General features: G+C 43.6%; 1 protein-coding gene across 2 annotated transcripts; it reads right to left on the bottom strand.

The window, feature by feature from the left end:
• Positions 1 to 2,354: 2,354 nt before the first annotated feature.
• Positions 2,355 to 74,111, bottom strand: PKIA (cAMP-dependent protein kinase inhibitor alpha). 2 transcript variants are annotated; one of them, XM_056522200.1, is made up of 3 exons: positions 73,916 to 74,111; positions 18,219 to 18,396; positions 2,355 to 3,495 (listed from the first exon to the last, which is right to left on the bottom strand). In XM_056522200.1, the coding sequence occupies exons 2-3, from the start codon at positions 18,367 to 18,369 to the stop codon at positions 3,416 to 3,418; spliced, it is 231 nt and encodes a 76-aa protein (XP_056378175.1). In that variant the 5' UTR covers positions 18,370 to 18,396; positions 73,916 to 74,111; the 3' UTR covers positions 2,355 to 3,415. The 2 variants fall into 2 exon arrangements, with proteins under 2 accessions (XP_056378175.1, XP_056378176.1); XM_056522201.1 differs by lacking the exon at positions 73,916 to 74,111 and adding an exon at positions 44,682 to 44,756.
• Between the last annotated feature and the right edge of the window lie 47,785 nt (positions 74,112 to 121,896).

Below are 121,896 nucleotides of genomic sequence, written 5' to 3'. Positions count from 1 at the left end.
CACGCCATTGACCGAGCGGTTTAATCAATGATATATTTTTATAATTCGGACATTTCCGCACGCGGTGATACCATATATGTTTATTTTTTTTACACTGTGTTTTTTTTTTTTATTGGAAAAGGGGGGTGATTCAAACTTTTAATAGGGGAGGAGTTAAATGATCTTTATTCACTTTTTTTTTTCACTTTTTTTTTGCAGTGTTATAGGTCCCATAGGGACCTATAACACTGCACACACTGATCTCCTATGCTAATCACTGGTTTCTCATAAGAAACCAGTGATCAACGATTCTGCCGCATGACTGCTCATGCCTGGATCTCAGGCACTGAGCAGTCATTCGGCGATCGGACAGCGAGGAGGCAGGAAGGGGCCCTCCCGCTGTCCTGTCAGCTGTTCGGGATGCCGCGATTAGCCGCGGCTATCCCGAACAGCCCGACTGAGCTAGCCGGGAACTTTCACTTTCACTTTTAGCCGCGCGGCTCAGCTCTGAGCGCGCGGCTAAAGGGTTAATAGCGCTCGGCGCTGCGCGCTATTAGAGGCGGGTCCCGGCTTCACTATGATGCCAGGCCCGCCGTAATATGACGCAGGGTTACTGTGTAACCCCGCGTTATATCGGGAGAGCAGGACCAAGGACGTGCCGGTACGTCCTTGGTCCTTAAGGGGTTAAAGAAGTTTTCCTCTTATAGAAAGTGATCACATATTGCTAGTATATGCCATCTCTCTTGATTGGTGAGGACCCGTAAGCCTGGACCTTCAGCACAAATTTAAAATGATGTCCATTGTATAATTTTGCATCTGCACAGCACTTCCCATGACTACGTTTTCTTCACACAATCCTGTCTCTGAGCTCTACAGGCAGTTCTTTCAGCCTCATGGCTTGGTTTTTTCTCTGATATGCATTGTCTGCTGTCAGACCTTATATAGACATATGGCCCAATCAATTGAATTAACCACAGTTAAAGGGGTTATCCACCATAAGGTGATTTTAGTACGTACCTGGCAGGCAGTAATGGACATGCTTAAGAAGGATCTGCGCTTGTCCCACAATTCCATTTTCTTTCCTCCCACACATCAGCCACCCCACCCATTGAAATATAAATGAGCTGCATCCATTCAAAATACCTGTGATTTTCAATCAGGGTGCCTACAGCTGTTGCATTAGTTGCAGATTGATTCCTCCACCCATTGAAGCAGACAGGCTCCCTGTCATCAGCTGACTAGTGAGTCAGGTCTCAGCCGCATTGCAACCTGGGAAAAATCTGAGACAACAGTCATTTTGTATGCTGGTAAAAATAAATATTGGTGTGAAAATCACATAAGAATTGTGAGAAAACCGTCACACACAGGTACAGACACTATATGAACTACACTAACTTTACAGCCCCTGTAGCATAGTCAAATAAAACAAAAATCCTGGAATACCCCTTTAACTCTGTTAGAAACATCTCAGGGATGATGAAGAAAAATAGGAGGCCCTCAGAGTTAAATTTCAAGTGACATAGCAAAGGGTCTGAATACTTATACATCCATGCAGAATTTTCCGTTTTTAATAAATAAATATGTTTTCATATTTTATTACAGGATATTGAATGCAGAATGATGGTGAAAAACTTGATTGTTTTTTTTTATTTTTAAATTTTAGTATAAGGCAGAAATATAACAAAATGTAAAAAAGTATCTGAAGACTGTCTGAATGCATAGCTTTTTTGCCTTTTTTAATTGCGTCCCCCACCCCCACAAATATCCCATGTGCAAAATCATTGAGTGAAAGTGTTTTTTTTAATAACAAAAAAAAATAAAAAAAATAGTCAGGGGTCAGGGTAGGGACTGAGAGCAGAATAAAAAAATCTATACTTACCCCTCCAGTCACTTCGGGGGATATTTATCAAAACCTGTGCAAAAGAAAAGTTTCCCATAGCAACCAATCAGATTGCTTCTTTCATTTTGCAGAGGCCTTGTTAAAAATTAAAGAAGCAATCTGATTGGTTGCTCTGGGCAATTCAGCAACTTTTCTTCTGGACAGGTTTTGATAAATCCTACCCTTCCGATCCAGTGAAGCAACTGCTTCAGAATCCCCAGTGCATCGGACCGGTAGAGTCAATCACAGCCATTACGTGCAAGAAGAATTGCTTATAATCACTAAGGCCACTGACTGGCCATGTGTGCCCTGTGAAGAGTGTATGGTGATGGCACCAGGGCGGCACTTCTGTTGGGAACTCTGGAGCATTGGCAGCCCTGGATTGGGAGTGAGAGAAGGGGTTTATATAGGTTTTATAAGGGCCAAATTCTTTGTAATCAGAAAACCCCTAAAAAAAAAAATAAAAAAAATAATAAAAAAAAGCAAGAGCCAGCAATTCTAAGATATTTGGTTAACTTTATTGGTTATTAGAACTGATAAACAACCACACGATTAGTTAGTAAAATGTACAAACATTAAAAAGTGCACTATTACATCCGTAACCAGAACAGTGTTAGAAATAGGTACTAAATTAGGAAGGAATTGGTGTGACCAGATAACCACACACCCTTCCATAGTGCATTCCCATTCTCCAACCCTTAGTGTAAGTGCATCACTCGCTATTACAACAAAAATGCGTCACATGGATTTCTAGAAGATAAAAAAAAAAAAGTGAGGACATTTTTTTGTGAATAAAACTTGTCACCTTGTGAAAACCGATATTGTGAAAATTGTGATTTGCTATAGTGACATTGAAACTGAGATCACATAACACAGTGACTTCAGCTGCTACTAAGTACAGTGCATTGTTATACTCGCTCTTTTCCTAACAGATATATCGTACCAATGAAATGTGAAGAGTTTGGAGGTGATGTGAGTATTGAATTAGTTTGTGAATGACTAAAAATGAAAATAAAACAAAAAATCCAAAAAAGAAAATAAACAGCCCTTTATTTGTGAGGCCACCAGTTTACATGTGCACGTTTATATTAGGGGCAGTGTAAAATATTAAAGTGTACCATACAAAACATTGGAAAACAACAAAGCTATTTAACACAAATACAATGTTCATAATTCAATGTCATTTTTTTCACGTTATTTTTTCTGTGATTGGGACATCTGGATAAATAGCTGAGCCGTATGAATCATGGAAGCCATTACAACAGCACAGGATCGAATCCTTAGAGGGTTTCAAAAACCACAATGAGAATTTCTGTGGTTACCCATTGGTGTTTCATTAACATCTTAAGTAGCTAACTGTGTCTTAGACATGTCAACCATTGCTTATGAAAAAATTGGGAAAAAGCCCTTCAGCCATCTCCGCTGCTTGAAATCTCTTTGATATTTTCCAGTCATTTCTGATCTCTGGGCTGATGTCTACCCTTGCTACACTAGGTATCTTCATATTGCTTTCAGGTTTAGAACCTTTCGGTGCAGTACCACAATTGTGTTGAGTTGTTAGCTCTCCTGTTTTGGCGCTTGAGTTTGTTCCTCCGTAGTTTTCTCACTAGGTGTTGTCTGTTCATTTTCATCCCCCTCTGTAATAACAAAGACAAAAAGGATTAAAATCATGACCTTGTTTCTTTATGGGGAAAAACTTTATCCAGAAAAATATAAAAAAAAGCGTATTATTTAGGCTAGGGTTACACAGCAATTTTGGCCAAGCCAGGGGTCAGGTGCCAAAGATCACCATGTTGCTCAGCTTGGCTAGTGCGGCCTTTCAACTGAGCAATGTAAATGGGTTCTTGCAGGGGTGGACTGACAACACTCGGGGCCCCCGAACCAAAAAAAGGCAAGGGCCCCTGCTAGGCTCTGCAGCTCGTCAATCTTCTGCCACTCCCCTATTCCACCCAAATCCCACACACAATAAACTAAAATTTATATATAAAGAAACGCTTTAATGTAGGTAAATTTCCATGACCAATAATACTGGTATACAAGGAGTAAATATATACCACCACACAATAACTGGAAGATACCGCCATACTGTACTGAATAAAACCACTATACAAACACCAGTATACTATAAAGGATCTGTATACAATATAAGTGATTATATACAGGACCATATGGCGGTAGATATCAGCTGTACACAGGATGTGTATACCATATAAGTGATTATATACAGGACCATATGGCGGTAGATATCAGCTGTACACAGGATGTGTATACCATTACCATATAAGTGATTACAGTTAAATTTTGGGACAAACATGTCAGACTCTGCATTTTTCCAGTGCCCTCCCCTCCTCTACACAATCTTTCCATCTATAGGTCCACAAACTGTAATTATACTCTCCTTGGTGTCCTACACAGTAAAAGGGCAGGTAGGTAGGTAGCCAGGTAACTAGGTAGGTAGATCAGGTTGTTAGGCAGCCATGTATGAAGGCCAGGTATGTACATAAGTAGCTGGGCATATAGGTACTGTAGTTAGCCTTGTATGTAGGTAAGTGGTTAGGCATCCAGGTATAAAGTTAGGTAGCCCCCCTTCCCCGTAGGTATAGGCAGCAGAGTTAACCCACCCTTCCCTGTAGGTATAGACAGCAGAGTTAACCCCTCCCCTTCCCTGTAGGTGTAGGCAGCAGACTTAACCCCCCTTCCCAGTAGGTATAGGCAGCAGAGTTACCCCCTCTTCCCCATAGGTATAGGAAGAGTTAAAAAATAAAAAAAATTATGCTCACCTGATGTCCCACGCATTGATCTTCTCAGCAGTAGGGGCCTGCACCTTCTCCCCTCCACAGTACAGGCGCAGTTGAGTGACATTATCGGCACACTATAGGGTTAGGGTCTCTGTGGGTCACTGGCAGATCTGCAGCGTATCTGTTATGTGTGACCCTACCCTAAAGGTGTACACAGCATGTAAAGGCGGTGTAGCACCGTAATGCACCAATACCTTTCTTTGTCTAATGAGTAGCTTTATGGTTCTAAAAAATGCTTTTATACAGAGTCATGAACCATAAGAGAGGTATGACTGGGGGTCGGCAATGCCACTTCTCAGCGAGTGCTGTAATGGTCACAGATTGCACATGCGCAGAAAAGCTGATGGCACATGCCACAGTCGCACAGAGCTGATGCTGTAATGTTGTTCAAGAGAGGCATGGCATTGCAGACCCCCGGCCACGCTTCTCTGACTGTTTATGACTCTAGATAAAAGCTTTTTTTTTTTTATAATCATAAAGCCACTGATTAGACAAAGAAAACTATTGGTGCATTACTGTGCTACACAGCTTTTACATACTGTGTATAGTTTTTGGGAGTAAAACCTGGTGACAGTTGCACTTTAAGAGTATGTTCACATGTACAGGATCTACTGCATATTTTTGCTGCATATTTTGTGCAGCTGATTCTGCTACACATTAACTTCAATGGGTAGCAAAATCAACTGCAGAAAATATGCAGCAAAAATATGCAGAAAATCCTGCATATGTGAACGTACCTTAAGGATGTATTCACACGTATAGTTTACTGCACATATTTGATGCGCAGGATTTGAAGCTGTAGACTAAACAACTGAACACAGCTTCAAATCCTGTGCATCAAATGTGTGCAGGAAGCGTACATGTGAATAGATGGGGGAATTTCAGCCATGACATTTATTATCTCTCCATGGCTTTAAATGGGCACGCTCATTAAAACAAATTTTTGCTATTGCACTCTTTATGGTAAATAAAAATATCTTTCTAATGTACTTTGTTTTAAAAAAAATGAACTTTTCTATGTTTTATTTGTGCTTAAAAAAGCTGCCATTAGGTGTCTCCCTACTTGTCCAGAGCACATCCCCCCCCCCCCCGATCTTTTGCACAGACTTTGGACTCCTGCTGGCCTGGCAGAAGTCCAAAATCAGGAAATGCTGAGGGGTGTGTGTGCAGCCTTATCCAATCAGAGCTCATCTCACACACTGAACTGCTCTGGGCTGTGTGTAGCAGAGTGAGGGAGGAAGTTCTCCCCTGTATGGCTTCAGATGATATCACACCTGCTGGTTAACCCAGTCTGTGAATCTGAGACTGAGAATAAAATACAGAGCATCAAGGCCCCCGTCAAGGTAGAAAACTAAAAAATAAAGGCAGGGGGTGGTTTATCATGATGGGGGTAGTGAGCTGGGAGGATTATACATTTTAACAGTATAATGAGAGGTATTCTTTAACGGTTAAAACGGTTGATCAGTTGGAGTCTGACCACATCAATGTTTTTATCCTAATCTACTTGATATGTCATGCATCTACAGACTTAGAACCTCTGCTGTTTGCACATAATATAGTAACATATCTATTTTTCCTTCTGGATGGGTCAGCCCCTTTTATACTGCATTAAGTATGCAGGTAAAACACTCACCATAGTATCCAATCTTCTTTATTTATTTTGTGAATTAAAATGAAGACATAGCATTGTGTTACCAGTCAGTGGAGGCCGGACGATCCCCATTTCTCTGTTATGTCTCCCCACTATGTCTTTATTTTAATTCACAAATAAAATAAAGACAATTGGATGCTATGGTGATTGTGCCATCTGATTTCTTCCTGTATACTTGATGTTTTGCTATTGCCATTTGTCAAAGACACTGAGCACCAGATAAACTATCCATTGACCTATTGCCTAAGAATCACAGACATTTATCCTGTTAAATTTTGGTGGTTGGTCATTATGCAGTGCCCAAGAGTATTACAGCTTCTGTCTTCTCTATACACATTTACATTGCATTGACTTGTCTTTTTCACATGTTATATAGTATTCGGCCACTCCCTTCTGAGTCTCCTGTTCCCCCCCACTAAATGAAGGCTTTGAGAAGGCATATGAAAGTAGTGGCAGCAAAGCATGCAATATAGTGTTCCATTTTATTTATATAAGGCTGACTGGAAACAAAGCCTGTAGTCTGTGATAAATTTTATGCAAAATTAAGCAACTTTCCAAATAGTATTCAGTAAAAAATTTCCTACCATTTTGCTACTGCTCAGAGAGAAAAATAAAATAAAAAATCAGGGTCTCTTCCCTAGCTTTAGCAGCAGGAAGGGAGCATACATGTTGGGCAGTTAACACAGGCTGTAGATAGTAAGGAAGCACACAAAAGGCAGATTGCAGGGGGAGATTCACATGGCCTGTGTACAAGTGTAGACAAAGCAGAACAGCCATAGAAAACTGTAGTCTCTTGAACACACACATCTCACATCCATCAGGTATTACAAGAATGGATGTAAAATGGATGTTTTTATATTTTGAAGGAGCATCTTGCCCCTAACTACTTTCCACAAGAATCTTTACAGTGCATGGATGTCATAGGTGAGTCATTTTTAATGGTGGACATGACACAGCCGAGTATTACATGATTACTCATTTATTAATATATGTCCAAGTAGCACTGAAAGGAGAAGAACATTAAGCAGAGTGGACTAGATATGTGCAATTCATTTCGTAACGAACACGGAATGAAACAAATTTTCCCGTTTTTGGATGTTCGTTATGAAAAGAATGCACGAAAAAAAAAAAAAAGACAAAATCCCGAAAAAGCATACGAATACACAGTTAACGAATGCATTCGTTAACTAACGCATAACGAATATGCATGTTAACGAACAACGAATGCATTCGTTATCAGTATACCGAATGTCGAGGGCCATGCATCAACTGCTATCCAGCAGCGCATAATGCTTAAGCTGCTGCCGGATAGCAGTTGAAGCAGCCCGGCAGGTTCACTCACCTTTCCGCGCGCTCCGGGCCTTCCTCCGGTGGGTCCTGGGCTGGTCCGGGGCCTTCATACGGGTCTCCCCCGATGTTGTCATGACGCCGTTGCGCACGCCGTCCCGTCATCCAATAGGAATGGCGTGCGGCAGCGACGTGATGACGTTGCTACGAAGGCCCAGTAAGGCCTTGCGGCAGACAACGGAGGACCAGAGAAGACCAGGAGAGCCCAGTAGAGCCCAGCAGAGTACCGAAGAGGACTAGGAGAGCCCATCGCAGGCCCGGGGACACCATCGGGAGCAGCGGGGACAGGTGAGTAGGACTTTACTTTTTTACATTGCACGAATCCCTCAACATACGAATTACCATCGTATTTTGAGGGATCACTAGATATGTGCAGAACAAAAAATCAGAATTAACGAATGCATTCGTTGTTTTTAACGAATGCATCCGTTTTTTAAACGAGTGCATCCGAAAACGAAAAAAATTTTGGCGGATGCATCCGAAAACCGAATATGACGAATGCACAGCATTACGAATATTCACTGAACTGAAAATTTTTAGAAAAACGAAAACGAACAAAACGAAAAAAAAATTTTTTTTGGTTCTGCACATGTCTAGAGTGGACTATAATAGGTAGATTAGACTCCTCAAAATGTTCTAGTTATTCTTTTTTGTCATTGTTCACTTAGTAAATAGGACTGGGTGAGTATGCAGTAAGTGCGGCACATGTGAGCACAGACCCCATCTGTACCATGTTGTCAGTCTTCACCCCCTCTTTCACACGTAATCACCAGTGACAGCTGCTTCTCCTCTTCTGTGACTTCCTCTTCACTCTTAGCTTCTCCACCCAGTATGAATATGATAGTAATATAATACATTTATAGGACTGTGACCAGCAGATATCTAATGCCGCTTCATTAATTTGCGTTTCCTAATACATGGGCTTTGATCCCAAACAATTTATGCAACACCTGTTTGTATACTTTAATCCATACTTATCTTTTAAGGTTAATCCTTCTTGCATTTTATAATTAGCATTTCTAATCTTAAATCTTATGAAAGGAATAGCAATGAAGGAGCAGCCACCCCCCTTCCCCCATTGTAGAGAAGGTTCTGTGTCTATGCATTGCCTAGTAATAGTATTTTATGTATATTAGAGCTGACAATGTGGTATTTTTTACATCTTTTTTACAACCATTTACAAATGAAAATATTAATAATAATATATATTACAGCGGGTAAAATAAATATTGAACATGCCACCATTTTTCGTACTAAATACCTAAATATATCATAACATTTTCACCAGATTTTGATAACAACCCAAGTAATCTATACATACAAAAAAAATAAAAATGTGTGATAATGTGAAATGACACAGCGAAGAAGAATTTAACAAATGAAGAAAGGGAGGTGCAAAAAGACATGAAAATCCAAGACAACAGCTGAAATCATTAATTAAAAAGCAATCCAGCCCTTTGTCAGCGCAAATTAATATCAGCTGGTTCAGCCCCAACTGATGGTCTACAAAAAGGTCTTATTGCCACGGTAAAAGCCAACAGTGGAAAGACAGCGATTTCCCCATAAATTTGCCTCGACCAGGTGCTCCGCAGGATTTCGGACAGAAGAGTGAAATGAATAATCAGAGTTTTCCAAGAGCTAAAGAAACTTGTGGAGAGCATCAAAAAGACCTGGAATTAGCAGGTACTGTTGTATCAAAGAATACAGTAAGTAATGCATTCCACCGCCATGGTCTGTATGCACGTCTCCATTGCTGAATAAAAAGCATGCTGAAGCTTGGGTAAAGTTTGCTGCACAACATTTGGAAAAGCCAGTGAAATACTGGGAGAAAATAATGTGGTTAGATGAGAGCAAAAGGGAATTGTTTGTATGCCATACTAAACACCATGTTTGGAGGAGAAATGGCACTGCACATCACCCTATAAACACCAGATCAGCATTAAAGTTTGGAGGTGGGAACATCATGGTGTGGGGCTGCTTTTTAGCAACTGGTAATGGCAAACGTCACATACAGTAACTGAAGGAAGGATGAATGGGCAAATTTACTGAGAAATTTCTGACCCAAAACTGTTTCCATCTACCAGGATGATGAAGATGAAACAAGGGCGGACATTTCAACAAGACAATGATCCCAAACACATAGCCAAGAACATTTTCAAATGGTTTCAAAGAAAGAAAATAAAGCTGCCAGAATGGTCCAGCCAATCACCTGACTTATATCCTATTGAAAACCTATGATTCATGGAAGAGGCTCACAGAACCTTCAAGATTTGAAGACTGTTTAAGAACCCAAAGGGTTAAACATTCCTGAGAGTGCTTGTTTAGCTAATTGGTGTGGCAAAGCCTAGCTCTGGGCTGGTCAGCTGATCTTGTTAGTTCACCTGTGTGTGTTGCCTATTTAACCCCTTAAGGACTTAGCCCTTTTTCACCTTAAGGACTCGGACGTTTTTTGCGATTCTGATCACTGTCACTTTAAACATTAATAACTCTGGAATGCTTTTAGTTATCATTCTGATTCCGAAATCGTTTTCCGTGACATATTCTACTTTAACATAGTGGTAAAGTTTTGTGGTAACTTGCATCCTTTCTTGGTGAAAAATCCCAAAATTTGATGAAAAATTAGAAAATTTAGCATTTTTCTAACTTTGAAGCTCTCTGCTTGTAAGGGAAATGGATATTCCAAATATTTTTTTTTTATTCACATTTCCAATATGTCTTTACTTTTGGAAGACATCAGTGGGCTTCAAAGTTCAGCAGCAATTTTCCCATTTTTCACAAAATTTTGAAACTCCCTTTTTTTCAGGGACCAGTTCAGGTTTGAAGTGGATTTGAAGGGTCTTCATATTAGAAATACCCCACAAATGACCCCATTATAAAAACTTCACCCCCCAAAGTATTCAAAATGACATTCAGTCAGCATTTTAACCCTTTAGGTGTTTCACAGGAATAGCAGCAAAGTGAAAGAGAAAATTCAGAATCTTAATTTTTTACACTCGCATGTTCTTGTAGACCCAATTTTTGAATTTTTACAAGGGGTAAAAGGAGAAAATGTATACTTATATTTGTAGCCCAATTTCTCTCGAGTAAGGACATACCTCATATGTCTATGTAAAGTGTTCGGCGGGCGCAGTAGAGGGCTCAGAAGCGAAGGAGCGACAAGGGGATTTTGGAGAGTACGTTTTTCTGAAATGGTTTTTGGGGGGCATGTTGCATTTAGGAAGCCCCTATGGTGCCAGAACAGCAAAAAAAAAAAACCTTTGGAAACTAGACCCTTTGAGGAACGTAACAAGGAATAAAGTGAGCCTTAATACCCCACAGGTGTTTCATGACTTTTGCATACGTAAAAAAATAAATAAAAAAATTTCACAAAAATGTGTTTCCCCCCAAATTTCACATTTTTGCAAGGGTTAATAGCAGAAAATACCCCCCAAAATTTGTAACCCCATCTCTTTTGAGTATGGAGGTACCCCATAAGTTGGCCTGAAGTGCACTACAGGCGAACTACAATGCTCAGAAGAGAAGGAGTCATATTTGGCTTTTTGAGACCAAATTTTGCTCGGGGGGCATGTCGCATTTAGGAAGCCCCTATGGTGCCAGGACAGCAAAAAAAAAAAAACACATGGCATACCATTTTGGAAACTAGACCCCTCGGTGAACATAACAAGGGGTTAAGTGAACCTTTATACCCCACAGGTGTTTCACGACTTTTGCATATGTAAAAAAAAAAAATTTTTTTACCTAAAATGCTTGTTTTCCCAATAATTTGAAATTTTTAGAAAGGGTAAAAGCAGAAAATACCCCCAAAAATTTGTAACACAATTTCTCCCGAGTACGGCGATACCCCATATGTGACCCTATACTGTTGCCTTGAAATACGACAGGGCTCCAAAGTGAGAGCGCCATGCCCATTTGAGGCCTAAATTAGGGATTGCATAGGGGTGGACATAGGGGTATTCTACGCCAGTGATTCCCAAACAGGGTGCCTCCAGCTGTTGTAAAACTCCCAGCATGCTTGGACAGTCAACGGCTGTCCGGCAATACTGGGAGTAGTTGATTTGCAACAGCTGGAGGCTCCGTTTTGGAAACAGTGGCGTACCAGACATTTTTCATTTTTATTGGGGAGGGGAGGGGGGCTGTGTAGGGGTATGTGTATATGTAGTGTTTTTTACTTTTTATTTTATTTTGTGTTAGTGTAGTGTAGTGTTTTTAGGGTACAGTTGCACGGGCGGGGGTTCACAGTAGTTTCTCGCTGGCAGTTTGAGCTGCAGCAGAAAATTTGCCGCAGCTCAAACTTGCAGCCGGATACTTACTGTAAACCTCCGCCCCTGTGAGTGTACCCTGTACATTCACATTGGGGGGGGGGGGGGTAACATCCAGCTGATGCAAAACTGCAACTCCCAGCATGCGCTGACAGACTGTACATGCTGAGAGTTTTAGTTTTGCAACAGCTGTAGGCACACTGGTTATGTATCACTGAGTTTGTGACCTTACTCAGTGTTTCACAACCAGTGTGCCTCCAGCTGTTGCAAAACTACAACTCCCAGCATATACGGTGCATGCTGGGAGTTGTAGTTTGCAAAAGCTGGAGGCACACCGGTCGTGAAACACTGAGTTAGGTAAAAAAAAACTCTGATTTTCACAACCAGTGTGCCTTCAGCTGTTGCAAAACTACAACTCTCAGCAGTCACCGACAGCCAATGGGCATGCTGGGAGTTGCAGTTATGCAACCAGCAGATGCACCACTACAACTCCCAGCATGCACTTTAGCTGTTTGTGCAAGCTGGGAGTTGTAGTTATACAACAGCTGAAGGTACACTTTTCCATAGAAAAAATGTGCCTCCAGCTGTTGCAAAACTATATGTCCCAGCATGCCCAAAAGGGAATGCTGGGAGTTGTGGTGGTCTGCCTCCTGCTGTTGCATAACTACAGCTCCCAGCATTCCCTTTTTGCATTCTGGGAGCTGTTGCTAAGCAACAGCAGGAGGCTGTCACTCACCTCCTGCTGCTGCTCCGATGCAGGTCAGTCCCTCGCCGCGGCCGTCGTTCCTGGGGCCCCGATCCCAACAGGGACGCCGGGGATCGAGGTCCACGTCCCGCACCCGCTCACATGCTCCGGAAGAGGGGCGGAGCGGGTTGCGGGTGTGACACCCGCTGCAGGTGTCCTGATTGGTCGGCCGGTAAACCGGCCGACGAATCAGGGCGATCGTGAGGTGGCGCCAGTGCCACCTCACCCCTGCTGGCTATGGCTGTTCGGGGCCGTCTCAGCCAGTAATTCCGGGTCACTGGAGACAATTTTGACCTGGAATCGCCGCAGATCGCTGGACTGAATTGTCCAGCGATCTGCGGCCATCGCCGACATGGGGGGCATAATGACCCCCCTGGGCGATATGCCGGGATGCCTGCTGAACGATTTCAGCAGGCATCCGGCTCCGGTCCCCAACCCGCTAGCGGTGGAGACCGGAATCCCCACGGGCATATGGATACGCCCTGCGTCCTTAAGGACTCGGAATGCAGGGCATATCCATGCGCCCTGTGTCCTGAAGAGGTTAAACCTGCAATGTGCTTTCAGACCTCGCCTGGGAAAGAGTTTCTTTAGTAGCTATGCTTTGTATCTGTATTTCTGATTATTCCGGTATTTCTATAGTTTTGGCTTAGCATTCTGACTATTCTCCTGTATTTGTGATTCGGCAACTTTGACAACTCCTGGTATAGATTAGGCTAGTAGACTTTGACCTATTGTGTGTGTTTGTGGTTAGTTTTACTTTTGTTAGTTTGTGTGATTCCATACAGTATCCCGACCTCCGTCTGTTTTATAGTTTATTTTGTTGACAGTGACTTCCATCACTTATATATGAAGGGACTGTCACCGTGGTAGTCGATCTGCTATCTAGGGCGGATAGGCAAGTAGGCAGGGATAGAGGGAGTGGGTGAGATCAGTACTGCTCTCAAGCATCCATGTCCAAGTGGTATTCGTGGAGGCCACTTGAACGCACAGGTATGTCTCGCCTCACAGGCTTCTAAGCCTGGCAGCATTCCTTTGGGTGGTATTAATGTTTCTACAGTCCATTGTGATTTGCCATCTAGGGCAGCTAATAATCCAGTTTTGTAGCAGTCTCAGGATGAATCTGTGTTGCGATGGCATGGGCAATAAATGTGTTGAAAGGGCTCATATGAATTTGGTGTCAGAAAAAAGTAGTGAGGATTTGGAGGTTGTTTGTGAGGACACCAATGAGTGGTGTGATATAGACGAGGATACAGATGAAGATATTGATGGTCCTTCTGTATCCAAGTCGGTACCACTGTACTGTCAGGTTGTTAAACCCTTGGGGATGAAGGGTCTTTCTGTTTTTGCACTTTTGTTTTTTCCTCCTTACCTTTTAAAAGTCATAACCCTTTCACTTTTGAACCTAAAAATCCATATGATGGCTTATTTTTTACGCCACCAATTCTACATTTTAATGACATCAGTCATTTTTCCCAAAATCTACGGCAAAACGGAAAAAATAATAATTGTGCGACAAAATTGAAGAAAAAATGCCATTTTGTAAATTTTGGGGGCTTCCGTTTCTACGCAGTACATTTTTTGGTAAAAATGACACCTTATCTTTATTCTCTAGGTCAATACGATTAAAATGATACCCTACTTACATAGGTTTGATTTTGTCGTACTTCTGGAAAAAATCATAATTACATGCAGGAAAATTTATACGTTTAAAATTGTCATTTTCTGACCGCTATAACTTTTTTTATTTTTCCGCGTACGGGGTGGTACCATTTATGTATTGATCGGACTTTTTGATCACTTTTTATTCATTTTTTATGGTATAAAAAGTGCCCAAAAATATGCTATTTTGGACTTTCGAATTTTTTTTGCGCATACACCATTGACTGTGCGGTTTAATTAACAATATATTTTTATAATTCAGACATTTCTGCACATGGCGATACCACATATGTTTATTTTTATTTACACCGTTTTTTTTTTTTAAATGGGAAAAGGGGGGTGATTCAAACTTTTATTTGCAGTGTTATAGCTCCCATATGGGGCTTTAACACTGCACACACTGATCTTTTACATTGATCAATGGTTTCTCATAGGAAACCATTGATCAATGATTCTGCCACTTGACTGCTCATGCCTGGATCTCAGGCACTGAGCAGTCATTTGGCGATCGGAGAGCGAGGAGGCAGGTAGGGACCCTCCTGCTGTCCTGTAAGCTGTTCGGGATGCGGCAATGAACTAATCGGCAATGGTTTACTTTCACTTTAGATGCGGCGTTCAACGTTGAATGCCGCATCTAAAGGGTTAATAGCAATTTCATGTTATTAAAAAAAGGGTTAATAGAGCGCGGGGCCCGACTAGCTATGATGCAAGGCCACGGCGTGGCCCCACGTTATAGACAGTGAGCAGACTGAGGATGTACAGGTTCGCCCTCCATCCCCAACAGGTTAAGGGTCCAGTGGTCCCTCTTAAAATTGGGGGGTACTGTAAGAAACTGAAGGGTTAAACATCCCTGAAAGTGTTTGTTTATCTGGTTGCTGTGGCGATGCCTAGCTCTGGGTCTGGTCAGCTGATCTTGTTAGTTCACCTGTGTGTTTCCTATTTAAATCTGCAATGTGCTTTCAGACCTCTCCCGCGAAAGAGTTTCTCTAATAGCTAGCCTTTGTATCTGTATATCTGATTATTCCGGTATTTCTGACGTTTTGGCTTAGCATTCTGACTATTCTCCTGTATTTGTGATTCGGCAACTTTGACAACTCCTGGTATAGATTCGGCTAGTAGACTTTGACCTATTGTGTGTGTGTGTGTGTGTATGTTTAGTTTTACTTTTGTTAGTTTGTGTGATTCCATACAGTATCCCGACCTCTGTCTGTTTTATAGTTTATTTTCTGACTTCCATCACTTATATATGAAGGGACTGCCACCGTGGTTGTAGATCCACTATTTAGGGCAGATAAGCAAGTAGGCAGGGACAGAGGGAGTGAGTGAGATCAGTACTGCACTCCTTCCCACGTGACACTGTTTGTGTGGAAGAATGGGCCAAAATCCTTCCCAGATCAGTGCATGCCACTTGTTTCTTCATACAGGAGGCATCTTAAAGCTGTCATTACCAACAAAAGATTTTGTACAAAGTATTAAATAAATATCACTAAGCATGTTCAATACTTTCCCCTGTGTCATTTCACATTATTACACAGAACTTAATTTCCGGGTGTATTTGTTTTGCTTTCTTTGCATGTATGGATTATTTGGGTTGTTACCAACATCTGGTGAAAATTTCCTGTCAATAAAACCTTTAGAAATACAGTGAGAAAAATGGTGAGGTTTTCAATACTTATTTCACTATATATATATATATATATATATATATATATACATAAATATCGTGAGAAGGTGAAACGCATGGTGGTTTATGGGCGATATGTGTCATCAAGGCCTTGGTGAAGTAGGAGCCGGTATTTATTTAGTGTCTGTGCTGTAATGCAGACTGACACTGTGGCCGTAGTATGGCTGGAAGGCCAATCCGGGACGGCTCTTACTGGGAATGGTCAAGTATAGGGTGGGGGCCATTCCCCACAATCCAGGCTGTCTTTTGCTCTCCTTAAAGGGGTACTCCGCCCCTGGCATCTTATCCCCTATCCAAAGGATAGGGGATAAGATGTTAGATCGCAGCGGTCCCGCTGCCGGGGACCCCGGGGATCGCCGCTGCAGCACCCAGCCATCATTACTGCACAGAGCGAGTTCGCTCTGTGCGTAATGACGGGTGATACAGGGGCCGGAGCAGCGTGACGTCATGGCTCCACCCCTCATGAATCACGACCCGTCCCCTTAATGCAAGTCTATGGCAGGGGGCGTAACGACCGCCACACCCCCTCCCATAGACTTGTATTGACGGGGCGGGCCGTGATGTCACGAGGGGCGGAGCCGTGACGTAACGATGGTCCGGCCCCTGTATTGCCCGTCATTACGTGCAGAGCGATCTCGCTCTGCGCAGTAATGATAGCGGGGTGCTGCAGCATCGATCCCCGTGGTCGCCAGCAGCGGGACCCCGGCGATCTGACATCTTATCCCCTATCCTTTGGATAGCGGGTAACATGTCTAGGGGCGGAGTACCCCTTTAAAGCTAGGCTGAGGGGAATTTGCTAGTTGCAGCTCACACTGCCAGAGAGAGCTGAATCTGGAGTTCTTTCCTGTGAGTTTGGAAGCTGTTTAGCAAACTGCCTGGAGGCTTGGAAAATACTTGCTTAATGCGGCATGGCATGGAATCAGGTATGAACAAACACCTAAGGAATACAGGTGGACTTTTGTTACATTTAAAGACTGTTTGTTGTTTGCCAAGTGTGAATAAAACACTGAACTTTGATTTGAAAAAGTAGTTTCCTTGCCTCTATACTGCAACCGCACCTGTCTGCAAAAGTGAGTCATATATATATATATATATATATATATATATATATATATATATATATATGAAGATAGAGTAGTTAGGAGTAGCCGTATTAGTCCAGTGATGCAAAAAGCTAAATCATCGGTAGTTGCAGTATCTTGTAATACCTTTTTTATTGGACTAACAAGATTATGTAGAGACAAGCTTTCGGGATTCCTCCCTTTATCAAGTCATAAGCATTTCACTGCTTATGAAATGCTTATGACTTGATAAAGGGAGGAATCCCGAAAGCTTGTCTCTACATAATCTTGTTAGTCCAATAAAAAAGGTATTACAAGATACTGCAACTACCGATGATTTTGCTTATATATATATATATATATATATATATATATATATATATATATAATCCATATACCTATTTGTGGGAGGACTTATAGGAGGGTTTCATGTTTACGTTGCACACTAAGGTACAGACGGCCACACCGTACATGTATGGTGTGTCTTGTCTAGGGGTTAACATTTCAGCAGTGTCTTTTTTCTTTAATTCAACTGGATAACAGGCACAAATCTCTGTGATCAGCGCTCATTTACTTGCATCTAGTGGCTTCATCATTGCATCCTGTTTACACAGGGAGAGGTGTGAACGATAACAATTATTTTATTGGCCACACAAAAGATCCAATCATCCAAAGAAGAGTTTTTCTGTTTGTTGGCTGAACGATGGACCATTTACATGGACTGGATTTTGGGAAAGACCGCTCTTAGAAACACTCCTTATACATTTTAATATCTGTTTTCATAAGTCCCAAAAAGTTAATGGAGTGATGACATGAACAGCCACCTCTCCATTCTTCTCCGGCTTGATGTGGTGGGTGATGGCTGCCTTATTAGCCGGATCGGGGTTGGAGGATCCTCTTTCTCCACAAAGGTTCAGAATCCTAAGATAGGATCTACATTTATGGCACATCCTGGATATGTTATAAATATTCAAGTTGAGAACACTCTTCTAAAGGGGAAAGGCTTCACAGACCTACTGTATATTGTTCGATGGAGACATTTGTATAATACATAATCATGACCCAAGAGAAATTCCCTACATTCAGAAGCTGTCACTGAGACATACATTACAAGCAGGATCTTGCGCATCTCACACTTCACGTATTAGACACTTACCTGGCTTGTTTATGTCAAGCTCTGATAACTTTAAAGCCAGCTCACTTGTGTTCCCGCTTGAAGAGGAGACAAGTATATCATGCAAAGCATTCCTTCTTCCTGTTCTCCCGGAGGCTATGAAATCTGCATATGTAGATTCCACATCAGTCATTGCTACCGAGTATCCACATAGCAGTGCCTGCAAGGAAACACATAATTGTATGTCAGTGCATAGAGTAACAATGGGTCCCAAAGCTACTGTTCAGCCTAAAAATAAGAGTTACGGGTAATTATACAGAGAAACCTCCCTAAATTGCACCAAAGAGACCAACCTAAATTGCACCAAAAAATGGACTAGAGGATCACTGCATGATCACAGTAAAAACACTGCAGTACTGCAATGAAACTACACAGATTTATTGCTCAAAAGATCCAATCAGTGCTTGATCATTTCTTGGCTGATCGCTGGCCTGGGTTGAGTAAATGGGTATGTAAAAAGGCCTTTTAGGGGTTAGGCTGCATTCACATCTCATTTTTTACATACGGGCGCCAGATCCGGCTGGGGGAGGGGCAAACCTGGCACTCCCGTACCCCAGCCAGATCAGCCCGTGACTCTATTTACTTTAATAGGCCGGCTAAGTTTTGACCCGTATGCGGTTTTGGACCGGACCTAAAACTGTAGTATACTACGGTTTTAGGTCCGGTCAGGAAACTGCATACGGGTCATTAAAGTAAATGGAGTCACGGGCTGATCCGGCTGGGGTACTGGATCCCGGTTTGCCCCTCCCCCAGACGGATCCGGCGCCCGTATGTACAAAACAAGATGTGAATGCAGCCTTATCCAGGATTAGAAAAACAGAGCTAGTTCCTTCAGAAAACAGCCCCACATCTGTCTTCAGGTTGTGTGTGGTATTGCTGATCAGTTCCGTTCAAGGGGTACTCATCTGCCCTGGTCCGGAGCTCCGCTCCCCAGTGTCAGGAAGTTTATTGTGTGCGGGTTTCCGTGTTCAGGGCAGCTCCTCGTGACGTCACGCCCGCCTCCTCGTGACTTCACGCCCGCCCCCTCAACGAAAGTCTATGGGAAGGGGGTATGATGGCAGTCACGCCCCCTTCCCATAGACTTTCGTTGAGGTAACGGGCGTGACGTCACGAGGGGGCGGCCGTAACGTCCCAAGGGGAGGCCCTGAACACGGAAGCCCGCACACAGGGTTCAGAACAATAAACTTCCGGACGCTGGGGACCGGAGCTCCGGACCAGGGCAGAGGAGTACCCCTTTAAACAGAAAGGAGCCAAGTTATAATACTGTAATACCACATACAACAGGTGTGGTGCTGTCTTGGAAGAAATAAGATCCATTTTTCTATTTCTCTATAACCCCTTTAACAATAAGCCAATAATTTTTAAGTACTAAAACACTTTTAGCCTGCTTTATACTACGTATTTTCCGAGCTGAATTCCGTCTTGAAATTCTGCTAGGAAATTTTGTTGCAGCAGAGTCCCAGTTGCTGGCAATTGGATTCCGCTGCACAGTGCACACTACAGGATTTTCCACTAGATATTGCACTACTGAAATTCCACTGCCAAAAGAATGGTCTTGTCCATTCTTTAGACACAATCCAGTCTGCAGACATTGCAGTCTAGGGAGTGGCAATGTCCTTGTAGTCCTATGCTTTCCGCATTTGGAAGCTCTGGATGGAATTTTTCCATCCGGAGTTTCTTAAGAAGGAACCTAGCCTTAGATCTTGTCCACACTAATGAAATTCAGATTGCAGCAGAGTCCTAGGCTGTCTGGGCATGCTGCAAGTTGTAGTTTTGCTACCGCTAGAGGCACACTGGTTGGGAAATGCTGCCTTAAAGGGGTTATTCACCATAAAGTGATTTTAGTACGTACCTGGCAGACAGTAATGAACATGCATAGGAAGGATCTGCGCTTGTCTTGGGTGTTGAATGGCTATGTTGTGAGATTACCGTAACACTTTGGCTATCTTTTTTTGAACTGTCTATTTCCTTTTGGAGTCTGTTTCATTCAAACTACAAATCCCATAGTTCCTTGTTTGTAAGTGTGAAGTCATTTTTCTTCCTCCCACACGTCATTCACCCCACCTACTGAAACACAAATGAGCTGCCTTCAATGCAATAGACCAGTGTTTTCTGACCAGGGTTACTCCAGCTGTTACAAATTCTTGCAGAATGATCTCTCACCCAGAGGTCACTCCATCCATTGAAACAGACAGGCTTTCTTTGAACACCTAACTAGTGATGTAATGTCTAGGGCCGCACTGCAACCTGGAAAAACCTGAGGCGACACTCATTTTGTATGCTGTTAAAAAATAAACGTTGGGGAAAAATTCACAGAAGAACTGCGAAACCACCATGAAACATGGAACACACACTCTCCTAGTGTCCAGCTCACCACTCCTCGTCTCAGTGCGCGGAAACGTGTGGACCCACGTACAAATGCAAACTGATAAGAAAAGGAAAATCCAGCACTGCAGGTCCATAGCAAGGAAGCCGTTTATTGCATAAGAACACACGGACACCAAACGTGGATCACAAGTGACGCGTTTCGGCGAGCTCTCTCGCCTTAGTCGTACATGAAACATGGGTTCAGACACTATATTATGAACTACACTAACTTTACAGCCCCTGTAGCATAGTCAAATTTAAAAAAAATACCGGAATACCCCTTTAAGGATAGAAGACCTTATACAGACCTATACAGACCTTAGTATGTTTTTTATACATCAAAACTCTGTTGTATAGGAGCTACTATTTGCTACAGATTTTGTATTGTGAGAGTAGATTGTCTTTATATAGTTTACAGCATAGAGGGTTTTTTACATGTATACAATATTATTTTTTTTTTAATGAAGAGTAATATCACAGATTCTATTTCAGACTCACTGAACCTTAAATCATGCTAAAAATATAAAGTTGCTAAAAACTCCAGATAAATCTTGGTTATGGCCGATGCGTGATGCACATGACTCACTATTATCAGCAGGTCTTCAGCCCTTCAAAGAAAGTCTATCCCCTGTATTGTGAAATCGGCCTGTGTGATATCTGGCAGCAAAATCATTTTCAATCAGCAGTTTTCCAAATGGATTTTGTTCCAGTGGAAAATGCGAAGGTATTTCCAAATAAAATAACAAATCACTGACACAGTACCACATTTTTAACCAGAACCTTATTGTTGAATGGCGAAGAATAACTCCCTTACAGTACTGTCTACAGATGGACAGATTCATAAACTTTTTATATGTTGTACATCTTGGCAAAACATTGACCTTTCTATTATACTTTAAGAAAATTGTATTTTCCTTTTATAGAAATCATGGCTTATAATAAAAGACCACTAGGGTTCTCCATACCCTGCAGAACAAAATCCTGTCTGGCTGCTGCATCGCCTTTGTCCAGGCTGAAGCACAGGCTGGGACAAAGTCCAGGAAGTGAGGATGGGACAAGCACTACTCTGTGCTCACTTCTGTCCTATCAGACTGCAGCAGGAAAACAGAGAGGATGGGTTAAAGAGCAGCCTGCAGTGATTGGATGAATAGACCCAAAACAGCAGACTCAGGGAGGAAGTGAGTCATGGACATGCCCCCTCCAGAGCACAGGATAGCAAACAAAATGAACAACAGCAAGAAGGTATTTGTGGGAAAAACATAGGTACTAGATACTAGTAACTCCTAGTGCATTCTGCCATTAGGAAAAAATGCCAGTGACCCCCAAAATGCCACAAAGAAAAGCTGTGTTTTAAGACTGTTTAAAGACTTCTAGCTAACATCTGGCTACAATATAATCGAACTTAAAAAAAACAGACACACTAAAAACTCCAACACAACAAACAAAACATAAAATTTGCCAATAAACGTCTGAATGACTCAGAAGTTCATTGGCAAACTCCAGACAGGCCTGTACATGTTCTTTTTTTGAGCAGGGGGATCTTAAGGGGGTTGCAGGATTTCAGTCCTTACGGCATAGTATGTTAGCAATTGTTTTCTTGAGGACTATGGTCTCAGCTGCCTTAAAGGGGTACTCCGGTGGAAAAGTTATTTTATTTTATTTTTTAAAACAACTGATGCCAGATAGTTAAACAGATTTTTAAATTACTTCTATTAAAAAACCTTAATCCTTCCAGTACTTATTAGCGGCTGTATACTACAGAGGAAATTCTATTCTTTTGGGATTTCTTTTCTGTCACAACCACAGTGCTCTCTGCTGACACCTCTGTCCATGTCAGGAACTGTCCAGAGCAGGAGAAAATACCCATAGCAAACATATGCTGCTCTGGACTGTTCCTAAAATGGACAGAGGTGTCAGCAGAGAGCACTGCGGTTGTGACAGAAAAGAAATCCCAAAAGAAAATAATTTCCTCTGTAGTATACAGCTGCTAATAAGTACTGGAAGGATTAAGAATTTTTAATAGAAGTAATTTACAAATCTATTAAACTTTCTGGCACCAGTTGATTTAAAAAAAAAAAAAAAAAAAAAAATTCCACCGAGTACCCCTTTAAGATACTTGACTGCATCCTCATGTGTAGTTCTGGGCTGATTCCTCACCGTTTTCTCATTATCATTGAAATTCCACACAAGGTGAGATATTGCATGGAGCCCCTGACCGAGGGAGACTGATAATTATTTTTGTTTCTTTAAATAGGTTATCCCCTTAGGTAAGCAGTTCCCCCAGTAGGTAGGTAGTGTCCTTAGTAAGTAGGTAGGTTTTTCCCTTAGGTAAGGATGCAAGTCCCCCCAGTAGGTTGGTATGCAAGTCCCTCATAGTAAGTATGGCAATGTCTTCCCAGTAGGTAGGCAGGTAGGGTCTCTTGTATGTAGGTTTCCTAGTCATTTGGCCTTCCCCCATTTGTGCTATCATAAATAAAAGTGTTTCTTTAAAGGGGTTCTCCCTTGTTTATACTGTTTTTTGTTATTATGTTTGTGTGTTATGTGTGTATAAGTATGTGTTTTTTTTATGTGTGTTGTGATTATGTATATATGTATTTTCTTACCTTTTGTGAAGATCCTGAAGCTGGCCCCTTTTTCTTCCAGCGGCTTGCTGTGTAACATCGGCCTCCGCCATGTTGTGTTCGGTAAGTGGGATGTCGGGGGGTGGGTTCTTGCTTCTGTCCTTCTTATCTTCTGACGTCCCAGACAAATCTTTTCTTTCTGTTTCTTCCGTGGCTCAGCGACGAATCTGCGGCCTCTTCCGGCTATTAGCGTAGACCTAACGTACACTACGCTGTTAGCGTAGCACTTGTCAATTAGACAAAAAAACTTTATTGGTAAAAAAAATAAAAAAATACCTGCGCATGCGCCGGAAAAGGCCGCAGATTCGTCGCTGAGCCACGGAAGAAACAGGAAGAAAAGATTTGCCTGGGACGTCAGAAGATAAGAAGGACAGAAGCAAGAACACACCCCCCGACATCCCACTTACCGAACACAACATGGCGGAGGCCGAGGTTACACAGCAAGCCGCTGGAAGAAAAAGGGGCCAGCTTCTGGATCTTCACAAAAGGTAAGAAAATACATATATACATAATCACAACACACATAAAAAAACACATACTTATACACACATAACACACAAACATAATAACAAAAAACAGTATAAACAAGGGAGAACCCCTTTAAATAGGTTCCCCCTTAGGTCATTAGGTAAGCAGGTCCCCAGGAGGTAGGTAGTACCCTCAGTAAGTAGGTAGGCTTCCCCCTAGGTAAGTATGCAGGTCCCCAGGAGGTAGGTAGTACCCTCAGTAAGTAGGTAGGCTTCCCCCCTAGGTAAGTATGCAGGTCCCCAGGAGGTAGGTAGTACCCTCAGTAAGTAGGTAGGCTTCCCCCTAGGTAAGTATGCAGGTCCCCCCAGTAGGTTGATGTGCAAGTCCCTCAAAGTAAGTATGGCCCCTTTCCTTTACCGATGTCCTCCCAGTAGGTAAGCAGGTAGGGTCTCTTGTATGTAGGTCTCCTTGTCAGTATGGCAACCCCCATTTGCGCCATCATCAATAAAAAAAAAAAAAAAAGATATACTTACTTTCTCTCCACTCTCATGCATGCGTGCCTCTGCCCCAAAGCCAACACAAGTGATGATAGAGTAAGGAGCCATTGGCACCTTTGTCTATTACATCTTTCAGCTTCATGTGTATCTAAATGATGCACATACAGTTGACTCTACACCAGCACCAGCCCTGACCAGGACTTTATGGGTCCGGCAGGTGAACCAGGTCCCCTAATGCCACAGGTCCTGTAAAAGCTGCTACGGGGGATAGCTTTCAGCCTAATATGCTTTTGCAGTCAAAATCTTATGTATGGCTGGCTTTAGGGCCGCAGGGAAATGCGTAAAACTATTTTACAGCTCTCTGATCAGCACTATTGGTCTAAACCTATTCAGGTTTTAATTGCAATTATCCAATACAATAAAGGACATGTATGTAAGACTGAGACTTATTCAACTCTATTCCTGGATTCCATTCGGTTAGGGCGGTGTTTTCCAACTGGAGTGCCTCCAGCTGTTGCAAAACTACAACTCCCAGCATACCCGGACAGCCGAAGGCTGTCCGGGTATGCTTGGAGTTGTAGTTTTGCATCAGCCGGAGGCACCCCAGTTGGAAAATACTGGGTCAGTGATTTCTATGAAAGCCCAAAACATCTCTACCTGATAACCAGAACCAGGATTTCTCTATGTCATGGTGAATATAAACTCAGATGACAACTGTGTCTACTGTTCTAAAAATAAAGGATTAACCTGATTGCGGAGTAATAAGATATTCACTGTGATAACCTTCAGCCCACTGCGCATTAGAAAGAGATCTTCTCTATGCTTTTACAGAATGTTTCTTCACCCCGTATTGGATCGTCCATCTGTTGTATATTTCTAGTAGCTAGGATTTCTGTTTACTATCTCTATAGCTGATTTGGTGTTCTTAATTTACGTTAAATAGTGCCCATATGGTTAGGTAATCATCCAACTACTGGCGTCATACCATGGTGGGGGCTGGAATAGCAAACCAGTCCCCTTTAAATACATGAAGGGGACCTGACAATGATATACTGTATGTAACAGTCAAAGGCCCCTTTCCCACTACCGTTATGCCCTGTCAATAACGTCCGTCAAACTCTTTTTTTTGGGGGGGGGGGGAGAGTTTGACGCCCTTCATTTTGAAGGGTCATAACAGGCAATACCGGGCCCCGATGGACCCCATTATAGTCAATGGGGTCCGTCGGGCGCCACTATTTTCAAAAAGAATACCGGGAGAAAAAGATGGTGCAAGCACTATTTTTTCTCCCGCTATTTGCGATCCTAAAATAATGGGCTTCACACTGCCGGAGACAAACGGATATAACACACAGAATTGTTCCTGGTACTTTATCTTTATCATTAGGGTAAGGTGTTGGAACAGTAAGTTCTGCTACAGATTCTCCTTGGGCGATAGGGGAGATTTATCAACACATTTGTAAAGGAAAATTTGAATAGTTGCCCATAGCAACCAATCAGATCGCTTCTTTCATTTTTTAGAAGTCTTTTAAAAATGGAGGAAGGGATCTGATTGGTTGCTCTGGGCAACTGGTCAATTTTTCCTCTGCACAGGTTTTGATAAATCTCCCCCCTTCCATTGTCTCGGATTGAGGACTCAAGGCTATGTTCACATGGCGGAATCTCTGTGCGGAATTCCGCAGGAATATTCCGCTGCAGCAGAGTCCTATTGATTTCAATGGGACTCTTCTGCACTGTGCACACAGCAGAATTTCCACAGCAGCAACATCTGCGCAGAAGTCACGATCCTCAGGTCCAGAGAAATAATAAATAAGTCTATTCTGTCAGCAGATCGCTCGGAAATGCAGATTCTACAAAATTTTCTGAGCGGACTTTCTGCCATGTGAACATACCCTCAGGAAATGCAGGCTTTAGGCCAAACTAGGAACTAAATTTACCTGTTCACAGTCCTTACCATGTGGCACCCTATAGTAAGAACCTGCCTTTTAGAATACACACCACCAGGGATTCCTCCAGGGACAGCAACCTGTTCTTATTTTGTGCTCCAGAATTAGGTTTTTCACAGAAAACCACTCTTAGGCTATGTTCAGACAGCAGAAATTCCATAATTCCACACAAATTCTGTTGCTGAACAGAATTCCAATGGAATTTGCGCAGTATTTTGCAGAATTCCAACGAAATTCAAGCCCCATTGACTTTAATGGGATTCTGCAGAAGAATTCCGCAAAATATAAGACTGGTTGCCCGCCCGGGAAATTCTACTGTGTAAATGGGACAGCAGTATCCCAATGAAGTGAATGTACAGTAAATTTCGGCAGAATTTCCGATGGAATTCTTCAATGGAACTCTGTAGGAAAATTCCACTGTTTGAACATAGCCTCACAGTGCAGACTCTCAAAAGGTAGATTGCAGACCGGCTGCTCGTGTCAAGTGTTTGTTTACATGGATGTCTAAATAAACAAGGATAAGATTTTACTGCAACCGCTGGATCCATAGTGTTTTCTTGTCTGAGAGTTTCTGGTTCCTGGGATCAGGGATACACAGGAGAAGACTGACCAGCCTGTCCACTCAAACGTGATCCGAGAGCCTGTCCGGGTAAAGGCCCTGCCACCACTACTGAGGATTAGTGATGTCGCGAACATAAAATTTTCAGTTCGCGAACGCGAATTTCTGCAGATGTTTGCGACGTGCGAACCAGGTCAACCGCCATAGACTTCAATAGCCAGGCCACAGGGACTCTTTCTGGCCACAATAGTGATGGAAAAGTTGTTTCAAGGGGACTAACACCTGGACTGTGGTGTGCCGGAGGGGGATCCATGGCAAAACTCCCATGGAAAATTACATAGTTGATGCAGAGTCTGGTTTTAATCCATAAAGGGCATAAATCACCTAACAGTCCTAAATTGTTTGGAATAACGTGCTTTAAAACATCAGGTATTATGTTGTATCGATCAGGTAGTGTAGGTCTCCAGGGCAACCCCCGCTCCTCCAGCTGCTGGGACAGTGGGGCTCTCGTGCTGAGGAAGTGTCCTGGCTGCAGGACTTGCTGGAGCCTGAGTGGTACTGACAGTTGATCCTGCTGCTGCTCCATTAACCCCCTCTCTGCTGGCCTGTGCTGAGACTTCAGCTCAACATCTCCACAGCAGGGGAGAGTGTCTCCCCTGGTTACGTGGTCAGCCTGGATATCTATAATGCTTTTGATTCCGTTGAGTGGCACCATATTTGGTGCCTGATGCGTATCCTCCGCTTCGGACCTGATTTTTGGAAATGCCCCTCTTGCCACCGTTTGCAGGGCCATCACCCGGCCCGTGTTTCGCTTCATCTGGGCCAAAATGGACAGAGTTAAACAGACTGTTATGTACAAGGAGCCCAGCAAGGGTGGGAAGGGGGTCTGCTGCGGGCCCCACTCTGCTGCAGGCTTCTTTTGCATGTGTCAGCGTGCAGAGGACTTTGGTCAGAAACGCACACGTGTGAAGGAAACTGACTGCTATTATATTACAGTCAACATTATTTTTTTTTTAAATGCAAGCTATTGTGACACCAGATAGGAGTGGTGTGTTAAGTAGTACTATTCCTATCAGTTTAATCCCTGTTATGTGCCTTTTTTTTGTTTGGTTTTTGAAGCCACAGTGCAGCACCAGAGGCCAGAAAAATTAGGCATGTACACATGCCTGAAAAATTTGGTATTGTTGCAGCCGCGGCCAGAAAAATTTCTGTTTGTTTCCCAGGCAGAAAGTGCCCTAAAACATTGCGGCTTGAACCCTAGTTTTATTTCACAGCCAAAAATTTTTTTTGTCAAATTTACACTACTGTTACACCAAATATGACTTGCACTAGTGTGACACAGAGCCCTGCAGGCCCAAAAACTCCCAAGTGTGAAGTGAACTAACTGATTTTATTTCACAGACAAAAAGTTTTTTTTTTTCAAATTTACACTACTGTTACACCAAATATGACTTGCACTAGTGTGACAATGAGCCCTGCAGGCCCAAAAACTCCAAAGTGTGAAGGGAACTGACTGATTTTATTTCACAGCCAAAAAGGTTTTTTTTTTGTCAAATTTACACTACTGTTACACCAAATATGACGTGCACTAGTGTGACAGAGAGCCCTGCAGGCCCAAAAAAAATCCCAAATGTGAAGTGAACTGACTGATTTTATTTCACAGCCAAAAATGTTTTTTTTTTCAAATTTACACTACTACTGCTACACCATATATGAGTAGCACTGGTGTGACACTGTGCCCTTGCAGGCCCTGAAACGCACTTGTGTGATGGAAACTGACTGTTATTATTTCACAGTCAAAAAAGTGTTTTGGGGAAAAAAAATGCAGACTGATGTTTGAGCCCTAAAAAGTTTTTTTGGGTGCTGTCCTTACAGCAGAGATCAGATGAGTCCTTCAGGACTTTTGCGAACACTGAATACTGTAGTTGCTTGAAAGAAAAAAAGTTTTCTACCAGAGTACCCCTTTTAACCAGTGGTTTCCAACCACGGTGCCTCCAGCTGTTGCAAAACACACGTGTGAAAGAAACTGCTATATTACTGCTATATTGCAAGCTATTGTGACAGCAGATATGAGTGGTGCCACTGGGCAAGTGGGCACAATATACTTTGTGAGCGAGGCTGCCACACACGCTGCCAGGCAGGCAAATGCTATTAGAGTACACAGGGGAAAAAATAAAAAATGCAGACTGATGTTTAAGCCCTAAAAAGGGCTTTTTTGGGTGCTGTCCTTAAAGCAGAGATCAGATGAGTCCTTCCGGACTTTTGTGGACACTGAATACTGTAGTTGCTTGAAAGAAAAAAAGTTTTCTGCCGGAGTACCCCTTTTAACCAGTGGTTCCCAACCAGGGTGCCTCCAGCTGTTGCAAAACACACGTGTGAAAGCAACTGACTGCTATACTACTGCTATATTGCAAGCTATTGTGACAGCAGATATGAGTGGTGCCACTGGGCAAGTGGGCACAATATACCCTGTGAGCCTGCCAATCACGCTGCCAGGCAGGCAAATGCTATTATAGGACACAGGGGGAAAACAAAAAAATGCAGACTGATGTTTGAGCCCTAAAAAGAGCTTTTTTGGGTGCTTTCCTTACAGCAGAGATTAGATTAGTGCTTCAGGAGTGTAGTGGACCCTGAATAAACCACCTAGCTATCGCTTTCCCAATTAACCCCTTAAGGACTCAGCCCATTTTGGCCTTAAGGACTCAGACAATTTAATTTTTACGTTTTCATTTTTTCCTCCTCGCCTTCTAAAAATCATAACTCTTTTATATTTTCATCCACAGACTAGTATGAGGGCTTGTTTTTTGCGCGACCAGTTGTCCTTTGTAATGACATCACTCATTATATCATAAAATGTATGGCGCAACCAAAAAACACTATTTTTGTGGGGAAATTAAAACGAAAAACGCAATTTTGCTAATTTTGGAAGGTTTTGTTTTCACGCCGTACAATTTCTGGTAAAAATGACGTGTGTTCTTTATTCTGAGGGTCAATACAATTAAAATGATACCCATTATTACATACTTTTATATTATTGTTGCGCTTAAAAAAAATCACAAACTTTTTAACCAAATTAGTACGTTTATAATCCCTTTATTTTGATGACCTATAACTTTTTTATTTTTCCGTATAAGCGGCGGTATGGGGGCTCATTTTTTGCGCCATGATCTGTACTTTTTTTTGATACCACATTTGTATATAAAAAACTTTTAATACATTTTTTATAATTTTTTTTTTAATAAAATGTATAAAAAAAGTAGGAATTTGGGACTTTTTTAATTTTTTTTTGTTCACGCCGTTCACCGTACGGGATCATTAATATTTTATTTTAATAGTTCGGACATTTACGCACGCGGCGATACCAAATATGTCTATAAAAAATGTTTTTTACGCTTTTTGGGGGTAAAATAGGAAAAAACGGACGTTTTACTTTTTTATTGGGGGAGGGGATTTTTCACTTTTTTTTTACTTTTACTTTTACATTTTTTTACATTTTTTTTTACACTTGAATAGTCCCCATAGGGGACTATTCATAGCAATACCATGATTGCTAATACTGATCTGTTCTATGTATAGGACATAGAACAGATCAGTATTATCGGTCATCTTCTGCTCTGGTCTGCTCGATCACAGACCAGAGCAGGAGACGCCGGGAGCCGCACGGAGGAAGGTGAGGGGACCTCCGTGCGGCGTTATGAATGATCGGATCCCCGCAGCAGCGCTGCGGGCGATCCGATCGTTCATTTTAATCGCGAACTGCCGCAGATGCCGGGATCTGTATTGATCCCGGCACCTGAGGGGTTAATGGCGGACGCCCGCGAGATCGTGGGCGTCGGCCATTGCCGGCGGGTCCCTGGCTGCGATCAGCAGCCGGGATCAGCCGCGCATGACACGGGCATCGCTCCGATGCCCGCGGTTATGCTTAGGACGTAAATGTACGTCCTGGTGCGTTAAGTACCACCTCACCAGGACGTACATTTACGTCCTGCGTCCTTAAGGGGTTAAATAAGGAGCAGGTTCACTACCCCTCTTCTCTCTAACCATGCAGCTTCAGAATGAAGCTAAAATGGAGTCCGTGCAGGAAGTGGGAGAGTCTGGAAGGGAGGGTCTGCTGCTGACTGGCTGTAATGTGTCTGCTGACTGAGACACACAGGGTCAAAGTTTACTGCAATGATGACGAATAGTGGGTGAATCCAACATCGCATATGTTTTCGCGACATACGTCCCGGATCCCCAGGCAGACAGCATTGCTTTCCACTGCAAATTTTATTTAACTGGGATTCCGCAGTCCCATTCAGACAGCAGAATTTCCAAGGCAGACATTTTGCTGCAAAATTTTGCTTTCCGCAGTCTGCCGAAATATAAGACTAGTGTAGACTAGAACACTCATGCCTTTTTGTTATTCTATGGCAAATTCAGACCTCTGTGGTGCCCTCTGATCGACTGAAGTATCAGAAGAACCTTTGGCTATTTCTCTGCATAACTTAGGGAAGGTGTACAGGAGCACTGCTGTGCAGGTAAAATCTGTGAAATAGATGGGTACGTTGCCACCTGGCGTATATGCAGCGTATTTCACGCTGCGTAAATCTGCAGCATCGCTCACCATACACACAAGGCTTTCTCGTGGCAGCCCTATGTAAGCAGTGCATTTTGGAGGCGGGGCTGTGTGTCGGCATGACTGTGACGTGTGGCTCCGCCTCCAAAACTCGCTACACACAGGGCTGCTGCTGGAGAGCCTTGTGTGCATGGTGAGCGAGGTATACGGAACGTATTTCCTGCTGCTGCAGATTTTACGCAAAGAGAAATACGCTTCTCATGACCCTAGCTCCTATTTACATGTCTCTTAGAAGAGATGACACATTTTCAAACATTGACAGGAATATGCAATTCTAATTACATACTTTGGTCTTTCAATAAATTCCACTTAGGCCTTCTGAGAATTCATACAACATGGCGGACACATTATGCTATTATTCTATTAAACATAGAGATTCATTATTGGGCCACTATACGCCAGGTGGGAACGTGCCCAAAAGCATAACTCCAGCATTCAGACACAGAAGACAAGTTGGCATTGTGCAGCCACATACACAGGCACACAGGACAAAATCCCTGGGGAACAGTCTACAACTTAAAGGTGTACTCTAGAGATGAGCGAATTGAATCTGACGAAGTCGAATTAATTTTGAATTTCATGAAAAATTCGATTAGGACCGAATCCAAACTTCGACTCGATTCTAAATAACAAATTTCTTCATTAGCGGCACCCCTGCGATCGTTCTGTATAATGTATAGATGCAAGCGGATTTCTCATGCCCTCGCATCTCTGCAATAGATAGGACGATCACAGCGGGTGTCAGGAGTGACACCCACTGTGATCTGTTCTCAACTGCAGGTACTCCTGCTCCCAACATTTTAATTTTATTGGATCGCTGAAGTTCACATTTTCTTCGTTATTGCCTCCTAAACGGACCATTCTAATAACAGATGCAAACTGATACAAAGGGATGCCATTTAGTAGAGCATGGTGAGTGATGGGCTGGGATTCGCATGCAGGCGCGTCCCGCAATGCGAATCCCAGCCCCGCCGGCAGACGGGGACACAGGGACTCTGCGCTCACGGCACCGAGGAGCCATTAAGGGCTCCCGGCGGGATTTTGAAAATACTACTTTGTCCCCCAAATTTATGCCCCCATGCATGTATATAATAATTAATTGGCCCGTGTGCTTATAATAATTCATTAACCCCAGTGTGTTTATAATAATTCATTGGCCCCAGTGTGTTTATAATACTTCATTGGCCCCAGTGTGTTTATAATAATTCATTAACCCCAGTGTGCTTATAATAATTCATTGGCTCCAGTGTGTTTTTAATAATTCATTGGCCCCAGTGTGTTTATAATAATTCATTGGCCCCAGTGTGTTTATAATAATTAAGTGGCCCCAGTTTGCTTATAATAATTCAGTGACCCCAGTCTGCTTATAATAATTCATTGGCCCCAGTGTGTTTATAATAATTCAGTGGCCCCAGTCTGCTTATAATAATTCATTGGCCCCAGTGTGTTTATAATAATTCATTGGCCCCAGTGTGTTTATAATAGTTCATTGGCCCCAGTGTGTTTATAATAATTCATTGGCCCCAGTGTGTTTATAATACTTCATTGGCCCCAGTGTGTGTATAATAATGCATTGGCCCCAGTGTGTTTATAATAATTCATTGGCCCCAGTGTGCTTATAATAATGCATTGGCCCCAGTGTGTTTATAATAATGCATTGGCCCCAGTGTGTTTATAATAATTAATTGGCCCCAGTGTGTTTATAATAATTCATTGGCCCCAGTGTGTTTATAATAATTCATTGGCCCCAGTGTGCTTATTCCCCGTCCCGCTGCCTGATCCTCATCTTCTTGGAGCAGGGCAGCAGCGGGACATGTCGGGAACTGGCGGTGGTGAATGAATGATTAAAGCCACTATGTCCCGCATGTAGGCTTCATTCATTCGCCACTGCCATGTCCCCGCTGCTGTCCTGCTGCTAGTGCAATCAGCGCACCGCCGGGACATGTCTATTCTCTGCTGCTCATTTCTGTACCTGACGGTGATGATCCAGATAATTTCCAGCATATCACAACTCTCTGTGGGAAATTAATAGGTGTATATATATATCTATATGGCAGTGCAGGGGACCATAGAAGAGTGGCCGCCCTCATCTATACATTATACAGGAGGATCACAGCGGGTGTCAGGAGTGATGCTAACTGCGATCTGTCTATTAATGCAGGTACTACAGCTCACAGCATGGAGCAGTGCGTGCTCCATGTTGGGAGCAGTAGTATCTGCAGTTAAGGACAGATCACCGCGAGTGTCACTCCTGACACCCGCTGCGATCATCCTTCATCCCTGAGATGTGGAGTAGCTTTCTCCTGCACTCGCATCTCTGCTCTGTACTCTGGCCAGCCACTCACCATTCATATTTCCCACTGAGAGCGGTGATTGGCTGCCATCATCCGGCCAATCCCCACTCTGGGTGGAAAATATGAATGTTCTATTCACATCACTGGCCAGAGTACAGAGCAGAGATGCGAGCGCTGTATAGAGCCGCTCCGCATCTCTTCTATATTATGGACGATCGCATTGGGTGTCCGGAGTGACACCTGGGGCGATCTGTCTATTAGTATAGGAAATACTACTCCCATCATGGAACTGTGTGTTCCATGCTAAGAGTAGTAGTACTACCTAAAAAATATTTTTTTTAAAGTGAAAAACACACACACTACATTTTTATTATTGTCGGCTACATTTTTTAGTGCCCTGCCTGCCCACATAAATTGATTCCTGTTTAAAAATGTATTAAAATTTTGTTATAATAAAGATAATTTTTGTTAAATACAATTTTTTCCATCCCTACTTTTTAATATTTTGTTTTAATGGTACCCTGCAAAATTTTATTAAAAAAGGTATCTCCATCACTTTTTTGGATCGCTAAAGTTCACATTTTCTTCGTTATTGCCTCCTAAACGGACCATTCTAATAACAGATGCAAACTGATACAAAGGGATGCCATTTAGTAGAGCATGGTGAGTGATGGGCTGGGATTCGCATGCAGGCGCGTCCCGCAATGCGAATCCCAGCCCCGCCGGCAGACGGGGACACAGGGACTCTGCGCTCACGGCCGGTGCTTGCCGGCACCGAGGAGCCATTAAGGGCTCCCGGCGGGATTTTGAAAATACTACTTTGTCCCCCAAATTTATGCCCCCATGCATGTATATAATAATTCATTGGCCCGTGTGCTTCTAATAATTCATTAACCCCAGTGTGTTTATAATAATTCATTGGCCCAGTGTGCTTATAATACTTCATTGGCCCCAGTGTGTTTATAATAATTCATTAACCCCAGTGTGCTTATAATAATTCATTGGCTACAGTGTGTTTTTAATAATTCATTTGCCCCAGTGTGTTTATAATAATTCATTGGCCCCAGTGTGTTTATAATAATTAAGTGGCCCCAGTTTGCTTATAATAATTCAGTGACCCCAGTCTGCTTATAATAATTCATTGGCCCCAGTGTGTTTATAATAATTCATTGGCCCCAGTGTGTTTATAATAATTCATTGGCCCCAGTGTGTTTATAATACTTCATTGGCCCCAGTGTGTGTATAATAATGCATTGGCCCCAGTGTGTTTATAATAATTCATTGGCCCCAGTGTGCTTATAATAATGCATTGGCCCCAGTGTGTTTATAATAATGCATTGGCCCCAGTGTGTTTATAATAATTCATTGGCCCCAGTCTGCTTATAATAATTCATTGGCCCCAGTGTGTTTATAATAATGCATTGGCCCCAGTGTGTTTATAATAATTCATTGGCCCCAGTCTGCTTATAATAATTCATTGGCCCCAGTGTGCTTATAATAATGCATTGACCCCAGTGTGTTTATAATAATGCATTGGCCCCAGTGTGTTTATAATAATTAATTGGCCCCAGTGTGTTTATAATAATTCATTGGCCCCAGTGTGTTTATAATAATTCATTGGCCCCAGTGTGCTTATTCCCCGTCCCGCTGCCTGATCCTCATCTTCTTGGAGCAGGGCAGCAGCGGGACAAGTCGGGAACTGGCGGTGGTGAATGAATGATTAAAGCCACTATGTCCCGCATGTAGGCTTCATTCATTCGCCACTGCCATGTCCCCGCTGCTGTCCTGCTGCTAGTGCAATCAGTGCACCGCCGGGACATGTCTATTCTCTGCTGCTCATTTCTGTACCTGACGGTGATGATCCAGATCATTTCCAGCATATCACAACTCTCTGTGGGAAATTAATAGGTGTATATATATATATCTATATGGCAGTGCAGGGGACCATAGAAGAGTGGCCGCCCTCATCTATACATTATACAGGAGGATCACAGCGGGTGTCAGGATGGATGCTAACTGCGATCTGTCTATTAATGCAGGTACTACAGCTCACAGCATGGAGCAGTGCGTGCTCCATGTTGGGAGCAGTAGTATCTGCAGTTAAGGACAGATCACCGCGAGTGTCACTCCTGACACCCGCTGCGATCATCCTTCATCCCTGAGATGTGGAGTAGCTTTCTCCTGCACTCGCATCTCTGCTCTGTACTCTGGCCAGCCACTCACCATTCATATTTCCCACTGAGAGCGGTGATTGGCTGCCATCATCCGGCCAATCCCCACTCTGGGTGGAAAATATGAATGTTCTATTCACATCACTGGCCAGAGTACAGAGCAGAGATGCGAGCGCTGTATAGAGCCGCTCCGCATCTCTGCTATATTATGGACGATCGCATTGGGTGTCCGGAGTGACACCTGGGGCGATCTGTCTATTAGTATAGGAACTACTACTCCCATCATGGAACCGTGTGTTCCATGCTAAGAGTAGTAGTACTACCTAAAAAATATTTTTTTTAAAGTGAAAAACACACACACTACATTTTTATTATTGTCGGCTACATTTTTAGGTTGTAAAAATTTACATTAACATCTTTTTTGTCTTTCAATTTTCAGGAGCAGGCAGGGACCTGAAAATTTAGCGCTCAATGTTAAAAATGGGTGCATTATTTTTTTTTCTAGTTCTCATTCTAAGTAATTTTTTTAAATTTTCACTTAACATTTTTAGCACCCTTTTAATATTGAGCACTGAATTTTCTGGTCCCTGCCCGCTCCTGAAAATTGAAAGACAAAAAAAAAAAAATGTTAATGTCAATTTTTAAACAGGGATCAATTTATGTGGGCAGGCAGGGACCTAAAAATATAGCCAACAATAATAAAAATGTAGAAAGGGGCCATTTAAATGTAAAAATAATATATTTTTTATAATCATTATTTTTTATTAGTAATGTATTTTAATATTGTGTTTAACCTCTTGGGGACGCAGGGTGTAGGCATACTCCCTGCATCCCCGATCCTTAAGGACTCAGGGTGTACCAGTATGGTCATCCCAGCAGCAGGCATCCCGCTACATTGCCGAGGGGGGTCCTGAGATCCCCCCATATCAGTGATCGCTGCAAATCGCTGGTCAATTCAGACCGGCGATTTGCTTCGATTCCGTTCCCTGCTGCTCGCCGGGCGGGGATCGGAGCCGGATGCCTGCTGAAATCATTCAGCAGGCATCCCGGTACATCGCTGAGGAAGGTCCTGAGGACCCACCATATCAGGGAACGCCACAGATCGCCAGTAAATACAAACCAGCGATCTGGATGATGAAAAGGATGATGATCAGTGGTGTAATATACACCACATAATCATCATCTGTACTGTACTGGGAGGTGGCAGTGTTGCCAACCCCCCTCCCCCCCAAGTAAAGTGTATGAGGAGGGAGGAGGAGAGCAGGAACATGTTGCTCTGATCTGATCAGCACCATTTTATATCTGGTGCTGATCAGGACGGAGCCCCTGACGGAGCCCCACTCAGAGTGTTCTTAGTGCCCCTTGGCACTGTTTCTGTGGTAAAAAAAAAGGATACTTTTTTTAAGTGTACCATACTGTAGGTGTCCGCGGGTCCACAGCACCTTTTGCTGCGTGACTCGGCCCCTACTGGGTGTTTTTTCTTTTTGGACGCAGACCTTTTTTTTTTTTTTTTTGCTAAACGTGTGGCTATAAAAGAGCGGTCCGCCACGTTAGCTAAAGCCCACCCATCGATGATCAGTCCCGTAGTACTGATCAGCGTTTTTTTATTTTTCTGTGGGGCAGGCGCTTTTTCGTGTTAAAGCAGCTTTTTTTTTTGCACCTATAGGCGGTCCATGCCACCAGCAGCAGGCCTGTGCTGTGTGGACAGACCGTGCCTCTTTGTGCTGCCTGCCCCACCGCTGTCAGTGACTTATCACTGATCATCATTTTTTTTTTGGGTTCAGGCAGGTAAATTTTTTTTTTTATTCAGGTATTTTGTGTGGGGAACTGTACGTGCCACCAGCCACTGTTCTGGGTTGAATGGCGGGACCCAGCTCACTATACCCCTTGTTACGTTCCTTGAGAGGTATGATTTCCAAAATAGTATGTCATGTGGGTTTTTCTTTGCTGTTCTGGCACCATGGGGGCTTCCTAAACGCAACATAGCTCCCAAAAACCATGACCGCAAAATTTTAAAAAAAAATCTCACAGATGCTCTTTCCCTCTTGAGCCATGTTGTGAGCCCGCAGAGCACTTTATGTCAATATATGAGGTATTTCCGTACTCGAGAGAAATTGGGCTACACATTTTTAGATTTTTCTCCTCCACTTTGTTGCTATTCTTGTCAGACACTTAAAGGGTTAACAAACTTTCTGAATGTCATTTTGAATACTTTTAGGGGTTTAGTTTCTATAATGGGATCATTTATGGGGCATTTCCCACAGAAAGGCCCCTCAAATCCACTTCTAACTTAACTGGTCCCTGAAAAATTCAGAGTTTCATGAAAATTTTGAAAATTGCTGCTATACTTTGAAGCCCTCTAATGTCTTCAAAAAGTAAAACATGTCAACTTTATGATGCCAAGATAAAGTAGACATATTAGGGGAGATTTATCAAAGGATTCTGACTGGTTTTTCCTGTCTAAATTTGTCTCACAAAAAGTCGCAGTCTAAATATGTGTGACTTTTTTGCGACTTTTGCTTTAGAGGATTTTTAGAACATGATACATTCTAGTCTATTTTAGATGGAAAAATGCATTGGTGCTGAATTTATCAAAAGCGACTTTTCAGCGACAAGTCGCATCGCCTGAAAGTACCCTGACAATGTCGGATCATACTGGAGCAGATTTTAATACAGTCTGAAGCATAGATCCCGAAGTCCGTGCACATAATTTATCAAGAGCCGTGCGACTTTTCATAAATCAGGTGCATAATAGACCAGCCTAACACTCTGTAGTTTGGTCCATATCGAAAGGATAGGGAATAAAATGTCTGTTCGCGGGGGGCCCGCCATTGGGACCCCCTGCGATCTCCCTGCAGCAGCCCGTATTCTATGCGTAGCTGCATCTGAAGTTTCGAAAACCGCCGGGCTTCCAAGACGGGGACATGACGTCACGCCACGCCCCCTCCATTCATTTCTATGGGAGGGAGCGTAACGGCCGCAACGCCCCTTTCCATAGACATGAATGGAGGGGGTGGGGCGTGACGTCACGTACCCCTCTCGGAAGCCCGGAGGTTTCCGAAACTCAGACGCAGCTGCAGGGAGATTGCGGGGGGTCCCAGCGGCTGCCCCACCGTGATCAGACATCTTATCCCCTATCCTTTCGATAGGGGATAAGATGTTTTTCCCCAGAATACCCCTTTAAGGTGAAAATGGCCTGAGTCCCCAAGGGGTTAATAAAGAGTGTGTGTGTGTGTGTATGTGTGTCTTTTTCCTCTATTTTTTTAAATTTTTTAGGTAGTACTACTACTCTCAGCATGGTACAGAATGTTCCATGATGGGAGCTGTAGTACCTGTACTAATAGACAGATCACAGCAGGTATCACTCCTGACACTCGATGCGATCATCCTATGCATTGCAGAGATGGAGCGGCTTTCTCCTGCGCTCGCATCTCTGCACTATACTCCGGCCAGCCAGTGATGTGAATAGAATTTACATTACTTATTCATATTTCACGCAGAGAGCTGTGATTGGCCAGATGGTTCCAGCCAATCACAGCTCTTTGCGGGAAATAAGAATAATAGGCATATATATGGCATATACTCATACTACAGTGGGACCTGAAAAGAGCGGCCGGCCGCCTGCATTTATACATCATGCAGGACGATTGCATCAGGTGTCAGAAGTGATGCAGGTACTACAGCTCCCAGCATGGAGCAGAGTGTGCTCCATGTTGGGAGCAGTAATAACTGCAGTTAAGGACAAATCACAGCAGGTATCACTCCTGACACCCGATGTAATCGTCCCAACTAGACGCGAGAAAGCCACCCACATCTATACATTATACAGGACGATTGCAGCGAGTGACACCCAGGGCGATCTTTTTATTAGCACAGGTACTACTACTCCCATCATGGAACAGTCTGTTCAATGCTGGTAGTAGTAGTAATACCTAAAAAAAAATTAATAATAGAGAAAAAAAGTGAGATACATTATTAAAATACATTACTAATAAAAATTTGGTGAGAATTTATTCAGATCGAATTGATTCTTTTTTTTATTTGGTGAATCCGCCGAATCAAATTTTTCAAAGATTCGCTCATCTATAGTGTACTCCGCCGCTAATCATGTTATCTCCTTTCCAAAGGATAGGAGATAACATGTCTGATCGCTGGGGACCCCTGCAATCCCTGCACAGAGTAATTCTTCTTTATTACTCCATAGCAGGTAAAACAACGGGAGAACAAGCTAACAACTAACAAGGCCGTTTGGCCTTGCTTGGCAGTACAGCTGTGTGGTGGCCCAGTACAGGAGTTGCACCCCTGTACCATTGCTGCCCTTTCAGGCAGACTTTATTCAGTGACTCCTGGGCCCCCCTTTTGTCTGTGTTCCCTCAGTAGTTAACTACCACCTGTGTTGTCTGTTGTAATGTATATAACTTGTCATATATGTGATGTCCTAGTACAGGATATGCTCCTACAATCCTGTCAGGTTGAGTACCTGTACGTCCTCAGGGCTCTCCTGCAGTTTTCTCCCATATTGTGTATAGGTTGTACATTTAGTGTAAAGGACCTTTGATATGGTCACATGATTGTTAGTCACATGATAATGTTTGTCACATGTTTAAGTCATATGTTTTGTTATCCAAAGAGCACCAGGTGACCAGATGACCAGCAGCAACACCATCTGCCCCTACACCTCACATCGCACCCTAACACCACATATACCTTTAAGTAATGTTGCTAAGTGTTGTAACCAATGAAGGTACCAGTAACCATGTGACCTACAGGCTAAACTATGGGACCCCTCCAGAGTCTCCCCCATATAAACCATGGGAGGAGCTAGAGAGTCAAATTAGTTCTTTCTCTGCTGAGGAACAGTGAGGTCAAGTCCTGAGAAAGTGTCTAGTGTCCCACAGCCACGCATCCACAAGTCCACTGCCCCACAGGTGAACGTCAAAACCTGGTAAGCTACAAATGGGGTGAAGTCTGCCTAGTCAGTCCCAGTCATGTCAGTCAAGATTAATCTGTGTCAAGTCAGTGTGGTCCTGCATCAAATTATCCAAGTCCACTACAAGTCCCAGCGAGCCCTAACAGGGCCGGACTGGGGATGAAAACCAGCCCTGGAAATTATTGCATACCAGCCCCACAGCATTGCGTCATTGTGCCAGCAAACGGCCACCGAGCGCAGATGTATCACTTTACATGGGGCACAGTGGAAGAGAGGTGAGGATAGGAGAGGCGCAGAGGAAGAGAGATGGGTATAGGAGAGGCGCAGAGGAAAAAAGGTGAGGATAGGAGGAGCGCAGAGGAAGAAAGGTGAGGATAGGAGGGGTGCAGAGGAAGAAAGGTGAGGATAGGAGGGGGCAGAGGAAGAAAGGTGAGGATAGGAGGGGTGCAGAGGAAGAAAGGTGAGGGTAGGAGGGGTGCAGAGGAAGAAAGGTGAGGATAGGATGGAGCAGAGGAAGAGAGGTGAGGATAGGAGAGGTGCAGAGGAAGAAAGGTGAGGATAGGAGGGGGGCAGAGGAAGAAAGGTGAGGATAGGAGGGGTGCAGAGGAAGAAAGGTGAGGATAGGAGGGGGCAGAGGAAGAAAGGTGAGGATAGGAGGGGTGCAGAGGAAGAAAGGTTAGGGTAGGAGGGGTGCAGAGGAAGAAAGGTGAGGATAGGATGGAGCAGAGGAAGAGAGGTGAGGATAGGAGAGGTGCAGAGGAAGAAAGGTGAGGATAGGAGGGGTGCAGAGGAAGAAAGGTGAGGATAGGAGGGGGCAGAGGAAGAAAGGTGAGGATAGGAGGGGTGCAGAGGAAGAAAGGTGAGGGTAGGAGGGGTGCAGAGGAAGAAAGGTGAGGATAGGATGGAGCAGAGGAAGAGAGGTGAGGATAGGAGAGGTGCAGAGGAAGAAAGGTGAGGATAGGAGGGGGGCAGAGGAAGAAAGGTGAGGATAGGAGGGGTGCAGAGGAAGAAAGGTGAGGATAGGAGGGGGCAGAGGAAGAAAGGTGAGGATAGGAGGGGTGCAGAGGAAGAAAGGTTAGGGTAGGAGGGGTGCAGAGGAAGAAAGGTGAGGATAGGATGGAGCAGAGGAAGAGAGGTGAGGATAGGAGAGGTGCAGAGGAAGAAAGGTGAGGATAGGAGGGGTGCAGAGGAAGAAAGGTGAGGATAGGAGGGGTGCAGAGGATGAAAGGTGAGGATAGGAGGGGGGCAGAGGAAGAAAGGTGAGGATAGGATGGAGCAGAGGAAGAGAGGTGAGGATAGGAGAGGTGCAGAGGAATAAAGGTGAGGATAGGAGGGGGGCAGAGGAAGAAAGGTGAGGATAGGAGGGGTGCAGAGGAAGAAAGGTGAGCATAGGAGGGGGGCAGAGGAAGAAAGGTGAGGATAGGAGGGGGCAGAGGAAGAGAGGTGAGGATAGGAGGGGTGCAGAGGAAGAGATGTGAGGATATGAGGGGTGCAGAGGAAGAGAGGTGAGGATAGGAGGGGGGTAGAGGAAGATAGGGGAGGATAGGAGGGGTGCAGAGGAAGAGTTGTGAGGATAGTAAGGGTGCAGAGTAAGAGAGGTGAGGATAGGAGGGGTGTAGAGGAAGAGATGTGAGGATAGGAGGGGGGCAGAGGAAGAGAGGTGAGGACAGGAGGGGTGCAGAGGAAGAGATGTGAGGATAGGAGAGCAGCAGAGGAAGAGAGGGGAAGATAGGAGAGGTGCAGAGGAAGATATGTGAGGATAGGAGGGGCGCAGAGGAAGAGAGGTGAGGATAGGAGGGGTGCAGAGGAACAAAGATGAGGATAGGAGGGGCGCAAAGGAAGAAAGGTGAGGATAGGAGGGGAGTTGAGGAAGAAAGGTGAGGATAGGAGGGGTGTAGAGGAAGAAAGGTGTGGATAGGAGGGGTGCAGAGGAAGAAAGGTGAGGATAGGAGGGGTGCAGAGGAAGAAAGGTGAGGATAGGAGGGGTGCAGAGGAAGAATGGTGAGGACAGGAGGGGTGCAGAGGAAGAAAGTGAGGATAGGACTCTCTTTCTATTAGATATCCCCCCCTTAAGGCAGGCAGATAGGTTGTAAGCAGGCTTCAGCCACCAACACCTCCCTTTCCACCCTCCATAGACAAATAGATCGCCCCCTTTAGACACTTAGGTTGGCAGGCTTCACCCACCTAGACCTCCCCCCCCCCCCCATCCATTTTGCTGCACGATTTAAGAAAACAAAAAACATAACAAAAAGTTACCTTTCACCACACCCACGCAGAGCCGTTCCATCCGGCGCATGAACGTCCGTGTCATCGCGTAGGCGGCGTGATGACGTCATATCATTGCACCACCCATGCCATGATACGGACGTCCTGCATGGCCTCCCGTCGGTAGGTGTAGTGAGTGGTGGGGCTGGCAGCTTATAGCTCTCTGCTCTGCCACTCTGCGGCCGCAGGTCCAGATAATAGTGTGAAGCGGCGGCCAGCCCGCACTGCTGTCACATTGGGCAGCGAAGCACGGGCCGGCCACTGCCAGCCCAAGGGGCGTACAGCCTACCGGCCCGGAGCCCTAAGGTCTCTGAAGTCACTGGTCACCTCCGTGGGCCTAGCTAATTTGTTAAGACTGTTACACCTGTCTTCCTCAGTAAAGCTGCCGTTGTTCCGTAACTTGGCGTCGGAGTCATTATTTGCCGCGTGCCTAGCTCAGGATCCAGCGGTATACCTTCGGATGGTGAAGAGGTTAAACCACGCACTGGCGTCACAAACACAAGGGGTTAATGCCATCTGCCCCTAGAGTAATTCCATCTGCCCTCGTCACACCCTTACCACAGTTGCCTAAGTAATTGTACCATGCCCAGTGAGTTCCGTGCATGAGTCCTACATATAGAAAAGCTTTTGTGCATGGAATTTGCTTGGTGTGGTTCCTTGGTATCTCAGTGCGCAGTGTGCAATGTCTCTACACTTAACTTGGGCAGCATAGCAGCTCTGGACTTACGCTTAAAGGTAGCCATATGATAGTTTTTAGCAGCACACTTTTTGAATGCCAGCTATTGTATCTTTCTCAGATGAGAGGAGAGGTAAGCTACTGCCAGACAGCTCTGGCAGCAGCTTAAGTGCCAGAGAACAAAAGGATTTGGCACTTGAAATATAACATGCCCGATCCTTTTCCCATCTGACATCATCTGTTAGTTGTTCAATCTTGTTGAAGTCGGACAGTTTAGCCAAATAATGTCTTATATGTATGACAGTCTTGGGATCGGTTATGGTCCCAGCAGTTAAAACCAGTTAGAAAGTGATGGCATATCCCAGTGATGTCATCCCTTCTAAATGATGGATACCCCTTTAATCATTACGGAGAAACACTGGAAATAACCATTAGCTAAGGAGTCTAGAGAGAGAAAGATAGATGAGCTAGATAGACAGACAAACAGACAGACAGACAGGTAGATAGATAGATAGAGATAGATAGATAGATAGATAGAGATAGATAGATGAAAGTTTATGCAAAATTGTAGGTAGTAAATGATATCACTGTAAGTTGTTTTAATTTATTCACTCTGCAAAAGTGCCCGTAACATAGGTGCTGTCATTTTACTATATTTGGGTGGACTATCAAACAGTATCAGTTAAATGCACTTTGCCATCTATAACCATATAATACATGATCATAACTAAACACATTAATGTGTTGATCCAGTGTACACACTATATGCAACCAAAGCAAATCATAGGATGCATCTATTGTAGTCATTCAGAAGCAATATATATATATATATATATATATAGATATATATATATATACTCCAATGCACAAAATAAAACAGACTGACTGTTTACATAGCATTATCTCAAGCATAAATGAAGCAGAACCCAGATTGTGATCCAGTTGCATATCACAGCCTAACCTATATATAGGCAATACAATTCCAGCAAACCAGTGACAGCACAAGCTTTCACTACAACTAATACCAAAATCTACTCACTTTCCGATTTTCTGCTAATAGAATCCTCGTGGAGAAGGCCTCAAGGGTAATATTTACATCTCAAGCCTGGCACCCTGCTGCATCCATTGCTGCCGGTCTATTTATGGTTTGCTGTGTCATCACTTGCATAAGACTGAGACAGCTGTCCCCATAAGTGATGTTTTAACCAACTGCAGGGTCCACACAGCCAGATAATAATCCTCCACTTTCCAGATCAAACACCAACAAACTCAAATTCTTACACTTTGTCCCATACTGTATATACAATTTGTGATGTCCCAGTATGGGATGATGTGGCCCCATACTGTCCTCCTGCCCTGTCAGGCAGAGTCCCTGCATGTCCCCAGGGCTCCCCTGCAGCATACCCCCATTATGTATATAGGTTTGCCTCATTTAAAGTACTGTTGCTTCACTGTTTGTACCACATGATTGTTACCCAGAGGGCTCCAGTGACCAGGTGACCCCCCCCTCCCAAGTGACCTATGGGCTCCTTGCACAGCCCCCCTATATAACCAGGGGAGGGGCTGCAATCTCTCTCTCCTGCTGTATGCTGAGGTCCAGTGCGATCGTCTCAGTGTCTGCGTCCAGAGCATTGGAGGCATCAAGCCTAAAGTTACATAGTTACATAGTTACATAGTTACATAGTTAGTACGGTCGAAAAAAGACATATGTCCATCAAGTTCAACCAGGGAATTGAAGGGTAGGGGTGTGGCGCGATATTGGGAAGGGATGGAATTTTATATTTCTTCATAAGCATTAATGTTATTTTGTTCCAGGAATGTATCTAATCCTGTTTTAAAGCTGTTAATCTTTCCTCCTGTGACCAGTTCCTGAGGTAGACCGTTCCATAAGTTCACAGTTCTCATGGTAAAGAAGGCGTGTCGCCCCTTGAGACTAAACTTTTTCTTCTCCAGACGGAGGGAGTGCCCCCTCGTCCTTTGGGGGGGTTTAACCTGGAACAGTTTTTCTCTATATGTTTTGTATGGGCCATTTATATACTTATATACGTTTATCATATCCCCCCTTAAACGTCTCTTCTCAAGACTAAACAATTGTAACTCCTTTAATCGCTCCTCATAGCTAAGATGTTCCATTCCCCATATTAGTTTAGTCGCGCGTCTCTGCACCCTTTCCAGCTCCACAGTGTCCCTTTTATGGAGTTCTGTAGCCACAAGTCGGTCATCAGTAAGTAAAGTCATCTTATTGTCACTCACCATCTCTGTCAAGTTAAGTCCATCCATAGTCATCATGGCCTGCCCTAAAGTCAGTCTAGCTACTGCAAGTCCCAGCATGCCTGCGAGGTCCCCCTGTGTCACTGGTCACCTCCCTGGGATATTTGGCTATACTGCAAAGACTATATCACCTGCCTTGCCTCAGTAAAGCTGCTGTTATCCTTAATCTGGCGATGGTGTCTTCATTGCCCCTGCCTAACCCAGGATCAGCGGTATTTCCTTTGGGTGGTTAAGGCTAAACCACGCCCTGGCGTCACGACAAAAAGGGGTTAATACCATCTGGCATTTGGACCATGACATCTGCCCTGCATCTACCCTGCACCTCACACCCTGACACCACACAATGTAACACCACTTCTTACACAAACCACTTGTTATGTTTAGTCTTAAGCAATTGAGTTTCTTTTCTTAAACGTTCTGCTTTTCAGACAACTTCGACTTTTTACTGGAAGTGTGGCTATATACAAGAAATTGCTGTCATGTTAGCATTAAGCCTACTACAACTGCTACAACATATTTACAAGGCATTCAAAAGGTTTTAGACCCGTTCACTTTTTGTTATCTGGAGGCCTTTTGCTTAAAGGAGTACTCTAGTGCTGACTATTCCTCCTCCATTGTGCCCGGGCTGAAAAAAAAAAATGAAAATAAACTTTCACTCACCTTCCTGCGTTCCCCCAGAGCGCTGCTAAAGCTGATTGGTCCTCCGCTCCCATCTCTTCCTTCTTTCGTGTGCACAGATCGTCACACAGCGCTCAGCCTATCACCGGCCGAGGAGGGACATTGTTGCGGCCAGTGATAGACTGAGCGCTGTGTGATGACCCGTGCACAGGAAGAAGGCAGAAGATGGGACCGGATAACCGATCAGCTGTAGCAGCGCTCCAGGGGAATGCAGGAAGGTGAGTGAAAGTTTATTTTAGTCGGCACTAGACTACTCCTTTAAATGAAGAGTCCCCCCATCATTCTGCACTCAATACCCCATAATGAGAATGTAAAAACTTAATTTTAGATATATATGCCAACTTATTAAAAAAAGGAAACACAAAAATTTTGCATTGGATTATAAATATTCAGACCCTTTGTTATGACACTAGAAATTAAGCTCTGGGGGTCTTCCATTTCTCTTGAGCATCTCTGAGATGTTTCTATACCTTGATGGGAGTCACCTGTGGTAAATTCAGGTGATAGGACATGATTTGGAAAGACACAGCCATGACTATATAAGGTCTCACAGCTGACAATGCACATCGCATATCGGAGCAAAAAACAAGCCATGAGAGAGAAAGAACTGCTTGTAGATCTCAGAGACAGAATTGTGTGGCAGCATAGATCTGGAGAAGAGTACAAAAAAAAAAAACAGTTGTACTGAAAGTTCCCAAGAGCACAGTTACCTCTTCCTAGAGCTGGCAGCTCCACCAAACCAAGTAATCGAGGGAGAAAGGGCCCATGGAAGAGGTGACCAAGAACCCAATGGTTCATCTGTCTGAGCTTCAAAGATCCTGTACGCAGATGGGAGACACCATCACTGCAGCATTTCATCTGGGAATTAGCTGCAAGGGAGAAATCTCTCCTTAGTAAAGAGGAGCCCACCTGAAGTTTGCATAAAAGCACCTAAAGGACTCTAAGACTGTGATAAACAAGATTATCTGGTCTGGTGAAACCAAGATTAAAGTTTATGGCCTTAATTCTTGGCTAAATCTGGAGGGAAACCAGGCACTGCTCAGCAATTTCCCGATACCATCCCTACAGTGAAGCATGGTTGTGGCAGTATCATGTTGTGGTGTGGTTTTTCAGCAGTTAGGACAGGGAGACTGGTGAGGGTTGAGGAAGCTGACTGGAGCAAAGTACAGTAAGGTGCATTCACACCATGTTTTGTACATACGGGTGCCGGATCCATCAGGGGGAGGGGCAAACTGGGCGCTCCCGTACCCCAGCCGGATCAGCCCGTGACTCCATTTACTTTAATGATCCAACCGGAGTCAAACAGTGACTCCGGTCGGCTCAGTTTTGACCCGTATGCGGTTTCCTGACTGGACCTAAAACCATAGTATACTACGGTTTTAGGTCCGGTCCAAAACCCCATATGGGTCAAAACTGAGCTGACCGGAGTCACCGTTTGACTCCGGTCGGATCATTAAAGTAAATGGAGTCACGGGCTGATCCGGCTGGGGTACGGGAGCGCTCGGTTTGCCCCTCCCCCGCCGGATCTGGCACCCGTATGTATAAAACGTGGGGTGAATGCACCCTATTGAAAATCTGATCCAGAGTGTTCTGGTTCACCTTCCATCAAGGCAATGACCATAAGCACACAGCCAAGACAACACAAGAGTGGCTTAAAAACACCTTTGGGAATGTCCTTGAGTGGCCCAACAGAGTCCCGACTTGAACCCAACCAAACATCAATAGAAAGACCAGATAATGGCTTTCCTTGATGGTCCCCATTCAACCTGACAAAGCTTGAGATTATATGAGGGAAGAATGGTAGAATTTACGAAGCATTCAGAAAGTTTTCATACCCTTTTACTTTTTGTTATGTGAAGGACTTTTGCTAAAATAAACAACATACTTTTGGTTGGGTTGACCACAAATCGTCTTTAAATTGCACCATGCTTGAAGTATTTGCACATTCTACCTTAATAGCAAAGTGTCCTGAGATATTATCATTAAATGTAAAGAAGAATACATATCGGGTACAGGCAGAAATAGCTGCTGTTTGATGCATGGCAAGGGTGAGTGTGAAAACTGGATTGGGTTATCAGCTGTTGTGAATCGAAATGGAATATCATTGAGACTTAACAGCAGTAACACACCCTGTAAGTGTTTAAGAGGGCACAGAACGGCATAGCATGTCTTCATGCCAACATTGGACATTGGAGAAAATCAGTCACCTAATACTTCTCATTATGAATATTATCGAGATGGATAGTGTTGAGGTCAATATCACTTTGCAGTAAACAATATTAATTTTATTCTACACAATTGTTTTATCTACAATAAAAAAAAGTCTTAAAGTCTAGTAATGTTAAATACTTTTTGTATATTGTTGTGCAGGTTTTTATAAGCAGGTAGATTAAGCAAGTAAGGCTCAGTGGCTGTACTCTTGGACCTTTAGAACAAATTCTGAGGGTCAACCCATAGCCTTATAATCTTTTTATGGGACACTTTGTTGAGTTTGGTCCATATTATAGTGTTGGGTTTAAGGGGCTACTCCAGTGGATTTTTTTGAATCAACTGGTGCCAGAAAGTTAAACAGATTTGTAAATTACTTCTATTAAAAAATCTTAATCCTTCCAGTACTTATCAGCTGCTGTATGTTCCACAGGAAGTTCTTATCTTTTTGAATTTCCTTTCTGTCTGACCACAGTGCTCTCTGCTGACACCTCTGTCCATGTCAGGAACTGTCCAGAACAGGAGCAAATCCCTATAGAAAACTGCTTTGGACACTGCTCTACTGCTCTGGACAGTTCCTGACATTGACAGACGTGTCAGCAGAGAGCACTTTGGTCAGACTGAAAAGAAATTAAAAAAGAAAAGAACTTCCTGTGGAACATACAACAGCTGATAAGTACTGGAAGGATTAAGATTTTTTAATAGAAGTAATTTACAAATCTGTTTCCACTGGAGTATTCTTTTAATATATCATAATTCCAGCACTGTGGCTCAATGATAAGCTCTTTTGCCATGTACCATTGTGGCCCTGAGTTCTAATCAGACCAAGGACAGAATAGGAATAGGCCATTAATATTTGATCAGTGGGGCTCTGACATCTGGTAACCCCGGCAATCATCTGCACCCACAGATACAGTAAAAAGGAGAGGGAAGCTGACAGGTTCATTTACTGTGTAGTGTTGGTGCTAGGTTACTGCAGACTGGTTCCTAGTCACTTCAATGGGATCTAAGCTGCAGTAACTTAGAATGGCTACTACACAATGTATGGAGCTTTTAGCTTCTCTTTTCACTGTTTATGTGGGTGTTAATAGAAAAGGCTGGAAAAGGCTAGAAAAATCAGATTTGGGCCCCCAAGGTTATTACCAGAATGAAATGGCAGAAGTGCTCAGGTAGGCACTTCACTTCTTTGTTATTCTGCTCAGCTGCACTCATGAAAGCAGTGCAAGCGGTTAAATGATTTGCAGAAAGTGTCTAACAGTTTTATTGAACACATGCACTTCTCCCTATCCACAGGGAATGAATGGTGCAGACTGTACCTGCCAAGTCACCGTTCCATTTATTGTCTATGGGGCCACCCAGGGCTCAAATCCTGCAGGATCATGTGCGAAGTGAGTTCCTGCACTTTTTCCACAGCAGAAACACTCTTCCCATTAGCAGGAGTTCTGCAGGACCAGCCCTTGAGTGGAAATCTTGGGTGAGTTCCCACACTTTTTCCCAGGACTTGACCCTGCGGCCACCAGATATTTCCGAGTGCTAATGTTCAAAGGCCCTATAGAGAATGAAAGGAGCAGTGACTGCGCAGGCACGGGCCGCACCATTCATTTGGTACTGACCAGCAACCTGATACACACACACACACACACACATATATATATACATATATATATATATATATATATATAAAAACTATAAAGGAAGAGAAGCACTGTGATAAGGCTACCAGGTCCGTCTGGGTGCTCAGCTTCAGGAACAGACCAATTCCCAAAACGTATCCAATAGAAGTAGAAGTGGCACTCCAAATGTGATCAAATCAAAATATAGTTTTATCCACACATCTGTGCAGAACAGCGACGTTTCGGCTTAACAATAAAGCCTTGAGAAAGGAAAGGAAAGGAAGTGCGCTTATAGCGCAGGAAAAAGTTCTGTCACTGCAAGGCTGCTCCTCTGCATCTACCCGCTCAATCACTGTTATGAATTTGGAATAAAGATTGCTGCAAGTTAAAGACCCGGATGAGTGCATCTATTCTTTTCTTCTGAATTGTATACAATGGTTTCAACATACAATGGTCGTCCTGGCACCAATTAATATTTTTAACTTGGGGGACCACTGTACCTGCTCGGCTGAGGGTCAACTAACATGTGTCCACATCCCTAAAGTCTGCTGCCTACTTAGGTGCCTTGCCTGTCTCACCAGACTTGGGTTCCTCCAGACTGTATCTCCAACAGGCCTGGACTAGTCTGTGTCTCACACTTGGAGCCATTCTCTGGAAGACCAAGCCTTCTTCTAACAGACGTTTCAAAAGAGCAGGAAAAAATCGGCCACTCACCGCAACCAGCTGAATAAATTCTTCTTTTATTGCATACTCACAAATACGTTACATGGGAAGAGGGTAGTGGGGGGACACAGGATGGCGACCAAGCTCCGTATTGCACGATGATCGTGCTTCCTCCGGCCATGGCCGGAGGAAGCACGATCATCTTGCGATACAGAGCTTGGCCTCCATCCTGTGTCCCCCCACTACCCTCTTCCCATGTAACGTATTTGTGAGTATGCAATAAAAGAAGAATTTATTCAGCTGGTTGCGGCGAGTTGCCGATTTTTTCCTGCTCTTTTGAAACGTCTACCTGCACTATTGTTTATCAGAGCACCACCTCCAGCATTTCTAGTCCATGCCTGCATTTTCCTCACTGTTCCATACCTAGAAAGGGAAGCAGTGCCGTGCTGGCTATCTACAAACTGTGTCTTCTTCTAACAGAGGTCTCAAGTGGCTTCTAACCAACTCCTAGCAAGAGAGAAATGTAGATGTAGTGTAAGCTGTTCTTCCCAACTCCAACATCCTGCTCCTGTTTTTGGGTTGTAAATCCAACTTTATCAAGGAAAAATGCCTTCTTTCTCTAAATTAGTGGCATACCTAGCAGCCACACTAAACTTCAAAATCTGGCAATGAGAATAAATCCTTGAAGCAAAGGGGCAATTTACAATTTTGACATGTGTGCAACAAATTCATTAAATGTCGCACCTCAGCATGGTTGCAGTTTAGATGTAGTGATGAGCGGCAGGGGCCATATTCGAATTTGCGATATTTTGCAACTATAAGGATGAATATTTGCCCTATGTTTGCAAAATTCATATATTCGCTATGTTTGTGCCCTTTTTTTCATGCAAAAAATTCGTAATGAAACTCGCATAGTGCGCATGCGCGATTATATCTTTCACCTAAAAGTGTCCTCTGGAAGTGCCGATATTCGAGAATATTTGCATGTTCGCATATACAAAATATTCACGCTACACACCGACTCACACAGTAAATAATATTGGAGCCTTCTTTGCACCACAAGCTGGAAGCAGGGAGGGATAATCACTTTTTGTCTTACACAGTACACATCATTGTTGTAGACTGTGAAGAAAAAAAAATATTCGTTATTATTCCGAATATATATCGCTATATTCTAAATATTCACGATATCACAAAGTGCTGATATTCGTGGTAAAAATTCGCATTTCGAATATTCACGTTCAACACTATTCAGATGCTTTTGTAGGGTTGGTAGGGGGTTAGTGTGTAAAAGAGGTTGTGTGCAACAAATCTGTGATGTTTTCCAAAAAGTCACACGAGGTAAACCACTAACCAATGAAAAACTCTTCTGGAGCAGTCCAAAATGTGGTTATGGTTCTAAAATGCTATAAATGAAAAGTCGCACGGAAAAACTATTTTTTGCAACAAATTTAGACAAAAAGAAAACAAAAAAACAGGGTTAACAGTTTGATGAATTCAGATAACTTTAGTAGAGATATTTTTAAATTTTAAAAACACACATTTTTGATAGAATTTTTTCACATCACTATATTAGTAACATGTACTTTTTTCTTGGGTTTTAATAATCCTATAAAGCATATGCAATAAAAGCACTAATACTAAAGCAAACTGTAAAAAAAAAAAAAACAAAAAAAAAAAAAAAAAAGCAGCTGCACTATTTGATGTTGTGGTGGGCCCGCTCCAACATACTGCCTAATGTTTGCCAATGCATGAGCCAGGCATCAGTGTTTGGGTTGAGGAAGTCTAGCTTATTCCAAGAGTACGCGACAAACCTTATACAGCAAGTTAAACAACAAATGTTTTTTAGATTCAAAAGGCAAAAAGGCATAATAATCCAAACAATGACTAACCACTATACACAAGCAATCGTCATAGTATAAAGAGCATTTTCCCCTTAAGGGTATGTTCACACGTACAGTATTCTGTGCAGATTTGATGCGCAGGATTTCAAGCTGTGTTTAATCCTTCAGTTTACATTGACATCTGCAGCAAAAAAGCCTGCGCATCAAATCTGCGCAGAATACTGTACGTGTGAATAGACCCTAAAGGGGTACTCCGATGGAAAACAAATTTAAAAAAATTACCTGGTGCCAGAAAGTTAAACAGATTTGTAAATTACTTCTATATAAAAATCTTAATCCTTCCAGTACTTTTCAGCTGCTGTGTACTCCACAGGAAGTTCTTTTCTTTTTGAATTTCTTTTCTGTCTGACCACAGTGCTCTCTGCTGACACCTCTGTCAGGAACTGTCCAGAGCAGGATAGGTTTGCTATGGGGATTTGCTCCTGCTCTGGACAGTTCCTGACATTGACAGAGGTGTCAGCAGAGAGTAAAAAAGAAAAAGAAAAGAACTTCCTGTGGAGCATAAAGCAGCTAAAAAGTACTGTAAGGATTAAGATTTTTTAATAGAAGTAATTAACAAATTTTTTAACTTTCTGGCACCACTTGATTTAAAAAAAATGGTTTTGAACTGGAGTTCCCCTTTAACCCCTTAAGGACACATGACGTTCTCATACGTCTCCATGTCCGAGTCCTTAAGGACACATGACGTATGAGAACGTCATGTGTTTTGCCGGCCCCCGCAACCATCTTGAGCGGAGCCGGTGCCCGATGCCTGCTGAAATCGATCAGCAGGCATCGGGGCATATCGCCCAGGGGGGTCATGATGACCCCCCATGTCGGCGATCGCGGCGCATCGCTCGTCAATTCAGACGAGCGATGCGCTGCGATTCCGTTCCCCGCCGCTCGCCGGGCGGGGATCGGAGCCGGATGTCTGCTGATTTCTATCAGCAGACATCCCGGCAGTGTGCCGGAGGAGGTCCGGAGGACCTCCTTTACCGGCGATCGCTGCAGGACGCCGGTAACTACTAACCGGCGTTCTGCAGCGGTTCCAGGTCATCAGGGTCACGTGTGACCCTGTGACCTGGATATAGATGGTGACTGGTGGTGTAATATACACCACCAATCACCATCCATGCTGTACTGGGGGCTGGCATTGTGGCCACCCCTCAGTACAGTTGTGATTGGGTGGCCAAAGTGGCCACACTAATCACAATGTAATGGAGGGGATCTGGTGGGCTAGGAGCACGTTGCTCCGTTCTGCCCACCATTCCACAGAGATCTGGTGTGCAGGACGGAGCCCCGTGCTGCCCACCATCCCCTCAGTAAAAAAAAAGTGCCCCTTGCCCCCTTTCTGTGGCCCCTTGGCACAGAAATCCCCAGGGATAGCTTTAGATTAGGTAGGGACAGGTTAGGGTTAAAAAAAAAAATAGTTTTTAATTATTTTTTTTTCGGCGTACCTCAGTGGGTGTCCGTGGGTCCGTAGCACCTTTAGCTGCGTGACCCCGGCCCTGCTGGGTCGCTGCGGTCTGCCGTCAGCCTTTTTTTTTGGCGCAGATCTTTTTTTTTTTTTTTTTTTCACTAAGCGTGTGTGCGGACCCTCTTAGTTATAAAAGAGCGGTCCGCCACCGTTTGTTAAAGCCCACCCGCCGCTGATCAGTCCCGTAGTACTGATCAGCGTTTTTTTTTGTGGTGCCGGCGCTTTTTTTCGGGTTTTCTAGCGTGTTTTTGCCCCCATAGGCGGTCCGTGCCACCAGTAGCAGGCGTGTACTGTGTGGCCGGACCGTACCTGTGTGTGCGGCGTGCCTCACCGCTGTCAGTGATTTATCACTGATCAGCTTTTTTTTTGTGGTAAAGGCACCTTTTTCGGTTAACGCGGATTTTTTTTTGCACCCATAGGCGGTCCGTGCCACCAGTAGCAGGCGTGTACTGTGTGGACAGACCGTACCTGTGTGTGCAGCCTGTCCCACCGCTGTCGGTGATTTATCACTGATCAGCGTTTTTTTTTTTGGTTCAGGCGGGTGCATTTTTTTCGGGGTAAAGCGTTTTTTTATTTATTTTTTCGGGTTTTTTGTGTGGGGGTCTGTGAACAAGCCACCAGCCACTGTCCTGGGCTGAGTGGCTGGACCCCCCACTGACTTCTGCGCCCCCTGCCGCCACAAGCGCTAATCAGTGCGCACACCACTGATTAGATAAACGCTTATTTTTTTGGTGCAGGGTTTTTTTTTGCGCTAGAAGTCCCCCTTTTTTTTAAAAGTCCCCTTTTTATTTTATATTTTTTTCTGTTAGGGCAGGTTAGTTTAGTTAGGTTAGGCTAGGGCGGGTTAGGGCGGGTTAGGGAGGTAGTATCGCACCACACCACACGCAGCACACACACCAATAAAGTTTTCCCCCCCACACACACACATACCCGTATCCCCATTAGAGTAGGGAAATGGCCCGCAGAGTGTTTTCGGCGGAGGAGGCATATGACCTAATTGCCTCCGACTCTGAAAGCATCTCAGAGGACGATGAAGACCCCACCTTCCTTATTTCATCGTCCTCCTCATCATCTAGTTCAGATGATGAGCCACCAAGGCGGCGAACTCGCCGCCATGCGGTGCCGCAAACCTCCTCTGTCCTTGAGCCTGTGCCCCATGCTAGTATGAGTCCCCCTGGCGCTCATACTAGTGAAGCCCCCCTGCCAAGGTCACTGGTACCTCGTACCGGAGAACTTGACTGGGCTGAGCCAGCGGACCACGAGCCCGTGATTCCTGAGTTTGTTGGCGACTCAGGAATCAAAATTAACATCGCCGGGTTCACTGAAAAGGACTTTTTCGTTCATTTTTTCAGTGACGACTTTGTTAATTTGATGGTTACACAGACGAATCTGTACGCCCAACAGTTCGTCGCCGCTAACCCGGGCTCACTTTTAGCTAGACCCGGCGGCTGGACTCCAGTCGATGCAGCCGAAATGAGGACCTTTTGGGGCCTTGCGCTGCATATGGGTATAGTTAAAAAACCCTGTGTCAGGCAATATTGGAGTGGGGACGTCTTTTACCAGACACCCCTCTACAGTATGGCCATGACACGTTCCCGGTTCGAGGCCATTCGGAGATGTTTGCATTATGCTGATAATGCGGCATGTCCCCCCCGAACTGATCCCGCGTATGACCGCCTGTATAAAATCAGGCCGGTCATCAATCACTTCGGGGCCAGATTTTGGGAGGCCTATGTCCCGGGGCGGGAGGTCTCTATTGATGAGTCGCTCATCAGCTTCAAGGGGAGACTCAGCTTCCGGCAATACATCCCGACCAAGCGAGCGCGGTATGGCGTGAAGATGTATAAACTTTGCGAGAGTACCTCCGGGTACACTTGCAAGTTTATGGTGTATGAGGGACGAGATTCCCGCATTGAACCCCCAGATTGTTCCCCCACTCTGGGTGTTAGCGGGAAAATCGTTTGGGGCCTTTTGCACCCATTGCTAGATAAAGGTTACCACCTTTACGTGGATAACTTTTATACTAGTATCCCTCTCTTCACGTCCCTCGCCGCCAGATCCACGGTCGCTTGTGGGACAGTCCGGAAGAATCAAAGAGGCCTTCCGCCCCATCATTCCCTACATGCTCCTATCCCCCGGGGTGAGTCCCGTGCCTTTTCCCATGAGAACCTGTTGTTGGTCCGGTATAAGGACAAGAGGGATGTCCTTATGCTCACCACAATTCATGGGAATGGCAGCACCCCTGTCCCTGTGCGAGGTACCGCGGGACCGGTCCTCAAGCCCGATTGTATTCTGGACTACAATCGGTATATGGGGGGAGTTGATCTTTCTGATCAAGTCCTCAAGCCATATAATGCCATGCGGAAAACACGCGTATGGTATAAAAAGGTTGCGGTCTACATGGTACAGGTTGCCATGTACAACTCTTTTATACTGTACCAGAACGCTGGCAACACAGGGACATACCTGGAGTACCAAGAGGTAGTTCTAAAGGCCCTCATCTATGGTGATCGCCAAAGAGCGGGTCAGAGCACCTCTGGAACTTTAGGTCCCCGGATCGTCCCCGGCCAACACTTTCCATGTGTGATCCCCAACACTGGAAGGTCGGGACGAACCCAGAAAAGATGCAGAGTGTGTCACAGGAAGGGGAGACGGAGGGACACCACCATTCAGTGTGACACTTGCCCCGATCATCCGGGCCTCTGCATAGGCTGCTTCAGGGAGTATCACACTTCCATGGAGTACTAAATTTTCCATCCTTTGCCCTAAATTTCATTCCCCAGAATTCGGCTCCAATGTACCAGTCCAGGGTACATTATCTTCCAAATTTTATACCAAAATACGCTACCCCCAAAAAATCAAACCCAAAACCTCTTTCCCAATGCCCCTCATAATATCTTTGTCCCCCAAAAATGGGTCATGGGACACAGAGTCAACAGCATTGGAGGTTTGCAGTTGCCTCAAATGCGCAACGCTCTCTCTCTCCACCTGAGCGGGTTGCGCATTTGAGGTAACAGAATAGGGACAGCCCCACACATCCCCTTCCCAGAATGATGATTCAGAGTATAGGGTTTGGGGCGGGCATCATTTTTACTTTTGGCTGTACTCTGGGTCATCATTCTGGGAAAATAATTGGCATATCAGTTCTAAAATTGCAATTTTTTTCCCCCCCATAGTACACTTCATCCATTCCTGGAAAATAAATGAAAGGAAACACCCGTCTGTTCCAAATCTCCACTTCACCCTATACACCTTCCTTAGGGGGTGTACTGTTTGTAATAGGCTCACATGTGGGTGTTCCTTTCTTGTATTTTCCTCTGAATGTATGTAACTGTTAGGTCCGTAACAAACATCCGCCTCAAATGCGAAGAGTTCTCGCTGAGCTCTGTCGTATTTCCAGGCGACAATTCGGAGTCACATGTTAGTTGTTCCCAGAAAAATGAAGCAGAGTATAGGTTGAAAATTGCAATATTCAAAAGCTACCCTTCATCCATTCCTGGAAAATAAATTTAGGAAACACCTGTGCATTAAAAATGTCCTCTTTACCCCTATACCCATTCCTCAGGGTGGGTACTTTCTGTAATGGTGTCACATGTGGGTGTTTCATTTTTGTATTTTCCTCGGAATGTATGTAACCGTCAGCTACTGATATGCCAAAGGTCACAAATACAAAGTGACCTCTATGACTTCTGAGCCTTGTTGTGCGCCCGTCCAGCACGTTACCCCATATGTGGATGTATTTTTATAGTCAGGGGGAAAAGCCCTCCAAAATGTGTAACCCAATTCCTCATATTACCCCTTGTGAAAATGTTAATAATTGGGTAACCCCAGCATTTTACTGTAAAAAAATCTAATTTTTCAATTTATGGCCCACTTTTCAAAAAACCTGTGAGGTGTAAGTACTCACTGTAACACTGTTACGTTCCCCAAGGGGTCTAGTTTCCAAAATGTATGCCATGTTTTTTTTTTTACTGTCCTGGCACCATAGGGGCTTCCGAAATGCGGCATGTCCCCAGAGCAAAATTTGTAACTCCTCTTCTGAGACCTGTAGTGCGCCAGCAGAGCACTTTTCACCCCCATATGGGGCGTTTTCTGAATCAGGAGAAATTGGGCTTCAAATTTTGGGGGGTATTTTCTGCTTTAACCCTTTGTAAAAATGTTAAATTTTTGGGAAACCAAGCATTTTTGGTAAAATTTATTCTTTTTTTTTTGCATATGCCAAAGTCGTGAAACCCTTGTGGGGTATTAAGGTTCACTTTACCCCTTGTTACGTTCCCCAAGGGGTCTAGTTTCCAAAATGGTATGCCATGTGTTTTTTTTTTGCTGTCCTGGCACCATAGGGGCTTCCTAAAAGAGGCATGCCCCCAGAGCAAAATTTGCTTCAAAAAAGCCAAATGTGACTCCTTCTCTTCTGGGACCTGTAGTGCGCCAACAGAGCACTTTTCACCCCCATATGGGGTGTTTTCTGAATCGGGAGAAATTGGGCTTCAAATTTTGGGGGGTATTTTCTGCTTTAACCCTTTGTAAAAATGTTAAATTTTTGGGAAACCAAGCATTTTTGGTAAAATTTATTCTTTTTTTTTTGCATATGCCAAAGTCCTGAAACCCTTGTGGGGTATTAAGGTTCACTTTACCCCTTGTTACGTTCCCCAAGGGGTCTAGTTTCCAAAATGGTATGCCATGTGTTTTTTTTTTGCTGTCCTGGCACCATAGGGGCTTCCTAAATGAGGCATGCCCCCAGAGCAAAATTTGCTTCAAAAAAGCCAAATGTGACTCCTTCTCTTCTGGGACCTGTAGTGCGCCAGCAGAGCACTTTTCACCCCCATATGGGGTGTTTTCTGAATCGGGAGAAATTGGGCTTCAAATTTTGGTGGGTATTTTCTGCTTTAACCCTTTGTAAAAATGTAAAATTTTTGGGAAACCAAGCATTTTTGGTAAAATTTATTCTTTTTTTTTTGCATATGCCAAAGTCGTGAAACCCCTGTGGGGTATTAAGGTTCACTTTACCCCTTGTTACGTTCCCCAAGGGGTCTAGTTTCCAAAATGGTATGCCATGTGTTTTTTTTTTTGCTGTCCTGGCACCATAGGGGCTTCTTAAATGAGGCATGCCCCCAGAGCAAAATTTGCTTCAAAAAAGCCAAATGTGACTCCTTCTCTTCTGGGACCTGTAGTGCGCCAGCAGAGCACTTTTCACCCCCATATGGGGTGTTTTCTGAATCGGAAGAAATTGGGCTTCAAATTTTGGTGGGTATTTTCTGCTTTAACCCTTTGTAAAAATGTAAAATTTTTGGGAAACCAAGCATTTTTGGTAAAATTTATTCTTTTTTTTTTGCATATGCCAAAGTCGTGAAACCCCTGTGGGGTATTAAGGTTCACTTTACCCCTTGTTACGTTCCCCAAGGGGTCTAGTTTCCAAAATGGTATGCCATGTGTTTTTTTTTTTGCTGTCCTGGCACCATAGGGGCTTCCTAAATGAGGCATGCCCCCAGAGCAAAATTTGCTTCAAAAAAGCCAAATGTGACTCCTTCTCTTCTGGGACCTGTAGTGCGCCAGCAGAGCACTTTTCACCCCCATATGGGGTGTTTTCTGAATCGGGAGAAATTGGGCTTCAAATTTTGGGGGGTATTTTCTGCTTTAACCCTTTGTAAAAATGTAAAATTTTTGGGAAACCAAGCATTTTTGGTAAAATTTATTCTTTTTTTTTTGCATATGCCAAAGTCGTGAAACCCCTGTGGGGTATTAAGGTTCACTTTACCCCTTGTTATGTTCCCCAAGGGGTCTAGTTTCCAAAATGGTATGCCATGTGTTTTTTTTTGCTGTCCTGGCACCATAGGGGCTTCCTAAATGAGGCATGCCCCCAGAGCAAAATTTGCTTCAAAAAAGCCAAATGTGACTCCTTCTCTTCTGGGACCTGTAGTGCGCCAGCAGAGCACTTTTCACCCCCATATGGGGTGTTTTCTGAATCGGGAGAAATTGGGCTTCAAATTTTGGGGGGTATTTTCTGCTTTAACCCTTTGTAAAAATGTAAAATTTTTGGGAAATCAAGCATTTTTGGTAAAATTTATTCTTTTTTTTTTGCATATGCCAAAGTCGTGAAACCCCTGTGGGGTATTAAGGTTCACTTTACCCCTTGTTACGTTCCCCAAGGGGTCTAGTTTCCAAAATGGTATGCCATGTGTTTTTTTTTTTGCTGTCCTGGCACCATAGGGGCTTCCTAAAAGAGGCATGCCCCCAGAGCAAAATTTGCTTCAAAAAAGTGAAATGTGACTCCTTCTCTTCTGGGACCTGTAGTGCGCCAACAGAGCACTTTTCACCCCCATATGGGGTGTTTTCTGAATCGGGAGAAATTGGGCTTCAAATTTTGGGGGGTATTTTCTGCTTTAACCCTTTGTAAAAATGTCAAATTTTTGGGAAATCAAGCATTTTTGGTAAAATTTATTCTTTTTTTTTTGCATATGCCAAAGTCGTGAAACCCCTGTGGGGTATTAAGGTTCACTTTACCCCTTGTTACGTTCCCCAAGGGGTCTAGTTTCCAAAATGGTATGCCATGTGTTTTTTTTTTGCTGTCCTGGCACCATAGGGGCTTCCTAAATGAGGCATGCCCCCAGAGCAAAATTTGCTTCAAAAAAGCCAAATGTGACTCCTTCTCTTCTGGGACCTGTAGTGCGCCAGCAGAGCACTTTTCACCCCCATATGGGGTGTTTTCTGAATCGGGAGAAATTGGGCTTCAAATTTTGGGGGGTATTTTCGGATTTAACCCTTTGTAAAAATGTCAAATTTTTGGGAAACCAAGCATTTTAGATATTTTTTTTTTTTTTTTTTACATTTGCAAAAGTTGTGAAACCCCTGTGGGGTATTAAGGCTCACTTAATTCCTTTTTACGTTCCTCAAGGGGTCTAGTTTCCAAAATGGTATGGCATGTGGGCGGTTTTAGCTGTTCTGGCACCATAGGGGCTTCCTAAATGCAACATGCCCCCCAAAAACCATTTCAGAAAAATATACTCTCCAAAATCCCCTTGTCGCTCCTTCGCTTCTGAGCCTTCTACTGCGCCCGCCGAACAATTAACATAGACATATGAGGTATGTGCTTACTCGAGAGGAATTGGGCTACAAACACAAGTAAAAATTTTCTCCTTTTACCCCTTGCAAACATAAAAAAATTGGGTCTACAAGAACATGCGAGTGTAAAAAATGAAGATTTTGAATTTTCTCCTTCACTTTGCTGCTATTCCTGTGAAACACCTAAAGGGTTAACACACTTACTGAATGTCATTTTGAATACTTTGGGGGGTGCAGTTTTTATAATGGGGTCATTTATGGTGTATTTCTAATATGAAGACCCTTCAAATCCACTTCAAACCTGAACTGGTCCCTGAAAAATATTGAGTTTGAAAATTTTGTGAAAATTTGGAAAATTGCTGCTGAACTTTGAAGCCCTCTGGTGTCTTCCAAAAGTAAAAACTCGTCAATTTTATGATGCAATCATAAAGTAGACATATTGTATATGTGAATAAAAAATAAATTTATTTTGAATATCCATTTTCCTTACAAGCAGAGAGCTTCAAAGTTAGAAAAATGCAAAATTTTCAATTTTTTCGTCAAATTTTGGGATTTTTCACCAAGAAATGATGCAAGTTACCATAAAATTTTACCACTATGTTAAAGTAGAATATGTCACGAAAAAACAATCTCGGAATCAGAATGATAACTAAAAGCATTCCAGAGTTATTAATGTTTAAAGTGACAGTGGTCAGAATTGCAAAAAACGCTCCGGTCCTTAAGGTATAAAATGGCCTAGTCCTTAAGGGGTTAAGTATAACATAACTAAGAAACATCAGTTAGAGTCACAGTCTAGTGCCAAGTGGTTGGAAATGGATTGGAGTCACACACTTTGGACGACATTTATCATTGTCTTTAGACTGTTTTTTGTGTCTAGAAAAGACGCAAGCAGGGTTTATTTGCGCCTTTTTTGCGCCTTTTGGTTTACACATTTCTGCTGATTTTGAATTGCAATCCACTGATTTTGGCAATACACGATATTACATGATATTACACATGATATAAAAGGGATTTATGAACTGTGCCTTTTTGTAAAAAGGTGCAAAAAAAGGCACAACGCCATTGGAATGTCTCTAAAACGACACCAGCCCAGACTTAGCTTAGCTTTTTGGTGTATGTGAAAAGTGAAATTCAGAAAATGTGACCTGCACAAAATGTATCAAATGTTCTGTGGCCATTTAATAAATTTGGTTCTTCTACACATTACCAGCACACACTAGAGATGAGCGAAGTTACAGGGATTCGATTCGCCACAAACTTCTTGGCTCGGTAGTTGCTGACTTTAGCCTACAGAAATGAGTTCAGCTTTCAGGTGCTCCTGTGGGCTGGAGACTCTCCTAGGACTGTATCCACCTTTTACAGCCCACCGGAGCACCTGAAAGCTGAACTCATTCATGCAGGCTAAAGTCTCCAACTGCCGAGCCGAGAAATTCGTGACGAATCGAATCACTGTAACTTCGCTCATCTCTATTCACCACCAAATAAAAAAAATTCCTGCTTTGTGTCCCACAATAATAGTGCTCTCCTTTGTGGCCCAAACAGTAAAAACACCCATCATGCCCCCAAAAAGTGCTAATTTCCCTATTTGTACCCCTATGTTAAAATTCCCATCTTTGTTTCCACCACAAACTGTTAATATCCTATCTCTGCCTACAGTAACAGTGCCCTCTTTTCTAATAATCTCTGTTAGTGGCAACTAAGATGGTAACAATGCCCCCCCCCCCCCCACACACACACCCCGGCAAGAAATAATCCTCCTTTGTGCCTCCACAAAGTAATAGTGCCCGGTCGGTGCCCCAAAAGTATTAATAACCCCTCTGTGGCCCCACAATTATAGTGCCCTAATACAGTAACAAATTTCACTTCATTCCCCCTTGTGTCTCGTACAAAATAATAGTGCTCACCTTTTTGCCTACACAAACATGAAAACCTGATACTCATCTAACCCCATTCCCATGTTGACAAGGTTCCTGTGCAGTGGGCTCAGTGCAAGCCTACACCAGTCCATACTTCCTGTATGTGTCCCATATATTTCGTAGTCCACAGGGCTAATGTGGCCTGCATCCTACTAAAGTGCATTGTAGGACAGGAAGCCAATGACTATTTCTGCTCTACTATAGTGTTGAAATTGGCTGTAGTTCCAGGATCGGCAGAACCAGGACAAGAATTCAGGACATGGCCCCCCTATGGCTGGTGCTAGCGTCACCTCTGGTAAAGAAAGATTATGTTTATAGATCAGGCGTCTATAAAGGTGTTATTCAATATTTTTTCCGATAAAAGTGCCCAGGCTGTGTTATAACAAAACAATACTGTACTTACCTCCTTTGTGCCCCTGCAGTCTCCGGTGTCTTGGCGCATGGTCACTGCTGAACTTTACTTTACAGAGATGCCAACAATAAATCACATTGTCACTCGGCCAATAAACGACCACAGTGTTGTCCTGACTCAGCCAGTAAGTGACTGGTCAGCAATGTGATGTATTGCAGCTGCGGTTGTCCCTTACAGTAGTCATTTACTGTTATCAGGACTGTATAGTTAAAACTAGGGCAATAGTCAGTAGATAGTCCATAACATGTATTGTGTAATCACCAAATACTGCCATGGCAACCAGAAGTATGTGTTGTTTCAAGAAAGTGACTGTTGTCAGCATTGATGGTGGAGCCACTGGTACTCCCACTGTATTAAGGCAGCTACATTTCATACTGCTCCATGCATTTATTTGACTGGGCAGGGTTATTTGGTCATCTTAAATGGTTATTCCCTTATCTAAAAGTTATCTTCTATCATTGAAAAGGGGATAACAAGCTGATCAGTGAGGGTCTATTTATTGGGACCCCCAGCTATCATGACAACAGACAAAAATTGTACCCCAAAATTAATGAAGCTTGCTGAATTTGCTCAGCCAATACTTGTTTTTATTCTCAGTTGGGCTTCTGAAAATACCCCCCCCCCCCCCCCCCGCCCCAAGACAGGACTGCCTCTCTCTGCTATGTGCTAAACCTCCCCTGATCAAAACATTTGACAAGTCTCTGTACCAAGTCAAACATTGTTTTTTTAAGTTACAGTGTACAAACAATGGACAGAACATATCTCCTTTGTAACTACATTGTCTATTTCCTGAACTTCATTTTGTGTAGTATATCATGTTTTAAGTCACTGGTTGCAGTGCATTGTGTTATTGCCCTTACCTTTCTAAAAGATGTTGCCCTCTGAACATATGTTCCCCTGCCTGGCAAGAGCCCAGGTAAGTACAATCCATATCCTCTATACCTAGGGTCTTTCAGACAAACAGGGTAGGCAGATAGAAGCAGACTGGAGAGCTGTAATAAAGAGGACATGGGCTGAACTTACCTGGACTCTTGCCATGCAGGGGAATGCCCCCTGGGCACTTGAGCCTCATTTGCATAATACTAGTAGGACTTATATCTGGGTGCTGAACTTATAGCATTAAAAAAGATATGCCTGGAATTATGGTGAGAAGTGTTATTTAGTTATATGCTTATTTACACCCCTGTTTAATGCTTTTGTTTTTTGGACTGACAGGTCTGCTTTTACTGACAGGTCTATTATAGCTGCTATTGTAGATCATACGGTAAGGGGAGTCATGGGACTGGGGTGCACAACCTAACTTCCCAAGAGAACTGAAAATAAAATTCATCTTATTATGCAATGATACCCCTAGTTGCTGCATAATGCCATTTAGGAATCTGGCATTGCTGAGTGACCTGTAAGGATGCATTCATGCTATGGAATCTTTTAGTGGAATGCTGCTCAGAAAATCTGCTTGGAAATACCTTTTTCAGAAATTTTATATTGGTGTGAATGGGTTTTTCATTCAATCGTCCACACTGCGGAATTTCCGCAATCTTGATTGCTATTATATCACTGAGGAAGACATCTATGGGGTGTTGCAACGTATTTGATGATAGCCGCCACATAGCATATAATATTGGATTATACTCTATGCATAAGCACTTTAAAGGTCCGTTCCAGTATAGTGATCAAGCCAGAGATTATGCTATTCAGCCAGTCAGGGCATTTTCCGGCTAGCAGAGTGCAAGTTGCTATTACAAGGACGCCAAACTTACAACTTTTGCCTCCATCAGAGTACATGCCTTTACCCCAGCAAACACCCTCTGGGTCGTTGTTACGCCTAGCGCTCCGGGTCCCCGCTCCTCCCCGGAGCGCTCACGGCGTTCTTCTCCCTGCAGCTCCCCGGTCAGCGCTGACCGGGAGCGCTGCTCTGCCATGGCCGTTGGGGATGCGATTCGCACAGCGGGACGCGCCCGCTCGCGAATCGCATCCCAGGTCACTTACCCGTTCCCGTCTCCTGCGGTCATGTGCTGGCGCGCGCGGCTCCGCTCTCTAGGGCGCGCGCGCGCCAGCTCCCTGAGACTTAAAGGGCCAGTGCACCAATGATTGGTGCCTGGCCCAATTAGCTTAATTGGTTCCCACCTGTTCCCTGGCTATATCTAGTCTCCTCCCTTGCACTCCCTTGCCGGATCTTGTTGCCTTAGTGCCAGTGAAAGCGTTCCTTGTGTGTTCAATAGCCTGTGTACCAGTACCTTTGCTATCTCCCCTGACTACGAACCTTGCCGCCTGCCCCCGACCTTCTGCTACGTCCGACCTTGCTACTGCCTACTCCCTTGTACCTCGCCTATCTTCAGTATCTTCAGCAGCCAGAGAGGTGAGCCGTTGCTAGTGGATACGACCTGGTCATTACCGCCGCAGCAAGACCATCCCGCTTTGCGGCGGGCTCTGGTGAAAACCAGTAGTGGCTTAGAACCGGTCCACTAGCACGGTCCACGCCAATCCCTCTCTGGCACAGAGGATCCACTACCTGCCAGCCGGCATCGTGACAGTAGATCCGGCCATGGATCCCGCTGAAGTTCCTCTGCCAGCTGCCGCCGACCTCCCTACATTGGTCGCCCGACAAGAGCACCAGCTGTCGTACTTGACCACCATGACACAGCAACTCCAGTCGCAGCTACAGCAGCTTCAGTCACAGCAACAGCAGCAACAGTCGCAGCTACAGCAAGTTCAGTCTCAGCTACAGCTGCAACAACCATCTCCTCCGCCAGCTCCTGCACCCCTTCCGCAGCGAGTGGCCACTCCTAGCCTCCGCTTGTCTTTGCCGGACAAATTTAATGGGGACTCTAAGTTTTGCCGTGGCTTTCTTTCCCAATGTTCCCTGCATCTGGAGATGATGTCGGACCTGTTTCCCACTGAAAGGTCTAAGGTGGCTTTCGTAGTCAGCCTTCTGTCCGGGAAAGCCCTGTCATGGGCCACACCGCTCTGGGACCGCAATGACCCCGTCACTGCCTCTGTACACTCCTTCTTCTCGGAAATCCGAAGTGTCTTTGAGGAACCTGCCCGAGCCTCTTCTGCTGAGACTGCCCTGCTGAACCTGGTCCAGGGTAATTCCTCCGTTGGCGAGTATGCCGTACAATTCCGTACTCTTGCTTCAGAATTGTCCTGGAATAATGAGGCCCTCTGCGCGACCTTCAAAAAAGGCCTATCCAGCAACATTAAAGATGTTCTGGCCGCACGAGAGACTCCTGCTAACCTGCATGAACTCATTCATCTAGCCACTCGCATTGACATGCGTTTTTCTGAGAGGCATCAAGAGCTCCGCCAGGAAAAAGACTTAGATCTCTGGCCACCTCTCCCACAGTCTCCACTGCAATCTGCGCCTAGGCCTCCCACCGAGGAGGCCATGCAAGTGGATCGGTCTCGCCTGACCCTGGAAGAGAGGAATCGCCGTAAGGAAGAGAATCTCTGTCTGTACTGTGCCAGTACTGAACATTTTTTGGTGGATTGCCCAATCCGTCCTCCACGTCTGGGAAACGCACGCTCGCACTCAGCTCTCGTGGGTGTGGCGTCTCTTGATGCCAAGTCGGCTTCTCCACGTCTCACGGTACCTGTTCGGATTTCCACTTCAGCCAGCTCTCCCCTCTCAGCCGTGGCCTGCCTGGACTCTGGAGCTTCTGGGAATTTTATTCGGGAGTCCTTTTTGAATAAATTCCGTATTCCGGTGACCCGTCTTGTCAAGCCACTCCACATTTCCGCGGTCAACGGAGCCAGGTTGGACTGTACCATACGTTTCCGCACGGAGCCCCTTCTTATGAGCATCGGATCTCATCACGAGAGGATTGAACTTTTGGTCCTCCCCAATTGCACCTCGGAAATTCTCCTTGGACTTCCCTGGCTTCAACTTCATTCCCCAATCCTGGATTGGTCCACTGGGGAGATCAAGAGTTGGGGGTCCTCTTGTGCCAAGAACTGTCTAAAACCGGTTCCCAGTAACCCTTGCCGTAACTCTGTGGTTCCTCCTGTATTCGGTCCCCCTAAGGTCATTAAGGACTCTGCCTGCCACAGGAAATGCCCCTCCCCCCCTCACAGTTCCATCAGGCAAGCTTCTGTGTCCCCTCATGGCCCTCGTCCTGGTGTCACACTGCCCCGTGCCAGGTCTCGCCCTCTGCCCTCTCTCCCCATTCCTACTCCTGCGGTTCTGCCTGCCGTTGAGGAATCCCTCCATCCTTTCCCGGTGTCCTCATCCCAGGGGAGGCAGTTACCCGATAAAGAGAAGGGGAGACCTAAGGGGGGGGGGTACTGTTACGCCTAGCGCTCCGGGTCCCCGCTCCTCCCCGGAGCGCTCACGGCGTTCTTCTCCCTGCAGCTCCCCGGTCAGCGCTGACCGGGAGCGCTGCTCTGCCATGGCCGTTGGGGATGCGATTCGCACAGCGGGACGCGCCCGCTCGCGAATCGCATCCCAGGTCACTTACCCGTTCCCGTCTCCTGCGGTCATGTGCTGGCGCGCGCGGCTCCGCTCTCTAGGGCGCGCGCGCGCCAGCTCCCTGAGACTTAAAGGGCCAGTGCACCAATGATTGGTGCCTGGCCCAATTAGCTTAATTGGTTCCCACCTGTTCCCTGGCTATATCTAGTCTCCTCCCTTGCACTCCCTTGCCGGATCTTGTTGCCTTAGTGCCAGTGAAAGCGTTCCTTGTGTGTTCAATAGCCTGTGTACCAGTACCTTTGCTATCTCCCCTGACTACGAACCTTGCCGCCTGCCCCCGACCTTCTGCTACGTCCGACCTTGCTACTGCCTACTCCCTTGTACCTCGCCTATCTTCAGTATCTTCAGCAGCCAGAGAGGTGAGCCGTTGCTAGTGGATACGACCTGGTCATTACCGCCGCAGCAAGACCATCCCGCTTTGCGGCGGGCTCTGGTGAAAACCAGTAGTGGCTTAGAACCGGTCCACTAGCACGGTCCACGCCAATCCCTCTCTGGCACAGAGGATCCACTACCTGCCAGCCGGCATCGTGACAGTCGTCTACAAGCTGGGACCTCTTATCTTGCTCCCTGCGAACAGGAGAGACAACAAGATCTGTATCTCCCTGTTTACCTCACCCGCTCAGACGGCCTGGGATGCAAGCAGTTGGGGTCTGAAAGCAGATCTTGAGCTTTAGCTGACATAGTCCCGACCAGCTACCAAAGAAGATGGCAGAGGGGAACGAACTTACCATTTCTCTACATAGACATTGTTTCATAGTTTTTTTTGTTCCTTTGCAGGAGATACAAAAGACATTCCTCGTGGCTAGAGATGGGCAAATCGAACCTGACAAAGTTGAATTTGTTCCGAATTTCATGAAAAATTTGATTCTGAACAAATCCAAATTTCTTTACACTTCTTGGTAACAAATCGCTTTATTCTCTACATTTTGTGCGGGTCGGGGGAGCTAAAATGGCGGCTACACATGTGAGAACATGGGGCAAGGAAGTCTGGGAAGGCGCGTAGGCGGGATCACTCTGAATCACATGGCGGCATGCAGCCTATCAGCAGCCAGCCTACCCTGTAATGTCACAGCCCTATATATTCTTTACAGCGGCAAATCCATTGACCTCAAGCCCACATTCGATCTGGTTAGAGAGCAGAGACTGTGTGGTCACTAATCAGCGTTTCTGACAATACAGATCAGGGGAAATCCATTGACCTGAAGCCCACATCACTGCAGGCAGGCAGGGAGAGTTTAGAAGTCATTTAATAGTCTGCCAATTGAGATCATCACAGGAAGCACTCCCCATTCAAAGACTGCAAGCAACCATAGTGCAGGCAGGGACAGTACAGAAAGAGAGTAAACTTTTTTTCTATTGCAACCGTACTGGGGTGAATTACTGTAAAAAAATTTCTTTAATCTCTCCAATTGGGATGCCAATGACTCAATGTCATTGTGCTGCTCTGCGGCAGTGATACTAATAGCGACACCTGTAATCTGTATGTCATACTGAATAACAGTATTATTTCACTACCCCAGCACACACCCTATGCGTGTTACGGCAAGGCAGAGTGGTCTACACTCCTATTGAGGCTCTCTGTAGCCCGGAAATAGCCATTTTTAATAGTAATTTGCCGTGAATATATTCGGATCAAACCAAATTTTTGGGGAAAAATTTGGCGAATCAAATTTTTTTTAAATTCACCCATCTCTTCTTGTTACTATATTTGCATTTCATAGTTATTCTTTTGGTGGAATTCCACTGACATAGCCATTTTCACCTAAATGTTAGCCATGTTTGTTGACACCAATAATATTTTGAATAACTCTACTAAAGAACTCAAGGCCTTTAGCACGAACAAAAGCTATTTCTTATTGCAGACTTCAGTGAAATCCTCAGCTGGCTGCTCCTGAACTACTTCTAGTTTCTAACTACTGCTTAGTGCACTGACCTAATTTCACTTAACCTGTTTTATAAAGAAAAATAGAGGATGGGTGACATCTATTCTAACTGTAGCTTTAGAAAAAAGCGCTCATAGAAATTGAGCTTTCTTGTGTTAAAGAATTTTTGCCTTTATATAAGATAAGGTGTAGCCTGACAAAAAAGACATTTTTTTAAATCTCCCTAATGGAATAACCAGAAAACAACTGTAATCTGCACAGGAATCAGCACCAGCACAACTGTCCCTATGAAAACCAATAAGCTCTCCATGCAATGCATGACCTTGTTGGAGCATCCACAGACACACACTTTGTAACCATTCTCCATTGTAATTAGTGTCTTTTAAAACTGTATTCTTATACAGCGCAGTTGTTGTTCAACTGGACTTACCCTTTAAGAATCTTACTGATTGCTTCTTGGAATATAGTTAAGGGTATGTTCACACTACGGAGTGTGAACGGAATCTCCGGTCGCAGAATTCTGCAAACAGAAATTCCATTCTGGCTGCCTCCGCCGGCGGTAGGACCGCACGGCACTGCGCCGTCACCATTGACGGCTATGCAGTGTTCGCGGACTTCTGCGCAAAGAATGAACATGTTCTTTCTTTGTGCGGAACAATTTCAGCGGCGGAATTGTCCGCCGCTGAAATTCCACGGTGTGAACGGGTTTCGTGGAAGACCCATTCACGCTGATGTTTATGTTCACAGCGCGTAATTCCGTTCGTGGCTTTCCACTCACGGAACTCTGCGGGAATTACGTAGTGTGAACATACCCTAAAGGAGAAGTCTCATAGTAAAAAACTTCTCCCCTAACCGCAGGATAGGGGATAAGTTTTAGATCACCAGGGGTCTGACTGCTGGGCCCCCGCTATCTCCTGTATGGGGCCCCGGCTCTCCCCAGGAGCGGCGTGTCACGACCCCCCCCCCCCCCCCCCCCGTGAACCGGAGGCCGCCACGCCTCCTCCATATATCTCTATGGGAGAGCTAAAGAGATATATGGAGGGGGCATGGTGGACGGGGCTCGTGGCCCTGCATTCCTGGGGAGAGCCAGGGCCCCGTACAGGAGATTGTGTGGGGGGGGGGAGGGGCCCAGGGGTTGGACCCCCCGCAATCTAAAATGTATCCCCTGTTCTGCGGATAGGGGAAAACATTTTCACTATGAGACATCACCTTTAATGGCATTTTCACTAAATAACAAGCGGTTGGGCCCCCTGTGATTTAAAACTTATCCCCTATCCTGTGTATGGGGGAAAAATTTTTCACTATGACACATCTCCTTTAATGCCATTTATCCTAACTAAAACTACAAATTAGCAAACATCAAAATTGATCAATGATCAATTTTAGAGGAATTTTTTTGTTTAGTAAAATAAACCTTTCCACTGGGCACAGGTGCATGGACATATAGGGGGAGATTTATCAAAACCTGTGCAGAGGAAAAGTTGCTGAGTTGCCCATAGCAACCAATCAGATCGCTTCTTTAATTTTTAACAAGGCCTCTGCAAATTGAAAGAAGCGATCTGATTGGTTGCTATGGGCAACTGCACAACTTTTCCTCTGGACAGATTTTGATAAATCTCCCCGATAGTCTCTCTCCAAACAAACGTTCAAGCTGGATGAAGGTGGTGCGGAATCACATTACCTTACTGCCGATTAAAATAAACCTATGTTTACATCTAGTCCAGATGTATTTTTGTGGTATATTTAAAAAATCCAGCTAAACAGTATTCCAACGAATAGCGAAGTGTACTCCCCAGTCTGATCCATTGATTTCAATGGAACAAAAGTAGTCTTAGGCTGGGTTTACACGAACAGAATCTCCAGCTGGAATTATGGCTGCAAAACCAAAGGCGGCCAGTGCCAAGAGCAGTCGGCGCTAAGACTGTATTGCCATTCCCATAGACAGCAATGCTTTTTTTGAAAAGATCCACCAAAAGAATAAACATCACAATATAATTTGGCCTGTTTTTCCAATGCACACCATTAGAGTTTACACCAAATTGAGTTTATTTTTGGATGTAAACAGAGGCAAAAAAAAAATTTTTCTTATGGATGCAGAAAATGTGCTGATTTCTGCCTGCAAAACAGTGAGGTGACGCTACGCAAAATCCCTTCCTCATTGAATTCAATGGAAACAGCTAGGAATCTGAGCTGAAATTAAGCCACATGTCACTTCTTTTTAAGTCAATGGTCCCCCTCACACGTTACCCGTAGCACAGAGAGAGTGGAACTTCATGCCCATGTGCACCAACCCTAAAAAACAGAGGGACTCAGACATACAGAGAATTGGAAGCCACTAGGTCCACATACTGTATACAGCATAAGTGACACTACAGACCAAGGTGGCTACTTCACCATTACTTCTTCTGAATTATTCTTGGGTTAAAGGGAACCTGTCATAAGTTTTATGCTGCCCAAACTACGGGAAATATAAAACTGGTAAAGGGAGCACAATCCCAGGAGACTATGAATTTCTCTCATTCACTCGGGCATTTTACAGTAACTGTAGTTACTGCCTTGAGTGACACATTTCTTCCTAGCAGTGTATAAGGAGAGATATGTTACTACTCAAGTCAATCGGGGAGTAGCCTCTCTGACCCGCCCTCAAGGACTAGTTACCATGGTCCCTGTGGCATTTCTACACCATGATTACTCTAAAATGCCTGAGCATTATTTATGACTGCAATAACTTATATACAGACTTAGTGGTTTCTGCATTCTACGTATGATGCACTCTCCTATTTTCACCTTACTGAAAAGCACTCTAACAGAGATGAGCCGATTATTTATTCTAGGTACTGCTCTTTAGGTTTTGTATTTTTTGTATTTAACGGTTGCGGCTTAGGTGCCTTAAGTTCTGGAACAATCTGTTCCCTGTAATTAATATATCACTTTCTCATCAAATCACAGAAATCTGAGGCTCTTAGGCTGCTAAATATATCTCCCAGCATCTTATGTGGGTGAGAGGGTTGTGTACTATTCTCAGCCAAGTTTTTAAGTCACCAATATATCCCGAGTGCAAACATTTTCCATCCCTAATTTTATTTTACACCCCCACCCCCCCAAAAAAATATGTTTAATTTATTTTGCTTTTGCTTCGTGCATGCTCATTTTGCAGGCATCTGTAATTTAAGATCAGGCAGATGCTGTTGCTTGGCAACAGTTCATGGCCTACTTGGTACCCATCCTAAGAACCAATGGTTAGCAGGATTTCTTTTTCCTTCAGTACACATGCTACGGAAAAAAAAAAAGAGGCCATTGTGTGATTTCAATAATTAATGAATAATCTACCAGGAGGTCTTAAGATTTCCTTGTGTGGCGAGAGCCCTTGTGAGGACACTAAAGCTGGGGACCCCTTACTGTTCTGTTACATTTAATGATTGGGATGCAAGCCAGGGAGCTGAGGCATGTAGGACATGCGACCCCTGTCTATCACCTAAGAGGCATAGCATGCACCCCATTGAGACAATTAGGATAGGATGAGTTGGGTAGGCGGAGGGTTGCATGACGTGTTCAATAATTGACAGCCTGCCTTGTGCAGAGGATGAGACTCTTCACAATGAATCGCAATGTTCTCCTATCACACATTCTATTTTAATTCTCTGTGAATTGCTCAATGCGAGATCCTGTAGAGTTCCCCAGCTAGAGCTAGAAGGGATGCAAGCAAGTGCAGAAGAGAGCAGCCCCCATCATCAGAGCTTACCTTTGCGTGTCTTCTAATAAAGGAATGGTTGGGCTGACGGCACGGCTGACTCCAGCACTGATGAGGTTATTAAGCTCCCACGACTGGTGGATGATGTGATGATGTTAGCAGGCAGACAATGTCAGTGTGTTTCCTATCCAGACAACAGCTGCTGTATTCTCTCTCTCTCTTTTTTTTCCGGACGCTTTTGTCACGCCTGTCTACTGCTCTTTTTTCTCCCCTTTTTCAATTAACTTTATTAGTAGCATAAAAAAAAAAGACAACAATCTGTATTAGACAACGTGTAAATTGGACGATGTGTGCTGGATTTTAGATATGTAGGGAATAACATCAATAAAAACAAGCCACCAAAAATAGACAAATGAAATTGAATTATCATATTGATAAAGCTGAAGTAAACAGCAGTAAAAAATGCAAATGATTGTGTCATATCTAGGGCTGTAAAAAGTCTATTACGTAAGGGGTTTTTAAATATGGATTGTATAGTACAATAGCAACAAGTTACATAAATACATAATTGTAATTACAATCATTGTAGCTGTTCACGTGTAATTTATCACGGATGACATGCCGATTCTATGTCAAATCTTAGCAAAGACCATGTGGATTCCATAGCTCTTTGGTTTAACTGGGAATCTACACTGTAGTGTACATGGCACACATTTTTCATAAGGATAGGGTCACATGTGCTGTATTTTGCTGTGTAGCAAAATCAGCTGCAAATTTTAATACCTATTGACTTCAATGGGTAGGAAAATACACAACAGCAAATATGCAGCAAAATGTGGCACGTGTGACCCTACTCTTAAGGTGTTTTTTGACATGTCACATTTAACAGCTTGCATGTCGGGTAACCGATGTCATGTCTGGAGAGCCTTTATACATAATGGAAAGTGTAGTTTTGTAACAGCGGGAGAACAACAGGTTTGGGAACAGTTTTATCCATCATTACTGCAGAACATACTGTACAAGTGACTTCAGTAGTGACGGAAGAGTCAGGAGAATACACAATGATATCAGTGACCTGTGTGATGTCTTCTCTGTTGTCTTTCCTTTTCTTCTTCATCTGGTCCAGGCACCATGACAGCTTCCAGCTACATCTTCTCTCATCAGTGTCTGATGCCCAGACATCACCCGTTCCTCACTTTATCAGTAGATACCAATTATCTGTTTGAAGACAAAAATCATTATAACTCTGCCACACACTATGTCCCTGAAATTAACCCTGCTATACACTGTGCCTCCTGAATATAATACTGCCACACACTTTGCATTCTTGATAAACAGTAATACTGCTAAACACTGTACCCTCTGAATATAATACTACCTCACACTGTCTCTTGAATATATTACTGCCACACACTGTAATCTGAATATAACACTGCCACACACTGCCCCTGAATAAAATACTGCCACACTGTGTCTCCTAAATATAATACTACAACACACTGTATCCTCTGAATAAAACCCTGTCAACACTGCCAACACTGCCCCTAAATTTTATACTGCCACACACTGCTCCTGAATATCACCCTGCCACAAACTGTGCTCACTGAATAAAACCCTATAACCATGCCACACACTGTACCCTCTGAATATAACCCAAGATGTATGATTGATATGTGTGTATGATAGATGTGTGTATGTACATAAAGAAGAAAAAGCAAACAGTCATGGAATATTGCACACCAACTAGGTTACAAAAAAAAAATATTTTACACAAGAAAAACACAGACATTAAAAAACATTTAAAGTATAATGCAGGGAGTGGAGGCTCACACATCTCTAGCCTACACTGACAGTCCCTAATATCCCCATGGGGGTGAATGTAGTAGGCTAGAGATGTGTGAGCCTCCACTCCATATATTGTATTTAAATTATTTTAAATGTCTGTGTTTTCCCTTTGTAAAATAAAGGTCTTTTTCATTTTCTTAACTTAGATGTGCGTATGTATGATAAGATGTACACACATCTAAAATAAACAAATCTATCATACACCCGTTTATCATATATGTACATCTATTATACATACGCACATCTGTCATACATACACACATACTGTCATACACATACATCAAATATACACGCATCTATCGTACACACACATCTATCATACATACACACATATAAATTATACAAATCTATCATACACAGATCTATCATATATTCACATCTATCATATACATGCATCATATATACACGCATCTATTGTACATATACAAATCTATTGTACCTACGTACATACATCATACATACACACAAATCTATCATATACAAATCTATCATACGCACATCTATCATACATATGCACAACTGTCATACATATGCACATCTGTCATACACATCCATTATATATACTCACATCTATCATACTCACACATCTATCGTACACACACACATCTATCATACAAAAATCATACATACATACACATCTATCAAACATATGCACACACATCATATATACACACATTTATGATACATCTATCATACACACATTTATCATACAAACATCTATCATACATACATACACACATCTATCATATATACACACATTTTTCATATATATACGCATCTATTGTACATACACACATCTATCATACACAGATAATACATACACACATCTATCAAACATATGCACATACATCATACATACACATATTCATCATATGACAGCTTGGAACAGATGTGCATGCCTGCGCAGGGAACATCTGCTCCCAGCCCCTGGCCTCTCCAGCCCTGCTGATTTTTTAAATGGGCTGCACTGGTGTTGACATGTAAGTACATTTAAAAAACAAAACTGTGCTTGCAGCGATCGCTCTCCCCCCAGGCCCGGGACCTCAGGAGCTTGGGCCCCCCAGGCTATGGGGCTCGGTCACAATTGCGACCATTGCAACCTTTGTAGCTACACCACTGCCTCATGGAATGGGAATAACCCATGTTCAAAACTGTGGCTGTGTCCAAAGAATGCAAGCTGAAAATCCACAGCAGAAACCCAAGGGTATGTCATAGCAAAAGATCCATAGTGTAACTATACCTTATTATGACCCACTTATAGCACTGCTGTTCTCCAAGGTGGCAGGGTGGTGGGATTTTACAGGATTTCTACAGGAACAAACGGTCTGGTAATAGACATTACAAGTTTCTTCTCCTATATGTACTTTTGTACACAGTAGTATACCACTGATATATTTAGTGGCCGCTGCATGTGTGGTGGTTCAGTATGGGAGGTGTTACCCCGTGCTCCTGCTGTCCTGTCAGGCAGCCTCCTTCAGTGTCCCATAGGCCCCCTGCACTTGTTTCCCCATTGTAAATATGTTTTACCATGTAAAGTGTTATAAAATGTAATGTTGCTTTAAGAGTTTTACCATGTGATATGTCATGTGATTGTTACCCAGGAAGTGCCAGTGACCAGGTGATCCCAAGAGTGACCTATGGGCTCCCTGCTAGTCTCCCCCATATAAGCCCTGGGTGGAGCTTCTCTCTTTGAGCTCTGCTCTTCTGCTAAGCTGAGGTCCAGAGCAGTCGTGCCTAGTGTGTGTGTCCAGAGAGTTGGAGACCTCAAAGTCAAGTCCTGCAGCCACCATCAGCCACCCAGCAAGCCCTTAAGGTCTCTGCATCACTGGTCACCTCCTTGGGCCCTGGCTGAACTGTATAGACTTTGCCATCTGTCTACCCTCAGTAAAGCTACCGTTGTCTGTAGCTTGGTGACAGTGTCTTTATTGCCCCCCTGCCTAGCCCAGGATCCAGCGGTATACCTTCGGGTGGTTATAGGCTAAAACACATCCTATGTATGAACTCCAGTGACTTTCTACACTATTTTTGCACTGCATATATCACTTTATGAGTTTGCTGCTATATCTTGATGTGGACTTTGGAATATATGTACGCTCTGCAGGGCCGGCCTTAGGGGTGTGCGGCCACACCCTAATCAAGCCGGGGGGGGGGGATCCGCGGCTGACACTAAGCAGCCCGCAGGGGCCCCCGTCACATTCTGGACATCCCTGTGTCCCGAAAGATCTTTTCGGGACACAAGGATGTCTTGTTACCTGTCTGCTGCGGCCCCCCGCATTAACTTTAAAAACGCAAGGGCCGCCGGGAGATAGGGCATGCAGGGACGTCACTGATGTCCCATGCGTGCGCCTATAGCAACAGCAGAGCAGAGCGGTGCAGCGAGGAAGAGGACACGTGCGTGCATGGTAAGTTACCTGTATGTTGTACGTCATCTTCAGTGTTCCGACCACCACTCCTCCGGTCCCAGGACCTACTGCTATGGTCTATAGGCCATAGCAGTAGATCGTGACCCTGGAGCGGTGGTCGGAACACACAGCCTGTACCCTGTATAGGGCTGGAGGCTGTATGTCTGTGGGGGAACATACTGCACCTAATGTGGGGAACTATACTGCCAACCTAATGTGGAGAGCTATACTGCACCTAATGTGGAGAACTATACTGCACCTAATGTGGGGGAACTATACTGCACCTAATCTGGGGAACTATATGGCACCTAATGTGGGGGAACTATACTGCACCTAATGTGGAGAGCTATACTGCACCTAATGTGGGGGAACTATACTGCACCTAATGTGGGGGAACTATACTGCACCTAATGTGGGGGAACTATTCTGTACCTAATGTGGAGAACTATACTGCACCTAATGTGGGGGAACTATATTGCACCTAATGTGGGGAACTATACTGCACCTAATGTGGGGAACTATACTGCCCCTAATGTGGAGGAACTGTACTGCCCCTAATGTGGGAGAACTGTACTGCACCTAATGTGGGGGAACTGTACTGCGTACCTAATGTGGGGGAACTGTACTGCACCTAATGTGGGGAAACTATACTGCCCCTAATGTGGGGGAACTGTACTGCCCCTAATGTGGGAGAACTGTACTGCACCTAATGTGGGGGAACTGTACTGCACCTAATGTGGGGAGCTATACTGCACCTAATATGGGGAACTATACTGCACCTAATGTGGGGAACTATACTGCCAACCTAATGTGGAGAGCTATACTGCACCTAATGTGGGGAACTATATGGCACCTAATGTGGGGGAACTATACTGCACCTTATGTGGGGAACTATATGGCACCAAATGTGGGGAACTATACTGCACCTAATGTGGAGAGCTATACTGCACCTAATGTGGAGAACTATACTGCACCTAATGTGGGGAACTATATGGCACCTTATGTGGGGGAACTGTACTGCCCCTAATGTGAGGGAACTGTACTGCCCCTAATGTGAGGGAACTGTATTGCACCTAATGTGGGGGAACTGTACTGCTTACCTAATGTGGGGGAACTTTACTGCACCTAATGTGGGGAGCTATACTGCACCTAATGTGGGGAACTATACTGCACCTAATGTGGGGGAACTATACTGCACCTAATGTGGGGGAACTATACTGCACCTAATGTGGGGGAACTATACTGCACCTAATGTGGGGGAACTATACTGCACCTAATGTGGAGGAACTATTCTGCACCTAATGTGGGGGAACTATACTGCACCTAATGTGGGGGAACTATACTGCACCTAATGTGGGGAACTATACTGCCAACCTAATGTGGAGAGCTATACTGCACCTAATGTGGGGAACTATATGGCACCTAATGTGGGGGAACTATACTGCACCTAATGTGGGGAACTATATGGCACCAAAGGTGGGGGAACTATACTGCACCTAATGTGGAGAGCTATACTGCACCTAATGTGGAGAACTATACTGCACCTAATGTGGGGAACTATATGGCACCTTATGTGGGGGAACTGTACTGCCCCTAATGTGAGGGAACTGTACTGCCCCTAATGTGAGGGAACTGTATTGCACCTAATGTGTGGGAACTGTACTGCTTACCTAATGTGGGGGAACTTTACTGCACCTAATGTGGGGAGCTATACTGCACCTAATGTGGGGAACTATACTGCACCTAATGTGGGGAACTATACTGCCAACCTAATGTGGAGAGCTATACTGCACCTAATGTGGGGAACTATACTGCACCCAATGTGGAGGAACTATACTGCACCTAATGTGGGGGAACTATACTGCACCTAATGTGGGGGAACTATACTGCACCTAATGTGGGTGAACTATACTGCACCTAATGTGGGGGAACTATACTGCACCTAATGTGGAGGAACTATACTGCATCTAATGTGGGGAACTATACTGCACCTAATGTGGGGGAACTATACTGCACCTAATGTGGGGGAACTATACTGCACCTAATGTGGGGGAACTATACTGCACCTAATGTGGGGGAACTATACTGCACCTAATGTGGGGGAACTATACTGCACCTAATGTGGGGGAACTATACTGCACCTAATGTGGGGGAACTATACTGCACCTAATGTGGGGGAACTATACTGCACCTAATGTGGGGGAACTATACTGCACCTAATGTGGAGAGCTATACTGCACCTAATGCATCTGATTAAGGGGGGCAGGGGACTGGTGAAGGGGGACATGGGACTGATTAAGGGGGCAGAGGACTGATTAAATATAAAAAAAAATGTTTGTTACAAAGATTTTTTTCCTCCTTGTGAATGTGGGTAATAGGGGGGGGGGTAATAGGGGGGGGGGGGGGGGTGGGCCCCAAAAGGTTAGCTCACACAGGAGGGGGCGCCACAAGGTTAGCTCGCACAGGGCGCCTGAACACCTAAGGCCGGCCCTGACGCTCTGTGCTAAGGGAATTTCATACACAGGTGTACGGAATCATGATACTGTGGGCTTAGCAATATTTGCCACAGCTTCCTGTTGGTCTTTGGCAATGAGACTGCTGTCATTTATTACAAGTAGTGTGGACACTATGATGGCGGCATAAAATAACGTGTGTCATTTATATATTTTTTCACGATTTGGAGCTTTTTATCAATATATCAATAAATGTTATGTTTTAATCTCATTACTCATCAGTGCAATATAAACCACGTCCTGTCGTCACAAATACAAGGGGTTAATGCCATTTGCCCCAAGGGTAACAACATCTGCCCTGCACCACACACCCCGCCACCACACATGTGTATGACAAAGTTTCTATTCTGGTCACTTTGCCTAAAACTCAGCTAAGACTTCCAGGTCTGCACTGATCACAGCCTCTTCTTATCATCACAGGTAGAATATCAGTGAAAGGTGACCCCAAAGTATAGAACATAGAGCTGCACCTCTTACACCTTTCCCGAACATGTCAATGGGACAACTTCAGTCTATTGTATTGTTGCCTATGTTCATGGGACTTGCTGTAAAGTATATATTTAAATGCTGTTAAAAACAACTTGGGCAAGATCACCACCCTCATAATATTGTGGGGAAAAAAATTAATTTTTTTTTAATAAAAATAAATAAATAAATACTAAAAGGAAATAATACTCTGGAAAAATATATATTCAAAAAGATGATATAAACAATTTGGAGATTGACTCAAGCCCCCTATGGAGCGAAAAAATTATGAATTAAGTTTAACAAAGTTTGATTTAAAAAAACAAAAAAAAGAAAACAAAATAAAAATTTAAACTTTTAATATTGAATTTTGAATGTTGTTTTCATAGACCATAAAAATTAACAATGTTTACCATTTTCTTAATGTTTGAAAAAATAAAATAAAAAATACAGCTATGCCATTTACTGACATAGTATATCGCCCCCTGGTGATTATTATAGCAATCTGCACATCCTCCAAATAAGGAGAGGAGGGCACAGATTCTCAGTCACTTTCCTGACAGTCATCGTGATTCTCTATTCCAGTGGTCTCCAAACTGTGGACCTCCAGATGTTGCAAAACTACAACTCCCAGCATGTCCGGACAGCCAACGGCTGTCCGGGCATGCTGGGAGTTGTAGTTTTAGCTGAATGTTAGAGATGAGCGAACTTACAGTAAATTCGATTCATCACGAACTTCTCGGCTCGGCAGTTGATGACTTTTCCTGCATAAATTAGTTCAGCTTTGCGGTGCTCCCGTGGGCTGGAAAAGGTAGATACAGTCCTAGGAGACTCTTTCCTAGAAATGTATCCACCTTTTCCAGCCCACCGGAGCACCTGAAGGCTGAACTAATTTACGCAGCATAAGTCATCAACTGCCGAGCCGAGAAGTTCGTGACGAATCAAATTTACTGTAAGTTCGCTCATCTCTACTGAATGTCCACAGTTTAAAGGCCACTGCTCTATTCTGTGCAGAGCAATCATTAGAACAGAGTAAAGTATCTGCAGTGGGAACTTTTTTTTTTTTTTTTATTATTTCAAAAGGGCAGAGGCAAAAACGGAAGAGGCCTTAGGGCGAAACCGCTCAATGTTCAGTTCTCCGGCTAGTGAATCTGCTAAGCATGTGCCCCTTGGAAGCCCCCAACAAGAAAAAGAACAAGGCCAGCACACTAAATTGGATCATTATTTTGGCGCATGTTAGTGCGCAAAATAAAAACACAGCGCACACAAGTATTCGCTAGTTAATATATTTCCTCCATTAATTACAAATTAGTGTAAAATAATTTTGATATATACGTGTAATTCTACTGCACATTTAATACCTTTGTAGTAATTTTACATTTACAAAATGTCAATTACTATAAAGCGCCTTTATTAAGGGAAATATATATTTTTGAAATCCAATACACACCGAAAAGTCACAACAGTATTGTATGACATACATAAGTTCACACCAGCACTCGTAGCTTTGTTTGCTGATTCTGTTGAAATTATGGAAGTTCATCCGAGAAATAAAATCCTTTATGTCAGTTTTTTTTCTGCGCTAAAATGATGAAAAATTAATGGCCATCTAAGAAAACCCCATCGTACTCCATTGAAAGTGAATGGAAGCTGTGGGGTTCTGTTCGTGTCCAGTGTCACAGCCTCCATCCCAGCCCTGTTATCAGCAGTTGTAATGGGGCTCCACAATGCTGATGTGAACACAGCCTTACATGTGTACAGGGCATTCCCACCTTGTAGCCTATGGATATGACATCAATGTCTGTATTTCAATTTCATCAAGTGATATTTCTTTCTAAAGGCCACACTGCTCTCTAGTGGTGAAAAATAAGTATGCATCAGAATGAACGTTACATGCATTTTTTTACTATATAAACCCGATAAATGAATCAAGTGCCTTTTTTCAAGCTTAAAAGTTTGTCATAGTGTTCTATGTATTTTGGAGGAGTTATTGTGCATTGTGGTACAATGTTACCAACTTGTTACCATGCTGCAATATCATTTATTAAGACGGCAAATATGATTGGACAATCTTACAGTGATTGTATCATTAACATTTATATATATATATATATATATATATATATATATATATATATATACATATACTGTTTATATATATATTTATATATATATAAATATATACTGTATATATATATATATATATATATATATATATATATATTTATAATATTGTATCAGTAACAATTATATGCATTGTATCATTAACATTTATATGTATTGTATCAATAACATTTATATGTATTGTATCAATAACATTTATATGTATTGTATCAATAACATTTATATGTATTGTATCAGTAACATTTATATGTATTGTATCAGTAACATTTGTTTATTTATTTCTTTTTTATTTCCATCACATAAAAAAATTGACAAAAATAAATAAAATACAAATCATTTATGTTATTAGACAAACAATATTATAACCCTTCCCAATCCCCCTCCCTCATCCCTTCCATTCCCTCCTCAGCCTGGCACACTAGCTATTTCATCCATTCATCTTCTACTTTCTTACTTTTTTTTTGTAATTTTATAGTACATTTTTTCATACACCCTTACTTTCCTAGACAAGTGAAACCATTCTTCGGAGCCATCCAATTTCTCAAAAGTATAATTTTTTGCTAGTCCCAACAATTTCAAAATGATCTTTCTGTATTTATGTCTTTCCAATTTTAATCCTAAAAGCACAGTTTTCAAATCATATCCTATCTTTACTTGGAACCTTGTGTTAATGGTCTCCAGCACCTCCGACCATAATTTGGGGATTTAACAATAGTTCCATATGTATCCAATTATCATCATCTATATTTCATTTTGGGCATTTTGATTCTTCCCTAATTCCTACCTTATACATAAGTCTTGGAGTATGCTGTGTACGATATAATAACATAAAGTTATTGAGTCAATTTACAGGTTGTTAAAGATTATTTTCCATTCTTCCTCCTTAATCCCACCTGTATCCTTTTCCCATTTTACTCTACAGTGTGCTATGTCCCTTTAATTTTAGATAAATATTTATAAATCTTACTCAGTAATCTTTTGTCATTTCCCCTTGCACCTTTAAGTAACTCAATTAAACTGTGAAACTGTAATATAAATCTACTTTTTTCTTCCTCTTTCTTACATGCTTCTTTAACCTGCATATAATTAAATATATTATTTGTGTTTAACTTAAATGTTTCCATCACCTCTGTCCATTCCATTAATTCTCCTTGTGCAAATATATGACTTACTTAAAATTTTCCTTTATTTTCCCAATTTGTGAAACTCAATTTTTTTTTTTATTCTGGGAAGTGCTCATTGTGCCATAGTGGAGTATATCAAATACTACCTTCTATATTCACTATTTTTTTCACCATTTCCCAAACCTTACTTATTTTAATAAAAAGTGCATCAGTTCTACCTTCAAATAATTTAAATTGACCACTTTCCAATAACTCCCATATTGAATTATTTGAAATTCCTTTTCTTAAAAAATATTTCCTTAACACTAGAGATGTCGCGAATTGTTTGCCGGCGAACAGTTTCCGGCGAATTTAGCATGTTCGCGTTCGCATCGCCGGGCGAACATATGTGAAGTTCGATCCGCCCCCTATACTTTAACATTGCAGTAAACTTTGACCATGTGAGTCAGAGTCAGCAGACACATTACAGCCAATCAGCAGCAGTCTCTCCCTTCCAGACCCTCCTACCTCTTGCACGGACGCCATTTTACCCTCATTCAGCATGCTGCAGGCTTAGGAAGTATAGGGAAAACGATAGCTAGGTTGCTGCTAGGTGGTGTATTCAGGGTCCAGTTTACTCCTAAAGCACTAGTGTAACATCTGCTTTAAGGACAGCACCCAAAAAAGCCCTTTTTAGGGCTGAAAGATATCAGTCCGTACATTGTAGGGGATCGGAACATGCCGCCCGCTCCCCTGCTAAATAACTTTTGATCGGATTGGGTCTCAGAAGTGAGACCCAGTGCGATCAATCCCTCAGCCCCTGTACTACTACCCCAACATGGAACAGACCCTGTTCCATGCTGCGGGTAGCAGGATTTACTCCATTTTGAGTAATTTCCCGACAGCTCTGAGCTGTCGGGTTTCTGTGAAGCAAAACTCACAGGTTTTCCTGTGAGTTTTCTTCACACTCGGAGGGTTTTTTCTCTTTTTGTAGGGAACTCGCCCCTTTTGTTGGGAAAAACGCCCCTTTTGTAGTTTTTTTTTTTCACGCTGAGTGATTTTGATTTTGTCGGGTTGTGCGCCAGATTCTGGCTCACATTCTGGCGCAAATTCTGGCGCAGACAGAATTCTGGCGCAAAAACCGACAAAAAGTGTCAGGATCCTGTTAGTAAATTAGGGCCAATGTCTCAAAGTCACCCCCTAGCCCGGCATCTGTCAGCTGGCTTGTCAGAACTGCTAGCCCGCCAGCTTTTACCATACAAGCTGATGGAGTCTGAGGCCTTTGAAAAATTTGTAGCCATTGGGACACCGCAGTGGAAGGTACCCAGCCGAAATTTTTTTGCACAAAAGGCAATCCCCAACCTTTACTCTATTGTGCAAAAGGAAATTATGGCATGTCTGACCACTGATACCTGGTCTGCAAAGCATGGTCAGGGCAGGTATATCACCCACACTGCGCATTGGGTAAACCTGGTGATGGCTGCCAAGCATGGAATGCGTGGCTCTGCAGAGGAGTTGGTGACACTGCCACGACTTGCAGGCAGGCCTGTTGCCACCTCCTCTACTCCTCCTACTCCATCCTCTTCCATAACATCCTCGGCCGAGTCCTCTTCCACTGCTGCGTCTTGCTCCACATCACCGGCACCCCCCCCCCCAGCTCCCCAGGTGCTATTCCACATCCCGGATACGGCAGTGTCACGCCATCTTTGGGTTGACTTGCCTCAAAGCGGATAGTCACACCGCACCAGCGCTCCTGTCAGCCCTGAACGCACAGGTGGACCAGTGGCTGACTCCGCACCAACTGGAGATCGGCAAGGTGGCTTGTGACAACGGAACAAATTTGTTGGCGGCATTGAGGTTGGGCAAGTTGACACATGTGCCGTGCATGGCACATGTGTGTAATCTAATTGTACAGCGCTTTGTGCTCAAGTACCAAGGCCTACAGGATGCCCTGAAGCAGTCCAGGAAGGTGTGTGGCCATTTCAGGCGTTCCTACACGACCATGGCGCACTTGTCAGATATCCAGTGGCGAAACAACATGCCAGTGAGGTGCTTGATTTGCGACAGCCCGACACGTTGGAATTCAACACTCCTAATGTTTGACCGCCTGCTCCAACAAGAAAAAGCCGTCAACGAATATTTGTATGACCGGGGTGCTAGGACATCATCTGCGGAGCTGGGAATTTTTTTGCCACGTTACTGGAGGCTCATGCGCAATGCCTGTAGGCTCATGTGTCCTTTTGAGGAGGTGACAAACCTGGTCAGTCGCACCGAAGGCACCATCAGCGACATCATACCGTTTGTTTTCTTCCTGGAGCGTTCCCCAGAGTGCTGGATCAGGCAGTAGATGAGTGTGAAGAGGAAGAGTTGTGGACACCATCACCACCAGAAACAGCCTTATCAGCATCGTTTGCTGGACCTGCGGCAACGCTGGAAGAGAATTGTGAGGAAGAGGAGTCAGAGGAGGAATGTGGCTTTGAAGAGGAGGAGGAAGACCAACCACAGCAGGCATCCCAGGGTGCTCCTTGTCACCTATCTGGTTCCTGTGGTGTTGTACGTGGCTGGGGGGGAAGAAGATTATACCTTCCCCGACATCAGTGAGGATGAGGAACGGGGCATGAGTAGCTCGGCATCCGTCCTTGTGCAAATCGGGTCTTTCATGCTGCCTGTTGAGGGACCCTCGTATAAAAAGGATGAAGGAGAACGACCTGTACGGGTGTCCACGCTACTAGACCCCCGGTATAAACATAAAGTGCTTGACATGTTACCGCATTACAGCAAGGCGGAAAGGATTCAGTAGGTCCAAAATAAATTAAGAAGTTTGCTGTACACAGGGTATAAGGGTCCTGTCCCAGCACAACAGGGATCTAACGGGAAGAAGTGAAAGTAATCCTCCTCCTCCTCCCACAAACACGTCGGCAAGGACAGGATGCTGTACAGAAATGCTGTTGATGGAGGACATGCAGAGCTTTTTAAGTCCTACGCATCGCCACAGCCCTTTGGGGTCCACCATCAGAGAACGATTTGACCAACAGGTAGCAGACTACCTGGCCTTAACCGCACATATCGACACTCTGAGGAGCGAAGAACCCCTTGACTACTGGGTGTGCCGGCTTGACCTGTGGCCTGAGCTATCCCAATTTGCGCTCGAACTTCTGGCCTGTCCCGCTCCAAGTGTCCTGTCAGAAAGGACCTTCAGTGCAGCAGGAGGTATTGTCACTAAGAAGAGGAGTCGCCTTGGTCAAAAAAGTCTGGATTACCTCATCTTTCTTAAGATGAATGAGGGATGGATCCCGAAGGGACTGACACTGGGCGATACATTTGACTGAACAAGGCCTGATCAGATGAGCCGCCTTGGGCTAAAAATGGTCCACACGCTGCTGTATTTGAACTCTTAATTCCGGATGACTTGCGTGACTTATCCGGCACCAACTAGGGTTCAAGCCGCAATATTTTAGGGCACTTTCTGCCTGGCGAAACAAACAGAAATTTTTCTGGCCATTGCTACAGCAGCGGCTGCGACAATACCAAGTTTTCCAGCCAAGTGAACATGCCTAATTTTTCGGGCCTCTGCTGCTGCACTTGTTGTGGTGCTGCAATTTCTCTGGCCGCTGCTACAGCTGCGGCTGCGACAATACCCAATTTTTCATCCATGTGTACATTAGTGTTGCTCGCGAATATTCACAAAGCGAATTTTATTCGTGAATATAGCATTTCGGATATGCCAAAATAAGACGCGAATATTACGAATATGCGAATTTAGCAAATATATGACCAATATATACCATATATTCGCGAAATATCGCGAATTCGAATATGGCCTATGCCGCTCAACACTGATGTACATGCCTAATTTTTCTGGCCTCTTCTGCTGCACTTGTAAGGCTAGGTTTCCACTTGTTTTTTTTTCTGACAGTTTTTGGAAAACTGCCACTGCAGTTTTTGAGCCAAAGCCAGAAGTGTATTCAAAAGGAATAGGACATATAAAGGAAGGACTTAGACTTCTCCTCCCTTACGGATCCACTTCTGACTTTGGCTTAAAAACTGCAGTGGCAGTTTTCCAAAAACTGCCAGAAAAAAAACGTGGAAACCTAGCCTTATGGTGCTGCAATTTTTATGGCCGCTGCTACAGCTGCGACAATACCAAATTTTCCAGCCAGGTGTACATGCCTAATTTTTCTGGCCTCTGCAGCTGCATTTTTTCTGGTGCTGCAATTTTTCTGGCCGCTGCTACAGATGCGGCTGCGACAATACCACATTTTTCATCCATGTGGACATGCCTCATTTTTCTGGTACTCTCTGCTGACATCTCTGTCCATTTTAGCAACCGTGGGTAGCATGGTGGCTCAGAGGTTAGCACTGCTGCCTTGCAGTGGCCTTGGGTTCAAATCCCACTATGTGCTGCCTCAAGGGGGGCTCTAACTATGTGCTGCCTAATATGGGGGAATCTTATGTGCTGCCTAAAGGGGAGCTCTAACTATGTGCTGCCTAACATGGGGGAATCTATGTGCTGCCTAAAGGGGGGATCTAACTATGTGCTGCCTAAAGGCGGCTCTATGTGCTGCCTAAAGGGGAGCTCTAACTATGTGCTGCCTAACATGGGGGAATCAATGCGCAGTCTAAAGGGGGATCTAACTATGTGATGCCTAAAGGGGGGCTCTATGTGCTGCCTAAAGGGGGCTAAAGCACGTTATTCCAAACCATTTATGAATGTTAGGCCCTTTATGGATTAAAACTAGACTCTGCATCAACTATGTAATTTTCCATGGGAGTTTTGCCATGGATCCCACTCCGGCACGCCACAGTCCAGGTGTTAGTCCCCTTGAAACAACTTTTAAATCACTATTGTGACCAGAAAGAGTCCCTGTGGGTTTTAAAATTCACCTGCCCATTGAAGTCTATGGCGGTTCGCCCGGTTTGCAAACTTTTGCGGAAGTTCGCATTCGCGGTTCGCGAACCTTAAATTTTATGTTCGCGAAATCACAACTTAACATCTCTTGTTTTTGCATCAAAAACATTACCTGTGAAGCTATAAAATAATCAAAGAAATCTGGAATTCCCAATCCGCCTAACTCCACTGGTGGAGTCAAGTATTGTAACTTAATTCTCACACGTTTCTGCCCCTAATTAATTCATTTCATTTTTTCGCCAAAAGGCCAAAAAAACTTTCCTTAATCCATACTGGTGAAACCCTCAAAAAGTGAAGAACCAGATGTAATAGCACCATCTTTATTGATGTTATCCTATCTGCCATGTTTAATCGTAATTTTACCCAAACATCTGTTAACCCCTTCCTGCAGAATGCCATATATAAACGCCGGGTTGTGCAGTGCGTTCGCGCATCCCAACGTTTAAAAATGACATTCAGTTAACCCGGTGATGCGCAGCATCGTACGGGTTAACTGGCAGAAGTCCCGCTGCTTCCAGCAGGGGACAACTTCTGCTTCACCCCCCAGGACCATCCATTGATGGTCCTGGTCAGCGATCACTGTGATTGGTCCCTGTGGACCAATCACAGTGACCTGGGGTGAAAGTTCAGATCCCCCGCACTGCCCGCCCCTGGATGTCGGGCAGAAAGGGGGACGATGGCTGCGGGGGCTCGCGGGGACCGGCGGCATAGGAGGGGAACACGCGGGGACTGGCGGCCTTACCTGAAGCAGCGGCGGGACCGAGGAGCAGCGGCAGGACCGGCCACGTGGACGAGTAGCGACGGGACCGGGAGGTGAGTATATGGTCCTCAGAGGCAGCAGTGAAGATCTTCACTGCTGCTTCTAGGAGTCTGAAAACTACAACTCGCAGCATGCCTAGACAGCCTTTGGCTGTCTGGGCATGCTGGGAGTTGTAGTTTTGCAACATCTGGAGGGCCCCAGTTTGGAGACCATTGTATAATGGTCTCCAATCTGTGCTCTTCCAGCTGTTGCAAAACTACAACTCCCAGCATGCACTGTCTGTCCAGGCATGCTGGGAGTTTTAGTTCAGCAACATCTGCCCTTCAGCTGTCTGGGCATGCTAGGAGTTGTAGTTTTGCAACAACTGGAGACACACTGGTTGGGAAACATTGTCTGTTTCTAACTCAGTGTTTCCTAACCTGTGTGCCTCCAGCTGTTGCAAAACTATAACTCCCAGCATGCACTAACAGACCATGCATGCTGGGAGTTGTGGTTTTGCAACATCTGGTGCACCCCCCCCCTGTGAATGTACAGGGCACATTCACATGGGCGAGGGTTTTACAGTGGGTTTGAGATGCAGCAAATTTTGCGCTGTAATCCCCCGCCCGTGTGACTGTACCCTAAAAACAATACACAACACTACCACAAAATAAAATAAAAAGTTAAAAACACTACATATACACATACCCCTACACAGCCCCCCTCCCCTCCCCAATAAGAATGTCCGGTACAACACTGTTTCCAAAGCAGAGCCTCCAGCTGTTGAAAAACAGCAACTCCCAGTATTGCTGGACAACCATTGACTGTCCAGGCATGCTGGGAGTTTTGCAACAGCTGGAGGCACCCTGTTTGGGAATCACTGGCGTAGAATTCCCCTATGTCCACCCCTATGCAAATCCCTAATTTAGGCCTCAAATGCACATGGCGCTCTCACTTTGGAGCCCTGTCGTATTTCAGGGCAACAGTTTAGGGTCACATATGGAGTATTGCCGTACTCGGGAGAAATTGCGTTACAAGGTTTGAGGGGCTTTTTCTCCTTTAACCCTTCATGAAAAGGAAATGTTGGGGTCTACACCAGAATGTTAGTGTAAAAATTTTTTATTTTTTACACTAACATGCTGATGTTGGCCTATACTTTACATTTTCACAAGAGGTAAAAGGGAAAAAAGCCCCCCAAAATTTGTAACGCAATTTCTCCCGACTACGGAGATACCCCATATGTGGGCGCAAACTGCTCTGGGGGCACACAACAAGGCCCAGAAGGGAGAGTGCACCATGTACTTTTGAGGTGATTTGCACAGGGTTTGCTGATTGTTACAGCAGTTTTGGCAAACGTAAAAAAAAAAAAAAACACATGTGACCCCATTTCAGAAACTACACCCCTCACGGAATGTAATGAGGGGTGCAGTGAGAATTTACCCCCCACAGGTGTCTGAAGGATCTTTGGAACAGTGGTCCGTGAAAATGAAAACTTGTACAGCCCACTGTTCCAAAGATCTGTCAGACACCAGTGGGGGGCAAATGCTCACTGTACCCCTTGTTACGTTCCTCAAGGGGTCTAGTTTCCAAAATGGTATGCCATGTGGGGGGGGGGGGGGGTTTGCTGTTCTGGCACCATAGGGGCTTCCTAAATGCGACATGCCCCCAGAGCAAAATTTGCTCTCAAAAAGCCAAATAGACTCCTTCTCTTCTGGGCATTGTAGTTCGCCCGTAGTGTACTTAAGGTCAACTTATGGGGTACCTCCATACTCAGTAGAGAAGGGGTTACAAATATTGGGGGGTATTTCCTGCCATTAACCCTTGGAAAAATGTGAAATTTGGGGGGAAACACAAATTTTAGTGAAAAAACATTTTTTCGTGAAACACCTGTGGGGTATTAAGGCTCACTTTATTCCTTGTTACGTTCCTCAAGGGGTCTAGTTTCCAAAATGGTATGCCATGTGGGGGGGGGGGGGTTTGCTGTTTTGGCACCATAGGGGCTTCTTAAATGCAACATGCCCCCCAAAAACTATTTCAGAAAAACGTACTCTCGTCGCTCCTTCGCTTCTGAGCCCTCTACTGCGCCCGCCGAACACTTTACATAGACATATGAGGTATGTGCTTACTCAAGAGAAATTGGGCTACAAATATAAGTATACATTTTCTCCTTTTACCCCTTGTAAAAATTTAAAAATTTGGTCTACAAGAACATGCGAGTGTAAAAAATGAAGATTGTGAATTTTCTCCTTCACTTTGCTTCTATTCCTGTGAAACACCTAAAGGGTTAAAACGCTGACTGAATGTCATTTTGAATACTTTGGGGGGTGCAGTTTTTATAATGGGGTCATTTGTGGGGTATTTCTAAGATGAAGACCCTTCAAATCCACTTCAAACCTGAACTGGTCCATGAAAAATAGTGAGTTTGAAAATGTTGTGAAAAATTGGAAAATTGCTGCTGAACTTTGAAGCCCTCTGGTGTCTTCCAAAAATAAAAACTCGTCAATTTTATGATGCAAACATAAAGTAGACATATTGTATATGTGAATACATTTTTTTTTATTTGTAATATACATTTTCCTTACAAGCAGAGAGCTTCAAATTTAGAAAAATGCAAAATTTTAAAATTTACCACAAAATTTACCACCATGTTAAAGTAGAATATGTCACGAAAAAACAGTCTCGGAATCAGAATGATAACTAAAAGCATTCCAGAGTTATTAATGTTTAAAGTGACAGTGGTCAGATGTGCAAAAAATGCTCTGGTCCTTAAGGCCAAAATGGGCTTGGTCCTTAAGGGGTTAATATCAGTAACAACTACAATAATCTGGAGGATGTAGGTCTCCCAACTAGTACAAAAATATCAAAAATAGAAAAATAGGGAACCTTTTAAAATATTTTAAAAGGTTCCCTATTTTTCTATTTTTGATATTTTTTAATATCAGTAACATTTATATGTTTTGTATCAGTAACATTTATATGTATTGTATCAGTAACATTTATATATATATATATATATATATATATATATTGTGGCAGTGTGGCAAGGAAAGGGTGCATTTCCTTGGCTCACCCTGCAGAAGCTCTCACCTGCTTCTTAAGTAATGAGGCAGGAGGGAAGGGAGGTGTATATGAGATGAAGACTCAGTGTAATGGGGGCTCTTCCTAGGAGACAGCATGTGGGCTGTAGGGAAGAGACAGAGCCTGCTGAGGAGTACACAGCCCGAGCTATGAGTGGCTCAAAGAGAGTGACATGAATTGTGAGTAGAAGGTTGCAGGGGACATAAGTTTAACCGGCTGAGGGAAGCTCAGCGGTTGTTAGTCAGGACAAGCTGATCTGTTTAGTCAGTGACCAAACGGTCTAGGATTTAGTTTTGTTCCTGCTTTTTGTTTATTTCTTTCCCTGCAAACTGTCTAATAAAACTGGCAAGGTGCCAGATTTGCATTATAAGCGTTTGTTTGCTGGTTTATTGAGCAGAAACGCCTCCTGTGGCGTGGTCCAGGACGATCCCAGAGCTAAGCCCCAAGACGGATCGTCACAATATAACTGTCTGTCTGTCTGGTATCAGTAACGTGTCTGTCTGTCTGTCTGTCTGGTATCAGTAACGTGTCTGTCTGTCTGTCTGGTATCAGTAACGTGTCTGTCTGTCTGTCTGTCTGGTATCAGTAACGTGTCTGTCTGTCTGGTATCAGTAACGTGTCTGTCTGTCTGTCTGTCTGTCTGGTATCAGTAACGTGTCTGTCTGTCTGTCTGGTATCAGTAACGTGTCTGTCTGTCTGTCTGTCTGGTATCAGTAACGTGTCTGTCTGTCTGTCTGTCTGGTATCAGTAACGTGTCTGTCTGTCTGTCTGTCTGGTATCAGTAACGTGTCTGTCTGTCTGTCTGTCTGTCTGGTATCAGTAACGTGTCTGTCTGTCTGTCTGTCTGTCTGGTATCAGTAACGTGTCTGTCTGTCTGTCTGTCTGGTATCAGTAACGTGTCTATATATTATTGATTGTATCAGTAACAATTGTGATGGACATTTATCAACGGGTTTAGTCAGGTTTTCTTTACTATAATTGTCACAACTGTGACTACGTGTGTTTTCGTGCGACAATTTGCATGAAGAACAAGAAAAGCAAGAAAATTCAAACTTGCTTACGTAGTAAATTTTTCAAAATGGATTTGCTTTAGTCTGGTATATATCAACTGCGAAAAAAAAAGTCGCAACAAGGTTAAAAATTTACTAAATTTACTCCAGCTCAAACATGGAGCAGAAAAATCTACTACCAAAGTAAAAAAGGAAAAATTTGCTTACGTGAAAGAAAATTATCAACAGGCTGAAACCAGTTGATAAATAAGTCATACATAAGCAAAAAAATAGTAAGGAAAAAATTACTAAAAAAAAATACATAAGCAAACATTGATAAATGTCCCTCTATATGTATTTCATCAGTAACATTTATTTATATATATATAATATTCGTATTTATCGGGGTATACCACGCACCGGCCTATAACACGCACCCTCATTTTACCAAGGATATTTGGGTAAAAAAAGTTTTTTACCCAAATATCCATGGTAAAATGAGGGTGCGTGTGCGCGTGTATATCCCGATATACCCCCAGGAAAGGCAGGGGGAGAGAGGCCGTCGCTGCCCGCCTCTCTCCCCCTGCCTTTCCTGGGGTCTAGAGCCCTGCTGCCGGCCCTTCTCTCCCCCTGGCGATCGGCGCCGCTGCCCGTTCTGTCCTCCTGACTATCGGTGCCGGCGCCGATAGCCAGGGGGAGAGAAGCGGCGCCGACAGCCAGGGGGAGAAAAGGGGCAGCGGCACCCATTGCCGGCGCAGCTGCCCCGTTGCCTCCCCCCATCCCCGGTGGCATAATTACCTGGGTCGGGTCCGCGCTGCTGCAGGCCTCCGGCGCGCGTCCCCTGCGTCGTTGCTATGCACGGCGCGGCGCACTGACGTCATGCGCCGCGCCGTGCAGCACATAGCAACGACGCCGAGGACGCACGCCGGAGGCCTGCAGCAGCGCGGACCCAACCGAGGTAATTATGCCACCGGGGATGGGGGGAGGCAATGGGTGCCGCTGCCCTATCTCTCCCCCTGGCTGTGGGCGCCGCTTCTCTCCCCCTGGCTATCGGCGCTGGCAATGGGGCGCTGCCACCGATAGTCAGCGGGACAGAACGGGCAGTGGCGCCGATAGCCAGGGGGAGAGAAGGGCCGGCAGCAGGGCTCTAGACCTCAGGAAAGGCAGGGGGAGAGAAGTGGGCAGCGACGGCCTCTCTCCCCCTGCCTTTCCTGCGGGTGTATCGGCGTATAACACGCACATAGACTTTAGGCTAAAAATTTTAGCCTAAAAAGTGCGTGTTATACGCCGATAAATACGGTATATATATGTAGCCGTATTAGTCCAGTGATGCAAAAAGCAAAATCATCGGTAGTTGCAGTATCTTGTGTGTGTGTGTGTGTATATATGTGTGTGTATATATGTATGTATGTATATATATATATATATATATATATATATATATATATATATATATATAATTAGCAAATGGATACACAGCAGCACTTCCAAATAGTGATTAATTAGTGGCTTTATTAATCACAGAGTGAATATACGACGTTTCGGCTTAAAGAAGGCCACGTGAGGTGGCCGAAAAGTCGTATATTCACTCTGTAATTAATAAAGCCACTAATTAATCACTATTTGGAAGTGCTGCTGTGTATCCATTTGCTGTATAACTTTGGAGTCTGTGGCCAGGATTCAACCACCGCCTTGCACCCCATCATCAATACTCGAGTGCTGCTCCACCTGCTGGAGTGTAAAGCGACATGCATTGCTGTAATGGGACCCTGTATACTAAAACTCCCAGCATGCCCAGATAGCCCTTGGCGTCTGGGCATGCTGGGAGTTGCAGTTTTGTAACATCTGGAGGTCCTCAGTTTGGAGACCACTGTGCCCTTCCAGATGTTGCAAAACTACACATCCTCAGCATGCCCTTACTGTCCAGGCATGCTGGGAGTTGTAGTTCTGTTAGATCTGGCCCTTCAGATGTTGCAGAACTACAACTCCCAGCATGCCTGGACAGTTTTGGCATACTGTGAGTTGTAGTTTTGCAACATCTGGAGGGCTACAGCTTGGACACCACTACACAGTGGTCCCCAAACTGTTCTTCCCCAGCTGTTGCATAACGACTACTCCCAATATGCCCTTCGGCTGTCTGGGCATGCTGGGATTGGTGGTTTTGCAACAACTGGAGGCACACTGGTTGGGAAACATTGTCTGTTTCCTAACTCAGTGTTTCCCAACCCGTGTGCCTCCAGCTGTTGCAAAACTATAACTACCAGCATGCACTGATAGACTGTGCATGCTGGGAGTTGTAGTTTTGCAACAGCTGGAGGTCCCGTCCCCCCCTGTGAATGCACAGGGTACATTCACATGAACAGGGGGCTTACAGTGAGTATCAGGCTGCAAGTTTGCGATGCAGCAAATTTTGCGCGGCCGTTCAAACTCGCAGCGGGAAACTCGCTGTAATCCCCCGCCCGTGTGACTGTACCCTAAAAATACTACACTACACTAACACTAAATAAAATAAAAAGTAAAAAACACTACATATACACATACCCCTACACAGCCCCCCTCCCCTCCCCAATAAAAATGAAAAACGTCTGGTACGCCACTGTTTCCAAAAGGGAGCCTCCAGCTGTTGCAAAACAACATCTCCCAGTATTGCCGAACAGCCGTTGACTGTCCAAGCATGCTGGGAGTTTTGCAACAGCTGGAGGCACCCTGTTTGGGAATCACTGGCGTCGAATACCCGTATGTCCACCCCTATGCAAATCCCTAATTCAGGCCTCAAATGCACATGGCGCTCTCACTTTGGAGCCCTGTCATATTTCAAGGCAACAGTTTAGGGCCACATATGGGGTATCGCCGTACTCGGGAGAAATTGCCTAACAAATTTTGGGGGGCTTTTTCTCCTTTCACCCCTTATGAAAAGGTGAAGTTGGGGTCTACACCAGAATGTTAGTGTAAAACAATAAATTTGTTACACTAACATGCTGGTGTTGCCCTATACTTGTCATTTTGACAAGAGGTAAAATGGAAAAAAGCCCCCCAAAATTTGTAATGCAATTTCTCCTGAGTACGGAGATACCCCATATGTGGGCGCAAAGTGCTCTGGGGGCGCACAACAAGGCCCAGAAGGAAGAGTGCACCATGTACATTTGAGGTGATTTGCACAGGGGTGGCTGATTGTTACAGCGGTTTTGCCAAACGCAAAAAAAAAAAAACGCATGTGACCCCATTTCGGAAACTACACCCCTCACGGAATGTAATGAGGGGTGCAGTGAGAATTTACACCCCACTGGTGTCTGACAGATCTTTGGAACAGTGGGCTGTGCAAATAAAAAATTTTGTACAGCCCACTGTTCCAAAGATCTGACAGACACCAGTGGGGGTTAAATGCTCACTGTACCCCTTGTTCCATTCCTTAAGGGGTCTAGTTTCCAAAATTGTATGCCATGCGGGGATTATTTTGCTGTCCTAGCACCATAGGGGCTTCCTAAATGCGACATGTCCCCCCATTTCAGCAAAGTTTGCAAATGTGACTCCTTCTCTTCTGAGCATTGTGACGCCCCTGCAGTGCACTTGACGTCCACTTATGGGGTACCTCCATACTCAGAAGAGATGGGGTTACAATTTTTGCAGGGTCTTTTCTGCTATTAACCCTTGCAAAAATGTGAAATTTGGGGGGGAAACACACATTTTAGTGATTTTTTTTTTTTACATATGCCAAAGTGGTGAAACCCCTGTGGGGTATTAAGGTTCACTTTACCCCTTGTTATATTCCCCAAGGGGTCTAGTTTCCAAAATGTGATGCTATGTGTTTTTTTTTTTTTTTTTGCTGTCCTGGCACCATTGGGGCTTCCTAAATGAGGCATGCCCCCAGAGCAAAATTTGCTTCCAAAAAGCCAAAATGTGACTCCTTCTCTTCTGAGACCTGTAGTGCGCCAGCAGAGCACTTTTCACCCCATATGGGGTGTTTTCTGAATCTGGAGAAATTGGGCTTCAAATTTTGGGGGGTAATTTCTGCTTTAACCCTTTGTAAAAATGTTAAAATTTTGGGAAACCAAGCATTTTCGGTAAACTTTTTTTTTTTTTTTTTTACATATGCCAAAGTCGTGAAACCCCTGTGGGGTATTAAGGTTCACTTTACCCCTTGTTACGTTCCCCAAGGGGTCTAGTTTCCAAAATGTGATGCCATGTGTTTTTTTTTTGCTGTCCTGGCACCATAGGGGCTTCCTAAATGCGACATGCCCCCCGAGCAAAATTTGCTCTCAAAAAGCCAAATATGACTCCTTCTCTTCTGAGCATTGTAGTTCGCCCGCAATGCGCTTCAGGTCAACTTATGGGGTACCTCCATACTCAGAAGAGATGGGTTTACAAATTTTGGGGGGTCTTTTCTGCTATTAACCCTTGCAAAAATGTGAAATTTGAGGGGAAACACACATTTAGTGTGAAACACCTGTGGGGTATTAAGGCTCACTTAATTCCTTGTTACGTTCCTCAAGGGGTCTAGTTTCCAAAATGGTATGTCATGTGTTTTTTTTGCTGTTCTGGCACCATAGGGGCTTCCTAAATGCAACATGCCCCCCAAAAACCATTTCAGAAAAACATACTCTCCAAAATCCCCTTGTCACTCCTTCGCTTCTGAGCCCTCTACTGCGCCCGCCAAACAATTTACATAGACATATGAGGTATGTGCTTACTCGAGAGAAATTGGGCTACAAATATAGGCATAAATTTTCTCCTTTTACCCCTTGTAAAAATTAAAAAAATTGGGTCTACAAGAACATGCAAGTGTAGAAAATGAAGATTGTGAATTTTCTCCTTCACTTTGCTGTTATTCCTGTGAAACACCTAAAGGGTTAAAACGCTTACTGAATGTCATTTTGAATACTTTGGGGGGTGCAGTTTTTATATTGGGGTCATTTGTGGGGTATTTCTAATATGAAGACCCTTCAAATCCACTTCAAACCTCAACTGGTCCCTGAAAAATAGTGAGTTTGAAAATTTTGTGAAAAATTGGAAAATTGCTGCTGAACTTTGAAGCCCTCTGGTGTCTTTCAAAAGTAAAAACACGTCAATTTTATGATACAAACATAAAGTAGACATACTGTATATATGAATACATTTTTTTTATTTTGAATATCCATTTTCCTTACAAGCAGAGAGCTTCAAAGTTAGAAAAATGCAAAATTTTCATTTTATTCATCAAATTTTGGAATTTTTCACCAAGAAAGGATGCAAGTTACCACAAAATTTTACCTCTATGTTAAAATAGAATATGTCAGAGTTATTAATGTTTAAATTGACAGTGGTCAGATGTGCAAAAAACGCTCTGGTCCTAAGGTGTAAAATGGCCTGGTCCTTAAGGGGTTAAAGGTCCTTTATACATACATAACACTATACATAATATATATTACTATGGGGGAGACACTGCAGGAGAGCCCCTAAGACACAGAGGGACTCAACCTGACAGGGCCTTTGCAGATGACACCAAGCTTTGTAGCACGGTACAGTCTATAGAGGATGTGCATAAGTTACAAGATGACTTGGATAGACTAAGTGTCTGGGCATCCACTTGGCAAATGAGGTTCAATGTAGATAAATGTAAAGTTGTGCATCTGGGTACTAATAACATGCATGCGTCGTATGTCTTAGGGGGGATTAAACTGGCAGAGTCACTGGTAGAGAAGGATCTGGGTGTACTTGTAGATCACAGACTACAGAATAGCATGCAATGTCAGGCTGCTGCTTCCAAGGCCGGCAGGATATTGTCATGTATAAAAAGAGGCATGGACTCAAGGGACAGGGACATAATTTTCCCCCTTTATAAAGCATTGGTACGGCCTCACCTGGAATATGCTGTTCAGTTTTGGTCGCCTGTTCATAAAAGGGACACTGCGGAGTTGGAAAGGGTGCAGAGACGTGCGACTAAACTAATATGGGGCATGGAACATCTTAGCTATGAGGAGCTACAATTGTTTAGTCTTGAGAAGAGCCGTTTAAGGGGGGATATGATAAACGTATATAAATGGCCCATACAAAAAATATGGAGAAAAACTGTTCCAGGTTAACCCCCCCCCAAAGGACGAGGGGGCACTCCCTCCGTCTGGAGAAGAAAAGGTTTAGTCTAAAGGGGCGACACGCCTTTTTTACCGTGAGGACTGTGAATTTATGGAACGGTCTACCTCAGGAACTGGTCACAGCAGGAACAATTAACAGCTTTAAAACAGGGTTAGATACATTCCTGGAACAAAATAACATTAATGCTTATGCAGAATTATAAAACTACATCCCTTTCCCTTATCCCCTTACACTCTTCACTTCAATTCCCTGGTTGGACTTGATGGACATATGTCTTTTTTCAACCATACTAACTATGTAACTATGTAACTACTGTACAGGATTTTATCACATACTGGGACATCACACTAACATAGTGCAATCTCCCAGCAGGAGAAAGTGGGTGTTTCCCAGCAGGCATGACATCACTAAAGCCTGCTGGGGGACCTCTTCCGCCCTCACATGGTTGAAGTAGATGGTTGCAGACCTCAGGCTCTTTGCATCTTTCAGTGAGGATCTTTGCAGCTGTCAATCAAGCTCAGTGCAGAGAAACTTCTTGAGTTTGGTCTGCTGCCAGGGCAGGATTAGACCAATCTCACTGTATTAATTGTAGCAAGGAACAGAAAAGAGCCACCTAGTGGCCGTTTTTTCTATTACATTTTAAAAATATTTATGTTGATAATTTTAAAAGCAAGTAGATTGGAAAGTGTCTGATCATTACACAAGGAACACTATATTTAAAGTGACCAAGTGATTTGGTGACACGTACTCTTTAAAGTGGTACTTCACTGGCCAGCCTTCCGGCTGAGTTCAGAACATTTAGTTCTGAATGCTGTGCGGGCACTGCGTGGGGGCGGCCATGTCCCCTTGTGCTGTCAGGCCACCCCCCCAATACAAGTCTATGGAAGGGGGCGTAATGGCCACCACTCTCCTTCCAGAGACTTGCATTGAGGGGGTGTGGCTTGATGTCACGAGGGGGCGTGGTCGACCCCCACAGCGCACACACAGCATTCGGAATATTAGTTCCAAACGCAGCCAGAAGGCTGGCCAGTGGAGTACCCCTTTAAGATTCAAAAGGTTATTTGCATCATTATGAGCAGAATTATTATAATTTTTTTTATAAATATAGGTAGACCCCTGTGTTCTGCAATGAGCAGGTGTAAATTTTGCAGAATGTACATAACTTCTTCACAACTTTTGTATAATTTCTGTGTATAGCTGTAAATTACCTATTACTTTGAACTAGGGGGGGCATTTACCAAGCCACCCCCAACGCCTAAGCTTCACTGCCAAAGCACGGGCTTGCTGGATCTATGTAGTGGCAGATGTCTTTACATAAATCCAGCGAGTTTGTGCGTGCCTGTGCTGAAATCTGTGCTAGCTTTGAGCTAGCAGGGATTTCAAACAGCAGCATAAACTGACAAAAATCGGGCAAATGGTGTCACCTGAAAAAAGCCCCTCTTTTGGCTAGGTTATGCCCCTTTTGTGAGTTGTGACAAAATAATAGCACACTTGCAGGAATTATGTGATTATTTGCTGTTTTTGCCACCAGACAAAATAATCGCACATGATAAATATCCCCCCTCCCCCATGACTTTTCATTTTCACCTTACTGTGAGTATCCAAAGTTTTAGATTTTCCTGAATATCTTATTTGAACGAAATGTAAATCAAGCCGAAAACTTCAACTGCAACAATGATATTTTATTGCTTTGGAGGGGTACTGCTGTTCCCCAGCGTTCTGAGTCTCTTGGAGGGAGCGGGCAGCCGTGATGTCACAGCCACTCCCCTTGGTATGTCACACCACGCCCCATCCATTCATGTCTATGGGAGGGGGGTGTCGGCCGTCACACCCCCTCCTATAGACATGAATAGAGGGGGCGTGGTGTGACGTCACAAGGGAATGTGGCCGTGATGTTCATGACCACTGCCAGTGAAACCCGGCGTTTGGTTAGAACGCTGTGTGCTGTGGCAAATCACGGGGATCCCAGAGTCGGGACCCCTGCGATCAGACATATTATGCCTTATCCTTTGGATAGGGGATAAGATTACTAGCAGCAGAGTACCCTATTTAATGCAGAGATATTTTGCCCTCTAGAGGTAAAATGTGTTATTTCACTAATAGAAATTTCAAAAATCCCTTAGCATCTGGTCTCTATTTCTATTGCAAATTATTTAGGGTATGTTCACATGTACGCAGATTTGATGCACAGGATTTTCTGCTGCAGATTTCAATGTAAACTAAATGACTGAGCACAGCTTCTAATCTGCAGTTACAAATCGCATCAAATCTGCGCAGGATCCTGTATGTGTGAACGTACCCTAAAACTGCATTAAAGGGGTATTCCAGGATTTATTTTTTATTTGACTATGCTACAGGGGCTGTAAAGTTAGTGTAGTTCATAATATAGTATCTGTACCTGTGTTTCATGGTGGTCTCACAATTCTTATGTGATTTTATGTTTATGTTTAACAGCATACAAAATTACTTTTGTCTCAGGTTTTCCCAGGTTACAGTGCAGCCCAAGATATTTCATCACTAGTCAGGTCTTCAGAGTGAGCCTGTCTTTGCTTCAATGGGTGGAACAACCGCTGGGTGGGAGGAAGATCATTCTGCAAGAATTTGCAACAGCTGGAAGCACCTTGGTTAGAAAACACTGGTCTATTGCATTAAAGGGAGCATGGGTGTGTTTCAGTGGGTAGAGTGGGTGATGTGTGGGAGGGAGAAAAGTCACCTCATACTTACAAACAAGGAATTATGGGACTTGTAGTTTAAGAGAACAAACTCCAACAGGAAATAGCCAGTTCACAAAAAGATAGCCACTGCGTTATGGTAATCTCACAACATAGCCATTTAGCCCTAAGACAAGTGCAGATCCTTCCTAAGCATGTCCATTACTGTCTGCCAGGTACGTACTGAAATCACCTTATGGTGGAGAACCCCTTTAAAGCGGTTTGATGTGTACACTCTTGAAGACATGATGATACAGCAAGTGTACTACAATGCATACATTTTATGGTCCACAGATGTGCTTGATACCCAAGTGCTTGAGAATAAACATCAGAAATTCAGTGTTTGTCTATGGAAATTCAGCAGATAAGAAATTGAATTAATAATAATTATTATTAATAAAATAATATTATGCTGAAATTAGAAAATGTTTCTCTCCTACTTCAACCTCTGCTATCAGATTTGGAAATCCACACAACTAACCATGTTAGAAATTAGCGAAAATATGAAAAATATGCAGCAGCAAGTAAGCAGAAAAATACGACACGTGTGACCCTACCCTTAAAGCCGAAGATTTTATGCTGCAGATTTCAATGTAAAACACATTGAACACAGCTTTAAAGGAAAACTGTCAGCTTTATCCCCCCGCACTAACCAGCGGTGCTAGCTGGTAGTGCGGGGGTCGCTGATCAGTTTTATGCTTACCATTCCCTGATTCGCCCCACCGTTCAGCCATAATCTTCTATTTTTGGGATATGCTAATGAGGTGCTAACTGGCACTGGCCGGGCTAACTGGCACTCTGACGTCAGTGCTGCCGGCCACAGCGCCGCCCAGCTCATCAATATTCCTCCCTTCTCTCTTCATTACAGAGCGGGGAGAAGTGGGAGAGGCGGAGGAAGGGGAGGAATATTGATGAGCTGGGCAGTGCTGCGGCCGGCGACACTGATGTCAGAGTGCCAGTTAGCCCAGCCGATGCCAGTTAGCACCTCAATAGCATATCCCAAAAATAGAGGATTACGGCCGAACGGCACGGAGGATATGGGCACGGTAAGCATCAAACTGATCAGTGTCCCCTGCACTACCAGCCAGCTAGTGGCTAGTGCGGGGGGAGAAAGCTGACAGTTTTCCTTTCACTCCTTAAGGACTAAGCCCATTTGGGCCTTAAAGGGGATATCCACCATAAGGTGATTTTAGTATGTACCTGGCAGACAGTAATGGACATGCTAAGGAAGGATATTTGCTTGTCTTGGAGCTAAATGGCTATGTTGTGAGATTACCATAACACTGTGGCTAGATTTTTGTGAACTGGTATTTCCGGTTTGAATTTTCTTTTTTGCCTACAAATCCCATAATTCCATTTTCCTCCTTCCTACACATCAGCCACCCCACCTATTGAAACATAAATGAGCTGCATCCATTCAAAATACCTGTGGTTTTCAATCAGGGTGCCTACAGCTGTTGTATTAGACGCAGATTGATCTCTCTCCCACCAAGCGATCGCTCCACCCATTGAAGCAGACAGGCTCCCTGTCATTAGCTGACTAGTGAGTCAGGTCTCAGCCGCATTGCAGCCTGGGAAAAGTTTGAGATAACAGTCATTTTGTATGCTAGTACTAGAATGTACTAGTAGAGCACCAATCAAATGATTGCTTAGAAAATTCCTTAGGGGGACTAGAAAAGGGTAAAAAAAAAAAAGTATTAGGTTTTAAAACTTTAAACTTTAAAATTTCCCCCTTTTTAAACACCCTCTTTTTCCTCCATTAACATGTCTCATATCACTGCAGGCAGAATTGTCCAAACTAATTAAATAAATACAACGTTACTACTAATCCCAACTTTGGTTACATATTACCATCACGATGTAAATGACTACAGTGCAATTACATCCGGTGACTCACATGTGATGTCTTTTCTGATTAAAGTTTTTATTCCCTTTGCTTTTAATTCTCCATCCAGCCCACACCGTCATTACAATTTATCCCAGCCATGAATAGCCTTAGAAGACCTTGCCAGACAAACATTTTAAGTTCTACACTTTTCCAGGACCTATAGTGCCCCAAACAGCAATAATTCCACTCAGTAGAGTGGTTAGATAAGTGGATTGAGAAAAATTAGGTAGGTCCCCCTGACTAGGTAGTTGGGTCACTGCAGTAGGTAGACAGGCCGCTACAAGTAGTGGCCCCCCATTACTAAGGTGCCTTGAGGTGATACAGTAAGTGTCCCCTGGACGTTGGTTCCCCCTGTAGATAGCTGGCCCCTATAGGTAGTATCTAGAGATGACTAAATTTTTGAAAAATTAGATTCAGACGATTTTCCTAACTGTTTAAACAAAAATCAAATCGATACAAATAAATTCTCGGCGAGTTTTTATTAGTAGTGTATTTTAACAATGTGTTTAATAAATGTGTGTGCGTTTCACTTTTCTTTTTTTAGGTAGTACTACCACTTTCACTTTTCATTTTTTAGGTAGTACTACTACTTCCAGCATGGAACAGACTGTTCCATGACCGGAGTAGTAGTACCTGTGCTAATAGACAGATCGCCCCGGGTGTCACTCCTGACACCCGCTGCGATAATGTATAGATGCGGGCTGCTTTCTCGCATATAGATAGGACGATCGCATCGGGTGTCCGGAGTGATACCTGTTGTCATCTGTCCTTAACTGCAGGTACTTCTGCTCCCAACATGGAGCACACTCTGCTCCATGCTGGGAGCTGTAGTGCCTGCATTAATAGACTACTACTTTCACTTTTCATTTTTTAGGTAGTACTACTACTTCCAGCATGGAAAAGACTGTTCCATGATGGGAGTAGTAGTACCTGTGCTAATAGACAGATCGCCCCGGGAGTCACTCCTGACACCCGCTGCGATAATGTATAGATGCGGGCTGCTTTCTCGCATCTAGATAGGACGATCGCATCGGGTGTCAGGAGTGATACCTGCTGTCATCTGTCCTTAACTGCAGGTACTACTGCTCCCAACATGGAGCACACTCTGCTCCATGCTGGGACCTGTAGTGCCTGCATTAATAGACAGATCACAGCGGGTGTTACTTCTGACACCCGATGCGATTGTCCTGTATAATGTATAGATGTGGGCGGCCGCTCTTCTCTGGTCCCACTGTAGTATGAGTATATGCCATATATATACCTATTATTTATATTTCCCACAGAGAGCTGTGAGTGTCTGGAACCATCTGGCCAATCACAGCTCTCTGCGGGAATTATGAATAAGTGATGTGATTTCTATTCACTTCACTGGCCGGCCAGAGTATAGAGCAAAGATGCGAGTGCTGGGGGAAGCCGTTCCATCTCTGCAATAGAAAGGACAATCACATCAAGTTTCAGGAGTGACACCTGCTGTGATCTGTCTATCAGTACAGGTACTACAGCTCCCATCATGGAACAGTCTGTTCCATGATGGGAGTTGTAGTACTACCTAAAAAATGTAAAAAAAAAATAGAGAAAAAAAAGTGAAACACTCATACACACACAATATTAAAATACATTACTAATAAAAAAATAATTCTAAAAAATATATTATTTTTACATTTAAATGGCCCCTTTCTACATTTTTATTATTGTCGGCTACATTTTTAGGTCCTCACCCACATAAATTGATCCCTGTTAAATATTAACATTAACATATTATTATTGTTTATAACTTTTTGTACACCCAAGAATGGAGTCTACATTTTAGGCTGCTTTCACACTATGAATTCATCTGTAAATAAACATCCGCTTTCTGTATTGTATAATTAAAAAATGTATAACCAATTGACGAGGAGAGATGGGTCGACGACACGACCGCTGGGTGTTAACGGGAGCTCAGGCCTATTGCTGCGACTCCTGCTGCCACTCACCCCAAATCTGCTGCCAACTCTGATCCTAATCTGGGTGACATTTATGCTGCCTAATCTGGGGGACAACTATGGCCCTAATCTGGGTGACATCTTGTGAACTGTTGGATATGCGCTTGTTCTTACACAAAGGTATTTCTTTAAAAAATTTCTAAAATGTTGTTGTTTTTTGGAGGGGATTGTGAAGCCCGGGTGTGTACTCTTGCATCAGCCAACTCCAGGCTGTGTCATGCAGGCAATATGTGGGTTACTGATGCCACAGGGGTGGGGCCTGGTTCTGGAAATTTCACATTTTTGGATAGCGGGTGCTACCAATGAGAAATCTTTGACAAAAATTTCTCATTGTGTTGATTTTGGAGGGGGGATTGTGAAGCCCTGGTGTGTACTGGTGCATCAGCCAACTCCAGGCTGTGTCATGCAGGCAATATATGGGTTACTGATGCCGCAGGGGTGGGGCCTGGTTCTGGAAATTTCAAATTTTTGTATAGCAGGTGCTGCCAATGAGAAATCTTTGACAAAAATTTCATATATTGTGTTTTTTTTTTTTTTTTTTTTTGGGGGGGGGGGGGGGGGAATTGTGAAGCCCTGGTGTGTACTCTTGCATCAGCCAACTCCAGGCTGTGTCATGCAGGCAATATATGGGTTACTGATGCCACAGGGGTGGGGCTTGGTTCTGGAAATTTCAAATTTTTGGATAGCAGGTGCTACCAATGAGAAATCTTTGACAAAACTTTCATATATTGTGTTTTTTTTTTTTTTTTTTGGGGGGGGGGGGGGGGAATTGTGAAGCCCTGGTGTGTACTCTTGCATCAGCCAACTCCAGGCTGTGTCATGCAGGCAATATATGGGTTACTGATGCCACAGGGGTGGGGCTTGGTTCTGGAAATTTCAAATTTTTGGATAGAGGGTGCTACCAATGAGAAATCTTTGACAAAACTTTCATATATTGTGTTGTTGTTTTTTTTTGGGGGGGGGGGGATTGTGAAGCCCTGGTGTGTAGTGTACTAGTGCATCAGCCAACTCAACACTGTGCCATTCAGCCACTAAATGGTCTCCTCTTGCTGCCAACATGTCCACGCCATGTCATTCAGTCACTATATGGTCTCCTGACACTGATGCCACCACCAGGCTCTGTCATTGTGCTGCCGTGCGGCAGTGATTCTAAGAGCGATGCCGGTAATCTGCATGCTATTCTGAATAGCAGTATTATTTCACTACCCCAGCACACTCCATATGCGTTTTAGAGGCATATGTATTTGTAGTGATTTGTAGTGATGAAAGTGAATTCCAAAGAAATAAAGAAATGGTTATTAATAAGTTTATACAGAAAGGATATGATGAGAAAGAGATAGAAAATATCAGTAAAGAAGTTGAATTATTACCAAGAGAGGAGTCAAGATGCAACAAAACTAAGAAGAAACAACAAGAAAGAGGAATTGGTTATTTTTCTACATATAATTGCCATTCTAAAATGATCAAAAAACTATATGCAAGTATTGGGGCATAATGGGGGCCGACGACAAGGTTGGTCGTCTGTTCTGCGATCGCCCTAAATTTGTGTATAGGAAAAACAAATCGATTGCCAACCATTTGATTAGAGCAGACCTGAAGGAGAGAAAAACAGATAAGCAGATGTTCCTGCGAGCAAAACAATCAGGGACGTTTGCTTGTCTGTCATGTCAGAATTGCAATGCAATAATAAGGGGGATACAGTATCCCACCCCATGAAGGGGACACAAATCCCCATTAGGGGTTGGCATTCCTGTGACAGCATCCAAGTTGTTTATTTATTGAAATGTCCTTGCGGGAAAGGGTACATAGGGCAAACTATGAGATCTATTGAACAAAGAATTAATGAACATAGAAGTGCAATTCACACAAAAACCAAAAAGAAAAATATGAAACTAGTGTGGCTAGACATATTTTTGAAAGAGGGCATAATGTTAATGAATTAAGATGGCAAGTATTGGAGAATATAGAGGGAGAAAATAAAGAACAAATTAAAATGAAACTTTTGAGAAGCGAGGTACGCTGGATTCAGAAATTGTGCACGTTACAGCCCCATGGGATCAATGAGATCTGCAACTTTAATGTGTTGCTTTGAGATTAGTGACTGCTACTATCGTGATCCATATACATTGTTTTTATTTTTAACATTTGTAATACTTTTTGTATCTTTGTATGTTTTTAGAATTTAAATCTCGCGAGAGGTTTATACTATGTATGTTGGTGATGGGAATGTGCACTATGCTTGACAAAGGAGGCATAGCCTCTGAGACATAGCAGACGTTCTAACCTGTCCTTCAGTGAATGGAAACGGCTAAAGAAGCATGGCAGTGCAGCTGCACGTGGAAATCCAAGAACCTGGCTACTTCTCTTTATAACTATCTGCAGACTTTGCGTGATCCACACTGGGTGATTATATACTGTCTTTTGTTTTGTATTACTGAAGAATACATATATAAGGAAAGAAGAATTGTTGCAGTAAATTAGTGTGTGTGAGCCTTTTTTCTACTAGGTGTAAACAGCTGTGTGTAAAGTTTAGGTACCAATTATCCGAGCAGGAATTGTTTTGGTTTTGTATAATGTGCACAGTGCTGCTGATATATGTTGCTGTTGATGAAGAGTAAAGCTAAGTAAGGTCAGTATAGGGAAGGGTCACACGTAGCGCATCTGCAGCCCTATTGACCATCCCTAGAGTATGCCTCCTGCAGTGCCCTGCTTTGTCTTCTCATAGCTGCAATCAACCGCTATGAGCAGACACACAGAGATCTGCGTGTCGCGTGCTTGTGCAGTGTACTTACATACATCGTGGTCGCTTCCTCTGCCTCCTGAGCTAGGCAGAGAGTGGCAGCGATGTCTGTAAGTACATTGCACATGGGCACGGCGACTCATAGATCACTGTGTGTCTGCTTATAAGCAGAAAGAGTAGGACACAGGGGCTAAGCAGGAGGGTTAGTAGCGCATATGCTGCAGATGCATAATGTGTGACCCTACCCTTAAAATGAACTTTGCTGTGTTTGGACTGTAATTTCTGATGTCCCAACCATCTAAGACACTGGAAATGGCGATCCCAGTTAAAAAGTAACCACTAAGTTTTTCACACTCTTCAAAACATACATGGAATACTGCGAACAGTTCTGGGCACCAGGGTACAAGAAAGACATAGTTGGGCAGGAGAGGGTTCACAGACGAGCAACCAGAAAAGTACATGGAATAAGGGGACTATAGTACCCAGAAAGATGATACTTGATGAACTTAAAGGGTAAAAAAATTCTGATCAAGTTGTATTTCTTTCTGTAGTTCTTTTCAGTCTGATCACAGTGCTCTCTGCTGACACCTCTGTCCGTATGAAGAACTGTCTGGACAGTTCCTGACATGGACAGAGGTGTCAGGAGAGAGCACTTTGGTCAGACTGAAACTAACTCCAGAAAGAAATACAACTTTCTCTGCAGTATACAGCAGCTGATAAGTACTGGACAGATTAAGATTTGTAAATAGAAGTAATTTCCAAATATTTATACATTTCTGGCACCAATTGATTTGAAAAAATAAAAATAAAAAATGTTTTCCACTGGAGTATTCCTTTAATATAAGAGTATAAAAGGGGACATTGAGGAAATGTGCGCAACTGAGGGTGGGAGGAACCTGAACCTCAGATGGGAGTACTGAAGTGCGCAGTCTCAAAGCGAAAATTTGACTTGTGCAAGTCGCACATTTTAATGAATATTTTGTTGGTAGCTCTACTCTACTTACCGCCACAAGCTTCTCTTATGTACCTCAGTAATGTCACTGCTGGTAGTAAAAATGCAGACACTGAGCAAAATGTCCCCTGTGTTTCAGAGAAAGCATTATTTCTTACTTTCTCATGGATAACTCAAGTATTTTTTTTTCAGTCCTTCATATATATCACATAATTCATTTTAAACATGGCAGCATAGAATAGCTGAGAAAAAACATTTGTTCCTTAGTTGGTTCACTTGGTATTATTAGATGGATTCACATCTGGTTTTATTATTTGCTAGATACAAATATTGGCTGACAAAAGCATTATTACCATTAGCCATTGGTGCGTTATATAAACCCATGAGGCTGCAACTACTTTTGTGAAACTTTACATAGATTTTCTCTGCTTTGTATTATTTCCCCATCCTTTTGATAACTATAACTGTTAAATAGGATGTACCCTAGTACAAAATCTTTGGTAAAAAATTGAAAAAGAGGTTTGTAATGAAGATTCCACCTGTGTCTGCTTGAGCTTGTCCTCGGGACATATGATTCTATCTAGTGGTGGTCTGTCTGGGCAATCCGGGGCTTGTTCACCATGTGTGATTGCCCTCACATAACCACTGCTCCCAACATCTCCTAACAGCTTTGGTCAGAACGGCCTAAATGGCTGGCATTTAATCGAACCGACCATCCTGCTTCACTAAGTCCGATGTTGCCCCCCCTCTCCAAGTCTACCAGTTTTGCAAAATGTCTTTCAATATCTTTAAAGGTAGTCACCGATTTCTCACCAAGAGTTACACTACTTAAAGTAGCCTCTGAGAGACTTATTATAGGGCATCTGGGAAGGCAATTTTATACTCACTTGTGTTAAGATCCAGTGTCTAATTTGACCCCTACTGTACTCATTTAAATATCTGTCTGAGACATAACCACATGCCGATTTTTGCAGCAATCCAACATTTCTATTTAAAGGAGTACTCCACCCCTAGACATCTTATCCCCTATCCAAAGGATAGAGGATTAGATGTCTGATCGCGGGGGTCCCTCCGCTGGGGACCCCCGCAATATAGCATGCGGCACACACCTGTTTGTGCCGCATGCCTGTCCGGAAGCACTGGAGGGTCTGGGTCCCGACCTCGGGAACGGAAGTTCGTGATGTCACGACTCCGCCCCCGTGTGATGTCACGCCCCTTCCCCTCAATGCAAGTCTATGGGAGGGGGCGTGACGGCCGTCACGCCCCCTCCCATAGACTTGCATTGAGGGGACGGGGTGTGACATCACACGGGGGCGGAGTCCTGACGTCACCAACTTCTAGGGGTGGAGTACCCCTTTAAGAGAAATGTGCATTATGTTTATTTATTTGTTTTTGTCACTGAGTTTACTTTCTTTGATCAGAATACTTCCTTATGGACCATGACATAATGTGATTACTGCCTTATCTGACCACAACAGATAGCCTGGACAGACTCTCAATCAGGACATAAGGTACACTACAAGTAACATAACAAATAGTACTTTTTCATAATGTCACCTGCTAAACATACTAATTATAATAATCATTACATGTCAGTGTTACATACAGTAATATGGCCACAAACAGGATAACACGATTGCTTTGTGGTTCTCTATTTCACAATGCAGCTTTTTAGAAGCTCTTTATGCCTGACAAAGAAAGCTAAGTAGCCTCTGAAGCTTACTATTCATTTAGCGTGTATTTTCAAGTGGCGATATTAACATCTGACCTCCATCCAATTAATATTCGACATTACCGAAGAATCCTATTGTGCCTTTTGTAATCAGAAAAAAAATTCCGCACTAAATGGGACCCATTTCTGCAGCAGAAATATTGCAGCCTTTCTGGACGAGCGGACATTTCCATAACACAGGCGTTTAATATTAATGCTTATTTGCTTCGGAACAGCGACATTACATCCACATTTAGGCAGTATATTTGATTTGCATTTTGTGCAAAAGAGATTTCCGAGTCCACCATGTGCCTAATGGATAAGTATCTTTCAGTACCCTTCAGCAATCTAATCATTGCAGGTAATGGTCTACGCTTTGGATTGGATTAATGCACCTTAGTATGAAGGCTTTAATTCAAATATGTCTCATAGTTCACAACCCAAATGGGCTCCAAGCTTCAATCTTATACTTTAGCCCATATAATTTAATGACTTTTTCCACAGTTCATTCAAAAAAGAGTGTGCAGGCTTTATGCTCCTTTTAACTGCCCTTTCTCTACCCCCGTAGAATGAGGTTATATTTAGGTCATACGGCTTGTGCTTCACAAAACCAATGGAGGAGGGTGCCTACCCTGCGTATAGCTGTTTAGCTCCGACTTCTCGAAATTGGGAATTTGTAAAATAATAAAGAAAAAAACAATGGCATTGGTTTTATGGTATAATCTTTGCTTTGTGAACACACAATGAATTTTTATTGCCGTATTCAAATAATATGTGTTAACCGATTCCTTTTCTCCGGTGATACATTCCTTTCTGCGTTGCTTTAATTTTGTTTTTTTCTTCTGATTTTACCACGGTGGTCATATGATTTTCTGTGATATATTGGAAGCTTTTGTTTCTATGGGCTGTAAATTGATGTGTCAAAAATGACGTGACATTGTAACCTGTGTTCGCAGAGCCAGGCCGGCAGGATACAAAGGCTGTATGGCTCCTCAGTGTAGAGTGTCGGGTGCATTATGTACTAAGATACTTTCTACATACAGTATTCACTATAGCATGCCGAAAAGGTTGTGTGGGCATGCTGGGAGTTGTAGTTTTGCAACAGCTGGAGGCACACTGGTTGGGAAACGCTGGCATAAATCGTAGACCAGGATTGGAACAAGTTAAACAATACATTGCAAAAATAAACTACAGCTGGATGTATATGTTTGCAGTAAAGGATTTAGCACATCTTGTAACTTATTGAGTAAAATACCGTACTCGAGTATAAGCCGAGTTTTTCAGCAACATTTTTCGTGCTGAAAACGCCCCCCCTCGGCTTATTCTCGAGTGAACTCTCCGCCTGTCAATCCCTTCTCAGTGGTCTTCAACCTGCTGACCTCCAGATGTTGCAAAACTATAACTCCTAGCATGCCCTTTAGTTTTCTACTCACCTCCCCTCGGTGGGAAGGAAGGGTGAGCTGCTTCAGGGACCATCTGTGGGGAGGGTTAGTCGTTCCGGGCTGTCCAGCTTCACCGGGAGGCCCTCTTCTCCGCTCCGGGCCAGCCCCGGACTAGTGACGTTGCCTTGACGACGACGCACAGGGACGTCCCTGCGCATGAACGTCCCTGTGCATTGTCGTCAAGGCAAAGTCACTAGTCCGGGGCCGGCCCGGAGCGGAGAAGAGGGCCTCCCGGTGAAGATGGACAGCCCAAAACGACTTACCCTCCCCACCAGACGGTCCCTGCAGAATAGATGACCCTTCCTTCCCACCGAGGGGAGTTGAGTAAAAAACTAAAGAGGGGGGGAGGGGGTCTGGATGATGACGAAGGTCCGGCAGTGGTCTTCAACCTGCGGACCTCCAGATGTTTCAAAACTACAGCTGTCCGGGCATGCTGGGAGTTGTAGTTTTTCAACATCTGGAGGTCCACAGGTTGAAGACCACTGATGAAGGGATTGAAAGGTGGTGATGATGAAGGGGGTGGGGGTGATGACGAGGGGGATGATGACAGGCGGTGATGATGACGGGGGTCTGGATGATGACAGGGGGGATGATGTATTTCCCACCCTAGGCTTATAGTCGAGTCAATAACTTTTCCTGGGTTTTTGGGGTGAAATTAGGGGCCTCGGCTTATATCCAGGTCGGCTTATACTCGAGTTAGACTGTAAGCTGGACTCCTAAGCACGGGAAAAAAGAATGTAATAAATAACTGATGTCATTCAGAACCTTTTCCAACAAAGCTATGTATATGAATCTGGTCATCTCTTTCTGCTCTATAAAAGGGTGAATTCACAAGTACGTTTTTTATTTATTTATTTATTTTTGCATACGTTTCTGTAACTGAGAAGCATCCAAATGGGGTTCTTTTAATGTATGGGTTTCTAAAAATGTAGCATATAACTGGGGTTATACTGCAACTTTTTGTAGCACCACCGATTGATTTTAACTGTTTAGTGTTGCTGCAGTCTGCAATAGTCCATATACTTCAATGTTGCTTTGGATTTCAGCTGTAGCTTGATAGTTTAAATCAATCAGTAGCACCACAAAAGTCACAGCAGTCCAGATCTAAAGGATAAATGGAAAATAAATTATTAGAAGCACTACAGTATTTATTTATATACAGTATAATTTTTGCTTTAATAGTGCAGCATAGGCTATTACTAAGAATAATCTAGAGGTTCTTGTATGTGTAGGTCTTGTGCTTACCTGTTTTAGCTGATGTAGCAAGCATGAGTTTTTATCATTTTATCAATACAGATTCCAATTCCATCCCTATTTTTTTTTATTTTTATGCTGCCTACATTTTCCATAAACTCTGACATTACAAAGAGAGGGAGAGGGGTGGAGTCTCATCACTGCAGTTCCCCTTAGGAAATCAAAAGTGATCTAACCACATAGCAGGCAGCAGCCTGGCAGCATAAACTGCTAAAATTCAACAGAGGTTTGGGATCAGTTCACATTATGTGCAGTTTTGATGTGTTTTCTTCTTCAAAGCACATTGTTTTTAGTTAAATGCTGCCATGAGGCTAACGGAATTTGAGCTATAATCCCATTGAAGTGTTTTATGAAGATTCAAAGCATTAAAGGGGTACTCCAGTGGAAAACTTATTTTTTTAAATGAACTGGTACCAGAAAGTTAAACAGATTTGTAAATTACCTCTATTAAAAAATCTTAATCCTTTCAGTAATTTTTAGCAGCTGTTTGCTACAGAGGAAAATCTTTATTTTTTTAATTTCTTTTGTGTTGTCCACAGTGCTCTCTGCTGACACCTGATGCCCGTATCAGGAACTATCCAGAGCAGGAGAAAATCCCCATAGCAAACCTATGCTGCTCTGGACAGTTCCTAACACTGACAGAGGTGTCATCAGAGAGCACTGTGGACAACACAAAAAAGAAATTCAAAAAGTAAAGAATTTCCTCTGTAGCATACAGCTGCTAAAAAGTACTAAAATGATTAAGATTTTTTTAATAGAAGTAATTTACAAATTCATTGAACGAACTAATTTACAAATCTGTTTAACTTTCTGGCACCAGTTGATTAAAAAAAAAAAAAAAGTTTTCCACCGGAGTACCCCTTTAAGGCTTTTTATTTTACCTGATTTTTGTGGCATTTTTACCATGTTTTGATCAATGTGTGAACACAGTCTCAAGAGAGGTTTATGCCTGCTATATATAGATACCATAGAGATGGCAGCAGGAAGATACTGATAATGCTGGGTGGGGAAGGGAGGGGTCTGTGAGCAGCTAGAAGAGATCTGACAGGTGATGATGTCATCCTTTAATTCACAGGATATCAGCTGACCCAGGACAGACCACTTCCTCTGACATATTAAACATTGGGATTTTCCATGGGTCAGACTTGTGATCACATGACCCAGTTACAGTACGAAACAAAACATATTAATACAGGTATACTGAAGTTAAACAAACAAATGTGAGTGTTCATTATATGGGCAAAAATAACTGTGGAGTGCTTTTTTAAAGATATTATAAGCTGTGTATGCAAGTGTGCGCATGTATAAATAGATGTGAAGTCTTGTTTTAATAAATCTCACAATTATCTTCAAAAAACAATGAAAAATACACCTGCTGACTTAACCACTGAATTTTAGATGCAGCTGAAAATCACTTGTCATATACTTACACAGAATGTAATGATAATACACAATAATGTTAACAATTACGCTAAATGTTTGAATTGAAGAAACATTTATAGTCAGGGATTTCTATATTTTCTTCCTAGAATAGTAATAGGATCCCATCGTATACTGGCAATGACACGAGCTACAACTGTTATCACTCAGGTAAATGATACTAACTAGATAATATTATTTGTATGATGTTTGTCAGAAGAACATTGTACAATACCTTTTTTATTTTCTTTTATGGTACTGAAAAGGAAATAAATATGGTGATTATATGTTTCTGACTATATTTTAAAGTAACAAAATAGCATGAGAAGCACTTACAAATAACTAGCTTTACTTAGGTTATATTCTGTTTACATTTGCATTGAAGATGCTTCCTTAAGATGCAATTTCCATAATATTTTATACAGTACTCAGCATTGTTCTTGCCATCAAAACCGCAGACACTACAACAACAACAGGGTCCGGCTCCAGTGGTATCTGTCCTACGACAGATGTGGAATTGTGTCGTGGTTTTCCGATATAATTTGAAAATATATATATTTATAGAGGATAACTTAATGAGATGCAAAACCCCCTTTAATATGCTGTGGATTTTCTGCATTAAAATCCCTTGTGGAAACTCTACAGCATGTACTCCTAAGGCCTCGTTCACATTGCAGAAAATCCATGCTGAATTCCATGTGAATTTTCTGCGCTGAATTCCGTGTGAATTTATTGCCCATTAACTTTAATGGGATTTTGCAAGTTCATTCAGACAGCAGAATTTCTGCATGCGGAATTTCACTGCTGAAATTCTGCATTTTGCGCTCCGGAAAAGGTCTGGTCTTTTATTTTTCCACACTTCAGCTGCAGAATCCCATTGAAGTCAATGGGGCCAATTTTCAGCCAAATTCGTGCGAAATGCATGCAGATTCCGTGCGGAATCCACACTAACTATCATGTTTAGTTTAATTTAAAAAAAATTCCACATGGGGTACTACTACTCCCATCATGGAGCAGAGTCTGTTTCATGTTGGGAGGTAGTAGTACAAGGGCTGAGGGATTGATCACATTGTGTTTCACTTCTGAAACTCGATGCGATCAAAAGTTATTAACCGGGGGAGCGGGTGGCATGTCAGCCGCACACCGCTCCCCAGCGATGTATGTTTTACTGTCAAAAATTCATGCACTCAATCCCTCAGCCCCTGGACTACTACCCCCAACATGGAAGAGACTCTGTTCCATCATGGGAGTAGTAGTACTAGCGCTACAGTAGTCTCCCTAGCCGCCGGCAAAGTCCAGCAGCTGGGGAACTACTACTCCCATCATGAAAATGAGTCTGTTCCATGATGGGAGTAGTGGAAGCAGGATTCCCGGGTGGCTGCGGAGTAAAGATGCGCAATCATGCCGAATCCGTACAAATTCCGCATCAATTCCACATCTGTTTGACATCTGCAGAATTCTGCACCGAACTAGTGCGGATGCAGAATTGATGCAGATGTGTGGAATTTACATTGTATGAACACAGCCTAAGGCCAATGTGAGATAGATGATAGATGTGAGATAGATATATGATAGATAGATATGAGATAGATAGATATGAGATTATCTATCTATGTATCTACCTGTCTATCTAGCAAACAAATAAACAACGTTTCTGTCCAAGGACCAATATTTAGAAGAGTCCTACCGTCTCCTACACGACACTAGAGTTTATTCTCAACTCTCTAGTGACCCTTCAAATAAGTATTTAGGACAGTAACGGTCATTACTTAGGAAATATACTGAACGTAACATTATTCCAGAGCAGATAGCGGACAAGCTCCTACCCACCTGCCCACGTGCCCCTAGTTGGTACTATCTCCCAAAAATTCATAAGTCAGACCCATTGTCTCGGCTATTGGCTCAGTGACTGAAAGTTTGTCTCAATACATTGACTGGTTAATTAGACCCTTGTTGGTGACTCTCCCTACATACTTGAGAGATATGGGAGAGTTCCTTAAAATGGTGAAAGGTATCCCATGGTATGAAGATTACCACCTGGCATCTGTGGATGTAGAAAGTCTCTACACCAGGATTCCTCAAGTTAAGGGGTCCGGGTGGTTAGAGATTGTCTTACAGATATTGGCAAAACAGCATGCATGGCAGATTTCATTGGAGATTCCCTGTCATTTATTCTTAGCCACAATGCTTTTAAATTCCAGAACAGATGGTTCAGACAAGACTCTGGTACAGCGATGGGGACCCCAGTTGCATGTTCATTTGCTAACCTTTTTCTGGCTGCTTTTGAGAAGAAATTTATTTTTTCCACTAAAAATGTTTTTGCCAGATACATAGTCACGTTTTTAAGATACATTGATGACGTGTTTATCGTGTGGTCGGGGTCCCCATCGCAGTTTTCCGATTTTGTCTAATTTTTAAATAAAGATTGCAAAAGGAATATGCAATTTACAGCGGTCTTTGGTGACAAAGTTTTGAACTTTCTTGACATGCAGGTGGAGGCAAAAGGAGATGCTATAATTACTTCCGGTTTTAGGAAGGAGACAGCAACTAATGCTCTCCTGCATTATGATAGCTATCACCCACCATTACGGACAATTTGTCCGCCTAAAGAGACTTAATAGTGATGAGACACAGTTTAAAGCTCAGGATAAGGAGTTAGCAGGACGGTTGTTCGATAGAATCTACCCCATTGAGATTATACAGGAGGCCTACGATAGGGTCTGCCAACATGCACAGTCGGATTTTCTGTTTAACAAACATCATATATCCCTAAAACCCAGACGATTCATTTTTTTCATTCCAACATTCTTCCATGAACGCCATCATTCAATCAGCCATTAGGAAGCATTGGCATCTCATAGAAAATTATCCGGACCTTAAAGCCATTGCATTGAATAAACCCCTTTTCTCCTACAAACGCACTAGCACCTTAGGTACACAATTAGGTTGCACCAAATTACATCAGGAGACAGGTACATGGTTAGACAGAGCACTCCCCAAAGGTAATTTCAAATGCCGACAATGTTCGATGTGTCAATTTAATGACGAATTGAAATTTTGCATAATAGGAGGGATAGAGTGGAAGGTTAACCATTTTATTGCCTGTAAATCTAAATTTGATGTTAATATGGTACAGTGCCCCTGTGGCCTGTACTATATTGGAAAAACAATCCTGTGCATGTACACTCGTGGACTGGGCAAGGTTGCCCAAGACTTATAGATCATGTCAGAAGAGCCATGGTGGTGACCAAAAGGTGTTACGTTTTTCAGGTCTGGAGCAGATCCCGGTTCCGAAAGATAGCAGTGACCACAAGAGGATTCTTCTAAAAAAAGAGGCCATGTGGATCCTACGAACCAATGCCATGGGCCCACCTGGCTTAAATGATAAAGTTGACATGAGTATATTTTTATGAGCTTTAATTTCCAGTATGTGTTCTTGTGTGCTCCATCTAGCACATTGCAGGATCTACTTTTATAGTTTTATTACCTGTATCTATGCTCACTTGTACCTTAATTCCTTACATATATGTATCCATTAATTTTTTTCCCCACTTTGTTGTTATCAACGCTTCCGTCAATATGCCCACTCAGTTATGGGCGTTCCTTATTCTGTGGCCACAGAAAGCATTGCGATCACGCTCCGTTGTACTCAGCGTTTAGAGCACAATATGCATGCGTTAAGGTTCAGTAAGCTTTGTTGTAAGCCGTTGCCGTGACTACGGACGCCGATGACGCACACAGTTGCGTATATCAGAAGCACCGCCGCCACGTCACGGCATGGAGCCGGACGAAGCCGCCGGTGAAACACTGTGTCTCTCCACCCTCTGGATTGCTCCACTTGTTTGTCTATGATTCTCCAATCATGATACCCTGCACAGCACAGTGAGTTGCAGCAACAGTTTTTGGCTTCATACCTCTATGCCAAATAAACAACGGTAGCTGCAGTAAAGTTAAAAAAATTGGTGTTTTTTTTCACATAATGTGATGCGATGTTTCAGCTTGCTCACAAAGCCATTTTCAAGCAACAAATGAGTGAACAGGGTACATATTTATGGTCACGCAGGACCAGTGAAACAATTAAACGATCAATTGCAATATACAATATAAAAGTGTATAAATATAAAGTGATTCGTGCATATCATAAAGCAGTATTTTCATGTTAGGGATGTGGAATTCCTATCGCCCGAAGCCCGGGACATGCAGTTCCGGGCTACAGGCAGGTGAATTTTTCTGTCCCTTAGCCCAGCTCCGGGCAAGCAGGGCTGGACCTGACAAGCGTGGTGGCGCTCAGCAGTCTGTAAGGAGTGGGCTCCCAACTCCTGCACGCTCCGTACTCTGCAACCCCGGCTGTTCACAGTAGCCGGGGGCCGCCGCTAATAGCCAGCATGCAGCGATCGCTGTGGCTGGCTATTAACCCTTTAGATCGCCCCTGTCAAAGCTGACAGCGGCATCTAAAGGGACCTGTGAATGCTCCCTGGTGGACTAGTGGGGTGGATCACCTGCCCAACACCCCCCACCCCCGCGCAGCGTGATCGCAGGGGGAGATCCACTATAGAGGTAGCCGGAGGGCTCACCTCTACTTCCCTGGTGTCTGTGGCTCTGTCATTGATAGAGCCTGGCTGGACTAGGCTCTATCAATGGATCGTAGAACACACAGATCAATGGAGTTTAATAGAACTCTATTGATCTGTATGATGAATCTAATGATTTCTCCTAAAAGTCTAACAAAGTGTAAAACATAAAAACAAAAACAAGTTTTAATAAAAGTTTTTAAAATACACACATTTACCCCTTCCATGTTAAAAGTTCAAATCACCTCCTTTTCCTATATAAAAACATGTAAACATAATAAAAGTAAACATATTTAGTATGAATGCGATTAAAAAGTCAGATCAATACCAAAATGGTACCGATACAAAAAACAGATTATGGCGCAAAAAATTAGCCCTCATACAGCCTCGAATGCGAAAAAATAAAAATAAAATAAAAAGCTACAGGGGTCAAAAATGGGCAATTATGAAAATTCTAAAAAGTTCCGAATTTTTTTTAAATTAGTAAAATATGATGGAAACTATACAAATCTGGTATTGTTGTAATCAGGCCAGCCTAAAGTATCAAAACAACATGTTAGCTCAATTACAAGGTAAATGGCGTAGAAAAGTAAACCACCAAATTTGCTAAATTATCTTTTACTATTTCAATTTCACTTCACCGTCATATATATATTTATATATATATATATATATATATATATATATATATATATATATATATATATTTTTTTTTTTGGTTCGGAAAATAGCAGAGTGTAAAAGCGAAAATTGGCCCTGACAAGTGGATCGTCATAAGGGACAAGTAGATTTTGCTCCATTTTCGTCCCATGGACAAGTAGTTTTTTTTTAAATTAAATTTCCACACCCCTGCATGTTCAGTGATTATAAGGCTCATAGCATACATGAAACTTGAATAAGAGAATTAGTTACATAATTTTGTATTAATGTGCACATGTGAGGTGATTAATAAGATGGGGGGAAGTATAACAGGCTATTAAGTACACAATTTGTGGTTGCACTTCTCCAAAAATAACCATTTAACACCTGTTGGGATCAGTGGAGTGGTCTCTGGTAACACCGCTGGTCCTTTGGTTGGAGACCTGTGTGTTTGGTTGGAGACCTGTGTGTTTTCCTATGCGCTAGG

This window comes from Hyla sarda, chromosome 5 (assembly GCF_029499605.1).
Source record: "Hyla sarda isolate aHylSar1 chromosome 5, aHylSar1.hap1, whole genome shotgun sequence".
Taxonomy (NCBI): domain Eukaryota; kingdom Metazoa; phylum Chordata; class Amphibia; order Anura; family Hylidae; genus Hyla; species Hyla sarda.
This window is presented reverse-complemented; position numbering and strand designations above follow the sequence as displayed.

Bases quoted from the DNA above. Each gene is read 5' to 3' on its own strand.
- PKIA (XM_056522200.1), bottom strand. From the start codon at position 18,369: ATGACTGATGTGGAATCTACATATGCAGATTTCATAGCCTCCGGGAGA. The intron at 3,496-18,218 runs GTAAGTGTCTAA...TTGTTATTACAG, and splicing joins GCTTGACATAAACAAGCCAG to AGGGGGATGAAAATGAACAG.